Source organism: Malus sylvestris, chromosome 11, assembly GCF_916048215.2.
Source record: "Malus sylvestris chromosome 11, drMalSylv7.2, whole genome shotgun sequence".
Lineage (NCBI taxonomy): Eukaryota > Viridiplantae > Streptophyta > Magnoliopsida > Rosales > Rosaceae > Malus > Malus sylvestris.
In genome coordinates, this window is record NC_062270.1 from 15890037 (window position 1) to 16034215 (window position 144179).

Sequence of the window (144179 nt, forward strand, 5' to 3'; positions counted from 1 at the left end):
TGAGTTCTGCTAAAACATTCTGGGAAAGACACCTGGCCTTATGTATAAAAGTTAAGAAAGGTGAAATTTTGAGATACATTTGTTGACAATTAGAACCTTCCCAAACTAACAATTCACAGATGAAAAGTACTAATTTTAGAGTCACTTAAAAGTAGAGCTTGGGGTATAAAGCAACTCCACCACTACTACAAAGCCAAAAACTTAGGCCGGTAGTGGTAACGAGTCATTTCAATAAAGAGATTCAGTTCGTGTCATTTCTGTGCTTGAATTAGTAATGCGAGAAAGTGGATTGCTATATACAAAAATCCTTTAACCCTTTGTTTTTCCATTTTCCACTCTAGCTAGGATTGCATTTCATAATTTTTATTAGGGATACTAATTTCATCTCCAGCATCTTTTTTCTGATTAGGATTCTGCAATTATTCTCATCTCCACTTCTTTAGCACATAAACATTTTTTACACTTTACATGTACAAGAGAGCTAGCTAGTTTACTTTTGGTTGATTATTGGCAGAAGGACTTTTGTCACCGCATATATAGCATTTGGGTTTGGTAGTAGTTTATGTTTGAGTTTTTTGCAAGTCGCTTGTAGCTCAGTTAGTTAAGAGTATTTACTCACACATACGAAGCCAATGTTTGAATTTTTCTTCCCGTAATTGAGACGAATTAGTATAGATTATCCTATTGTTTGTCCATAATAAAACAAAACAAGAGTTAATGGATGCTTGCTACAACACATTTTGCCATATATAATCTAAAACTCCGATGACTTAAAATTCATATTTGGGTTTTCGGTTAACCTGAGACTTTGACTTGGGTCTTCACGCTAACTTGGGAAATGATGAATACACTCTTTTATACTTCTATACACCTATGTTTAAAGAGGGTGTCTGATAGGCTAAAAAGAGTATGTGGAAATCAACTCCCTGAAATTTGTGTCCATGGTGGAGTCCATATCAACAAGCAATTCAACAAAAAACAAAAAACAAAAAACAAAAAAAAAAAGATTTGAATTTTGACTCCAACAATCTCTATGCACATACACAAATTGTCAAAAGCTCAACTCTGATATTTTCTTCTCCAATGCAAATACTCAAATTTTAAAGCTCAAAAATATAAGAATATACATCTTAGAATACAAGTCTTTTGCATTGGAGGAGAGAAACCAAAAACCTCAAACCCACCATCTTTTTTGGACGTTGATATAAAAATATAAAGGTGTTGGTATTGACACTTCAAAAAAAATTATTGTGGATTCTTAAACTTTTCATATTTTAATGTAAATAAGAAGTCTTAGATTCGATTCTTGTTAAAGGTAAATTTGAACCATATTATGGCTAATCATTGTGAAGCTAAGTCCACATTCTTCCCCATTAGTATAGATAATATCATTTGTTAAAAAAAAATAACAATAAAAACATTTAAGAAGAGTGCACGATAAATTTTTGAATTGTTAATAATAACTCCCAAATATAAATCATGCATTAGAGAAGGCATCTGAAAAAAGAAACACAAGAAATTTGCTAAAGCGAATAGAATTCTAGCTTCCAACAAAATTGCACTACAAGAAACATGTTTCGGCCTATCTAGGATTCAAGAAATTTAAGGTCAGTTATCATTATCAAGCCTAGTGGAATTTACCTCTTCCATATTCTCATTCAAATTAAATAAGAAGATAAAAAAAACGAGTGGGAATATGTTTAAACCAATTGGTACCCCGGGCGCTAATTTGTTACGAAGGACCCTGGACGCTAGCAAGTTGTTGTACGAGTATTCTTTGATGTGATTGCTCATAAAGCATGTTACCTGGTCATAGCTTTTGTAAGTATAGCTCCCCACATGAATGACAGTGTTTTTTGGTGCCTTGGGTTTTTTCTCGTAATATAAGTACAGTGTGAAGGAACGTACCAAAACGGAAGGAGGATTCTCTCTCCTTCTAGTTTATCTCTTCTTATTTCTCTTTCGAACGTTTATGATTAAGTCGCATCAACATCTTATATTGATTTCTTTTATAAAGATAGAAAGACAAACAAACAAAGTGTGAGATGAGGGGAGAGAAAGAGATGAGAATACGAGGGAAGAGAATAATAGCCCGTCGATGAGGTATTTTATTTGAATCTAACATATTAAACTAAAATACACTTTTTGAATTTGAGACCTTAAATTCTTGTTTGGTATGACTGTTTTAAAAAATTGAACTCAAGACTACCTTAAAAAATAGCTTTACTTCTTAAAAACAATAGTGAGTTTTTTGAATTTTTTTTCTTTAGAATGTATCTGCTCATTGCTCTCCCCTCTCTTTCCCTTTCTCTTTTTTTTTCTCTCCTCTCTCATCCAATTTTTGCTCCTTCTCTCTCATCACCATATTTTTTCTTCTTTCTCATAACCATCGTGAATGTGAACTGCATAGATGAAAGCCAAGCAAAGACCGTTAAGCCTTATGCCCATTGTAGGAACTCCGATGGTCAAGTTAGGTCGGTTATAAGTGTGGGTATTATAAGTGTTTAGAGGTTTAGAATGTCTAACCCCATGACAAGAAAGGCTTTGTCTATTTATAGGCAAGGAGGAGTTGGTTTGAGTCATCCTGACCATGCTCTGATTGATCAATGTGAGTGGGAGTTAGTGACAGAAGTTGTCCCGTCAGACATGCTTCATGTCAGTGCCATATAGTCTGTCCATTGCAGGGCAGAGGATGGTGTACTTCCCATGCTTATTAGTCAGAACGAACACCTCCTACGAGATGGCAGGTACGGCTTTAATGGGACATGGCAGCTAACTTTCTGAGTGGGACAGTTGACATGAATGGACAATGTTATTAACTCATTCCACCAGGAGTCAATTTGCTCTGGCGGAGCATGTGTTGAATATCATGCACAGGAACCACTTGATAAGACTACCTTCTCGTAAAAAGGTGTCTAGCCTCATCCTTACTCCAAGTCAGAGCACGTGGAATGGATTCGAACGTTCATTGTTCCTAGAAAGTGAAAATCAGGGTCTTAAAATTACCCTTAGCTAATCCTCTTGAGTACTCTCAGAGGTGTAGGTAAATGGAAGAGTGATGCTTTCCCCAGAGTGAAATTTGAGCCTCTGTCCATTTTGGAATGACTTATGGATGGAGTGGGTCAAGTTTTTTTTTTTTTTTTTTTTTTTTTTTTTTTTTTTTGAGATAAGGGATCATTGTTTCTTTGTGAATTTGACACTTTTCGACTTCTACCTTTGTGTTGATATGCAAAGCGACTGTTGAAAGGTCTGAGTGGATGAGGTTGTGGCAGTTAATGCCCAGCGCCTCCAATTGGACATAAGCATCACTCGAGGAAACCGGCAAGTTCTTTGACGTAAGGGGGACGCCTCGTCTTCTAACTCCATATCATTGTAGGTCACGATGCACAGTTATCGAGGGCGAACGTGCAACCTTTCAGAGCCGTTGATTTTCATATGGGTGTGCCACGTGTCCTAATGTAGCCTTTTCGCCAAAGATTGTCTGTTTTGGCAAATGGGCTAAGCATTTAAACCCCACTAATTTTCCTTTACCTTCCCTTAATTCTGCTTTTTCAAAACTCAAACCTTTTGAAGCCTACCCTTCTTTGTGAATTTGAATTCCAGAAATTTCTCTACCCAAGCTTTTTAACCTTCAACCGTTTGTTTCCATGGATGCCCCAAACTCATGAGCTTTTGCCTTGGCCTAAGAGTCATTGAATCATGCAACAAAGGTGACTGGCAACTCATTGTACAACCCACCAATGTCAATGCCTATCAACAACAAGGAGGATTTGGAAGCCTTCATGGAGGCCCACCGCGACGTGTTGGGTGGTTGTCATCTCGAACTGGAGAGGCATAATATTGACATTCGCAGCAAATTGGCCCTAATCATTGGATCTGACCCAGCCAAATATCTACATTCATACGTGGTATTTATGTTTGGGGCTCAAGTTCCCTATGTCTGGTATCATAAAAAAGGCGGTGGTGCACTACCTACTGGCACCCATTAACCTCACGATGACGGCTTACAGGGTCATGCACGCTTTCAAGAAGCTAAATAGAATTTCTAAGACTGAAATGGGCCTTCCAGAGTTTCGAGCCATTTACCTTTTGAAAACCATATCGGCGAGTTCGCTGTATTTTTTTTCAGAGTCACTCCGTGGTGATGTGGAATCGATCCTGGATTATGAACCTCCCAACCAAAGATAAGGACTACGATTACGATGCGTTAAGAGTGATCGGACAGTGGGAAGAGAATATCAACTATCCTCGGGTTGCTGTGAAGCCCACCGCTTCCATGACCTTGTTTGACCCTGCCTACAAAGTAAGTATGGTGAAGACTCATTTGATTGATAGGGCTTACATCGTGATTCTCAATGTTCGTAAAGACTAGTCGTGGATCGTCTATCCAGATTGGGATGAACCAAAGGGTTTGAAAGATGCTATCAAGAAGTATCCAGATGAGCCTATAAATGAGAGCATTAGTGATTACGAATAGATGGAAAATGTTGACAAAGCCGTTGAGGTAGAGAATAAGGGTCTATCAAAATCGAGATGAGAGAAATAAACGCGACATTGGTTTCTCAATTCGAAAGCAAGGCTGTGAAAAAGAAGAAGATATAAGAGGCGAGTAAGGTCTCAACAAATCAATCAGTCCATCGAGAGTTCCAACCACTTCAGAGCCTGTGCAACCAGTGATTAAACCCGAACTCATTGAGATTGGGGGTGATGAGCAGGTGAACCCGGAAGATGAGATGCCTTTGAGGAAACGTCTTCGAACATCTAGTAGGAATATGCCCACAACAACTAGGCTCGAGGTTGTGGAGTTCGTATAGGCAGGACTAGGGAGTTCTAGTGGGGATTTGAACTTGGCTCTTTTAAGTTCAAAACCTATTGGGATTCTGTCCGTGACCGTTAGAGGTGTCGCTGAAGATGTAAGCGGAAATTTTGTCGTTGGTGTGAATGAGAATGCTGAGAATAGTCAAACTTAAGGGGTTCGAGCTAATGTGGCGGAGTCATCAAAAGGTTGTGGTGATGGAGAGGTTGCAAAGTAGAGAATGTGTTGGTTGGCTACCAAAGAGTCCCAAATTTGGTGATTGCTTAATGTCGATTTAATGTCTAGCAAGAAGAATGTTCCCCGCCTAGCCGAAGTTCCTCATGATGGCCAATACAGGTGCAACGCCTGCCTCGGGTTGGATACTTACTTGGTCATCATTTCGGCTACGGACAAAGGTATCTTGGCCAAAGATCCAGCGGTCTGGACAACTCTGTAGTGTCGTCAACTTTCATTAGGGCAGCCTATCCCCAACATAAAAATTTACTGTGGTGAAGAAGATGTTAGACTTACCCTGCCTAGGGTTTCATGCTCGTTATCTGGTAAGTCGTTAAGTTGCGATTTCATCTATTTTTCACGGAGTCTTTCTAATTTTCTTTTGTTTACTTCTTAAGCCAATTTGTTCATTGAGGATGAGTAACGAAATTAAGGTGAAAACGGTCGAGTTCAGCCAGATGGAGGATTTCCTAAAGCAACAAGTGGTTGAGACCAGAAATGTTTGTGAAGATGAGGCTCATGATGAGATTCATGGTTTGAAGGAAAAGTTGACTTAATGCATATTTGGTTTGGAATTTCTTTTAATCTTTGCCCCACTTCATCGTGGAATTAAAGTTGACTGGTTGGATAGTCCATTTGCTCTGTTGTTTTGGACTTGATTGAGAATTGACAATTTGGACTTCTGGTTTAGGATTTTGTGCCCCTTATAAGGTGGAATTGGATTTGTTATTTTCTGGCAGTATGATGACTCTCGCTCACTAGGTGGAGTAACATTTCTCGCCCTTGAGCAGAGTGATGTCGTCACACCTTGAAGTGGCATAATGACTCTCGCCCTTCAGCAGTTCAGTTATGACTTGTTACCCTCTTTTGTAAGATTTTGTAAGTGTTCGATGGTTAGGAATCTACATTTCGTCTTTAAGGTGGACTTCGTTTTCAAGTGGCCCTGTCACGAATCAATTCTAAACAAAATTGAACTAGACTTTAACTCCAAAAGGATGCTAGTGGTGTCTGCTAGAGAGTTTGTGAACTCAGTTTATGGGGATTTGGCATTACTTACACTCATTTCAAACCTTGTCGCATAAGCAGATAAGGGTCATAGAGCGTGGTGGTTTGGGATGGAATTCTACATGCACTACTAGGGTTGAGCCCGACCACCCGCACCTAGTGCCGGAGAAGTTGCCTTAATATTTAGACACGTCCACCAAGTACTCCATAGAGAAAACTCTCACCAAGGTTGTGAACGAATCTTCCCTATTGGTGATTATCCTCCTTAGGAAGTTGTATCTTAGCTAAGGGCTCTTATCCACACACCTTGGGATTGTACTGTGAATTAACACAATTTCTAATAAAACTTGTTAAATTGCACAAGGTTTTACAAAAGAATGGTATACACCATCTTGCGTACCCGTCGTAGCTAAGTTGTGAATTCAAAAACTCTTGGACTGGTATTGAGCGTTCACTGTTTTTATAGGTTGGTCATGAGTGCACGCCTTGACGGTGTGATTACATACAAAAGAGAAAGTTTATTTTAGTAATAGCATTTCAATTTAGAGATACTTCAGAGTTTCTATATAGGCGCTCAGTCTAAAGTGGCGAGGTTGTAGGTCCTTTTACCGCCTATTCCAACGATCTTATAAGTGCCTTCCCAATTTACGCCTAGCTTTCCCTCTCCTGGGATTTGCATGTTTAGGAACACTTCGTGTAAAGCCAAATCTCCAACTTGAAAGTTTCGAGGATTAACTCTCATATTGTAGTAAAATCTAACTCGTTACTAGTGCGCGGCTAGACAAATCTAGGCAACTTCTCTTCGTTCCTCTAGGACTTCCAGGTCTCTTCTAATGATGTCATCGTTCTCCATTTCCACCCGCTCAGTGATATGGAAAGTTGGCAGGGTTCTCTTGACAGGAATGATAGACTCAGTTATAAATGCTAATAAGAACAGTGTTTTTCCTATGGTTTTCCTAGTCATCGTTCTATATGCTCATAGGACTCCAAGTATCTCATATGTCCATGCATTTTTCCTTGCCTCGAGTTTCTTCTTTAACGAGTTAATGATGGTTTTGTTTGAGGCCTCCATTTACCCATCGCCTTACGGGTACCTCGGAATGGAGGTAATGTGGCAAATCTTCAACTCTTTGTACATGTCAGCTATGAGGGAACTAGTGAACTGGAGTCCGGTGTGGGGGGTACCAAACCTGCATATGATGTTTTTCCACATGAGGGCTTTTATAGCTGTCCCATTGATCCGTAAAAGTGGTTTTGCCTCAATCCACTTGGTGAAATAATCTGTTGTCACCACCAAGTACTCCTTATTGCCCTTAGCCCGTTATAATGGTCCAACTAAATCAAGTTTTTGCTGCATGAATAGCCATGCACTCACCATTGTATTCAGCTCTTTTGTCGGTTGATAGGTCATTGGTATAAACCTCTGGCATTGACTGCATGTATGTGCCCAATCCTAGGAGTTCCTGGTTATTGAATATCAATACTAGCCATCAGTGAGGGCTTTCTGGGCCAATGCTCGGCCTACATAGTGATTGCCATAGACTCTATAGTGTATATCCATCAAAATGCTTAATCCCTACTTTGGAGTGACACATAGCAACTATGAGCCCAAGTACGAGCATCGATATAACTTATCCTAAAAGATGACATACATAGATGCCCTTTGAACAATTTTCTTAGCCAGGCTTTGATCACCTGGAATGGTGCCACATCGAATATAGGCTAATAACTCATCCATTTAGTTTTCCGGCATGTCCACCGATGCAATTTGTTCTGGGTATATACCTTGCGACGCTAGGGGCCCCTAGGTACTTGAAGACGATGTTTTATCAGAGTCGGTGGTCGACAGAGGATCCTAGGTTAGCCAGCACATCGACGTGGAAGTTTTCACTTCTTAAGAGTTGGTGAATATCTTACTTGGTAAACTTGCCCGGTAATTCTTTGGCCTTCTCCAAGTATAACACCGTAACCGGATTATGAATGGTGTATTCTCTTGTAACCTAGTTAGCCACCAGTAGGGAATCGTAGTAGATAGTTATTTCCTTTACCTGGAGTTCAAAGGCGACTTTCAATCCTGTCAGCAAGGCTTCGTACTCGGCTTCATTTTTGTTAGCACAGAAACCTAATTTTAGGGCTTGCTCTAGCACAGATCTGTCCGAGGTAAACAAAACGAGTTTGGCCCTCGCCCTACTCAGGTTAACTGATCCATCAACATATAAACGCTAGCCAATGTTGGTTATAAAAGGTTCCACGGTTAGTTCTTCCATCTTTGAGGAATCTGGAGTGAATTCAGCAATGAAGTCTGCAAGCATCTGCCCTTTGATAACAATTTTGGGTTTGTAGATTAGCCAATGCTGCCCCAACTCGATGGCCCATTTATTAACTCTGGTGAAGCCGTTAGGACCTTAGAGAACCGACCAGAGTGGAAATTTGGTAATGACCACAATACAGAATGAATGGAAATAAGACCTAACTTTCCTTGTCATCATGACCAGTGTTAAAATCAACTCTTTCATCTTGGGGTACCTCGTCTCTGGTCCAAGGAAAGCCTTCGAGACATAAAATAGTGGCTTCTGGCCTTCCAGGTCTTCTCGGTCTAGAGTGGCACAGATTACAACTTGTAATATAGCCAAATACAAATAAAAATCCTCCCCAAGTACGGGCTTCGAGAGAAAATGAGGTGAGGACAAGTATTCCTTCAATGTAAGGAATGTTTGTTCACACTCTTCATTCCACATTAATCATTTGTTCTTTTTTAAGGCATTGAAGACGAACTTGCACTATGTTAGTCTGGAGAGGAACTGACTGGGTAATGAGGCCTTTTTGGTGAGGCTCTGGATCTCTTTCACTGTTCTGGGGGACTGCATGTCGATGATTGCCTTTATCTGGTCTAGGTTAGCCTTGGTTCCCCTTTAGGTCACTAGGTATCCCAGGAATTTCCTATTTTGGAAGCCAAAGATGCATTTTTATTGATTGAGTTTCTTCTGGTACTTACGGAGCAAGTTAAATGATTCTGCCAAGTCATCCAAATGATCCCTCTTCCACTTGCTCTTTACGACCATACCATCAATGTATACTTCCATGGTTATGTCAAACTTCTCTTTAAAAATCTGGCTCACTAGCCTTTAGTAGGTAGCCCCGTCATTTTTCAGACCAAACGGCATAACCCTATAGCAGTAAGTGCCATTGTCGACTATGAAATAAGTTTTCTCCATGTTGGATTCATCCATACGAATTCAGTTGTAGCCACTGTAAAGCGCCCATGAAATTGAGCTTTTCATGCCCGGACGTGGTGTCAACAAACTGGTCAATCCAAGGGAGTAGGAAGCTGTCATTATGGCATGCCCTGTCTAAGTCCGTGAAGCCTAAACATACCTGCGACTTATCATTCTTCTTCATGACCAACACAAATCATAGCACAAAAGTTGAGGTTATTGCATTTTGGTCCAAATTAGGTTCAAAACAAAATCGTTTTGTCTCTTTAAATGAGAATTAGATTTTTGTTTCATTTAGCTCCATTTAAATCAATTCTATGGATACAAAAATCAAATGGCATTGTTGCATTCTAGTTTAATTAGTTAAAGGTTAATTAATTAAAGAAATGGTGATTATGAACCTAAGCCTACAATAATTGAGCTATGTGATTGGCCATCTCTCAAATTTGTTTGAACCATGCCAATGTGTGGATTAGATTTTGGTTGTAATTTGATTTAATCAAATATTATAAAAGAGCATAAGCTCTTCTTTACTTTAAAAGTACTTATCTTATGTTTTATTTGATATGCATGAAATTGGAATAGTTAGGTCTAACCCAATAAGGAAACCGAAAACACACCTTAATATGATTAAACGCGTTACTAAAATCAATCACTATCCCTAGACCGAGATCCAACATTAGGCTCGTGTTGGATCAAATAAAAGGTTCATGGTCATCCTAAGGCCCAAGGCAACTATACAGTCCATCAAAGAATGCAAAGCTTATGTTAGTGGTGCCATATACTCTTGCTTTAGAAAAATTTTACTTGACTAGTGGGAGTATCATATACTACTAAATTATTCACATGGACCAATAGTTGTGATATCACCAAATTGTTTTAATGTGATTAAAATGCTTGCTTATATGTGATGAGACCAAAAGCCCTCAACCAATCAAATATTAAGGAGACAAGTGAGAGGGTGTTTTGAACACTCTTTTGTGGCCTTCCACCATGGTAGACTCTCTTCGAATGTACACAAGTGCACCACACTTTAACCCTACATTACAGGGGCGCAAAGCATGCGTTTAAATTTAAGGAGTCTATTACACACATTTGATGTTGTTAAAGTAGGCAACGAGTGTGACCAATAAGAAGACATTTTGAGGTCATGCTTGAACCCCTACATGAACAACCATGGTAGGTAAAACTTAACTAAGTGAATGAAGTGCCAATAAGAAGATATTCTAAGGCATAGATTCTCTAAAGGCCAAATAAGATGGGAACATACAAGAGCTGTAAATAAGCAAGAGTTACTCTCTAATTAAGATTAATGCTAGCCAATAATCAGATATGATGAGGTGGGCATGGTAATGGTGAGCCTTCCATACCCTACTAAGAGTTTCCTCCAAAACTCTCGAATTCTTTTTTAGGGATACGAAATTTGACAAAATAGTGGGTGGTGCTATTTGATTTAAAGACCCAGATCAAATGGCTTAAAATCAATCAATTTATATTCATTATGTATTTATTTACCGATATATTTGCAAACGCTATCCAAACTTGACAAAGAAAAGGCGAAGTTTAGTTTCCATACTTGGTACCACAATCCCATAGATCGTCTTGAATGGATTGTATATGTACCCAAATAGTCTCATCCTCAACACCTTCCTATTGATAAGTATCATTGGAAGAAGAAGTTAGATATGTCTAACATAATGAGGATAATGAAGGATGATTTTGTGAAAACATGTTCATTTGAATAACATCTATAGCATGCATTTAACAATTAAAAGGCGGAATCATGCTTGCATGCATTCAAAAACAAAACATTACCCATGAAATTCAAAGCCTAGTAGATTGGTGAACCAAGACTCAACTCAAATCAAAGTGAGTTGAAATTTATACCTTTGTAGATTCCTCTTTGCATAAGCAAAGGCTAATCACCCAAAGAGAGGGCCTTCATTCCTTGCATCTTAAATCTATGGATTTGGATGGAAGAATAGGTTTCTCCAAGTTCCCAAAATTGAGAACCTCTAAGTCTCTTCACCAAGGAGAGATTGGAGAAGAAATGAGTGACCTTGGAGTAGTGGGATTGCTAGATGCACCCTCCAAGGGGCCGGCCTCTTTAGAGAGAAATGGAGAGACATGTTCTCTCCAATTTTCTCCAAAACAAACCCTTAATGAATTTTGGCTATAAAGTCATATTTATACCTTTATTCATTTGAGTGGCAAACTTGTAAATAAGTCCAAGTTCACTACCCTTAACCATATGGCCGGCCTTAGGGTGTTGTTTGGGCTTTTGGGCTTTTGTGAATTAAGTTGTCATACAACTTAAGTCAATGGGCTTGACGTTCAAAGCCCATTGGGCCTAAACGTCCAAAACTATCCCGAGGTCTTTAACGAACTTATTCGTTTGATTAATTAACATATTAATTAATCCTTGCCATAAATAATTAAACCATTTAATTATTCTTACTCATCTCCATTGTTTCTTCAATCTCCACCTTACACGGTGTACGATCCATTAGGTTCCTTTTAGTGAGGCAGTGGGCGATTCAAACTCTTTCAAATCGATTGTGAATTGAAACTTACTTTCAATTCTCCCTTTAGTGATTATACACGTTTAGGGCTTCCACAAACCATGAGTGACACCTAGCAGCATATCATGGTTACCCAAGCTAACCAGAAGAGGTGGAAAACCTATTTAGTTTAGGATTACAAATGCAATACGGTCTTTCTCTAATCTAATACTCTTGACCACATTGTTTGGTTTGATAGTTTATTTATTCATGTCTACTATCCAATGTGATTCGTGTGCTTATATGATTACCTTGAATGTGATTTAGAACGACATTTCTAAATCTCATTCATACTCTGGCCAGAGATTCTAAATCATATCATAGAGTATTCTCCCTCAAACAGTTTGAAGGTTAGAGATCCCTTGTTGCGCATTCACTTGCCTCCATGGCTAAGTGGCTTAACCCCAACGATGCCGTGGACACTCCAATGGAATGACGTTTGACATAATCAAAGATCAAGGACTTAACCACAAGACAATGATGATGCCTCAGGTCAAATGACTACTTTGCATTATCCCAACCATGAGTTCTCATGTGACATGAATATGAGAACTCTACGTTGATCGTGTTCAGTGAACTCATTCTCTATTGAGCACCTACGTACTTGTCTTGATGTCACACACACCAATGACTCGAGACTAGTCACTCTCCCTGAGAGAAGACACAGTACGTACTGATCTTAACGGACTGTCAATGCCCAATTGGCAATCCTATGATCAGGAACATTTAGGATGTGTCTACGAAAGAATGGTCTCATGAATCTAACTTCATTAGATCGCATTCTCCCAATCACATATTCCTTGGACTTTATCGTTTAAGCATATAACATTTATATGAGACGGCTCAAACAATAATCTTTGCCCTTTATATTAAACTAGATTAGTTTAACATGTGAAATGTCCGTAAAGTATCATCATATGATTGGCTTTAGGGCACATTTCCAACAGATAACACAACTAGATAAGGTTAGACATATCAATAAAAAAGTGTTGTTGTCCTCATTATGTTAGACATGTCTAAAAAGGTGGAACAAGATAGTTGTTAAGGGATGATAGTCCAACAATATGGAGAAAGATGATTTTGAATCATATAGACTAATGATGATTTTGAATATTAAGTGTTGAACTGTTAAACCAGTCTACTAGATGGAAACTAGGCTAGGACTTCACCTTTGGATCCCTATCCAAATGGTTCACTGAGTTTATTGTAAACTATATAGTGAATAATAATCACATGCTCTCCAAATCATTTGATATGTATAACACAATTGAAATAAGTTTCAAGAGAGACAGTGGGAGTTTAGGGACCTTGAATTATAGTCATAAGAGAAGTCAAACAGAAAAGGCAAAATAACTCTAAGGGAACAAATTTTCTTTATGAAAGGATGGAGATTGGAAGGGGCATTTGCAAGCATCGTTTTGCAAGTGTCGAGAATACACCTTTTGAAGGTGTTGTAAATTGTTCTTGAAATAGTTCAACACAGTTGGTTTTTCTACTTGAATGTCTATGTTTTGCAATCGTTGTAAAAGAGTGACTAATAAGAAGTAGAAGATTAAAGAGAGAAGATAAAGCACTTCACATTCGGAACGTGAATAAAGATATAGATCTCTGTGAAAGCAGTTAGTACTTACTTCCTCATATGAACTACCAAATAAATTGGAAAAACAAAGATTGTATTACATTCCAATTTGAATATGGTACTTAATTCCTTCACTATAATTTTAAGAGATGGATGGATTGTTTTGTTCGACAAAACGTTGTTTTTTATTAATGAATAATTGAATTATTGTAATTCAATTGATTGTCTCTACATAGTAGAGATGATGTGGTAGTGTTAACTGTTTAGAATATAATGATGCATAAAATCCAAAAGGTTACAAGGTAGTGACTAACAGTACTAAGTTGTGATACCTTAAAAACATAAATTACGAGTCGGCCTTAGATGGATGTTTCGATTGTTCGATCCGGATCCAATGCCTTCTTGTTAAAATTGTATAAAGGTGAAATGTTTGAATCTTTATTCTTTTGGAAAGAAGAAAGAGTCACAAAGTTGTTGAGGTTAATTCACTCAGATGTTAGTGGAATATGTCCACTGCATAATACTACTTATGTTGTGTGACATTCACTGAAGATCACTCTTAGTAAGACTATCGTATATTTTGAATGAACACAAGTCTGAATATTTTGCAAAAGGTTTCAAAGAATTCAAGAATGTAGGTTGATGAATAAGACGCCTAAAGTATTTCTCTCCTTAGATTTAAGCAAAGGAAAATGAACACTTTAGAAGAGTTTTCTTGAAATGAATCAAGGAAAGTTGCATCATAATGGATGTCTCTGTTAGGAGAATGACGAATTCTAATTAGATGTAGTTCGTTACAGATTATCAAATTACCCATATAAAGGATATACACTTCTAAGAGAATATGATTGTCAATTAGAATGTCTTCCAAAATGTTTCACAACTCCATAGGATGTAGTTGAAAAGAAAGACAAGTCTTAATCAAATTAAGATTTGTGGTTGTCATGCATGTGTCAAATAACTTGATGAATGTGTGCTAATAAGCAATGTTTGTTTGAGCACAGTCTTGTGGGATATCATTAAGTTAACCTTAGGATATCATTTCTATAGACCAACTAACCAAGGTTGTTTGTTGGGTAGTTCATTATAATCCTACAAACAAGATTATGCCTAAGATAGAGCAAATGAACGAGAGATAGAACTCAACGAATGAGTTCTTTGAGAGACAAGATGATACTCAATAAATTGAACAACCTAATTCCTACCCCACAAGCTCCAAGATAGTCAAGAATGATTTATAAACCATCTCAATTGAATGGTTTGAACTTTATGACTGGATCATAGAGTTACACCTCTTAGTTCGAAAGAATTAGAGTGAAGATCCTTATGACTACATTGAGTGTGTGTATGACATATACTCAAGGAAATGGTAAAATACCATTTGACCCGAAATAATTAAACCTTCAAAGCTAATTGGTAGTTTAAGGTGACTACAATTAAAAAGATTGGTTGACTTGGAAGAAACCATCTTTGACGTAGTCTTGGTTGCAATTAATTCGAAGATTGTTTACTATAACTAAACGATGATTCAACATTTGGACATAATATGCGTTTCCAAAACCATTATCAAAATAGTCTTGATGATATATGTCTAAGACTAGGAATCACATGATGTATAAGTTGTAGAGATCCATCCACCATGAATCTAAGGAAGCTAGTGGGAGCTATAAGTATCTCATGAGACAGAGATCAAAAAACGTTTGATCTCTCATAAAGATGTAAATGAATCTTTTGTTTACTAGGTTTACAAAAGATTAGTGGGAGTTAATCATGTTCCTAAATTTGAACTTATATATATACACAATATATATTAAATTTTGGAAATGAAAAGCATTCTTCTTCGATAAAGTTATGACTTTAAGCATTCTATATTGATATGATGTATATGGGAGACATGGTCTATATACTTGGGATAGAAATCTATAATGATAGATTTCAAGATATAATTGGATTATCTCAATCCCTATTGATAGACAAAAGATGCAAGAAAGTTTCTCAAATGATAAACTTCAAATAGAAGGACAATTCTAGTGAGACTAGGAAGTTGCTCTTCTTAAAGGGAATATGCCCTTTGACTCCCAAAGAAACATAATGCGTAAATAGAATCCTGCATGCATGCGCATAAAAGGGATTTATGTATTTCATATTGTATGAAAAACATTTATATGAGTTGTACATAGAACTGTACAAAACGATATCAATGCAAGCCCAGGATCATAACCATGGCAACTGCTAAGTGAGTCCTTGCGTGTTTAAGAAATACTATAGGATAGGTTCCTTAAGAATGAGTAAGAATTAAAGTAATGAATGGAAGTGTAAACGTACTAGATTATGAATCTGATATCATATCCATCATTAGATATCTCTTCATTATCACTGAAGAGATAATTGGACATCTCTTTATTATAACGAAAGAGATATTTGGGTGGAAACACTAAAAGAAATAACTCTATTGTATTCCATTATGCATGCAAAATATATCATCATATAGAAGCTTACAACAATGTTTTTTGGATAAGAAAGTTCATTTATGAACTCTCTATTTGGTTCCAACCAGAAAGTGTCACTAGTGTACCCACACTATGACACGAATGGGGCAATAGCTCAAGCCAGGGAATCAAGGTCTCATTAAGATCTGAACATAAATGAGAGATTAAACCACATGATTAAGAATCATTTATAATGGTGACGGCGTTAATCTCAAAGCTACTTATGTGGATAACATATGGATATCATTGTCTAGGCCTGGTACTCAGCTATTTTTGAAATGAATTCAAAAGAGGTATCTGATGTGAAATATTCTAACATTCAAATTAAAACCTTATGACTGTAGTATATGAAAGTAGGGATCGTTTTAGGCCGGGAATTAGAAGGGCTGCTAATCTATACAAATTAAACTCTAAAACACTAAACTAGACTCAAAAACACAAAACTAGACTCTAAACAGCACAATACTAGCAAACAGACTCAAAACAGACTCTAGGGAGTTATTTGGACGAAATTAAGACTAGTAAGACTCAAAACACTAAATTTGACAGATTTGAAAACGTTTCTAACTAATCTAACACACTTAATTAAAGAGGGGATTGATTTAGACGAAATTAATTAAACTAAACAGATTGCATAAACTAAACAGGTTACACACGAAATTGGGTGTTTTTAAAGGTGAAAGGCTAGCTAGAGGGTCCTTCTCCACACATGACACATATGCATACGAATTGATTTCCAGTTACTCTTCCTATAAACCATGAATGACAATGCCCCAAATTAACCGTGAACAACACTAATTAACCCTCAGATTTTCCTAAGTTCGTTGAATTGGACATCGCATCGCTACCAAATTATTCTTATCAAGATCCCTACACGAACAACATGATAGAGATACATATCAAAGATCATTAAGTTCTATGAAAATCATAAGCATTGACAAGGCATTCGTAACTATGAACAGCATGATACTCCTGCCAGGAATTCACTTAACATGATCATGACCAATGACCTCCACTACTTGTAAATATAAGTTCATAACTATTAGGTGAAACTCCCTTATATTTTAGCATCAAATTCATGCATGCAAACTAAGTAAGCATGCTTAATCAACATACAGGAATAAGTTCTGAATCAAACAGTTAAGCAAATTGCATTCACGATTCATGGAATAATAACTTAAAGTAATCAATTCATATGCAATATATGTTCATGGCTTCGAATTCTCCTCTAGCCAAAACGAAATTAATTCCTCATGTTCAACATAACTGAAAACCAAATTAAAACAAACATTGGACTAAAACTAAGGATAGAATACACCTAGAAACGCTCCAGCAATCCAAAAGTCTTGAATGGCAAGCACGGCTCCAAGCTTTCCTTCCTTCCTTCCTTGCAAAGTTGCTTAATTTCACTAGATTTGTCTCTGTGTGGCTCTTAGGTGTGGTGGATGGTGTGGTGATATGATGGTAGAGGGTGGTGGTTTTTGCAGCAGAAAATATACATATATATAGGCTTAGGTGCGGCACAAAAGTAGCTTAGGAAAAGGATTTTAGCACTTCAAATCCATAAGGAAAAGGTCAACTATATGACAGAAACCAAAGAGGAAAAGGAGAGAGAGGTGCGGCAGGCTTCTAGACATGCTAGAAATGGTCCAGGCGCCAGATTTTTAGGATAGGAGATAAGGCTTCTAGAATCATATTTTTATGTGTCCAAGTCTGACAATAACTCCTCCTTGCAGCAGGAATGAGGGTGAAAAAGGATTAGGATAAGATAAGACTAGGTTGGATAAGATAAGGATAAGATAACGTTAGGATAAGGTTTGGATAAGATAAGGCAGTTTGGGTAATGTCTCCTTCTTTTGAGCTAATTCCTTATCTTCAATGTCTTAAATTAATTTCTTCAACTCTTTAGCACACTCCTAGCCTCTCTTGAACTTCAAATTAGTCCATCCACCTTGCTCTACGCATGTGATATCCATTCCAAGCTCAAAACTGCTCTAAAATGCTCCAAATTGCACTTTCTTGCCACTTTTGCCATTTGACCCTACAAACACACAAAAATAGCTTAAAACACTCTAATAAGTAGAAACTAGCTATGAAAAATGCAAGAAAACAATCTAACTAAGTCGCATAAATATGCTCTTATCAGTATCATCACTGATGACACAGCCGATTAGCTCTAGTGCAAGTGGGAGATTGTTGGTAATGTGCCCTAAACCCAAGCATATGATGATACTTTACAGGCATTTCACATGTTAAACTAAACTAGTTTAATATAAGGACAAAGATTATTGTTTAAGCCATATCATATAAAGGTTATACGCTTGAACAATAAGTCCGAAAACTATGTAATTAGGAGAATGTGATCTAAAGAAGTTAGATTCATGAGACCATTCTCTTTTGTACACATTCCTAAACATTCCTGATCATAGGATTGTTAATTGGGTATTGACGATCCGTTAAGATCAATACATGCTATGTCTTTTCTCCAGGCGAGTGATTGGTATCGAGTCATTGGTGTGATTGACAATAAGATAGTATGTAAGTGCTCTATAGAGAATGAGTTCACTGAACGCAATCAATAAGGAGTTTTCATACTCATGTCACATGAGATTTCATGGTTGAGATAATGCAAAGTAGTCATTTGACCTGAGACACCATAGTTGTCTTATGGTTAGGTCCTTAATCCTTGATTATGTTAAAGGCATTCCATTGAGGGTGTCCACGACATTGTTAGGGCTAAGCAACCTAATCGTAAAGGCACGTGAGTGTGCAACAAGGGATCTCTAGCCTTCAAACCATTGAAGGAGAATACTCTATGATATGATTAAGAGTTTATGGCCATAATATATGAAAACAATTTCGGAAGCATGTCCCAAATCATATTCAAGGTAATCACATAAATGAGAGGATCACATTAGATATTAAACATGAATAACTATCATCCAAACAATGTGATCAAGAATATTGGTTTAGAGAAGGACGATATTGCATTGTAATCCTAAAATGAATAGGTTCCCCACCTCATTTGTTTAGCTTTGGTAACCATGACATACTGCTAGGTAGCCATGACATACTCCTAGGGTGGCGAGTCCCCTTAAGGAATGAGATAACTTGTGTTTTCTTTCTATGCTTCTTAGAAAACCCTAATGAGGGATAAAGCTATAAAGTCCTTTTATAGTCATCCTAAGTGAGTGGCAAACTTGTAACAAGTCTACCATCACAATCCCTCTCTCTATGGCCTACCATAATGTTTCTGTTTACGTTTATTTCCTTTTTTTTAGTTGTCATACAACTTAAACTCAATAGGCCTTGTGGACCAAAACCTATTTGGACCGCGAAACCTGAAACTTACTTAAAGCCCGATACAAACTTTTTGTATGTTTAATTAGCATATTAATTAATCCTTGCCATATACAATTAAACTATTTAATTGTCCTTACTCATCTTCATAATCCTTTAATCATTACCTTACACGTTGTGAGATCCATTAGGTTCCTTTTAGCCAGGCAATAGGCGATTAAAACTTTTACTAATCCATTGTGAATTGAAACTTACTTTCAATTCTCCCTTTAGTGATTATATATCTTCAGGGCTTCCATAAACCATAAGTGTCACTTAATAGCATGCCATGGCTACCCAAGTTAATCAGAAGAGGTTAGAAAACCTATTCAGTTTGGGATTACAATACAATACAGCCTTTCTCTAATTCAATACTCTTGATCACATTGTTTGGTTAATAGTTTATTCATGTCTATTGTCCAATGTAATCCTCTTGTCTATATGATTATCTAGAATGTGATTTGGAACGACTTCTTAAATCTCATTCATACTCTGGCCAAAGATTCTTAATCATATCGTAGAGTATTCTCCCTCAATAGTTTGAAGGTTTAAGATCCTTTGTTGTACATTCACATGCCTACATGATTAAATATCTTGGCCCTAACTATGACGTGGATACCTTCAAATGGAATGTCTCTAACCTAGTCAAAGACTAAGGACCTAACCAAAAGACAACTATGATTTCTCAGGTCAAATGACCACTTTGCATTATCCCAACCATGTTCATATGTGACAGGAATATCAGAATTCCTTGTTGATCACATTTAATGTACTTCTCTATTGAACACTTACATACTTGTCTTGGTATCATTCATACCAAGGACTCAAGACCAGTCAATCTCCTTGGAGAGAAGACATAGCATGTATTGTTCTATCCGAATCGCCAATGTCCAATTAGCAACTCTATGATCAGGAACGTTTAGTATATGTGTATGAAAGAGAAAGGTATCATGAATCTAACTTCTTTAGATCACATTCTCCTTATTACATAATCCTTGGAATTATCATTTAAGAGTATAACATTTTATGAGATGGCTTTAAATTATAAGTTTTACCTTTACATGAAACAAGATTAGTTTAGGTTAAACTTTCAAACTGCTGTTTAATCCATAGGCAGGCAAGAGACAACCTAGCGTACTAAAACATCTTAGTAGCTAGAGGAAAAGAAAGCAAAAGTGAAAGATTTCCTACCATTATTTCTAGTATGGAATGAGTCAATCATCCACTTTGGTATCTTATTAAACAAAAATAGTGATATTGTTCCTTTATTGATTAAGAATTTTAACGAAAGTGGTACCAAATCGAGGCAAACTCTTAATACTAGATATGACCTCAAAATAATAGGGGTCAATGTCGGCCAGTGAGACAATGGGGGATAAGCTTCACCATCAAAAAGGAAACAACCCTGATCACCAACTAAGACCCTTAAATGACCGCTCAGTGATAAAAGAGGTAGGGGTACAGAAACAGCCAGGAAGTTTGCCTAGAAGTAGCTACTCTTAAAAGAGTGTGCAATAGCTCACTAATCGAGTGCTCTTGACACGTCCCGACCCCGATATTCCCCAAATACCCGGATAGGCACATGCTGGCCGACACCGAATGGTGACGAAAGCCATTTATTGAATACAAGAGTAATGATTAGGAAGAAATATTCATGAATAAACATTAGGATCTAGAAGTAATAAACAAAGTTTAAGGAAGTGTCTAGAGTGCACAGAACACAATCTAAAACAAGATCACAAAAGGAAAGGTCATTACAAGATATCACTCAAATGAGTGATAGACTGCTACTGGTAGGGGAATGCCTCGTACGTTGTGTTATAGTCCTCATTTCTAAGACCTAAATGAGGGCGCAAAACAAAGGGTAGTGGACCAAGTTCATATATACAATAATAATAAAACGGTTATCAAGATACTAACCCTCATAGTTTATATAAAGAAAACTACTAGCATAATAAGTGATAGATTTATTGAAAACCTTAGCATACCAAAAATATCTCAACAGGTATAACACGGAAAAACATTGCGGAAATCAAAGCATCAATAATCTCACAGATCATCTCGTAATGCGATGTACTACTAGTAAGATCACTGAATAAATATGTATATATATATATCTCCCGGCCCTATGCCAGCACCATGGTCTCTGCGCCCGTAGCCAGAGATTACCAACTCCCGGCCCAATGCCTGCTTCGTGTCCCTCAGCCCGTAGCTAGGGATTATTTCTCCCGGCTTATCTGCCAACACCAGATCCTTGCCCTAAGCGGCATAGTGTCCACTAGGTACGCATAAATAGTTATGCCTTTCATAAATAACCACTGCATAGCATAAAGTCATCCATCGTCTATACTATAAAGAGGGGTTTCTAAAACAATATCTAGCATCCTATCGTCATCCATCAGATAGTCTACCAGTTCATGGTTTTTATAGAAAATACGATATTTTAAAATATAGCTCAATATAGGCCAACAATTAATTCCTCACAAAAAACAAGACGATAAATAACATATTCCATAAATCTGCTTAACATTAAATCAATTAATAACTCGTAAGGCATGCATTTCATTTATGCAATTAAACTAGGAAATTATGCAATTTTTAGAAAGGGTCCACTCACAGATACTCCTCAGCAGTAGAGTTGTGCGGATAAGGATTAAGAATTTCCTCACTAGCAACTTCACCTAAGCACAAAAATGTAATAAATAAATAAATAAAAGGATTTTCTAAAGGGTTTGGGCTTAAACTAAATAAAAATATAGGATTTGGGTTGAATGGTTAAAGTCTAATGGGTTTTAGGATCCTAAGGTTTTTGGGTTAAAAGGGTTTAGGGTGAAGAAGGGTGGTTTGGGCTTAAACCCAAACCCACATTCACACACATGCATGTATCACAACCAATAACACACATACATACACACGTGCACAGCACACAAATACACACCTGCACATACATACACACTTACACACGCACACACGCAACACACCACACATGGCACTACATACACACACTCACACACACGGCACTGCACACACCCTCACACCACGCACACACATAGACAAACATACACCACACACACACTGCGCAGCCCACTTTCACACACACACAACCCACACACACTCACGGCCCAAAACACACACACACAGAGTCCATGCACATGCACGGCCCGCAGGCCAAATAATTAATAGGGAATTGGGTTGGATCAATTAAGGGCTAAGGCCCGTGGTTGTTTAAGAAAGCCTAATGGCCTGGTGGCTTTGGGTGTGCTCGGGTAAGAACACTGGATAGCTGATCGGAATTCGTCCCGATTCCGACCTGCACCTAAAACTAAGTAGAAAATAGGAAGTTAACTCATAAAAATGATGCTGAGAGATAAGGGAAGCAAGATTTTACCACAAATAGATTTGAATGGAGTAGAGATTGGTCAGTTGGTGTACGAGCTTCGATGGATTTTCTCGCCGGATTCTGGGGTTTAGAACACAGAAAAACCACAAGGTTCAAACTTTAATTTTCACACAGAGTCATAAGACCAACATGCAAACCCAGACATTTAAAAGAAAACAGGAAATAACTTCACCTGAAACTTACAGTTGGAGCTTGAAGCTCTCGGTGCTAATGGTGAAATTGCTCACAGTGAGTCAAAGGTGCATGCAGGGACTTAGTTGGGTTCCTAGAGTCATTAGGGTTTTAGAAATAAATTTGTGAGCTTGATTGTCAATGGAATGGGTGATTTCTCCTCGGAGCTTTAGAGAGGAAGTGAGAGAGGAGAGTTCCCGTGAGAAAGAGAGAGAGAGAGAGAGAGAGAGAGATCTGCGAGGGGACACTCAGGAAGAGAAGGAAGAGAAAAGCTCTGAGAACTTGCCATTTGGCAGTTTAGGAGCAATAAGGAATCTAGATCAAGGGTTAGGATTAAAAGAGATAAAGGATTAAATAGATAGATTTAAATATGTTCTAGGGGAAAATAGAAATAACATAAAAATATGGGGGTGGTTGTAACAGCTCTTGCGCCTAAGATGATAGGGCTAAGTGATATGTGAGAAATTTCCATATAAACAATTCCAACGAAATCTTTCAATTTCTTATTTTACTATGTTCAACTCTATGTATTCCTCTATTCGTAATGTACATTGTATTTACAGAAATGACTATAATAGAGTTTCTGTTATTCGTATTAACAACTACTCTAGGATCGTGGTTTACAATTATAGCTTCCATACCTATTTATTTGGGATCATCTCCCGAATAAATGAAGAACAAGAGCATTTTGATCCGGGTCACAATTTGTATCAATTAAACAAATCGTTGGAATTCCCAAAGTGATACATTCTTGAAGAGCCATATATTCTTCTTGCTGATCAATGATTACTACAATATCGGGTAACCCCGTCATATATTTAATTTCGTCAAGATATGTTTGCAAGTGAAATAATTGTCTCTTCAACACAACCGCATCCTTTTTTTCGGAGGACGTTGAGTCACCCTGTCATTTGTTCCGTTCTCAAGTCCTAAACTTATGAAGTCTCGTTTCTGTAGTATACCATATCCTTAAGCAAAATAAGGTGTATAAACAAAAGTTATATTTATACACCTTATTTTGCTTTTTCGAACTGACCAACTAGACTAGTTACGACATCACATTGATAGCTTATACTTTTGTCCTAGCTTGTCTGAGAGCTAAATTTACCTCAATTGTTTGTCTTTTGGAACATGAGAAGTAGATGTTCATCTGCTTCTGGAATTTGAATTGAAATTGAGATACAGATGTAAGTTCTTCCTTTCTGAACCAGATAGATTCATATATGAAAGAGGTTGACCATAAGTTCTTTCAAAATTGACTATTTGTCCCTCTATTAAAAGTGTTCCATAAATTTATGTGATCAAGTAAATAGCTCTACGAAAGAATGGATTGGATCGAATTGGTGCTATATTGGATTTGAATCAAATTTCAGATCAATCTATATTGATTGACTACCTCCATTATGTTGTTGCTAGCAAATACCACTATTTTTTAATCACTAACGAAATACCGCATCTAGAAGCCCATTTACTCTGCATTTAGACAAAAAATGGAATTGTGAGGCTGGGAATCATTGATATTAGACTCAGAACTATTCTAAAAAGGTCGAGGCATTTCAAATTGTTTGTTGACACGGACAAAGTCAAGGAAAATCTCTGAAATTATTTCAATATTAGACCTTGTGTGGAGCCAAAAATAATCCCAAAAACTGTGGAGGTGACACATGGATTTTTGGACAAGAAGAATGAGATTACCCTCGAGGCATACCAGAATTCCCACATGCATACAACGGACAATAACGGCTCAATTAAGGAAGAGTCAAAGGTGATCAATATGGTATTTATTTAAATCCCTCTCATCACTCCCTATCAATCCCTTATTAATTTTATTCAAAAGGTAACTCCCAAAACTTCGTATTCAATTTAGGAATAATTGTCATGTTAATTGCAAGATATTATTTCACATAATATCTTGCAATTATTCACCCAATTACACCATATAGGGTCGGCCATTCTCCACCAATAGGGTCGGCCACTGTTCTATACATACCCATCTTATCCTACTAAAATGCAAAGTCATTTGCTCCCCACAAACTCCTAAACACATTCTTTTCAGAATTCTAACTTTGGAATCGGAGATTCTTCTGCCAAAGCCCCTCATTCATCGTGGGCGCGTGAGGCTTTTGACCTTAATCTTAGGTGTTATTATTTTGCAGGTGCATTTTCTTCAAAGGAAAGGCGGCGGAAATTTGCATCCATAAATTGGTCGGCGCGGTTAGGAGCTACAAGGCAAGATTGACACAGTTGGGAATTGTGGTACAAGATCGGCACGGCTGGGAGCCATAATGACAAATGAAGGGCGGCCAAGAGTCGTGGAGCAGATAGGCACGACTGTAAGCGTATCATTTCAAAGCATCCAACGACGGAGTAAAATATGAGGCTTTACTAGCAGCCTCTGCTAGCAAAGACTTAGCGATGAAAAAGCTTGCAATCCATTCAGATTCTCAGCTGACCACCAACCAAGCTTCAGAATAACACACGATGAAACATGTAAGGATGGCGTAATACTTGGATAATCTCCGGGAGCAGCTCACTGCACTTCCCACTTACACCTTTACGCGAACTCCACAAGAAGTTCAAAGTCTCAAGCAGATCACCAAACAAGACCTCACAGGTTAAGGATTATCTCAGTTGTCTAGCAATCCAGCTTTCCTCAGTTACGCTCACGACAATGACTTCCAAGCTCTCTGGTGCAAGAGAGTAAACCAATCCCCCGGCACCCATTTGGGTAAGTTCTCCAATACAAGGGGGTAAACTAATTGCTTTCTAGTGTGAGAGGGTACACTAATTCCCTAACACCCATCTGGGTAAGCTGTCCAGTACGAGAGGGTAAACTAATTCCCCAAAACCTATTTGGGTAAGCTCTTCAGTACGAGAGGGTAAACTAATTGCTCTCTAGTGCGAGAGGGTAAACTAATTCCCCAACACCTATCTGGGTAAGCTATCCAGTGCTCTCCAGTGCAAGAGGGTAAACTAATTGCTCTCCAGTGCGATAAGGTAAACTAATTCCTGACACCCATCTGGGAAAGCTCTCCAGTGCGAGAGGGTAAACCAATTTCTCGACACCTATCTGGGTAAACTCTCCAGTGCATGAGGGTAAACCAATTCCCCGACACCCATCTGGGTAAGCTCTCCAATGTGAGATGATAAACTAAACTATACAAGCTTCTTCCAAGGCATACGGCTTTCTGGATGTAGATGATGATATCTATACATAGGGATCTTATATATATATATATATATATATATATATCATTTTATGATTGGCTTTAAGGCACATTTCCAACACCATTCTCATAGTCAATCTATGATAGTAATTTTGTTCCACTTAACACATTTAGGAGAGTAGAATTTTGACATGCCAGAGCCATGTTGGCCAAACCCCTAGTAAATTTTGGTTTATTTAATGAACAATTTCCTATGTTTTTTAATTCTTGTTTCAGTTCTAGATGACATTATGGATATTGTCTTCAAATATGAGTTAATTGAATGACATTATGGATATTGTCCTCAAATACGAGTTAATTGAATTATGTTTCTTGTATACATATGACCGAATTCAATTAAACACATGATTAGGTATAAATGTGGGAAAGTTAGTTGTCTAGATGAATGTGTAACTATGTACACTGACTTTATACCTAAATCATCCATCTAGCAACGACTTCAGGTCTATCTAACCTAATTAAGGGCCTTGGCACCACTCCTTATTGTAAATGATACTAAGTTTTCATTAAAGAGGCCTTATATTCTACACGTTCCAGAAAAATGTCATTAAGTTTTAAAGAAATTTAAGAGAACAATGATCATGAATGAAACCACTGAACAAAATGTTGAATATTGCACCACTTCCAAAATATGAAGCCCGAAGCTATGTATTAGAGCCAATGGGCTGCCTCATAGTTGAGAAGCGTCACATGTGGCTAGCCTGAAACCAGGTGATTCGAGCTAGTTACTTGCTTTAGCATGATAGTTTGGGACACTTAGGTCAAGATATGATGCCTCATACTATACGAAGCATCTCCTTACCTGAAGTAAGGATCTTGTTGCCAACAACACACTTTTCCAAGCCAGCTCATTGGGAAAATTGGATTTATATACTATCCCTAGCAAAGATACTACATGACCCTCTTTTCACAGTTAATTCAAATGACTAGTTGTGAACTATCCAACCAAAATAGGACCAAGTAAATACTTATGGTTTTGGTTGATGTATCACAAACTAGTAAGATGTTTGTCCGCATATTGTTTCTAACCTCCTGGCTTATTTTTACCTTAAAAACTCATCACCATGTTTATCCCATAAAGTCTGGAAGACTGGACAATACCGAAGTGTTTATATTGCAGATGTTTCGTGACGTATTGCATGTTTTTTGGATTTGCAATTGAACAATGAATTCTCCATGTTCACCCCAAAACAACTTTGTGGAGCAATCATAAAGCACAATTACATTGATAGTTCGGATCTTGGTAAACATACCAAGCAATTTTGGTTCCAAGACAACCTTGCTAACCTCTTCATGAAGTCACTACTGAAGTCAACCTTCCAAAAGCTTATTTGAGGAATTGGTATGCGTAATTATCTCATTTGGAAGTTTTATCAAACTTAGGGGGAGTAAGATGTATACTCACTTAAACTAAATGGACTTTTTTTCCTTACAATTAAGAGCATTTTCTCACTGTGTTGTTGCTACTTGATGAGGGTTCAACGTGGCACCCATCCTGGGCTGGCCATATCCTTGTGTGTGTCTACTTGCGTCCTGAAGGTGTTTAGTTTTGACTTGCAACTTCTCATTTTTCGCCTTAGGCTATGGGTTTTTATTCCACTTTGGGTTTTACCATAGCGAATTGATTTTGTAAGTTTTATTACCTATGCATTCTTCCATACGTTTTGAGACTCACATTTGTGCCAACTAGACAAAATGACTTCATCAACGATTTCTACATCATCATATGAAGATGTGATGCATTTACATGAGTTTTTACACACTAAAGGCAGAGTGTTGAAGTCCTAAATTAGTTATGAATGTGATTATGCAAATTCTAGTAGATTATGTGTAGGATTCTACAATATCTTTTAAATTATAATTGTATTTGTTGGGGAGTAAGTTTATCTCCTTTATTAGTATAAATAAAGGCACAAGGCATAAGGAATACCATCGTAGAATTCCTCAAGCCGTTGTCCATTTCTCTCTCTCCCTCTCTTTGCCGCGCTCTTTCAGTAAAATAGGCCACAACGACTTCATCCTATTTTTCAAAGGATAAAATAATTTGAACGATTTATTATCTTTACATCATCTAAAGATCATATGTGCAAAAAATCATTCAATTTGGATATCTTTTAGTCACTCATATGCATTAAACAAATAGATAATTCATCATGAAGATGTTACTTGTTATTAAAACCGTTGATTTGTTTGACGGAAGAGGATCCTCTCCGGATCCACTTTGTGGGGATCCTAGTGATCCCCACATCCTAACCGTTCATCGTGCATCGTACGGCCAGTTTTCGTCAGATACTATTTGTGTTTAATTTTAAATAAAAAAAAAGTCAAATGATTTCTGACCGCATGATACACGATGAATGACTAAGATGTGGATCCCCACAAAATGGATCTGGATGGGATCCAATTCCTTATTTAACACGTATGAATGACTAAACGATATTTAAATTGAATAATTTTGTGCAAATGTGATTTTTAAACGATGATAAAAAGAATGAACGGTTCATACGTTAAATATACGTTAATCATAAGTGGGGACAAGTAAATTTCTCGATCGGAGGAACACGAGCATTACAACTTCAAGCCTCAAAGGGTAAAATGCGGGTTACCCGAAAATAACTATGCAGCACCTTTTAGGCGGTAACTACTAATTGTACGGTAGCATTGATTGAAGAGTAAAGCGGGAAGCGTCAGTCCGTGTCTATTTTTTAGTAGCATGGCAACCAGCGGCAGCCCTCCCTGTATGCTTGTCGCCCAAACCCTTCCAAAGTTCGAGAAATGCAGAGCAATGTCTGAACTCCGGCAACTCCACGCCCACATTATCAAAACAAACCTCGTTACCCACACATTGATCATAAACAAACTCGTATCCTCCTGTTCTCTCTCTGGCGGCCTGGAGCACGCCCTTTCGGTCTTTCGTCGAATTGAAAACCCCAATCCCTTCATGTTTTTCACACTCATAAGGCACATTTCTGAGAGTGAGAATCCGTTGGAAGCTGTAGTTCTCTATGCGCATATGCTCTCTTCTTTGAAAAGTTTGGATGGTGTCGAATTTTCGATCCCTGCTGTACTGAAAGTGTGCGGCAAGTCGTGGGCTTTGGAGGAGGGGACGCAAGTTCATGGCCAAGTGTTGAAAACCCAGTTGCTGTTTGATATGTATGTGGCGAACGCATTGATCAGGATGTACTTGGAGCTGGGAGAGATTGAATTGGCAAAGAGGGTGTTTGATAAAATGCCTCAGAGAGATGTAATTTCTTGGAATTCACTGATTACAGGTTGTTTGAGGCTGCGGGAGATTGATTTGGCTCATGAGCTTTTCAATAAGATGCCCGAAAGGGACTTGGTTTCGTGCAATGCGATGATCGATGGGTATGGTAAGAGCGGGAAGTGTGAGCTTGCAGAGCAGGTTTTTAGGTCTATGAATAAAAAAGACGTGGTTACTTGGACATCAATGGTTTCAGCATATGTATTCAATCACCGTCCGAAGGAAGCATTGGGTTTATTTAGGGAAATATTGAATGTCGGGATTCGACCTGATGCCCCTGCTCTTGTTAGTGTTCTATCAGCCATCGCCGACTTGGGTTTTGTTGACGAAGGCAAATGGGTGCATGCTTACATTTCGACAAATAAGATTAAGCTGAGTTCTGGGTTTATTGCTTCGGCTCTTATAGACATGTATGCGAAATGTGGACATATAGAAAATGCCTATCATGTCTTCAAACAGGTATCTCATTATAAAAATGTCGGGGACTGGAACTGTATGATCTCCGGCCTTTCAATGCATGGGCTTGGTCATCAAGCTCTGGAGGTATTCCTTGACATGAAGACAAAAGAAATCAAGCCAGATGAGATCACTTTCTTAGGACTGTTGAATGCTTGTAGTCATGAAGGTCTAGTTGAAGAGGGCAAGTTTTGTTTTAAACTCATGCAGGAGAAGTACAAAATCATCCCTACAATTCAGCACTATGGATGCATTATTGATCTCTTAGGTAGAGGCGGGCAATTGGATGATGCTGTTGAGATTGTACAGAATATGCCCATGGAGGCTGATGTTATTGTTTGGAAAGCTATTCTCAGCGCTTGTGTGCAGAACGGTGATTTTGCAATTGGGGAAAGTGCTGCCTTGAACGCCATAGAGTTAGCTCCCGAAGACTCAAGTTGTTACATTCTCCTCTCAAATATTTACGCCAAAGTTGGGAGATGGGATGATGTGCGCAAGGTCAGATTAATGATGAAACGAAGAGGAGTGAGAAAGATTCCTGGATCTAGTTCAATCCTTGTGAACGGAAAGGTTCATGAATTTCTTGTGGGAAAGGAAATGGATGTTAAATGTAATGTCGAGGTTCTTTCAAAGATAGAAGAGGTGGTCTCTAGGTTGAAACTGGAAGGATATAAGCCTGACCTGACTCAAGTTCTTCTGGATATTGAAGAGGAAAATAAAGAGAGCTCACTTACCCTTCACAGCGAGAAGATGGCACTTGCATTTGGACTAATAAACACTAGCAACGGAGCTCCTATTCATATAGTGAAAAACTTAAGGGTTTGCTGTGATTGCCATTCGTTTATCAAACTGTTTTCTCGCGTTTACAATTGCCGAGTTGTTGTGAGAGACCAAAACCGTTTCCATTGTTTTGAGAATGGTTCCTGCTCCTGCAAAGACTTTTGGTAGTACAATTTTAGTAAGCCCATTTGCAAACTACATGACTGAAGACTCGTATGGTATAGCAACTACTTCACGGGGCAGACACATGTAGGATGCAACGTGATCAAACGGACATGTAATTTTCCTAACATGGTACATTGCCGCAGAGTCGCGGGTTCAGTTCCATTGCCATTGATCCATACATTGAGAATGCCAGGCATGGTTGAGAGGACAGCGACTACCGATTTGGACAGATGTGGCAGAGAGAGAGGAAGGGGGAGAGCTTCCTCTTATTTATACAGATTCATATCTATGAGGTTTGGGTCCCACAACTAACTAAAACTGCACTACATGATTTCTTGTATTGTAGTTTTAGTTAGCTTATGGGCAACAGTGTTTATGTATTGAAAATATTGTTCCATTGAACCTTTTCATATGTGATAAAAATAAAAGGCACCGAGCAGGCTTCAATACTATACGATTGGTGTCAAGGAAATGATTTCCGCACTCTTTTTTTTTTTTTTTTTAACCTCCCACACTTCTCTTTTATCTTCTAACTGTTGGATTAAAAAATCAAAGTTGTGTAGGAGAAAACAGAAATCATTTTCCTCAATTTTATTTGAATGTCTAGATTTTTCTTTGTTGGAATATTTGTCTGCTTTTGTTTTTGACACAATTGTCACCAGCTCTACGACTTATTCACCTGTCAGACTTAATTGTATTCACCTGTCAATATCCCAATGAAAATCAAGAAATGATGAAGGGGAAAGCATTAAAATGGCAAGTCTTTCACGTCTCACCCTGATTTCCTCTGAAAGTAAATAAAACATAATTGAATGGCATTATTGCATGTCATTTTGTGGTTTCCTCTAAAAGTCAATAATACATAATTGCGTGGCATTATTGCATGCCATTTTGCGGTTCAATTTTTCTTGTGGGTCTTCTTCGTGACAGTGACATGCGTTGTCTGTACTTACTGGCTGCATTTTAGAGGAAGAAATAGGTGGAATGAGCAATATTCCAGCAATAAGTCCTCACTCCAGAAACACAGCAATTTTCCCAATATCTTTCTTTTCATTTTTTTGATGTGGGGTTTTGATTTCTTCGAGGATTTTGGGATTTACTTGTTTGTTTCTTTTTTTCTTTCTTTAAAATTCACTTGCTGGGTGGGTTGAGCAAGAAGGTATCAGCTGCTTCAGAAAAGGCTGGAACAGAGCAAGACCAAACCGACTTCTTTTCTATTTTTCAGGTCAGTTTTCTATTTTCTTTCTTTTTTATTATTATTTTTAATTTTTGCTGGTTAGATGGGGTTCTGAGGGGAACGAGGGTGGGGGAATCCTCGAACCTGAATGAGAAGGGCCACAAGGGTATTTCCACTAGCCCTCCTCTTTTATTTTTGCTAGTTGGGTTGTCATAGTTTGCTAAAATTCTTATTTACCTGCATTTGATTGTTCCAAAAGATATGAACACTTTTGTATTTCAAATAGTTGTTAATCTTTGTGAAGTGAATTTGGGATTGGATTTTTGCATGTTTTTTGAAACGAAATTGATATACTTTCTTGTTCCTTCAGTAGAATTTTATCTGATGCAGTATATTACCAACATTTCTGCTGCTTCTATTTAGGTTTTGTAAAAGTATATAACTAATAAACTGAGCTGCATTCCATATTTTTTTGGTGTTTAAATTTTAAAAACAAATTACCAAGGTACAATCTATAATTCTTGCAACGTTTTATCATGTCGTACGACACAGCAAAAGCACATATTATGTATATATTTGTTCAATGATTGTGCTACTAACATGGTAGACCCTGTGGTACTATTTTCTCCCAGAAATGATTGGCCCAGTAGCAATAGCTTTGACTGTGGGTCTTCTTGGATGGGCTTATCAGGCACTAAAGCCTCCCCATCCCAAAATATGTGGATCGCCGGACGGTCCTCCTGTCACTTCTCCTAGAGTAAAACTCAGTGATGGGAGGCATTTGGCTTACAGGGAATTGGGAGTTCCAAAAGAAGAGGCGAAACACAAGATCATCGTCATTCATGGCTTTTTAAGTTCCAAGGATATGAGTTTGCCCATCACTCAAGTATGAACTAACACTTATTTTCAGTCCTGCACTAGTTGTTATAACTTTTACCAATCTGAGATGGATATGCTGCAACATTGAGTTGATATGATGGGTAGATAGGAGCACTCATTTATGTTCCATGGAATATTAGGAAAAGGAAATGATCTCACTGTAATTGGTTACTTTGCGAGGAATATAAGTAATTATTGAAACATGCCGATGTTATGTCATATGTTGGGGTATGCAGAGATTTGAATAAAATGAATAACTGGTGATCATCTGCACTAGACATGAATGCTAATGTTGAACTCCTCTCTGGTCTTCTCTACCTCAATTTGGATTTGGAAGATGTGATGGATTTAAATATTTGCATTTATAGTGCATCATTAGTGCACCTCTCTCTCATTCCTTCTTTGATACAAGTGGAATGCCTTCTGTTCGGTTTTGTTTGTCAGGAACTCATAGAGGAGTTAAGGATATATTTCCTGTTCTTTGACAGAGCTGGCTATGGAGAGAGTGATCCATATCCTTCACGTTCTGTGAAGAGCGAAGCTTTTGATATTCAAGAGCTAGCTGACAAGTTGCTGATTGGGTCTAAATTTTATGTAATCGGAATCTCAATGGGAGCTTACCCGGTTTGGAGTTGCTTGAAATACATACCACACAGGCATGATACCTAGTTTAACTACCAGACTACAAGTTTTGCCTATGTTTTATTTTCAACAAAATTTAATGTCAATCTCTCTTTTATGTTAGGAAAGCTTGTATCTAATATTACTGATACTGTGATACATTATTTGCAGATTGTCTGGAGCTTCCCTGGTAGTTCCCTTTGTGAACTACTGGTGGCCTCGTTTTCCTGCTGATCTATCAAGAGAGTCCCTTGGTACGCTGCAGCTATCAGACCAATGGACATTCCGAGTTGCACATTACACTCCTTGGTTATTCCATTGGTGGATGACCCAGAAATGGTTCCCTTCACTAAGTATCTTGGCTGGGAATAACGCAATTTTCTGCCCAAAAGATTTAGAGATGTTGCAGAAACTCTCAGAAACACCAAGTCTTGGTCAGGTACTCAAATTTTCTCATTGTCTGCCCACAGTACTAGATCGACCAATTTTCTTTTTCCCTCTTGCAATTACAATTTGAGGTTCAAATCTTTCAATGCTAAATTTTGCAAGTGCCTTCGCCCATGAGCGGTAGGTCTCGGGTTCGAGACTTGGGAGCAGCCTCTCCATAAATGGGGGTAAGGCTAGCCGACATTCACCTCTCCCAGACCCTGTGTAAAGCTGGAGCCTTGTGCACTGGGTACGACATAGTATTGAAACTATAATTCAGAGGAGAAGACACTTAATATCCACACTTACCTATAACCAGCATATGTGATGCAATCTCAAATCTTTTAGTGTCATTGATGTCTTGAGATTATTCCTTTGCTAGCAAAACAAGAGAGTTGAGAGACATGGGATGTTCTTAATTGCTTGGTAACCGTCAGTGTCTTTTGTTTACGTTACAAACTCAGGAAAAGATTACGCAGCAAGGAGAGCACGAATCACTGTTCCGAGACATACTGGCTGGTTATGGAAAATGGGAATTCGACCCCTTGGATCTCAGCAATCCCTTCCCTGACAACGAGGGATCAGTTCACATTTGGCAAGGCTATGAGGACAGGATCATTCCTTACAAACTAAACCGTCATATTGCAGAGAAGCTTCCCTGGATTCATTACCATGAAGTTCCTGATTTTGGGCATTTTCTGATGTTCGACAAGAACCAATGTGAAGCCGTTTTGAAGGCACTTTTGCTTGGATTATGAACTCCCTAAGTAGCAAGTCTTTCATGAATGCTGCAATGTGTATTACATATAAAGATCTTCTGTATTTTATTGCAATGTAAAACTTAATCATCAGCTTACTTCTCTGGCACAAATAATTCATAAGTTGTTCGGCATGATTGTACATATCTGCTGTATCGAAAGTCCTCTTCGGAGCGGAAATGTACCGTAATCTGATTCACGTCATTTCTTTGGCACTGTAACATTTTTGCTGCAGGCTTGTAAGTTGCTCTGTACTGTATGTATCCAGATTAAGTACCATGAAGTTGAAGATGGTGGTCATCTGTTGATTCATGAGAGTGCTCTATGTGAAGCCATTTTCGGGGAACGTTTGCTCGGAGAAGAACCTTCTATCAGATAGTCCTAGCTCAACAGCAACATTGATTATTGCTAGGATTTTGCTAAGGCCAGTCATTCAGACACGCACGCGCGATTTTCTAACAATTGATTAAAAGAAAATTAATGAAAAGGGTTTGAAAACTTTGAGTTTTAATGATAAGGACAAAATAAAGGGTAAAGTGAATAGTACCAAGATTGACTTTTTAGTGTAAAAATGTGGTTTTTCGTTAAAGTGAACAGTACCGGATGCTTTTCGTTAAAGTTCCCTTGATTAAATCTACGTAACATAATTATCTACAACCCGAATTTGCTCACGCGCTTGTGGGCGCTTAGCTCTCTTTTATATGTGAACATGCCTCTAAGAGAAGTTTCACCTGTCTTAGGAGGGCAAGGGTGCGGTTACTATTCATTCTCAATAGTACGTGCTTTGTGCAACTCCACCTATTGGGTAAGGGCAAAGGCGATTATTGTTCACAAATATTTTTTATTTTATTTTATGGGTTGATTTGTTGGCTTTATCTTTCACGGGTCATGTTCGTTTTGTAGGTGTGTCTATGTTTTTTGGTGTGTTATTTTTAAGCATGTTGACCGTATATTTAAGTTTGTTTAAATGTGAACTTTGTAAGTTTGTTTTTTGAAAATAAAAAATATTGTCTAATTCCAATAGTTTATTTCAAATACAAGGCAAAAGCAAAGTATTACAACAAGCTTAATTAATTAAAAATAAAATGTCTTCAATCTCCTCGACCAATTGTGCATGAATCTTCTTCCACATTTGTTGCTATCTCATCTCATTTTACATCATCGAGTTATGAGTAACATGCACCCAAACCTCAAACAAAGCAACTTCTTTCCCAATCGGACCAAATTGTCTTCTCACTCTTTTTTTTTTTTTTTTTTTTTTTTGTAAAAAAGAGATTTGGAAAGTAGAAAACAAATATAGAAGATTTAGTAAAAATAAATATTGAGTTGTGTATTTATACAATAATAAAAACATTCCTAGTTTTTTCCTTTTTTTATTATTATAGAAAAATATTTAAAAAAATAGAAAAATAATAATAAAAAAAGGAAAAAACTAGGAATGTTTTTATTATTCTATAAATACACATAAACAACAAGAAAATAACAGGTTTCGGGTCAACACGATAACTAATCGGATCGTTATCGAGTCACACGATAAGAACCCGTTAATAACAGGTCCTTAACAGGTTTACACGAGGATGACACGCGGGTTCCCGTTTCAACATGTTAAGAAAAATGTTATTTTGATGATTTTAATTTTTTAAACTACTAAAAAAACTTACTATAAAAGACAATAGCCATAGTGTATACACATATTGTATATTAAATATGTATTATTGTATTATTATTTTATATACATTTATTTATTTATAGTATATTATAGGCAAAGTGTGAGATTAAAAAAATATAAAAACATTAAAAATAAAAATATCAATAATTTAAAAATACCAAACACATTTAAAAAAGTATAATAATTGATATATAAGTGCAAAAATTGTGAAAAAAATAGGCAAACGCTCGTGATTGCATCCTCTACCCTTTAAGGATGGGTACATCGCCATTTAGAACCACACAAACCCTCATGAATAGCATTTGTAAGGGAGTTTAAAATAAATAAAATTCATAATCATTAATGTACAAGTCTGAAAAATGTGAAAGCATATATAAACGCTTGTGATTGCATCCTCAACCTTGAAACACAACTCTCTTCATTTTGCATATCCTTGAACATTTGGTATTTTGTAACAATGTACTAATGTTTTTTCATTAGCCTCTTATTTTGGGATATGTAATACTTGAAAAACAAATGTTTTTTTTTAATGTTTTGAAGTAATGTTTATATGATAATGTGGTATGCATATACTAATTGATATTATGTTTTATATTTTTTGGGTCAAATTATGTTTTTCATTTTCATTATTTATTGATTTAAAATATATTTATATTCACGGGTAACAAGTCAAGTCATATTCCCTAATAATATTAACGGGCCGATTTCGGGTTGGGTCATATTACCCATTTACTTTAACGAGTGTTTCACAACACAACTCATTATGATATCGAGTATGACACGAATGTTAGGTCTACGTTGCCCTTTGGCAACAGGTGGACTTGCTCTAAAGATTACCTAGTCTAGTATTTATATATTTTTGTGTTATATCTACTTATTTAACTTTTGAACCCAATCAAAGCATGCAACTATGAAATTAAATTTGTTCTCTCTCTCTCTCTCTCTCTCTCTCTCTCTCCCCGACAAAAACATAAAACTCTTTTAAGTTTTTTTCTCTCCAACCTCTTGCTCCTTGCCACGACTTTGGATCGGCGACAGGCCTCATTCCTATTTTTTTATGCTTTTTCTTCTCCCTTCCTTCACTACCCCGCAGCTCCCTTTCTCCATCTCTTCACCCTTGCTTTGTGAGCAACCTCCATGTTTTGATGGAGTTCCTCTCCCAAACCCATCTCTACACCCTATTTTCGAGATAAATCTATGAGCTGCGGTTCGATTTGTGGTTGTGGTGGGTAGGGGTGCAACTCGAGCAGATTGGGTGGTTAGGAGGGTCAACTCAACCCTAACCCAACATTCACATTTCAGGCTCGGGTTCGAGTTGAATTTCATTCAGGTTTATTTGGATTTGAATTTAATTGGGTTCAAGTTTACTTGGGTTGGGTTTGAGTTGCCCAACTTTTCTTTAGTTTAATCCTTCAACAACTTATTTTGCAATAATTTTTTAAAAATTAAGCCAAATAATATCAAAACTAGTTAACCTCAGTATTATAAATCAATCAAAACTTCAATTCAGTTCTACAAATTGATATCCGCTTAAAAGTGAAACCAAATACGCAAGTTAAAATAGAAGATACCAGAGCTTGTACAAAAAGGGGAACAAAAAGCTCAACACTTCATATCCAAATATAAACAAATGCCGAACTCAAGTCTTGTTGTCCAGATTCAATTTGCATCTCTATTAAATAAGAAAAATAGTTAGTTGTATATCATATCTTCACAACTATCATCATAATCCTTTAAAATAAAGTACATGAGGACCTACAAATTACCAAATAGAATCAAGTTTAGTGCTACATGAAACTCCAATGCTCAAAAGCTTCACACTATCAACTCTACCAATAAATGAAATTGTACCAAATATTATAAAAGGTTGTTGGTTGTTGGACTTGGGTGTAATATGTGCACTAGTTCATTTGGGTTTAATCGGGTTAAAGTGGGTAGATAAATTCGGTTGGGCTTGGGCGGGCAACAAATCAACCCCACCCAACCCAATAAATGAACGGGTTGAAGTTACGTTGGGTTCGGGCAAGTTTTAACTAAGAAAAAACCCATTTGTTTGGGTTTAAATTCGCGTTGGACGTGAGCGAGTTCGGGTTGGCCCAACTCAAATTGCACCCTTAATGATGGGTCGAAATGAATGAGGATCCTGAGGATCCTCAAATCGTGCCAGTTCATCATACATCGTGTTGCTAGAAATTATTTTAAATACTTTCATTTAAAATTAAATATAAATAGTACCTGACAAAAATTGGTCGCACGATATTGTTGACCTTAAAAACTACCAAGTCTACGTGGCGCGCAGGCCGAATAATTAATAAGCTAACTACGTCCTTCGGTTATGTGCAGGGCGTGCCAACTCGACGGCCAAGCTCGGCCGGGGAGTAAAATTTGTTGATGTTGCATTGAGCGCACTGTTGACTTCTTGATCTTGCGACTGCAGCCGAGGAAGGAACACGTATCAGCCTTCGGGTTCTAGAGCCTGAAGATAAGGCTACTAGGATTGCGAAGTTCACGGATCATCGGCACAGGGTTCAGTCACGATGATTATATTCGTGAGAGTATAAGTACGCCGAACTGGCTCTAGACTATACGGACACAAGTACTCAAAAGAGATATATGTCTTGATGGTGAATGTGGTTCAGCCGTCAGAATGCCAAACTCTAAATCTTACTTGTGAATATCCAATCATAAAACAACTCGGGGTTCAATGCACCGATCCCAGTAATCTGTAACATTTCACTTCGCTGAGAAGGCTAATGAGATGACATCTGCCAATAAGGATTCGAAAATCCTTCTCGACCGAGACTTGTATAGGTAACCAGTCAGCCTCGACCCAATGTTGTTTATCCAAACTGAAGGTGCTCCGCGGTCGGCTAATTCTACGGCAACAAAGTTGTTTATCCAAACTGAAGGTATTCGCTGGTTGCCTTCACAGTGCTATTTATCCAAACTGAAGATGTGTTGGCGAAAGAGAAAATAAAAATCTCAAGGTTGTTGAGAGGTTTCGCGTAGAACGAGAGTTTGCGTAGGGCAGTTTATGTGTTGAGTTGGATGGCTTTGAAATGTTGCACGGTGTCTTGTATTTATAGGGACGAGTACGCGTTGGTTGATAAGCTGATAAAGACTCCCAAGCTATTAAAACTCTTCCAATGACTTGAGCCTCGGATAAGCCTTACTATTCCCAAGACTCTGAACTTAGTAAAAAATGCAACCAAATTCGATCCTTGTGTTTAGTCTTATCACATCGAATCCCAAGATAATCTGCATGCTTGGATTTGAACAAATAACATTCATCTAAACAGCCACCAATTATATATATATATATATATATATATATATATATATATAATCATAATTATATAGCTGGTAGCCTTTCACAATGTATGCAGGCCAAGTTCATCATCAATTCAATTCATCTGACAACATCCATAAATAACCTAGCCTACTTAGGTCTCCTATATCACCATTATCCAAGCCTTGCAAATCCCATGCTATGCTACGTGATAAGAATCCAAGCCGAGTTGCTCTAATCCACACGGTACACTGCTAACAAATCCAAATTAAATCAGACTGTTCTGCCTGTCTCTATGTTGGGGCTATGATTTTTATCCCATTTATTTTGTACAAGAAAATCAAGATAATTTATTGAAAGATAATTATTATGATTAAAAATCATAATATTATCTCTTAACAATAGCAAATTATCTTAACTTCCTTATACGACGGTTAAGAATCATGCTCACTCAACGGCCTCGATTACTTAGGCCGATGGTGTAAAATCGGGTCCAAACAGATATATAATGAACGGACACGATTTAAAGATCCTCAGAATCCTCACAAAAAAGATCTGGAGAGGATCATCCTGGGGTCGAAACCACCTTCTTCCACTTGGTTTCCATGGTGGACACGCGCTCATCAGTCGTTCCAGCGCTCCTTGGCCATAACTGTCACAAATTCATATCAAGTCAACGATGTTACAGCCCCACAACGAACCAACGACGAACCCACAATAGCCTATGGCTAAATCTATAGCTTGGTAGCCTTACATGGTCAAATTGGTGAGGATTCTCCTTACTTGGGTCATGATTGTTGTGGATCTATATGGTATTGTTGCAAATGTCAAGACTTACGTGTCTTTTTCATTGTGGAGATGAGTCGACATTGGTTTTCTTTTCGACTTAGTTGTAATTGGTACCATCTAGTAGTTTGTGTGACCTAGTTTTTTAATGATTTGGCATTGTGTGTTCCTTAGTTTCGAGTATGTCACCACTGATCTATTGTGGCAGATCCGCACAACTAGTTCTTGTGTATGTGTTCTTGTGTTTTGTTGTGGTGGCCATGTAGGGGAGATATTATTGTTGTGTTGTTCTTTATTCTCTTAAGATTACAAATTTAATCATCGAAAAAGATGCACCCAATTGGTACTCTCTTATAATTGTGTTGTAACTGTACTCTCTATCCATGGAATATCGCTATCACTTCATTTAAAAAATAAAAAAAAACTTTTGAACCAAATCAATATTACCTCATCCTCCCTTTAAACCCAGTCCAGATATCTATTATATATAAAGCCAATGGTGAGATGAACAGTGGCTTTGGGTCACGCATGGGACAAAAAATTTGGTATCACCCCCTTTGACAAAAATAATAGGACCAAACTGCCCCTCAGCCAAAAAAAATTCAAAACCTACCCAAAATAATATATCAAATCATGCAAGGGTAAGTTGGTAATTTGGTCATCATAAAATATAATATAAATATAAATGGGGAGAGAGAAAAGAAAAAAAATGAAAGGGAAGAGAGAAAAAAATAAACAAATGATAAAGTTGATGGTGCCTAAGTGATGGGGAAGAAAAATATAATAAAAAATAAGAAAAATAAGAAAAATCATGAATGTTGTGTTCAAAACATCTTAAGAGACGTGTAACGTCAGTGATAAAAAAGACAAAATAAAAAAATATTGAAGCAAATCACACATATAAATACATTTAAAATGTCTAAGTTTCGTGTAGCGCGTTGTAATTCAAAAAAATACCTTTTGCACGCGGTTGTTTATTAAATATTATTTCTCAATTTTTAAACACTTAAGAAGTACGTAGTGCCAGTTATAAAAAAAGTCTCACACATGCATAATAATGTGATTCAATTAGTTGTCAAATGATCATTTTTTTTGACAAACGATGTTATCTACACTAAGGGGAGGGAGTGAGCTTAATCTCACAATGGGCTAACAATCAGTTGTTTATTAAATATTATTTTTTCTAATCTTAATGTAAATTCAATAAAATGTAGATAGAAATTGAAAAACCGCTTTTATTAATATGGATTCAGCTGCTTTGATTAGTTAAAAGACCGCTTTTATTAAATGTATTTATTATTCATTTCCATCTACATTAATAAATACATTTAAAACATGTAAATCACGCGTAACACGTCGTGATTAAAAAAATGTCTTCTGCACACGCGTGTGCGCGTGCATGAAGGCTAGTATGTATTTATTTTCATTAAACTTTAAGAACACGTTTTCATTAAAAAAAAAAAGAACATGTATTTGTTGACATCACGCGTGTGCATTGAGGCTGGTATGTATTTATTTTCATTAAACTTTAAGAACACGTTTCCATTCAAAAAAAAAGAACACGTATTTGTTGACAACATCGGTTCGAACACTTATTGGGCGTGTAATATTGTTGGACCGGTAGACTCGGGCATTGACTGAGCCCGGCCCGTATCGTCTCGACTCCTTTCCTTCTTCTTATATTGATCACTCATTGGAATGCATTCATAATCCAAGTATAATTTATCATTATTCTTTTCTAAATTAATAGAACATAAATTTGAGGTGCAACTTTCGTATGTTACATTGTTTTGGTATATTTTTTTTCAGTTTTCTTATGTGACGTAGTGTATTTCTCATGCAATTTTATATATATTATCGAATGTTGCAAGAAAAATTCAAGATATAATATTTACTTTGTAGCTTAATAATGCTAGTCACGAAATTTATTAATGAAATTTGAATAATTAGTATTGTTTGACCTTTTATAATTTGGCACCCGTGTTTATTTTGTTGGAAATAGTTTTGAGTTCAGAACGATAGTGTTTGTTTATTTTTTTTTAAATAACAATATTTATTAAAATAACTTTAAAAATACCTTAAAGATGTGTACAAGACACAAATCCGGCAACTCTAAATGACTAAACTAAAGAGGACAAGATCCGCACAAACCTCTAAAAAACACGTAGCTCTAAGATCTAGAATAATATATATGGGAATATTAGAGTTGGTTTGGAATTGTTTTTAAAATGACTGAAAATGCTTTTGATGAAAATATTTTTTGAACCAATTCTTAATATAAATGCAAGTGAACCCTGAAAAAAAACTTGAAGTACTTCTAGCAAGAAGCACATAACTAGTGCTTCTTGCAGGAATCACTTCAAGTGCTTTTGGAACCCAAAAACATTTTATCTAAAAACGTTTTTAATTATTTTAAAAGTACTTCCAACTGTGTTCCTAGAAATTTATTGTGTTGTGTTTAGAAATTGGAAGCATGTTAAAAGTGAGGCACCAATGTTACCCACAAGCAAGAACCAATAAACGGAGGAATATGCTCGTGCGTGGGGGTATAAACCCTAGAATCAGGATCTCATTGGAGGATCAATTACAACAAACAGTGACGTTCACGTTCCTGTATTAAAATTCCGTGAACTATTTATAGGCGAAGAATTTGAGCCTTATTTACACGCGAGATATTTGTCAACCGAAGAAACGGACAAAAGACCTCGTGCACAGAAGTAAATGCTCTTACGCTACAGGTCCATTGCAAAAGTAAGTTGTCTATCTTTCTATTTTCTCTTAAAAAGTACTTTCGCACCTCGCACGCTAACGTTCTGCGGATAAAAGTAAAATAAAATAAAGTTGTTTGTTTTATTTATTGGTATGAAATATAAGGGTGGTTTGTGTTCGGAAGACTACTCAACACTCTTACGCAGTGCATACATATAGGGGAGGTGGAACTCGTTCTCTCTTTTTTCGTTGTGTTTTAGCAGAGTTTAGAATTTGTGATCTCGTTTTGTAATTATTTGGAGGTCGATACTTTGATGATGAGGATTTTCTTTTAACTCACTGTGTCTCGGATAGAAATTCTTTGTATTATTTCAGTCCATGATTTGGAAGATAATAATCCAAATTAGTTCTTAATCGAAAGTTTTTGTTGTTCTTTGCGTGCAAGCTACCAGCTAACATGTGCCACGTGGCTGTTACATCAGCCGGTTAGAATTGGATTGCCAATCTCACTAACCGGCGATGTGAGTTGGCATATGGCAGCACAGAAGCACCTAACTGCATCAGACGCTGCTGCTTCGATCTCACCTGCATCAGAGGGTGCTGCTTCAATCTCACAAATGATTGGTAAATCAAAATACTCTCAACGCAATTATTTGTGCTCTGCATACTAATTATTTGTATATCCTTGATTTATGTTTTTACAATAATCATGTAGTGTAGGAATTAAAGGAAGCCAATTTACAAATGCTAAGTTAAACGTAGAAGAAATATAAATACGATGACGACCAAGAGCCAACCTTTTCACAAATAAAGTGATAGTCAAGCTCAATGTGATGAGTGTGAGCAAGATTAATTAGATCATCAACAAGATAAGTAGTAATGAGATTGTCGCAATGAAGCAGAACATGTAAGGGTAGCTGAACACCCAGTTCATGGAGGAGTAAACAAAGCTAAGCAGTCTACGCACAAGCATAAGCAAGAAAACGATATTCAAATTCAGCACTAGAGCAAGAGCCGATTGGTTGCTTCTTGGAATGGGTTAAAAAATAACACTAGTGATGCAACTCATAACATGTCGTTCTAGTTAAGTCAAGAGAGGATGATTGGGGTTAGAGACTCGAGGAGATGTTTACAATGTATAGGGTTAGACATAATCCATATGCGGTTCCTAAATTAAATACAATAAAAACTACTTGCACAATAAATCTTAATAAAGAATGAGAATACAAAGACGATGATTATACTCTAACACATAGTCCAACCGCCATTTCCTCACAACGAAGGGATAGTTGGTATCGGCCAATGTGTCGCCCAAATCGCAGCTGTTGTCGCCGGAGTTGGAGCGGTTTTCGTCGGTCGTGACAATGGAGTACAGTTGGAGAGGTAGAAAAATGGAAAATTATGGAGGGAGGGCGATGAGGGGTAAAATGGGAAATTCAATGAGAAAGATATACGTAGAAACAAGTGTAGATAGCAAATTGGTAGGGTACATATACAAATACAATTATAGTAGGATACAGATTCCCATATCAGCGGAACATTCAAAAGTATATCCAGGTATGGTAAAAACCCACCAATCTCTTAACCTTTTGAAATCCCAGAAACCCAACAGAGAAAATCATGCCAGGTGGGTTTTCAAATTCCTTTTTTTTTTTTTTTTCGGTTGAATTTTTGGTTCCAAGAAATGAAATTTGAAATTAATTAGATCCAATCTGCCATTTTTGGTTATGTTTTATCAGGAAAGAATTCAAAAACAAGTGCTGTGGCTGAAGAAGCAGAAGAAGTTGCTGCAGCTTCACCAAGAATAAAGCTTGCAGATGGAAGGCATCTGGCCTACAGAGAAAGTGGGGTCCCCAAGAACAAGGCAAACTACAAGATCATCATGGTTCATGGCTTTGGAAGCTCCAAGGAAATGAGTTTCCTGGCTCCCCAAGTAACCACTCTCTTTCAATCTCTCTTTTCTTAACCATGCTTGTAACTCAGTTGGCTAAGAGTATTCCGCCTTCACCGGGCTTCTCGGTTTGATAGTATTGCTTGTATTGAAAAATTATGAATCTTGATTAAGTGAGAAAGTTAAAAATTGAATTTTTGAGTTTGGTAAAAATTTGTTATGAAAATTTACATATTCATAAGTCAACGAATTGAAACGTTGATCATACATATGTGTCTATATACACTTGGTTTACAAGAAAAGTTCTTGATTTCGATTATGTAGTTCCGATGCATCTGTTTAAAGTAAAACTGTGAAGGTGGGTTGAGTTTTCACAGTGGTTCAGTTTCCAGGAATTGATTGATGAGTTGGGGATATATTTCCTGCTCTACGACCGGGCAGGTTATGGAGAAAGTGATCCAAATCCTAAGCGTTCGGTCAAGAGTGAAGCCCTTGACATCGAACAACTAGCCGATCGGTTAGAGCTAGGCTCGAAGTTTTATGTCATTGGAGTCTCAATGGGATCATATTCCACCTGGAGTTGCATCAAACATATACCACACAGGTAAATACGCTCGGTTTTGGATTCTAGGTTCGTGACTTTCTGCTTCATTCAATTCGAATAGTTTCTTTTCACATTTCTTATATCACATTCGCTTGTGTAGGCTCGCAGGTGTGGCCTTGGTAGTTCCAGTTGTCAATTACCAATGGCCTTCTCTTCCCAAGAAACTGATAAAGGATGATTATCGGAGAAAACTCATCCATTGGGGCCTCTTGTTTGCAGAATTTGCCCCGGGACTACTGCGGTGGTGGGTAACTCAGAAGTGGCTCCCCTCAACGTCTGTCATGGAAAGAAACCCAGTATTCTTCAGCAGCAAAGACATGGATGTCCTCAAAATAATACCAGGCTTCCCAATGCTGACTCAGGTAAAACCAAGTCAGAACGTCCGCTCCATAGTGTTATGTAGTCAAGGCTGCTTCCCCATGAACCGAATTTTCATATTAATCGTTTCTGTCTCGCGATTACTGTAACAACGTTTATGTATGCGCACCTACAGGAGAATCTACGGCAACGGGTGGTTTTCAATACTCTGCATCGTGACTTCAAATTGGCATTCACTCCTTGGGATTTCGATCCAATGGATCTCAGCAACCCATTCCCACAAAACCAGCGGTCTGTTCACATTTGGCAAGGTTACGAAGATAAGGTTGTGCCGTTTCAACTTCAGAGATTCGTTTCAAGTAAGCTGCCGTGGATTCAGTATCACGAAGTTCCCGATGGCGGACATTTGATTGTGCATTATGCCGGTTTAAGTGAGGCGATTCTGAGGGCGCTTTTGCTCGGAGAAGAACATCCTCATTACAAACCTAGTATACCCAAACTTGTTTCATAAGTGTGTCAAATATTATTCTTAAAATGTCCAAAAGTGTTGATTGTGTAAATGGTTAATTCTTTTAAAGCAAGCAATGTACATTAGATTTGTTGTTATTCGAAGAAGACAGGTTCTTTCTTTTAGAAAATGAATGATTAGATAGAATATCCTCTGAAAATATTCTCAAAACTTCATAGGATATCCTAACTTTTCTATGCCTTCTGACTTTAATTTTGTTTCCGTTTCGAAATGAACAACTTAAAGTTTTTTCATATGACAATATATTTTTTAACAACCCACTTCAAAAATTATGTACTAAATTACAAAAATATCCTTGTGTGGAGATTTTACCCAAGCCACTTTCCTTTCTTTCCTTGCCCGTGACCTTTCTCCCCTTCCCGAGAACCCATTCTCCCTCATAATCCTTGTAAACCCCATTGTTTATTTCCCTCCCGTGACACCCTATTCCTCGTGTTCACTCTCTCCCATATCTCGAGCTCCTTCTCTCCCTCAAGATCCCTGCAACTCTCAGCTCTCTCTCTCTCTCTCCTCAACAATAATCTGCAACCTTTCTCTCTCTAAGCTCCGAAAAGGAACCCCCACCATTTCTCTTGATGCTGACCAAATCAACCCTAAAAACTCTGAACCTCGAACCCTTGGGACAAGGGGAATCCACCTATGGCGTTGTAAATATCATCAATGCACCATCGGGTGCTCTGCCATTAACGGAAAGAGCTTGAGCTCCCTCAAACTCTATCTCCGGTATGAATTATTTCCCCTCTTGGTTGTGTTAGTTTTAATCTATCTGTGATAAGGATTATGTCGGAAATCTCTGGGTTAATCTCTCTGTTTAGAATCTGTGCATACATGTCATTCCGGCAACGAATTCTGGTGAATGTCGTTGAGTTCGAAGCTAGGTGGTGACTGTCTTCTTGGGGTTTAGCTCGATTTAGACTTTTAAAGTATTGCTGGGCTAACCTATACTTAAATTCGTGGGTTTAACTCTCTGCATGCACTCATTCTCTTGGTCTCAGTTTTCGACGGTGAACCCGCTCTTTTTCTGGCGAGTTTGAAGGTGTTGGCACTCGAAATCGTTCAAACACTATTCCAGGTAACTAGATACCTATTTGCTTGTGAGTTTGGGCTTGAGGCCGGCCTATGTAAGTGTGTGTGTGTGTGTGTGTGTGTGTGTTGTATGCATGTATGTAGAGTGCGTGTTTGTGTGTGTGTGTGTGTGTGTGTGTGTGTAGGCTGTGTATGTATGTGGGCAGTGTGTGTGTGTGCAGGCCCCGTGTGTGTGCGCAAGCCGTGTGTGTGTGTACAATGCATGTGTATATACTGTGCACGTGTGTATGTATGTGTGTTGTTTGTGGTACATGCATGTGTGTGAGTGTGGGTTTGGGTTTAAGCCCAAACCACCCTTTTCCACCCTAAACCCTTTTAACCCAAAAACCTTAGGATCCTAAAACTCATTAGACCTTAACCCATTCAAGCCCAAATCCTTTAGAAAACCCTTTTATTTATTTATTATATTTTTGTGCTTAGGTGAAGTTGCTAATGGGAATTTCCTTAATCCTTTTCTACACAACTCTGCTGCGACGGAGTATCTGTGAGTGAACCTCTTCTAAAATTACATGATTTTATAGTTCAATTGCGTAAATGAATATCATGCCTTACGAGTTTATGAACTGATTTTATGTTGAGCATGTTTATTGAAATGTTGATTTTCGTCTCGTGTTTTTGGTGAGGAATTAATTGTTGGCCTATTTTGAGCTATATTTTAATATATCGTATTTTCTATAAAAACCATGAACTGGTAGACTATGTGATGGATGACGAGAACATGTTTTAGAAACCCTTCTTTATAGTATAGACGATGGATGACTTTATACTATGAAGTGGTTATTTATGAGAGGCGTAACTATTTGTCCATACCTAGTGGACACTATGCCGCCTGGGGCGAGGATCTGGTGTTGGCAGTTAGGCCGGGAGAAATAATCCCTAGCTACGGGCTGAGGGACATGGAGCAGGCATTGGGCCAAGAGTTGGTAATCTTTGGCTACGGGCTCAGAGACCACGGTGCTGGCATAGGGCCGGGAGATATATTTTTTTTCGGTGATCTTACTAGTGGTACACCACGCTTACAAGACGATCTACGAGACGATAAACGCAATGATTTATATGATATTTTTCCGCATTACACCTGTTGAGATATTTTATGGCATGCTAGAGTTTCAGAAAACCTATCACTTATTATGCTAGTAGTTTTCATTATAAACTCTGGGGGTTAGTATGTTCATAACTGTTTTCGTATTATGTTTATGTATATAAACTTGGTCCACTCACCTTTGTTTTGCGCCCCTTTTCAGGATTTAGAATTGAGGCATACGATCCTGACGTCAACGTTTTCGCATTGGTATATTCGAGTCCTCTCGGTGTAGGACCTACATCCTTTTATTTATTAAATTTTACATTAATTCTTTTAGAACTCTAGTTAGTTGTATGCTATGAACACGTTCCTAAATTATTAATTCATTGTATTTTAAATTCATAACGCTTATTTATTTCTTATTCTTAGCTTTTGTATCAATTAATGGCTTTCGTCACCCTCGGATGTCGGCCAACATGTGTCTATCTTGGTATTCGGGGAATATCAGGGTCGGGGCGTGTCAGATTGGTATCAGAGCGTGGTTTGTTCAGAGCATACTTAGGATTCTCTTCTATTCTCGTAAAGTGTCGGTTTTGACATCATTTGGATGTCAAGACTTCTAGATTTGATGCCATTCGGCGCAGTTGTGCAAACCTTTCTCTATTTGAATTGTCACCTTCTTGTTGAAATTCAAGAAATTGTGTTGGGATTGTGCCTCATCGGTGACGTGTTTGAATTGTTGGATGACTTTCAACATAGGACGATACTCTGCGGCGTGCATTTCCTAAGAATTGCGGGCGGAGTCGGCTCTATATCAAAATCTTGGGAAACGGAAAAAAAAATCTTGGAAATACGAATTGGCTAAGACCAACTGGAGTTCTGAAACGAGGATATCACTCTGCGACATGCATTCCCTGGGAATGGCAGGCAGAGTCATATCTCTTGGAAAATTGCTTGAAACATTCAAAGTGCGTACGAAATAAGTGAGTAAGTGCTAGTGGTGACGACAGTTAGTAGGTAGTAGTTGGTGGGAGCAAATCAATGTTCTCGGACTCGTTCCTACTGAGGAAATTTGTGTGGATCTTTAGAACAATTCTTGGTGATTGTTCTATCAATAACCAACTTGCTTATTCCAATGACGAAGTTAAGTTCACTGACCTTTAACAATCAGCTTGACATCAAATTCTACGAGCGTTGGCTTCGTTTACATTAATTGCTTTTCTTGGGAAACTCTTCGATAGCATACGCTATTCTCACCAATTTTTCGAAAGGAGTTGCGATTCCTGTCGTTGTTGTAATTGGAATTAGATGATGAAGATCCAGCCTTGTTTGGATAAAGAATCTCTCTTTGAATTTCACATGGGTCTGGTACTCAGTGGTAAACCCTAGCTTGTAGTTCTCGTACTTGCTGGTATAGATGAACTTAGCCTCTTACTTGTAGCCCAACTGACCAGTGTTTTTGTCCACTAAATGTTCAACCTTGTGATTTTCAGTGTGATGGTTTAAGACTCTACCACATTCATCATTGTACGAAGATCGAGCTTTACTCTGAACTTCTCTGGACTCATTGAGCTTTGGGTTGCTCAAGGGTATCACTTTAAGGTAGCCAATCGTATCACTGCATGCATACATAAGCTGCCTTGTATCTTTCTTCTTCATCACTCTGTTGATTCAAAGGTTTTATATTTAATTTTTGAACTTTGAAACAGCTCTCACAAAGTATTGTGAATTTTCGAATTGTCTTTGGCCTATTCAAATCTTATTGACAGTTCTTAACTATTCTTGAGCTTAGACCTATTTTCCTTTTTGGCTAAGAAACCAATTAGCCTTACTGTGGTGGTTAACCAAATAATCATAAACATTGACTTTTATTTCTACATCTTCACCTTCTCGACATAGTTTCTCACTCAATTAGTAAGGGAATAATGATCGATCGATTCGACGAATGCGTACACCTAGTTTCATAACGATGCTAGTGAGAATATTTGGAGCATAACCTTTTCACAATTTTACCAGTCTTATCGAGAATATTTTCTTTTGGCTTGAGGTTTGAGTCGTCTCTTAGTAAAAGTTTGGTGAAGGTAGAAATACTGGTGGTCAATGGATTGCATCACGAATCACTATCTTCACGCAAGGATGTTTAATCACCAATCACTTTCTTGCTACAATTCATAGCCATCGCATTGTACTCTAATAGTCATTTTCCAACGATGTGTGTTCGTCTTAACACCTCTTCTCACAACTTCACTCAGGATCCTTTGTTCGTGAATACGCGGACATCGAAGCACTCCTAGCAAATTGGTTTGGTGCACTTAGGAAAGGTACGACAGCTCGATCGAGACAAGAATAGGACGACCTTTATACTTCTCGCGAAAGGTGTGTACTCTCATAGGGTTTTCAAGTTGATCACTTTCGAGTCATTCTTTCTACCAACATTAACCTTGTTTGATTAGAAATCTACAACTAAGCAAAACTGGAAAGGTGGTTCGAGCTCTTAAGTATGCTACTATCATGGTAGCCACTTCTCTTGAATCCCAAAGTACCGTTGTCAAGTGGGTTCTTCATTGGCAAAACCTTGGAGTAGTTGGTCACATTTGGAAGAACTGAGGAGAATATAATGTTTGGTACTAGATAGAGTTTTATGACGACAATTTCTGTTTTGTTCGGTTTGGTGTATGGCACTTTTTATGACATGGTACGAGAGTTTCCTACGGGCAACATTGGTTGACAGAGGAGTATTGTGGACTGATATTTGGAGGATTGAATTTACGACGTGTGGAATTGTGCATCCTCAGGAAATTACTACTTGCTTATCGAGACAACAAATGTGTGGTTGATATTGCGGGCTGCAGACTGTAATATCGATAGCTTATTTGTTGGGTTCATTAAGCTAGTGGGCAGCAATACCTGTCTTCAGCAGTGGTTACAGATTTATTATTGTTGGGGCTCGACCCAAAGACACATCTATTCTCGGAGTACGTGATGTTTCTAATTCTTAGGCAAGATCCACTTTCATTTCCAATTTTGGATTTTCAGTATAAATAATTTAACTTCCGTTACTAGCTATTTATTTTGACGTTACAAATGTTTTGGGGGAAGTATTTCCATTTTCAATTTTAAGTTTAGCACGAATTTTCGACCTATATGTTTTTGCCTATTTATTTTGATACTATCGTGTTTTACGTACGTGCTTTTGACCCTATGTCAATATATGTTTTCGACTTTATATCTTTATAAGTATGTTTCTACTTTTACACTGATGGGGAAGAAAGTAAGAGCTTGGGGGCATGATAGAGGACTTTGCAACCTGCTCATGACGGTGTGGCATATTCTCTTTGATGCACCTAGTCTGACTTGATTTCTCTTTATACGTATACATATATTCTTCTTCCTATTTTTTTGAGTATTTCAGTTTAGTAAGTGATTTTAAATTTCGAGGACGAAATTTTTTCTTAAGGGGGGTAGATTTTAACAACCCACTTCAAAAATTATTTACTAAGTTACGAAAATACCCTTGTGTGGATATTTTACCCAGGCCACTTTCCTTTCTTTCCTTACCCGTGACCTTTCTCCCCTTCCCAAGAACCCATTCTCCCTCACAATCCATGTAAACCCCATTGATTATTTCCCTCATGTGACACCCTATTCTTCTTGTTCACTCTCTCTCATATCTCGAGCTTCTTCTCTCCCTCAAGATCTCTGCAACTTTCAGCTCTCTCTCTCTCTCTCTCTCCTCAACAATAATCTGCAACATTTCTCTCTCTAGGCTCCGAGAAGGAACCCCTACCATTTCTCTTGATGTTGACCAAGTCAACCCTAAAAAATCTGAACCTCAAACCCTTGAGACATGGGGAATCCACCTATGACATTGTACATATCATCGATGCACCATCGGGTGATCTACCATTAACACAGAGAGCTCTCTCAAACTCTATCTCATGTATGAATTATTTTCCCTCCTGGTTGTGTTAGTTTTAATCTATCTGTGATAAGGATTATGTCGGAAATCTATGGGGTTAATCTCTCTGTTTAGAATTTGTGCATGCATGTCATTCCGGCGACGAATTCCTGTGAATGTCGTTGAGTTCGAAGCTAGGTGGTGGCTGTCTTCTTGGGGTTTAGCTCGATTTAGACTTTTAAAGTATTGTTGGGCTAACCTATACTTAAATTCGTGGGTTTAACTATCTGCATGTACTCATTCTCTTGGTCTTAGTTTTCGATGGTGAACCCGGTTTTTTTTTTGGCGAGTTTGAAGGTGTTGGCACTCAAACTCGTTCGAACACTATTCCAGGTAACTAGATACCTATTTGTTTGTGAGTTTAGGCTTGAGGTTGGCCTGTGTAAGTGTGTGTGTGTGTTATATGCATGTATGTACAGTGTGTGTTTTTGTGTGTGTGTATGTGTGTGTGTGTGTGTGTGTGTGTGTGTGTGTGTGTGTAGGCTGTGTATGTATGTGGGCCGTGTGTGTGTGCAGGCACCGTGTGTGTGCGCAAGCCGTGTGTGTGTGTACAGTGCATGTGTGTATACTGTGCACATGTGTATGTATGTGTGTTGTTTGTGGTACATGCATGTGTGTGAGTGTGGGTTTGGGTTTTAGCCCAAACCACCCTTTTTCACCCTAATCCCCTTTTAACCCAAAAACCTTAGGGTCCTAAAACCCATTAGACCTTAACCCATTCAAGCCCAAATCCTTTAGAAAACCCTTTTATTTATTTATTTATTATATTTTTGTGCTTAGGTGAAGTTGCTAGTGGGGATTTCCTTAATCCTTTTCCCCACAACTATGCTGCTACGAAGTATCTGTGAGTAGACCCCTTCTAAAATTACATGATTTTATAGTTCAATTGCATAGATGAATAGCATGCCTTACGAGTTTATGAACTGATTTTATGTTGAGCATGTTTATTGAAATGTTGATTTTCGTCTCGTGTTTTTGATGAGGAATTAATTGTTGGCCTATTTTGAGCTATATTTTAATATATCGTATTTTCTATAAAAACCATGAACTGGTAAACTATCTGATGGATGACGATAGGATACTAGAACATGTTTTAGAAACCCCTATTTATAGTATAGACGATGGATGACTTTATACTATGAAGTGGTTATTTATGAGAGGCGTAACTATTTGTGCGTACCAAGTGGACACTATGCCGCCTGGGGCGAGGATCTGGTGTTGGCAGTTAGGTTGGGAGAAATAATCCCTACCTACAGGCTGAGGGACACGGAGCAGGCATTGGGCCAGGAGTTAGAAATCTCTAGCTACGGGCGCAGAGACCACAGTGCTGGCATAGGGTCGGGAGATATATTTTTTTCCATTGATCTTACTAGCGGTACACCGCGCTTACGACACAATAAACGCGATGATTTATATGATATTTTCCGCGTTATACCTGTTGAGATATTTTATGGCATGAGAGTTTCAGAAAACCTATCACTTATTATGCTAGTAGTTTTCATTATAAACTCTGGGGGTTAGTATGTTCATAACTGTTTTCATATTATGTTTATGTATATAAACTTGGTCCACTCACCCTTGTTTTGTGCCCCCTTTCAGGATTTAGAATTGAGGCATACGATCCCAACGTCAATGTTTTTGCATTGGTATATTCGAGTCCACTCGGTGTAGGACCTACATCCTTTTATTTATTAAATTTTACATTAATTCTTTTAGAACTCTAGTTAGTTGTATGTTATAAACATGTTCCTAAATTATTAATTCATTGTATTTTAAATTCATAACCCTTATTTATTTCTTATTATTAGCTTTTGTATCAATTAATGGCTTTCGTCGCCCTCGGGTGTCGGCCAGCACGTGTCTATCTTGGTATTCGGGGAATATCAGGGTCGGGGCGTGTCATATTTACCCTAAAGGGTGGGAGGAATAAATTCGTATCGAACTTGTCATTCTCGATGGCGACAGAAACAGTTTAAACTTAATTGGTACCAATATAGGGTTGTTAATATCAATTCAAACATCCCAATCGTTTTCAAAGAGACTACATTAACATGTATCATCCCTTTCAAGTCACATTCGCAAACTACTAAAAAAACTGTACAGCTCGTCGTTCTCTACACGGTACGAAAATTGTGTTAACCAGGTGACTGCCTTGGCAACCATGAAAATTGTTCATCCATCTCATCGGTAGAGCATGTTATTTTTTGTCAAGTAACATCTTTTTCACCAATAACCTTGGTAATCAAGCCAGTAAATTGTGGTTTAACCAAGTTCCGTTAAGCACAGTTACTGTATCGCTAAGGCATTTTGCTAAGGTCAGTTCATAGTGCGTGTAGATGATTTCTGACCATTGACACAATGTGGACTCAACATGGACCAATTGTCGGAAATCGCTCTTGCACGTGTAGATTGATCATAGCACTGCTCTAAAGCTTGGATGCATCATTATCATTCACATTCAACGATCAAAATTTTGAAGTCGCATTTCACAATGGGAGAAAATGTGTCTCTCGGTTGACATTGAAATCAAACAAACTTCAGACAGATAATTCAGAAACTAGAGCTTGCAAAGTTGACATTTAATTGGTCATCTGTGTACAGTGGCCTCAATCTCGAAGAGTCGATCTTGATCAAACTGTGTTAGGGTGACTCCCTTCACCTCCATGAAAATCGACTGCCCGCATCAGCATAGTTTGGCAATTTTTTCAAGCATATTTTTCACCCAAGACCTGTAACTTGATCAACACGCCACCGATGTCTAACCTGTCGATTAGATACAACCAACTGTAAGAAAAACAGGCAGTTGACACAACCATTGAGACAAGAACAAAGCATTGAAGAGCTGCTTACACTTTAATTTGTGCCTATTTTCTGTTTAATCAATTTCGCTATCACATTCGATTTCACTGCAAATTAAAAACAATGAACACTTTCAATGACATGCTGCAGTTAAAATTATCAAGAATTAATCGTAGACGAACAAAATCTAAAACTTTCGAGAGAAATTAACATTTAAAATGTCAGTTGGCTTAACATAGAAAGCCGTTGACTAAGTGAGAGAAATTAACTAAACTCAAAACTAAGATTCACAGATCGTTTGTGTTCAATATATACATGCGTGTTTAAGCTGGAGAGAGGAGTAATCTCTTTTAAATTTACAACAGAAACTAAACTCAGAAGTACAACCTCAGATGGCCTTGGTCTTTCTCATCATTGATTAGTCGTTCATTTTGCACTTGTATTTTACTAACTCTATGTTAAAAGTTCTATGTACAACAAAAAAACACAGATCTAAACGACTAAAAGGATGGAGCTTCAAGTCCCAAATATATACAATTTCAAAAATTGCCCACATGGTTCTATTTTTCATGTTGCTTCTCTGTTCTTGGGCAGCTGGGCTCATAAAAAAAATCTTCCATTTGTTCTGTATTGTTACAGAGAACTTCACTCATCTTTGCACTTTTTCTTGCTGTATATTGAAATTAAATTCTTTGCATAAGAAATATGATAAAAAGAAAAATTAACCTACAAAAATGTAATCCAGTGTGAGAATTGTAAGCAAACCCCTTTCATAAATTAAACTTAACAATGACTGATAGTTTGATATTGGTTAAGGGCGATAGTCAAACTAATGTGCTCGCTACTTTGCTCTTTTAAGTTTGAATGGATCAGAATTATTATCTTTGTAGAAAAAGAACTATACGAACCAAATCTTTTAGAAGCTTTATCAAAATAAACAAAAATACAGAAGAATAAATTCTTATTTTCCTTTTATGGGAAGAGCCAAATGTTTCAGTAGTTAATTGTTAATATTTGTTGTGACCTTTGTGTGAATTCCAAGTTCAGTAGTTACTTTTGGAATAAATGGACAAAAAGGAAAATTAACAAATTCTGCCTATTCAGGTTCAACTCTAAACAAATATAAACTTAAGCATTTGGACTTTTTCTTATGTTTTCACTAAGTTGGGAACCTAATAACAAAATTTCATCCCAATAAGAACCAAATCTTTAAGAAGCTATATCAGAATAAACAAAAATAAAGAAGAATAAATTCTTATTTTCCTTTTCTGGGAAGAGCCAAATGTTTCAGTATTTGTTAATTGTTAAAATTTGTTGTGACCTTTGTGTGAATTAACCCAAAATTCAACACACATAAATAGAAATAAAAATTCAGAAACCTTTCCCAACAATTGAAAAGAGTAGGTTTTATGTTCAGAAGTCAAGCCTACAAAGATAAGCATGTTCATTAACTTCATTAACATCCTCCATTTATGACAACCCTATCAAAACCTCACAAAACCATAATATCCCTGGACACCAATCCCACCCACCATTGAAACAATTTGACCAAACCCAAATCAAACTAACCAAATTTTAGCCAACAACTGATCAAAATAACATCGCACAAACCCCAAAAGTTGCACCAATTCCACACATAAGTGTAAACTCGTACGGCAAGCCTATCCAGGTTCAACTCTAAACAAATATAAACTTAAGCATTTGAGCTTTTTCTTATGCTAAGTTGGGAACCTAATAACAAAATTTCATCCCAATAGTCCTAACCACAAAGTAAAACTATACTTCTGGGACCTAACTAATAGTTAAAGCATTCATAACAAATAGATGTAATGTACCGTGTTTTGGAAGCAGAAAACACTATTTCAGATTTGCTTGGAGACACTTTGTTCCTGAGAGATTTAATGGGAAAATCTTCAATGTTTGAAGCGTTTTGTTCATCTATTTCTTCGGTAATTTCAGTTTCCCTTAAATCCATATAAACAGAAGAGGGATTAATACATTAGTAAATATCAGGTTATTTGAAAATATAGATACAAATGAAATAGTTACTGTGAAAACTCTTACCTTTTTTGTTTTTTTCTATTCTTAGAGCTGAAGAGACTCTTCCGAATTGAACCTTTTGTAGATGATGTGACAATAGTGGGTAAAATGGTGGAAGAGATAGGTTTTAACTCTTTATCAAAAAGTGGTGGGGCAGATGAAAAATTCTGAGCTGTCGTATCTTCCTCCTCAAATTTAGCCAATGATTCATAAGAAGCTTTGGAACTTGATTGAACAGCTTGTATTTTGTCGTCGAAAATCGCTTCGATCAAATGAAAAATTTTGATCTGCCCTTAACATTGGAGAATTGCATATGGTAGCTCTTGTTGATCAGTAAACCCTTTTTCGACAACTAAATCATAACATGAAGTTCCAAATAAACGTTCAGCCGGTTTACCAATGATGATAGCATTGGTCTCATCGCTGGCGTCTTCGAGGATTAAACTTACTTTGAACCTAAGTATATGAAGAACAATATTTCAATACAAAGATTATGAAATTAGTTGTAAACATTTGGTTTACCAAATGAGGGTACTTAAATATTATGAAATTAGTTATAAACATTTGGCTTACCAGGGAAGGGGAATTTGAACATTGTGCTTTACACAAATTAGCATGTCATTATTTTCATCCTTTTTAAGTTGTTTGTAGCAGCATGGACATGCTTTGTACCACCAGCCAGCATGCGTGTCAAAACGTGTAACAGCTGCTCTACATAAGACTGAAGTGTTCTGAAATATATGTACAGACAGTAATTAATATATGGATCTCTAAGAATGATATATACTTAACTAATGTGTCATATATCATATGAGGAATATAATTTATTTAACAATAAACGATGCGTATTAGTATCACAGCAGGTGCACATATCTGATTTCTAAAACATTGAGAAAAGTTTGTTTACCTTATACAAATCTGGATCCAAAATATTCAAATCCTGAACAGACATTTTTTCAGCGTTTTCTAATTGTTCTGATCCCATTAATTGCCTTGCTGATGTTGACAACATTTTTACAGAATGAGCCGGACCAACAAAGCTGCATATATTTTTGTATTCAAATAAAATCGAATAAGAATCTAAACCATGAAGGGATACTAAGCATTTATCAATTGAAAAAGAAAATTTCACATATTATACCATCAGAAATTTGCAAGAATAATTTTCATACTTCTATAGATTTATTGCATCACCATGTAATGCATATACAAACATGGCTTGTGTTTCTAAAGTGTGGTCTCTCAAAAGTTTGTCCAAATGTATATGCAAATGTTGTTATGGCAGACTAAAATGAACACGTTCTTATGAGAGATTTTTTTTACGGATAAGGGGAAAAAAAAGATCATGAATTTTAATAAAACAAAATATTTTGACCTTAAAGGGAGACAAATTCCACCTCATCTACTGTACAGCAACAACAACAATGAGTTGTATACATCATTTTTTAAACAATTCTAATCAACTTGATAAACCTTTCCAAGTTTGCATATAGCTTGCATAAATTTACAATATTACAAAAACAGGTATGCTAGTTTGTAATGTACAATTTTAGGTAGTTGTAGCAAATTATTTAATCAAACTTACACTCAAAAAAGCTAGATCATAGCCTTTTTAATTATAGAAACATGTAAACTAAAAGAAATATAAAAACATTGTATTCCCAGATGTGTTTAATTGAAATAACAGTTTCATATTTATATGCATACCATTGGTAAACAGGTATATCCATATTTTTTCTCTCATACTCAATTTCAACATGAAAAAAATATTTTCAACAATTTGAAATATAGGAACTGACATTGCTTTGTAAGGTGCTGCCTCAGGAATGTCTGGATTGATGAAAATCATTGTGGAAATACTGCTGTTCAGCACAATATTTTCTGGTTGTTTATAGATGAGGAATTAAATCATTATTTTATATAATAAAAATGAACAATTGAACATAGAACTAAAAAATTTCATACCTCTGAATTGTCTAACTTTAAGGCTTGTAAAAACACCCAAAACTGGTGGTGTCAAGTGTTCCAGAGCTTTGAAATCAAAAGTCTTTGCAGTGTCACCCCACAACGTCAGGTTAACATCTTCTTTCCTAAGTGAATGAATATTACGAAAAAATTAGTGCAACAATTTTGAGAAATTCAGATGTCTCGACAAATTATTTACCTGATATTTTGCAACTTAACTTCACATATTTTCTCCATTCTCTCATTATTGATCATTCTGTCCTCCAAAGGCTTTACTGCAGTGATGCGTCCCAGAACGTCTCAAAATTTATCCAAAAAGTGTAGTCAAATCTCAAAATGCTTGAAAAATATTGACAAAATGATACTAAATTGATGTTAATTTTTTTTATTATATATATATATATATATGATTACCTGTGAGAATATCATATTGATCGATGCGAGAAGACAATTGGGAATAATCAAGTAAGTAAAATCGATGTGAGGGAATGTTTGGATGAACACCTGGCAACTCTTCAAAATTTGTTCTTGTATTGAAGCACACTTGCGCCTCATGGGGGACAATTTTGTAGGACAGTTTACAACGACTGGTAGAAAAGCGAGTGATCTCATAAACATGATTAGCTTTAATTTTTGGAGCAACATTCTCATAATCAATTTCTTTTGCAGAGGCTTGAATTGCATCTTTCTACATGATTACAAATAAATTTACCAAATTAGGCAGATAAACATGCACAGTACATCATTTAAATTCAAAAAATATAATCTGATAAAATGATATACATCAGAGCAAAAGTTTGAAATCATAACCACAATTTAAAATTGAAAACCTGAAAAAACAAAATACTTACCATTTCGTCAACCAATATACATTGAAGACCACCAAACGCATTATCCTTTCCTATAACCTTAGGTCTCCAAATTCTGCATACACGGACTCTGATCTTCTTATTAAACTGAAAAGGTGATAAACTTCGGGTAGGATCTATCATCATTCCGCTACAAAACTGCAAGTCAATTTACATGACATTAGATGTCAGTCGCTCGGGGCGCTTGTTTTATAATCTTGATCCCCTTTAAAATAAGAGTGGTATACATTATTTATCAATGCAGACATCTAAAATAATAATAAGCAGAAAGAATGAAACAGGGAAATTGAGGACGAAATTGAGCATGAAATAAGCAAAAAGAATGAAACAGCTAAGTTCTAAAATGATAATACTTGCACAATAAATGAAATAGCGGAACAAATCAGAAAGCTATAATTTCAAGGACTACTAAAAGCAAATAGTCACTGTCCTATCGGACCTGTGCCTTATTGAATATAAAATACTATTCATAACATACTCAATTTGTTTTGTTCACATTTTTCTCTATTCATTACATATATGATCTGGTTTTGGTGTGTGTAGTTTCACAATAATCTAGTTTTTGAGATATTTTTTTCACGTAAAACATCATGCTTTCTTGACGTCCAAAACATATAGACTGAGGGCAGGATCAAACCAACTAATTGACAAAAATTAATCTATCATCATTTAGAAGCACATACTCAAATTAACATCTGAGCGCAAATCAATCCAGTTGGACTTGATCATCCGAGGACTTCAAATCCTGCTGTTCAGATATAATCCATTTGTTAAGAGTTGTATGTATATCTATTATATGAAACCAGAAATGATAAATTAAGGACTTTTACTCTGTAATCTATAGTATAACTAATTAGCTTGGAAAGATGGAGAAGAAGGTGAATGCTATCGTGTTTTGTTTTCTGGTGAAAGCTAGCTAGCTGCTTCATCTGCAATTGACTGTAATCAGTGAGATTGATGCACCAAGACTAAAGCAAATAATATGGTCAAAATAATACGATATCGAAAAGATGAATTAAGAACAACTTCAATAAAGAAACTAATTGATTCAAAACATAAAATTCTTACAAACCAACACAAACGATACATTTGATTCCCAAGCAGAACCCAGAATCTAAAATCGAAAAAATGGTAAGGAATATTGCGGATTACCGTCGACTTGCTCGAACGCCTTCACCAAGGATTACCGTCGACTTGGTCGATCACCTTCACCAAGCTCGCGTGATCGTACAGATCACCCTGTAAAGTAAAAAAAAAAAAAACAACACACACACACACACATGAAACCAAAAATAATTTCAGGGAAATTGATAGATAATCAAATTTATTTGAAGAGATGAAGAGGTAACCTACTTTACTACAATTTACCTCTACCAAGTTAAATAGATTATACTTATCCAGCCATCTTGCCCGCTCTGATGGAGCAATCTTTCTTCAATTAATCTACCTTCGTTGGGCAACTATGACTGAGTTTTGGGTTGTGGATTTAAGATTTCTCTTTCGGGGAAAAGAGGAGGATTCTAGGTTGGGGAAAGCAAGGAGCAGGGATAAAAAGGAGGGTGCCCAAAAACAGCAAAACGATTTATAGGGTTTGATAGAGGAGCCTGCAGCCAGTTGAAGGAAGATTGAAGCGGTGGAAAGGAAGCAACGAATCCGTGAGAGAAAAAAATTTAAAAGGGAATGAAACTGTGAGAGCAAGATTGAAGCGGTGGAAAGGATGAACAATGAGTCGAAGAGACAGAGGGAAGAAGCTGGGAAAACCCACGCGTCCCATTTTGTTCTCCGTTTGACAGCAAAGCAAATGTTCTCCGTTTGACAGCAAGCAAAAGGGGCAAAGTTGCAATAAAAGAAAAATGGGCGAGGGCAAAATCAGAAATTCACTGTACTATGAATAGTGATTTAGGCGTTTTTCCCTTTTAGTATATATATAATTTGTACAAAAAATGCATTTTTCATATTCATATACAAGTTATTTTCTTCAACACGCTCAAAACTTTCCTCAAATGTACTAGACGTTCTTCTTTGGTCTTGCTATAGATTAAAATATCATTGAAATAAGCTACAACAAAGAGACCAATAAAAGTACAAAGAACCTGATTCATAAGTGTCATGAAGGTACTCGGTGCGTTAGAAGTCAAAAAGAGTTAAAAACACCTAAAATACTTGCAAGAGAAACAAGGTTATCATAGTATAGTCGGCTCTAGCAAGGTCCTTCTCCACAAGGATTATTGAAAACAATTTATATGTAAAGCTAATTCTTAAATAAATATTTAAAAAAGAGTTTAGAGAAGATTAATTTTATGACTTAAAATAATAAAAACGAATTTTAAAAACTTTGCCCTTGCAAAGTCGTTCTCCACAAAGATTATTGAAAACAATTTATATTTAAAACTAATTCTTAAATAATAATATAAAACAGAGTTTAGAGAAGATTAATTTTATTTTATGACTTGAAATAATATATACGAATTTTAAAAAAGAAATCGGCAATAGGAAAAATAAACTAAAAAAAAAAAAACGGTTTTGAAAATCAATTTAAAAGACACTAGGGTTCCACTGTCACCTTAATAGTCCTAAGTAGTTATCCTAATTACTTATGAATTACCATGCATATTTTAAAGGTTAGGCTTCCTAAAGTGTGTTCTACATGGGCCTCTAATCTAGAAAGTATATCAAACATGCAATCCGTCTGGACGTTTAGATCAAATCTAAACATAAAAGACTCATTAAGCTTTATGAAAACCCTTTGAAAAATCATGCAATCCTTAAGGCATGATATTCGCCCTAAGTGAACTTACAATTATTAACCACAAGAAGCCATAGTCAATTCCAAGGAACCTTTTGACCAAAATTGCATCAAACTACTTTTCTAAACATCCTAGTGGTAGTAAGCCTTAAGACAATAGATACTTTAAACGCGATGATTAATAATTCACAATATACATTCATAATATCATAAGTAAATTGAAAAGAAACTACATATTCTTGCTTAAACCTTGTGGCCTTACTGAGCAAAAGAAAGTTAGTTACGCATATTCATAATTAAAAACCAAGAAAATATCATTAAGAAGTAAACGAAGGAAAACACCTTGTATCAAAGTAACAATCATCAAAACCCTAAGTCGAATTCTGCAAAGTAATGCATAGAGAATCACAATGGCCGCCTAGGCCTTATTTATACTAGATAAAACCTTATTAAAAAAGGTGTTCTAAAAACTAGGAAACAAAATAACTTAAGATAAACTAGGAGATACACTCCTACATTAGTGTGGAGAATCTGCCCGGTTAACAGAAATGCCACTTTCATAGCTTAAAACACATCCAAAGCAGGCTCAAGAAGTCTATTTTTAAAGCTTGATTTGTCCGTAACATATTTGCAAAATGACCCATTGCCATAAAACATCATCATGGACACCAAAAAGCCCAAATAAGCCCAAAAGTCACTTTGACAGCTTCAAATGCTAGTCCTTTATTTCTCCACCGCAATTAACTACTTGCCATAAAAATTTGAAACTCTGATACGAACAAGTTGAGAGACTCACAACCATCATCAATTGGAATCACTCCCAAATTTATCCATTTGATCACTTTTTGCTCAGAAGGAAGTCACAAGTCTTACATTAGAAATATAAATCGAAGTATCAAAGTCTCACCAACATAATTATCAAAACATATTAAGAATTGGGTAAAATATTTAATATAAAATTGACTCATCAAAATACTATCAAACTTAGCTTTTTACTTGCCCTCAAGTGAAACAAAACTAAAGAACAAAATAAAAACTAACAAACTAGAAGACTTAACTAAAACTCGACTAAGACAAAATTTGACTTTAAATTGCAAGCCATAGAAACCTACACCACCAACGCTAGGGGTGGTTTGGTATGGGATACCGAACCAAAACCTTAGTCCCGATTCCCAAACCGAAATTCTCGGTATTCCCAATTTCAAGACCGATCTCAAACCAAAATTTCGGGAATCCCAAAATAGTTTCAATATTTCAGGACAATCGGGAATCCTGAAATATTTTTGGGCTTTTGGTGATTTTGTATTCCCAATTCCCATTGTTTATACCATATTTAGGGCCTCCGTATTTAGACCTCGTATAAATACTCGGGGGACTTAAATGTAATTATGTAATAAAGGAAGGGGCAAATATGTAATTAGAGGAAGAGCCCTTATTCTATAAAAGGGCCTCCTCACCCTCACAAACCCAAGGCCTCTCCTATCTAGAGCAAAGCTCTCATACTCTCTCCCTTACTTCTCAGAGAAATACGATAGAATCAGTGTGGACGTAGCCCAAACCTTGGGGTGAACCACGATACATCTTGTGTCATTTACATTTCATGCAGATTCAAGGTCGGATTTACGTTGTTCCAAGACCTCCGGTTTTGTGCATCAACATTTGGCGCCGTCTGTGGGAATCGACACGAAACGTTATGTCGGTTCTCTCTTAATTTTTCACCTCCGCCATGAATCTGCGAAATTCACAGAAGCTACAAAATCACAAAATCCTGCAGCTTTTCAACCCCTTTTCATCATCACTCTCTTCTCTCTCCTTAACTCGACCCCCGGCACCGAGTTGACTCCAGCGGCATCGCTGAAGGGTGTTTGTGACGTGACCCAGTACCCGACTTCGTGTTGCTGATCATTTCGATGATGATGGTCGGCCACCGTTGGTCTCCCTGTTCATCCTCCAAAAGATATTCTCAATATTCAATTGGGTTACGGAGCAATTCGAATCTTGAAACCCATTTCTTGATTTTTCCCCTAAAAACCTCAGATTTCGAGTAGTCAATTCGAATTCTGATACGATTGTAGCTCCCATTCTCATTTCCACAATTCCCAAATTTCGCACCAAAAACCTACACGGCCCAGTCCAATCCATTCCAGATGGGCTATTCATGCTGTTGATGCTGCTTCTGTACTTGTATGGACCAAGCGAGCATAGGCATCTTGGAGAGGTGGGAACGTTTCGAGAGTCTCGTCGAACCCGGTTTCCACCTCCTGAACCTATTGGCCGGTCAATGGGTCGCCGGCATCCTCTCCACCAGGATCGCTTCCCTCGACGTCTGCATCGAGATCAAAACTAAGGATAATGTGTTTGTGAAATTAGTGTGCTCAATTCAATACAGGGTGGTGAAAGAAAATGCTGATAATGCATTTTATGAGCTGCAAAACCCCAAAGAGCAGATTCAAGCTTATGTCTTTGATGTGGTTAGAGCTCTGGTTCCGAGAATGACGCTGGACGAGCTATTTGAGCAGAAGGGTGAGGTTGCTAATGAGGAGATCTGACTTGGGGGACTATTCACGCTTTATATTTAGAAACTCGCTCATTCATGACGACCCCACTGCGACGTCAACCATGAACGAGATTCTGTGGGACGTTCTGGAGATGAAGGTTCCGGCGTCAGATTTGTTACTGTCGCAGTGGTTCGTTCCTTGATTTGGAACCGGACCGAGATGTTTCATTCCTGCAACCACGATCGACGGTCGAGATCCGTACTGTCTAGTACTCGCACATATCGTCCATCTCTTCTCAACGAGAAAAGTGCAGATCAACAGTTGAGATCTGCCAAGCCCACTACCACCCACGGCTGCACTCAGTCTGGCGACCTTATTGGGTTTCAGAAGTTGCTTCGGGAAAACCCATCTCGCCGTTATGGCACAAACTCATCTCCATGTTTCTGCTGGTTACAACAGGGGTGAGATAATTAAATTTCTTCTTGATTGGAAAGGGCCGAGTGAGATTGAGTTGGAAGCCAAGCCGGATCGGCCAGCTCTACTCCGGCCAGTACATGCGCACCTGGTGGGAAAAGCTATGGAGATGTTTGTAAAGCAAGTCTGCAAAAGCAAAAGCGGAGATAAGCTTTCTATTATTATGACTCCTTTTGTCTGCCAAAGAAAGGGACATAGAATAAGCGGGGAGATCAAGAAAAGTAAAAGAAAAGATTCTTTTCTTATTATTAATTATATTAATCATTCTTGTTTGCCATGAAGCAGAAAAGAGGAAACAAAAGCAAAGGGAGAAAGCAGAAAGCAAAAGAAAAGGCAGAAGGCAAAAGCAAGGATTAAACATCCCACCAGAATGATGTGATTTACTTTTCTTGTTTTTGAATGATGTAATTTATTTTTCGTATCTTTCGGAGACATCTGTATAAATCCTATCAGAGGGTAACAAAAAAAAAACGAAAAAAAAGGGCAAAGCTCAAAATAAATGGGCATGAATGTTGTATAGAGGGCGAAGGCCCATAAGCCCAAAATAGCACCAACCAGGCGATCAAAAGTACGCCCAGTACTCAACAATTATTCGACAACCTGCCACTTTTACCACCAACCAGGTGATCAAAAGTACGCCTAGTACTCCAAAATTATTCGGCAACCCGCCGCTATTACCACCAACCAGGTGATCAAAAGTACGCCTAGTACTCCAAAATTATTCGGCCACCCGCCGCTATTACAACCAACCAGGTGATCAAAAGTACGCCCAGTACTTCAAAATTATTCGACAACTTGCCGCTATTACCACCAACCAGGTGATAAAATGTACAACCCGTACTCTAATATCATTTGGCAACTAGCCATTCATGCCACCAACCAGGTGATGCAATGTACAACCCGTACTCTAATACCATTTGGCAACTAGCCATTCATGCCACCAACCAGGTGATGAAATGTACAACCCGTACTCTCCTTCATGCCACCAACCAGGTGATGAAATGTATAATCCGTACTCTAATATCATTTGGCAACTTGCCACTCATACCACCAACCAGGTGAAGAAGGAACTCATCTTCATGAGCATGAGCACTACTTATATCAATCATACATAAACATTCATGAGCATCACTCATATCAATCATACGTAAACATTCATGAGCATCACTCATGTCAACATTCATGAGCATCACTCATGACAAGATCCATGAGCATCACTCATGTCAATCAACATAAACATTCATGAGCATCACTTATGTCAATCAGCTTCAAAAGCTTCATTTACAAAGCTCTAGCTTCAAAAGCTTCATTTACAGAGCTCCAGCTTCAAAGCTTCACTTGCAAAGCTTCACCTACAAAGCTTTAGTGCAAGGTATACAAATACCACATCCGAACAACCGCCACTTCGACCCATACATGGATTCAATTTGAAGTCTCCAGCCAACAAACTCTATTGACTGAAGACTTGGGGGACTACTTTATGTACCATATATTGGGCCTCAACTGAGCCTCATGAAAAATACTTGGGGGACTTAGCCCATTACTTATGTATTGAGGAACGAGCCCTTATTCTATAAAAGGGACTCCCTTACCTTCATTAGAGAGCAACGCTGCCAGCTGAGCAACCGCCTCGCCGCGAGCATCACTCCTAGCCCATCACTTATGTATTGAGGAGCGAGCCCTTATTCTATAAAAGGGACTCCCTCACCACCATTAGAAAGCATCGCCGCCTACTGAGCAACCACCTCGCCGCGAGCATCAACTCTAGTCCATCATTTATGTATTGAAGAACGAGCCCTTATTCTATAAAAGGGACTCCCTCACTTTCATTAGAGAGCACTCATGAAAAATACTTGGGAAACTTAACCCATCGCTTATGTATTGAGGAGCTGGCCCTTATTCTATAAAAGGGACTCCCTCACCTTCATTAGAAAGCAACGCCGCCAGCTGAGCAACCGCCTCGCCACGAGCATAACTCATAACCCATCATTTATGAATTGAGGAGCGAGCCCTTAGTCTATAAAAGGGACCCCCTCACCTTCAAGCGCCACAAGCCGAGCCAACCAAAGCAACATAAGCCACAAGCCGAGCAGCCTCGCAACATATGCTACTTATAGTTGAGCATCATTTCACTTTGAGCACCGCCTCATATCGAGCATTAGTTCAAGACAACATCTAGTTACTTCGGCCCACACATGGACTGAATTTCAAGTCTCCAGCCAAAAGACTCTTTTGACTGAAGACTTGGGGGACTACTGTTTATACCATATTTAGGGCCTCCGTATTTAGACCTCGTATAAATACTCGGAGGATTTAAATGTAATTATGTAATAAAGGAAGGGGCAAATATGTAATTAGGGGATGAGCCCTTATTCTATAAAAGGGCCTCCTCACCCTCACAAACCCAAGGCCTCTCCTATCTAGAGCAAAGCTCTCATACTCTCTCCCTCACTTCTCAGAGAAATACGATACAATCAGTGTAGACGTAGCCCAAACCTTGGGGTGAACCACGATACATCTTGTGTCATTTACATTTCATGCAGATTCACGGTCGGATTTACGTTGTTCCAAGACCTCCGGTTTTGTGCATCAACACCCATAGTTGTTATATTTTCATTGAAATAATCAAGTACATACTTCAAACATTACTGTGTTTCTTGTTTTCCTTCGTTTCGTGATTGTTCTTCCATTACTAGTTTCAACTTCATACTCCCGAATCCCGATGAGTTACCTGGCATGAAGTTGAGGAGGTAGAAGGAATAATGCATGAATTGATCAAACGATATCGGTAGGCAACATTAAACTCTTAAACAATCACCAGTGCAACCGCGGATAAGTTTTATATGATATCTTCTTTTTTAGGACTGAGATGCATTTATAAGTTTATAACCTATAGAATAGAGTTGTTTTACCATTTAAGAATACACTAGAAGGCAAACCTATTACATAAGTTATATACCTTTTTGTAATTCTGTGGAATACTCATTACACTTCCGGTGTTTATGTTCTCTACTTTCTTCAACAACTTTGGCACTGGTCTTTGTGTTACTTCCATTAAAGATGACTCATATCAATGAAATAAAATGACATATAACATATATCATAATCTTCATATCTTTATGTTGCAAGGATGAAAAATAAAGTAACATGATTTTTTCATTATTGTGCTAACATGATTTATATATATTATTATTTGTGTGTGTATATATATATATATATATATATATAAAATAATTTAATATATATGTTTCGGTTCGGTATGGGAAAACCGAAATATTGGGAAGACAATCCCGATTCCCATATCAAAATTTCGGTATTTTTTTGGGATAGTATACCGAAAATTTTGAAAAAATCGGTGTGGGACATTTGATTTGAGATCGGTATTTTTTCGGTTTGGTTCGGGATTTTTGGGAATTTTTTCCACCCCCAGCACCACCAAATGATTCTGCTTCTGTGCGCTGAGGTATGGGCTGCACTCCTGGGTTATAAATTTAGAACTGGTGAGAAACTTCTTTTAAATTAGAACTTTTACATAAGTAATCACCACCACCAAATGACCCACCGAGACAGCAAAACAATGGCGGCAGCAGCACCACCACCATCCCCCAACCCATCACCTTCCGCCATCTTCTCCCAAAAAGCCTCCAGACTCCCCGACGACACCGTCTTCTACGCCATCTTTCCCGACTCCGCCCTAACCTCCACCACCACCATCGCCTCACTCCAGTCCCTTCACCTCCAAATCCTCCAAACCCTCACTCCCCTCACTGCCGACTACATATGGCAGCACGAGCCCTTCACTCTCTCCCACTCCACGCTCCCCAATACCTCATGCCTCTGCTCCGTCGACCGCCACCTCCCCCACCTCCACGGCAAGCTCCGCGTCGCCGACAACTTCGAAGACGAGTGGTTCACTGTCTTCCTCCTCTTCCACATTTCCTCCACCTTCCCCGACCTCTCAATCAGAGTCTGGGATTCCGACGGCGAGTTCCTCCTCATCGAAGCCGCCTATCACCTCCCTCGGTGGCTCAACCCCCAAAACAGCCTCAATCGCGTGTTTATTCGCCATGGAAATCTCCACATCGTCCCTAAAGCTCGACTCCCGAACCCTACCCTTACGGACTCCTTGAATTTCATTGCGAATTTCGGGCAGGAGTCCCTTGCCGCTGAACCGGTCCAGATTGCGGTGAAGAATAGGATATCGGAGTATCCAGAAAAGGCGAGGAGGAATTTGTATGTGGTTAAGGTTAGGGTTCCTGTGGCGGTGGCGCAAGTCTTGAGTCAGGAACCGTGCCTGATTGCTCTAGCCGTTGAAGGTTTCTACGACCGTGATATCGATACTATGAAGTACGCTGGGAAAATGGAGAGGTTCTTGAGCAGAGGGAGGGAAGAGGAGTTGGTATGTGTATCGGTGAAGATGTCGAGGGCAATGTACGCGCAGCTGGTGCAGCAGGCGTTTGAGGCGCCCAAGTGTTATCCAATGCCGAACAGGAGCGAGGATAGGGCAGCATATATGGAGGCCGAATTGGGGATGAAGATTGGGTGCGGGATGGAGATGATGTATCAGCAGAGGAGAAAGGAGGGGTTGGAAGGGAAAGGGAGTAGTTGGGAGGCATTTAAGGAGAGCTTGGAGGGGAGTGGATACTTTGAAGGGTTGATTCCCGGGTCGAAAGAGTACCAGAGGTTGATGCAGAATGCGGAGGAGTATTATCGAAGTAGTGCTTTGTTTTCGAGGGCAAGGTAGTTTGGTTTTATCAATTGAAGTTTATTGTTATTCTGGTAGAAGATAGCATTTTTATGAATAGGGAATATGTAGTAATGTATAAGCATTACGCTTCTGTTGATAGAAGACATAAAGACTTAAATTCCATTCAAAATCGATTGCGTTTTAGATGCTGCGTAAATGGATGTTGGCAATTAACGAAGGTGTTACTAATCTTGCAGTGATATGATGAGTGCGCCAGTGAGACGCATAGATGAAATTCTTGCTTTACCATATTCAGCTGATGATTTTAGGGGTCAAGAGGTTCCACCTTCTGACGATGATTCTTGGCTTTACAATGGAGAGGAGGAATTGAACTCAGAACTTTTGGAGAGACAAAAGGAGATGGAACATTACGACTCAAAAAAGAAAAAGAAGCAGAAATCAAAGGAGCAGGGCGATGCTGGTCCATCATCCAGCTCTAACGTTGATGGGTTCAATCCTGGTGATATAGCAAAAACCATGCAGGCATTTGTCCAGAAGATGTCAAGCTACAAGGGAGCTGAGGTTCCAGAGAGCAGGTTAGTGTACTTCTATTTACGTGTCAATTGTTCATGAGTTTAGTACCAATTTTTTTACCAAATACTGAAATAAGAGCACATTTACATCCATGTGAGCGTAGATTTCTAGTGTGGTGGCACCTAGATTTTTTAATGCTCGTACTTGTCATAATGTAGTGCAGTGGCTTTAGAGTCTCCTATCGAAGAAATAAACTTGCATATCATAGGTTTAAAGTGAGTGAGCAACATCTGAATTCTGCATGCCGGATTCTTTGTACGTTCAGTAATTGTAGGATTAGATCGTGTGATTAAAGTTTCCGGCAAAGTACTTAAATCTTAGTGTGAATTTTGAGCCTATGTAACTCTAGCTTTGCTCAGTCTTACAGTACTGGTTGTGTAATCTTGAGTGAGTACCTGTCGTTACTTTAATACTAAGCTACAAGCTTGATTATGCAAATTGATTATTTCCATGTTCTAGTTATTCATGAAATTGATAAGTTTCCCAATCATTAGACTCTGTATTAAGTCAGTTTTTAGATGTTGGTGAGTTTATTAAATGATTAAAATACGAGCACGGAGTTGATCGTTTTGTATTCTGTAATCATCTTTTGAAGGAACCTAACAGAAGTGGACTTTGACGCGGACCGTTTCTATAAAGATCTAGAATCAATAATGAAGTTTGAAGGCAATGAGGATGCTGCTATTGATGATGATACTGAGGAAGGGTCCTCATCGGAAATGGACTTCGGTGAGATGCGTATCTTTTTATCATTTCCTTTGATAGACTGAATTTTCAATTATTTTAATGTCCACAAAATTGAAAACTTTGTTAAACCATGTGTGTGCACCAAAGGGAAAAAAACAAGGAACAAAAAGAAAACCAGACCCTAAGCACACAGGTTCAATGGAAAGCCTTTTGTATTAAATTTAAACAACTAGCAATAAATTATCAACATCTAAAAAATTATTGAAAGGACATGGAGTCATTTCATGAATGCAGGACAAACTGTTATAGGGCTTTGAGAAAAATCGATTTCAGCTTGTAGATGGAATTCTATTGCTCTTCCTTCTAAAGCAAGTTTGTTGGGGTTATTCATACTCATACATACCACCTAAAGGAAAGAGGCATAGCTTGCTGTCTGATTCCTTTCATGCCTTTATTTGTCCTCTCACAACCATCTAATAAACTGAAGGACCTTTGGCATAACCCTTCAAACCCCAAACAAATAAAAAACGAGTTACGTTGTTCATGCACATGGAAATTGTGAGGCAACAACTAAGATTCTGCTTTCATCACTTGAGTAGAAATTGAAATTTCGTGCAGAAAATGGGAGAGTAGTGATATGTCACTCTATTTACCATTCTGAAGGACGATCTAACGTTGTTATCTGATGCTTGTTTGTGATGTACTGATGATGTGATTTGAGTTGCATGATCATAATATTGTTAAGCTGCTTGGTTTGCTATTCACAGATGAATCCGAAGATGAGAGTGAGGATGGGGAGGATACTTTCATGCATTCTTATTCTGACGCTTTAAATGACGAGTTAAAATCTACAACCCTCAAGAAAAGTTTTGTTCATGCTGATGAACAAGCCCCAAAGAAAAATGAGGTACAGTTGAATTTTTTTTAAATTCCTTATTGGTTTGATCTCATTTGGTTGCGTATGAATAAATAAATTTAGCTTTCTAAAGTTTGTCACACATAGAGGTGTCACTGAAAATTTTCAGCAAGACTCTTCTTTGTTGGTAAACACGTGGTCTTACTGAAGTGATACTGCATGCATACATTGCATAGTTCCTCGGACTTGCACTAAATCACGCACTTTTTCTTCCAAAGTGAACTTGGTTTTAATCAATAGCCTTTTTGTTCTTGGGGGTGATAAATGGATTGCATTTGTGTATGCAGGGAACGTCGCATGCCACAGAAGATATGGAGGACGATTTCACTCCTGTGGATGTGGATGTGAATCTCGTAAAGAGTCTTCTCGATTCATTTTCTAGTCAACAAGGCCTTCCTGGTCCCGCTTCCAATTTGCTTGGGCTAATGGGTGTACAACTCCCACAAGATGATAACAAAGGCAAATGAAGATCACATTTAGGTTTAGAACCCAATTTTGTGTTTGAAGGACGGTAACGGGGAAAGCTTATGAAGTGCGGGGGCCTCTTGATCGAGTTCACGGGGAGATTGTCATCCTATCCGAGTGTAGTTCTTAACCCTCTGTTGGAACTTTGTAACAACTCCCCCCTTTTGCTCTCACTTTCTCGTTGTTTCGTAGTGATTATGTAGCACGTATTTGTATCTATTTTTTGGGTTTTTTGGACGTGAATAGAGTTATCAGCTATGTACCTTTTGTATAAAAGAAAATGAAAAAAGTACATGTTTTTCCCTGGTGAGCCGGGTGCTGCTATTGTTGTTGTATGTCTTGTATATACACAAGAGAAAAAAAAAACGTTTGGGTTCTCTTAAAAATGAAGACTTACATAGAACGGGTTCATTGTCTTAAAAGTTTTTGAACATATTGTTTTAGTGAATCAGGATGCTACGTGCGTGGCTGTGACGATGGCGGTAAACTCATTATATGCAAGTTGCTCTCTAAAAATGAGAGTAGGGTTTAGACTGTCAACAAAGGGGTTGATAGTTAAAAAAATAAAATTAAAAATTAAAAAGTGATTCCATTATTTTCTTCCGTAGAGGCCTTGAAGAAGTGACGAAGTTGTTGTAAGTTAACCCATATGAGGTTGAAGAAACATTACAAAGATGTTCCATCGAAGGGCGGGTTCTGGTGCGCAATGCACTAGCGTGTCGGTGATGAGTTTGTGCCGTGATGATGAACAAGTTGGTCCCATTGTGATACGATCCAAATCTCTAAGCCCTATTTTGCCTGCAAGTAACACGATAGGCTATGAAGGAAGAGGGAAGGAAGAGGCCGAGCCTCGTATACAAGTCATGCACGCTCATTTTGCCAGCTGGCAATTCTAACAACTTACTAAAATAATTGCTAATCCCCCCCCCCCCCCAATTGAGTAGTTAATAGTGATTAAACCAATCACTATATTACATTTCATATCACATTGACGCGGTCAGTTGAGCATCAAATGACGGTTTATGGGATTTGATTTGATTTTGTGATGTGATAGTGTTTGTTTCCCTTGTTTGATCCACCTTCAAGTCTCTTGTTCTTAGAGCATCTCTAATGAAGTCCTTAAATAGAGTTCTTACCACTTTCTATACTGTTATGTCTTTAAATTTAGCTACTTTGCGACTTCCAGTGGGGCGGAGCTCTAGTCCCTATAGTATAGGAATTGGCCTGAGTACTAAAAAATTTCCTCACATTTGAGGACCAGTAAGCAAGAAAATTAATTAGTTTCTAGTACTAGATTTTATGTCACAAAAGTACCTTCATGAAAAACTTCAACACATGTAGGCAAGATGAAGATTTTCACAACTTTTGTGAAATAAAACCCATACTATGTCATCTTAATTAAACTAAAAGAAGTAATCCACACTTGTAGGCAAGAAGATTATCCCTTTTATTCTAATTAAGATGCAAAATTGACTAAACTAACTCAAAAATACAGTCCCATCGTCAACTAAGCCGTTGTGTCTTGCTTAGTTGAAAAGGCATTGGTCAACTCCGTCCTGAAACAATACAAGAAGTCACATGGATTAATTAACTATAAGTGACAATATTATGATAACTTGATTTGAGCTTCGAGTCTTGCCAACAAATGGCACTAATTCCTTCATGACTCCTTTTAACATTAAATTAATCTCAAAAACTTGACAGCATACTTGAAGGAGATTAATCTCATATAGAACAAGTTTTCACCACAAGAATGTCAATACTTATCATCACGGAGTCAATTAGAAATACTTTATGTAATGTGAGAGAACAATACATTCCGATAATCAGAGTGGTAAGCCCTGAGCTTGATAAGATGAGCCAACAGTTTGGAAAATGCAGCGTTCCTTATGGACAACAAGCACACGTATGACCAATGTGTGGAAGCGTTAACCAAAACCATAAATTATCTAAATGGTCTGCATAGAGGTTGAATCGGTCCATAAATGTCCCCCTGAATCCTTTGAAGAAAAATAGGAGGATTCGAACGAATCTTGTCATAAGAAGGCTTAATGATAAGCTTTCCCATAGAGCAAGTTTTACATGTGATTCCTTGAATCGAACCTAAACTTTGGGTTAGTGGATGCATGTGTGAAGATTTGAGGATACGGCGCATCGCTGTTAGTCTAGGGTGTCACAAACGACCATGCCAAAGTCTAATTTCGTACGCGGTCCCAGAGGTAGGCAGGCCGCATGGTTGTAGTATACAAACCACTCGGGATACGCTTCATCTTTTCTAGAATACCCTTCTGGCCATATTCGTATGAAGTAATGCACATAAATTCAACTCTGTTTTCTACATAGGTTTTAGCCTAGTAATTATTATCTATAATGTCCTTGAATTGCTCACATGCATAAAAGTTCTAAAAACAAATATCCATTCAAAATAATTTAAGTATTCAAGGATGGTAATAAAAAAAACCTAATATCCAAAAACAAATCACCAACAAATAATCCAACCATAAAGGAAATTGTTCAAACTTAAATAAAAAACAAGGGGGAGTTTGCCACTTGGTAGAATTCGCCCCCATTATTCTAAAATGCAACTAAAAATAGTTTATGTCTAAGATTATAATATTTCATAGGGGTAATAGCCTCCTGAAAGCCAGAAACCCCTATCTTGGTACTCTCCGGTTCATCCACTTGCATAAAGTTTGATTCAAACTTCTTAGGACGAGAATGATATTCAACTACAATCTTCTTGGGAGCACGGCCAACACGGGACCAATGGTCATTTGAACCACAGCGGTAACACATGACTGCATCCATGGTTTCAGGTGCTTTACCCTTATTCTTGAAGTTTAGGGCTTTGTGAGCGAGGTTAGGGCGCTTATGGGCTCAGTTTCCTCCCTTAGATGGGCCTTGGCTCTGTTGACCTTGTTGGGGTGGCTTATGATCGCCCGTGAGTTTTGGGCATTGATTTGTACTACAATGTGCTTCAGGCACAACAATAGCCCCAGTAGGTCAAGCTTGATGATTTTTCATAAATAGCTGATTCTGCTTTTCAACGAGAAGTAAAACAAAGATCAAATCCAAAAACTTAGTGAACTTTTGAGCCCTATATTTTTGCTGCAGGACAATATTGGTAGCAGAGAATGTCAAATAGGTCTTTACTAGAAGATCATCTTCGATCAAGGTCTCGTTATAGAACTTGAGAGGTGATTGGATTCGACGAACTTCAGAATTATATTCATTCACAGACTTAAAGTTTTGGAAGTGCAAATGCTGCCAATCATGTCTTGCTGCAAGCAAGAAGATATCATTTTAGTGATCAAAGCGATTAGCTAAAGCGACCCAAAAGGCTCGTGGATCTTTCTTAGCAAGGTACTTGGTTTGCAGTACATCATGAATGTGTCTTCAGATGAAGATCATGATAGTGGCTTTCTCAGCTTTGCCAACCTAGTTGTTCGTCCCATCTTCAATGGCGGGACGCAAATTCTTTGTGGTAAAATTCGACATATCCCTATTACAAAAAAAAAATGGGACAAAAATGTGGTTAGTGTAATGGAGAAAAAATCAATCCATTCACATAGGAGTAGAACATTCAGGTTCTAATAGACATTTATTGGTTTAAATTTGCATGAAAAGCTTCAGGTTTCATGGGTGATGTTTTTAAGGAAAACTTCAGATTTTCAAACAAGGCATATTTCTTAGAAACTGTAGGTTCATATGTTCCTACTGACAAACGCAAATATATATATAGAAATACAGAATAAAAAAATATGCAAATAGATCTTTCAGGTCTAGAATTATAATTGAATTAATTATTTGGACTTCAGGCCAAAATTGAAGTGTGGGTGAAAAATTATAAACCCAAATTGTCTAAAAAAAAAACAATTAAGTTCGGGGGCCCAAAATAATAGGCCAAAGGCTACGGGTGGGCTAAGCAGATTTGTACTGTGTGACCCAGACCTAGAAACTGGGCTGGGGTGATCTAATCAAGCTAAGGGGATGCAGGCCCAAGGCAGCAAACACCTGTAAAACGGCTGGGCCAAAAAACATAGGCCCAAATAGGGTGTTGATTAGATGCAGCGCTGTGCAGGTGCACCGATGCACCAGCTGCAAGCTGGGATCGCGTGCATGTAGGGACACGGATGCACCGGCTGCAGGCTGGAATTTGGGACTAGTGTCATTTGCGGGTTGGCCTAGGGTAAGAAGCCCATATGCACAAATGTGGGCTGCAAACGCAGGCCCAGATGGCTTTGGCCCAAATAAGGGAACCAATCTTATGCGATGCATACACGGATGCACCAGTACAGAGGCTGGGATCCAGTGTGGTGGGAACACCATGGCTAATAGGCCGATGTTGGGCCGAGTATAGCTCGAAATCCCAAAGGGTTGGTGCTAGTCGATAACAGACCAAGCCCAAATGGGCTTGGGTTTTTTATCCGAACACCCAAGCGCGAGCTGGGTGAACTTGTCAGTGACGACTTCAAAGAAAAAAACATAGAATTTCAGTTAAGGATTCGTCGATGATGACTTTAGGTCGTTAGGAGGTAGTCGTGGTGCCTGGGCATGTTTGTAGGCTATGCTACGTTACGGTTCAAGAGAGGTGACATCGTTTAGGCGTTGAGTTTTAGGTTTGGGCCTGGAGCCGTGGCTCCAAGTTTGGATTTCTTGGCTCAGGGAATGGGATGGCCGAACGACATGGTTGGGTTTCAAACGAAACCTTAAAGAATTTCTTTTGTAATTTTTTTCAATTCCATATATAAGATTAATTAAATTGCATGCATATTCATTACATAATTCAATGCATGAGCAGATATATGATGTAATTCATGGCAATATCAATTTACATAACAATTATGGATATAATGCATACAGAATTTATGTAGAATCTAAAATTCGAAAAACGTAAAGTTGGGTCATGCATTATGGTGAATGTTCATGCTATTAGAACTACAAAAATATTGAGATAAAAACTGTAGTTTTGAAAGAATCTGATTGTGTGATGATATTGATGAACTAGTTTGATGCAGAAAACTTCTATGCCATGTTCCTAAGCGCAGCGGTAAGAGTGTGTTAATAACGTGTTGTGGCTTATTTTATCTGATAGGGAGAGAGGGGGCCAACAACACAGAGAGAAAATAGAGAGGGATGTGTTTGTAGGGCTGTGTAGAGGATGTGTTTGTTCACCCTACGCAGTGCCTTTATTTATAGTAATAAGGAGGGAAGAATCATTTTCCTCTAAGAAATACGAGTCATAATAGGGTAGAATAACTAGAATCAAACTAATCTAGGATTTACACAATTACACTTAAATACAAAGTTTATAACAAAAACAACATAATTATAAAAGGAAAAAGTTTTTCAGCAAACTGTAACGGTATTTCCCAACCCGTCTTATGGGTTGGCAATCAGTAACTCCTTCGAACAATACAAAAAAGAAAGATATGTGTTCATTATCGGTATACTACACTTATCACCTAATTATACTATCATTTGTATCATTTCTTTTTTAAAGGGCCTGCCAACCCATGTAGGTGTATTAGAAAATAAGAGTACCATTTTTGTTTTATCATTTACGTGTGCGTATTTATACACTAAAAAGTTTATACGAATATAAATATCTCTCCCGCTTTTATTACGTACTCCTCTTTCTCCGATTGCGGGTTTGATCTGAGCTTTACTTTGCTTGAATCTCCGGTACTCTTCCAATCCTCGCTTTTCAAATTTGCTTCATTTCATATATTTTCTGTTAAATTTCGCCCGAATTTAGCTCAATCCCTAGATTTTCTACTTCTGGTCAGCTTAGGGCTCCGCATGCTGTTTGAATTTGGATTTGTTAATTTTTTTATTAATTGATTATTTTGAAGTCTCATGTACGTTTTTGCTGCTGGAAAACCCGGGAAATCAAGGGAAAAATATAACTTTTAAAATTCCGAGCCAAAGGGGATTGGGTGCAATTGGATGGAGTTTTGTTTTATAAATTTAAATTTCTTATTTGGGAAAATGTTGAAGAGTTCAAATTCTATCATGTTGAAATGTTGGTTTTGGGAGCAATTTATGATTGGTTTTTGCAAAATTTGGTATTATAATGTCAAAGATGTGATCAAAGTATAACGAGCTTTGATCCAACCAGACATCCTCCGGTTTGGTTAACCAGAGAGTTGTGGAAAGGGAAACGAAGGAACATCTGTTTGCGTTTCTGATACGGTAAATTTTAACATTACCCAAATGGGTGAAAGGGTTTTCTTGAGGCTCAATGGAGCTTGCATTCTTGGTTTTGTCAAGTAAAATTCTGAGGTGTAGCTACCGGCATTATATGGTTGTTGAATAGAGGTGTTATTTAGTATTTAGTATTTTTGTTTAGCGGATATTTTGGCTTACTGCAGCGTAGTTGCTTGTTGACGTGGGTAGGTACTTGATCAGATACTTACTCCTTTTGTTGTTCATTATGTGATAATACAAACATATTCGATGGTGTAGGACAGGTTCAGAAGCTGCTTAATTAAGGAACTGAGAAACTAATGCTATGTTCTGGGAATAATTTAAACCGTGGTACTGCAACACTGTCATCAGCTATGCCTCCTTTGCTCCAATGTTTGCCATTGGAGCCTATTATGTTAAGCAATCAAAAGTACACTCGCTCAGGTGAACTAAGGAGGGTTCTGGGCTTTCCTCTTGGGAGTTTAACAGATGACCATTCTCTTGGAGTTTTCCATCTGAAGCCTCCACCTCCAGTGGCAACAGAGGAGCTAAAGCACTTCAAAGAAAGTGTGCAAGATGCATCTAGAAAGGCCAGGTATAGTCCGCTCACCCTACAACTACTACTTGCAGTGACAGTTTTTACAACTGAATCGTACATCATTGAAGCCGTAGTTCATGTCTCGAATAATTACGGATGTTTGTTCAATCGAAATGGGGCATTTGGTGATTGAAATCGTGCGGCTTGGTGTTGTTTATATTTAAGAGTAAATTTACTGTAAATTATTTCCGTTGATGTTGGTGGTAACTCATCTCCTTTGATAACTACATAATTGTAGTAAATCATCTCTGTTGAGATTTTGATTATCGTATCGTTAGATGAAATGATTAAAAAATCCAATAATTTCTATAACATATATTAACAATCTTTTTGTTTTTTTCCTACCAGGGACAGAGCAAAAATGTTGCGTGAATCTATTTTCAAATTGGATAAGTACAGAGAAGCTTTAAGCTCAAAGAAGAGACAGCGTAGTGATCTTTCATCAAGTGAGAGGCCCAATGGAGTAAACGTAGTGAAACTCGGAAGTCAGATTTATAAAAACCCTCGTGAAAATATGACTCAAAGATTTGAAGACAGGGCCAAGAGTGTTAGGTTCAACAAACGTTTTAGGACGTCGGTGGCTGATGTGCGGGTTTGTATTCAGATTTAATTGGAATTTTATCCAATTTAATCTACGTCCCTGTGGCTTAGCAATGTATTATTTATTTTTCATATGACATTGAAGGCAGCAAAAGCTATACTTGTTTTTTATTTTCTTTAGCAATTTTTTTTTCCCTTAATGTTACTCTACTTTCACTTCGTAGTGTATCAAAAAACCAAACCCGCTTTAGTCTTTATATTTCAAGGAAAAAAACCATGGACAAGTTCACAGTAAGAAGCTTAGTTCAAGCATAGTTCAAGCATACTTTTTGGACCAGAATTCTATACTAGATTGATTGGCGAGTTTTCATGCATTTAATGGTTAAAATGAGGCTGTATGAATTAATTGGTGAGTTTTGTTCTTTATAGTCAGATTTCCTGTTATGTTTAATTGATTTGATTTACGAGTTTTCATGCATTTAGTGGACCAGAATTCTATACTAAATTAGTTCTTTTAATTAAATTTAGCTTCAAGCTTCTTTAAGTGATGATCAGTGCAAACTTCTACGTACATGTGTTTAAGATGTGCACATTTTCTCTATGATATCAGGCAGATGTTAGGTCAGCTGCTACCTCAAGGCAGCAGGTAGTCACAGACAAGGATGAAAAAATGCCTCAGGCTGTTAATGCGGCTTCTGTCAGGATTGAAGAAAAGACCCGTAGATTGCTTGCTGGAGGTGAAGGGTTGGATCAAAAAGTAAAAAAGAAACGTTCGGTGGGAGCAGTGAGTCATAGAATTACAGGTGGTGAATGGGATATACAACAAGCTACACATCCAAAGCTGAGTGATGATCCTAAGCTACGCTCTTGTGACGTACAAGGTGTCAGGTAGATATATGTGTAAACTATCAATATAAATTTTTTAACTTGTCATTCTGCTTGAGTTTTGCAGTTTTTTACAATTTATTCATGTTATCTCTAGTATGACTATTTGAGCAAAGGGAGACTTTTGGGTTGGGAAAATATTTTGTTTTTCAATTTTTTGGGCTGCTCAAAGAGGCGTTTGCTTTCTCAAAAGTTGGGCTGCTCAAAGACCACGAAGGCCGATCTCAGAAATCGAAGAGGCGCTCGCTTTCTCAAAAGCTGGGCTTCCTAGAGACCACGAGGGCCGATCTCAGAAATCGAAGAGGCACCTACTTTTCCAGCCTTGTCAGCACCTGTCACACGCACACTCAGCTTTGCGGAAATTATGGGCATTCTGTCGAAGACTTCTGGGGAAGTAGAAAACACATGAATTTTACTGTTCAATCACCCACTTCCCACACGCAACAATAGCTCACGGGTACCACAGATAACTTTGCCAAAGTTCTCTGCCAAAGTTGAGCACGTGAAGCTTGCAGCTCCCACTACATCGCTCTGACCAAGAAGGGTAAAAGAATAGCAAAGAAACAGCACTAACAAAGTTTAGACCCATAAATTTTGAAGGTCTAGCTACCATATTATTACCCACAAGGGTAAAGGAACAGTACCACTGCTGGATAATTGGAAAGTCCCTGTGTGTCAACCTCTGTGCTTCGTGGCAAGGTAGACTAGCAAACATGCCCAACCTTTACTCACATTCGAGAAAACACTCCCAATAAGATTGCTTGCTCCAAAATCGAAGAGGCACCGTCCTCCAAATCTCGAGAGCCAGACTCCCAACATGACTACTTTCTTAAAAATCGAAGAGAGGGTAAAGGAACAGTACCATTGCTGGATAATTGGAAAGTCCCTGTGTGTCAACCTCTGTGCTTCGTGGCAAGGTAGACTAGCAAACATGCCCAACCTTTACTCACATTCGAGAAAACACTCCCAACAAGATTGCTTGCTCCAAAATCGAAGAGGCACCGCCCTCCAAATCTCGAGAGCCAGACTCCCAACATGATTACTTTCTCAAAAATCGAAGAGACACTGCTTCCCGAATCTTCGAGAGCCAGACCCCCAGCATGATTGGTTTCTCAAAAATCGATGAGGCATCGTTCTCCGAATCAATCGAAGAGGCGCTCGCTTTCTCAAAAGCTGGGCTGCTCAGAGACCACGAGGGCCGATCTCAGAAATCGAAGAGGCACCTACTTTTCTAGCCTTGTCAGCACCTGTCACACGCAACAATAGCTCATGGGTACCACAGATAACTTTGCCAAAGTTCTCTGCCAAAGTTGAGCACGTGAAGCTTGCAGCTCCCACTACATTGCTCTGACCAAGAAAGGTAAAAGAATAGCAAAGAAACAGCACTAACAAAGTTTAGACACATAAATTTTGAAGGTCTAGCTACCATATTATTACCCATAAGGGTAAAGGAACAGTACCACTGCTGGATAATTGGAAAGTCCCTGTGTGTCAACCTCTGTGCTTCGTGGCAAGGTAGACTAGCAAACATGCCCAACCTTTACTCACATTCGAGAAAACACTCCCAATAAGATTGCTTGCTCCAAAATCGAAGAGGCATCGTTCTCTGAATCTCGAGACCCAGACTCCCAACATGACTACTTTCTCAAAAGCGAAGAGAGGGTAAAGGAACAGTACCATTGCTGGATAATTGGAAAGTCCCTGTGTGTCAACCTTTGTGCTTCGTGGCAAGGTAGACTAGCAAACATGCCCAACCTTTACTCACATTCGAGACAACACTCCCAACAGGATTGCTTGCTCCAAAATCGAAGAGGCACCGCCCTCCGAATCTCAAGAGCCAGACTCCCAACATGATTACTTCCTCAAAAATCGAAGAGACACTGCTCTCCGAATCTCGAGAGCCAGACCCCCAGCATGATTGCTTTCTCAAAAATCGAAGAGGCATCGTTTTCCGAATCTCGAGAGCCAGATACCACAGACCACTTTTTCAAAGTGCTCTGACAGAGTTAAAACATGTGAAACTGGCAGCTCCCACTACCGTGCTATGACCAAGCAGGGTAAAGGAATAGCATTACTACTTGTTGTTAGGGAGATTCCTATATATGTCGACCTCCATCCCCAACGGACAGGCAGACCTGCAAAAATGCTCAACCCTTCATCATATCTGAGAGGGCACTCCCAACGAAGCCTTTCGAAATATTCAGCTTTCTTTCCCCCCGATAATACCTCTGCAAACAAGCTATACTAGAGCAAGAATATCTCATATCATCAGGGTTAAAAGCAAGAGTATCCCATATCATGCTTTTTCCCTGTCTTTTCCTTTGACCTTGTTTTTACCTGCAAGACAAGGAGAAAGAGAGCAATCAGTCAGCACTTGGAATCAAGCTTCCAGCCAGGAACTGACTGCCTGGAACCCCTTACCTGATTACTTACTTGGCATTGCTCTCGAGTACTCATCTTCAACATGTTATGTTTCCAGGGAAGATTCCGCATCTGCTTGAGGAACAGATAGGGCAAGTGCGAAGGATACAAGGAAGCATGTGGAGACAAGCGTAACAGCACACGTGCCGATACATCCATTACTCTGTCAAAAGCAAAAGTATCCCATATCAGCAGGGTGGAACGTACTCTAGATTTGATGGACTTGTTTTGACCCTCAAATTCTTCAGTCGGCCTTATACTCTGGAGGAAACCAGAAAACCCTCCAGCTCAGTTCAAGAATAAGCCTGTGGAAAGTTACTTCTTCAAAAGCAAAAGTATCTCATATCATCTCTTCTCATTTTTCTTCTCTTTATCCTTCATGCTGCTGCAAGATGGGGAGAAGGTGAACAATCAGTCGGAGCTCTGATTGCTTACCTTGTCTGTCACCTCTTTCAGCAGACCCCCTAGCTCGGCGACTTGGGGGACTCCTACTACATGGTTTGTATCGCGCTTGACCAAGCCTGAAACTACAAGTAAGCTTCAAGTGAAATTGATACATTACCTTGTGCATCTCCACCAGTTAAGGATACCACCCCTGGATGGAGGAAGAGTACTTCCAGAGAAGATGCCACATCTACCTATGAGACAGATAAGGCAAGTCAAGACGACACCACACTCCGATACTTAGAAGTTTCGTGATTACGAGATCATTCTCCCACAATATTTCCTAATGTCATTTGTACTAAATCATTCACTTGTACTCACTAAAGGAGAGCTTGAACCTATGTACTTGTGTAAACCCTTCACAATTAATGAGAACTCTTCTATTCCGTAGACGTAGCCAATCTGGGTGAACCACGTACATCTTGTGTTTGCTTTCCTATCTCTATCCATTTATATACTTATCCACACTAATGACCGGAGCAATCTAGCGAAGATCACAAAAAGCGACCGTTTTCGCTACCTAGGATCTATCTTGCAAGAGAACGGAGAATTAGATGGAGATCTCAACCATAGAATACGAGCTGGATGGATGAAGTGTAAGAGTGCATCCGGCGTGTTGTGTGACCGTCTTAGGCCACTGAAGCTCAAGAGAAAATTTTATAGGACGGCAATAAGGCCAGCGATGTTTTATGGCACAGAATGTTGGGCGGTGAAGCATCAACACGTACACAAAATGGGTGTAGCGGAGATGAGGATGCTTCGTGGGATGTGTGGGCACACGAGAAAGGATAAGATTGGGAATGAGGATATCCGAGGTAAAGTAGGAGTAGCCGAAATTGTAGGAAAGATGAGAGAAAATCGGCTCCGGTGATTTGGACATGTGCAAAGAAGGCCGACTGACGCTCCGGTTCGAAGATGTGACTACGGGACAGAGGTTCAGGGCCGAAGGGGTAGAGGAAGACCTAGGAAAACTTTGGAAGAGACTCTAAGAAAAGACTTAGAGTACTTGGATCTAACGGAGGACATGACACAAAACCGAGCGCAATGGCGTTCTAAGATTCATATAGCCGACCCCACTTAGTGGGAAAAGGCTTTGTTGTTGTTGTTGTTGTTGTTGTTTCAATTTTTTGGACTAGTAAGTTTATTGCAGTTCTTTTTTATGATTATCCACATTTAGAAATGGTAAAAGGAAAAGACAATGATTTTTCCTTTTTAATATTCTTGCTTTTCATATGTTGCAGATTAAAAACTTCACTTGGAGTTGGGGGAATCAACAAGTCAGAACCATCTTTTGAGTCCAGTAATCTCAGTACCTGTACAGTACTCAAGAATGATATGGAAAATGCTCCTGTTCAAAAAGACCATTCAGTTGTTTTAGAGCAGAAGGTTATGTTGAAAGGAAACATTAAGTATGTATTTTATTCTGTTACCATTCTATCATACTTTGAAGTCATTAGGAATTGTGATTAAAGACCACCAGATAACCTTGACTCTGTTATTTGGAAACCTCACTTTTAGTGGTTACAATTAGGCTGTTGATTTTATCATTGCTCTTTGCATCAGGCTAAATATTCAGGAGGAGAACCCTGTAGGCAGTCTTAATACTGTGATAAAAGGAAAGGTTTCTAGGGCGCCACAAACTGGTTCCATCTTGAATCTAGACTCATCACCTAATATTCACTCTCCATCTGCACCCTTTCAAGGTAGGGAACATCCTGCTGGTGAAAACAAAGGCAAAGTGGCATGTGTTATGAGTAATCAAAAGCGTGTAATGTCGAATGGTTGTTCCGTACAACCTATGGCTCAGTGGGTTGGTCAGAGACCACATAAAAACTCTCGCGCAAGGAGAACAAATTTGGTTGCTCCTATACCAAAAAATGCTGAGGCTCAGATTTCCTGTCACAGTTCTGCAACTTCTAATTTTAGTGCTAGAACTTCTTCTGTTGGGACCAATGGATCACAAATTATGAGCAGTTTAGATAATCACACCCCGAAATCTAAAAGAGAACTTCAGAATGTTTCATCTCCATTTGGGTTATCTGGAAATGAAGAATCTGGAGCTAGGGAAAACAAGTTGAAAGATACGGGAATGGACAGCAGTGACATTGCCTTAGCTGCAGATCAAAAAGTTGTGGCTCACTTATTCCCCAGCAAGAAGAATAAGTCACCAACTAAAGAAATTGGAGATGGTGTACGAAGACAAGGAAGAAGTGGAAGGTGTTCATCTTTAACAAGGCCTGAGATTCCTCGAATTGTGAAGAAATTGGAGAATTTACCAACCACAAAGCCTCTTCAAGGCATGAAACCTATGTCCGATAAGAATAAAAGGTGACTATATTTTGCGTTATCTGTCACATAGGTATTGTGAAAATGAATTGAGTATTTGACTGAAATCTCATCGATTTTTATGGTATTTAGTAAAACAGGTCATCCGCTCTCAAAAAAGATTAAAGATCACAAGTTCTTAACTCGTGTTGGACCTTCAACATGTAATGGTTCGTCAGATTTCACAGGTAGCGATAAAATATTTTTGCTTTAAGAGGGTTGATTTTCCATTTTGTTTTCTTTCATTTAAAATTATTCAAAGTTTAGTAGTTTACTGATATTCATGGGATTTTGATAAGCATTGCAGATTTGAAATCAGCATTACAATTTTTCTTGCAAAACTAGATTTTCCCTCCTTGATTGGCATTTTTTGTTTTTTTATTATTTTATATGCGTTTTTTTTTTTTTAATTTTATATGCATTTTTTTTTTGCTGGTGTGCATGTTTTATTTAACAAATTCTGTATGAAATATGGTGAAAAAACTTGTGTCAATTGCAGAATTTGGCAATAATACCTTTTAATATATGTTGCCATGTCCTTAAATAGGTGAATCTGAAGACGATCATGAAGAACTATATTTGGCTGCTAATTCTGCTCGTAATGCTAGTAGTATGCTTCTTGGCCTTTTAATACAAACACAGAGTTCAACAGTTCTACACAAAGCAGCATACTTTGTGCTATACATTCATACTTTTTGACTTAAGTTCTCTACGGTTTTTGTAGAATCTGCCTGTTCTGGTCCATTTTGGAAGAAAATGGAATTGCTTTTTGGTTCTCTTGGCTCAGAGGACATATCCTACTTGCAGCAGCAGGTATTAAATTGGCCACCTTGATGAATGTAAAATTTAATGTATATCCTTGGGCCAGACACTTACAATTTTCTTTCCTTATGTATATTGGCTGGATCAGCTAAGTTTTCCAGAGGAGCTTGGTGAGAGTTTGTCTCAGATTTTTAGTGATGAAAACAATATTTCGGTAATATAATTAGCCATTGTTCTCGTGAACTTTCATTTGATTTTGTGCATTTCATTAAATTTTCAGATCTTCACGGTTTATGTTCTCAACTAAAAGCAAAGGAGAAAAAGGATGTATAGGAAATAAGTCAAACATTTTTGAGGATATTAATTTGTTGGAAACTAATTTGTGCAGGGCATTTTGATGCATACAGCAGTCCCTAATTGTTCTGGGGAAAGACAAGGGAGCCATTTTAATCAAGATTCACTGAAGACTGATGCTTTATGTGAAAAACGTGACATGAGAAGGTTGGAAAAGGATACTTCATTGTACCAAAGAGTTATCTCTGCTTTAATTGTAGAAGAAGGTGAAGAACTTTACCATCAGAGCGAAGGGAAAAATATGCACATGTGGTGTGCTAGTGATGATTCTCATTGTGGTTCATGTAATCAGATTGATGTTGAACCCAAAGATTGGGACAGAATAGAATCTGAAGTTGAATCGAAAGTAGATGTTTCGAGATACTGCATGCTGGACAGACTTTCTTGTGATAAAAGTGCTAAAACTAGTACCCTTAGTAATGGAAACATGTCTAGTTCTTTACACAGCCAGGAACAGTGGGATGGAGATGATGGCCTTTCAGATTCTGATGCGGAGCAACTGCAACCTAGGGGGCTAGACACTCCTTGCTTTCCTTCCTCTGACTGCCAATATCAGTTGATGTGTCTGGATGACAGGCTTCTTCTGGAGCTAGAAAGTATTGATTTATGTCTGGAGAGATTGGTAAGCATTCATTTCAAGCCTTCATCTTTCTTATAAGTGTCGTGGAAAACTTTTATGCCAGTAATTTTTGGTGTTTTATCCAGACTTCTTACCTTTCTTCCTGCTTCTTCTCTTTTGTGTGTGCCTTGCTGCAGCCTGATCTAACAGACGGAGAAGACATGATTAATCAAGATATAATGGGACTCGAGCAAGGGCTGCATCAAGAGGTTGAATTTTCATAGATATTCTTGTTTCAGCTAGCTATATGAATTATGAATCACTGTATATATGCACCTAATTGACTTTCCACAATGATATTTTCTAAAGTATAAATCCCTTTGATTTTTCCTGTTTCTTGTTTCTTGTTTCTTACGTTTCTTTATGTAACTAACAGATCGCGAGGAAGAAGAAAAACTTAGCAAAAATTGATAAAACTATCCAGAAAGAAAGAGTTACAGAAAGACGGTAGGATTGAGAATGCTTTGGCAGTTTTACTTATTGTACTATTTACCTTATTCTTTTAGTTCAGCCATGTTTTGGATTAATGTGGTTTAATATCACAGGAGAACTGAACTAGTTGCAATAGACCAGCTTATTGAGATGGCTTACAGAAAACGATTGGTAATTAGTTTCTATTTTTCAGCTTTGTATTTATACATTTTCAAAATATTCATCTGTTTAAGTTGTTTATCACAAATTCACAAATATAGAACTTTGGAGCATAATCTGACTTTATCGACAGAAGTGAGCAAGGGAAGTAAAACAAGAAATTTGATAAAGTTAGGCACAAATAAAATTAGGCAATGCCTAATTCTAAGTTTCAAACAAATAAATCATTTAATGTAGGGGCAGTGGATACATTTGTGATCATATTAGGTAGCAAACCTTGAATGTTACGGTTTAACTTTTCTTACTGTCGTGCCTGTGGGCAAATTACTCTTGTACCCTAGCATCTCTAGCTATGAATAATTCATTGCACTATAAGTCAGGTGCAAACATCGGTTGATTTTAGCAGTCCTAGGACCCGGGATAGACTGATTCTATTTCTACTCGGTTTCCTATTTCGCCATCCCCCTTTAATAATATTTTATTTCAAATTTGTCCTCATAACATTAAAAAAAGGTCGTACCCAGTACACAAGGCTCCCGCTTTACGCAGGGTCTGGGAGAGGTGAAAGGCTAGCCGACATTCACCTCTCCCAGACCCTGCGTAAAGCGGGAGCCTTGTGCACTGGGTACAACCTTTTTTAATGTTAACAACAATATTTTCCACTGGAGAATCGGAGATCACCATACTTCCATCGCGGAAATCGCTTCATGTACTAACAAACAGCCTCCACAGCAATTCATGTCCTCTTTGCACAGAGTAATCTTTCTTTGTTCCCGTTGTCGTATTAAAATCCCTAGTGCATGTGCCTGGCTATACCATCTTTCTCATTAGGCAATAGTTTGAGGTGGGTGGTGCTTTTTATTCAATAATTTGTTTATGATGTGGGTGTCCTTTGATTGATGTAGTTGGCGTGATAGATGTCTTTTAGGGTGGGGTGGCTCAGGGCTGGGAAAATTGAGTGGTGCCACTATATATGAATATTTATGAGGAATTCTAATGTCTGCCATAATTGTAATGTAGAAGGTGAATTTTTAATCAGACCAATGGTGAACCAAGGTGTATGATAGATTATTGAACATTTTCTTTTGGTAAGACAGATTACTGAACATTTTCCATCCTCTTAATTTTTACAGGCTTCACTGGGGAGTAATGGTTCCAAAAATGCAGTACGTAAGGTTTCAAAACAAGTAGCATTGGCTTTTCTCAAACGCACGCTTTCTAGATGTCGAAAATTTGAAGAAAGAGGCATTAGTTGCTTTAGTGATCCTGCACTGCAGAAGGTTATATTCTATGAATCTTCATGCAACAATGCTGCAAAGCCTGTTGACTTTAAATGCAACGAAGGTTCCCATCAAGCGGAAGTCAGGAGATCTGGTATGTGTCGATTAGACTTTAAATGCTTGTGTTATGATATTTATAACTGCCTTTTATTTAATTTATATCCATGAAAGTTACAAGTTTTCTTGCAGAGCATACCTTTGTTTTATGTTTCTTTTCCTTGCCTTTTTTGTTCTTAGATGATTCCCATTTTAGGGAAAAAATCATTTTACTTTATCATTAGGAAATTGCAATCAGTAATTGTTGGGGATACTAAGTTAATAACAATGTAAGATGTGTTGTTTCATTTGATTCTGCAGGGGCAGTGTCCAGTGCGAGTGGGAGATATGATTCCCTTAGTAATAATCTCGACAGGGGTGCTAGTCTTGAAAGGGGTTCATCAGCGGCTCTTCATGCTGTCATTGACTCGTCTGGTCAAGCTTCTTGCACACATGGATCAAAGTTGAACCTTAACAAGGGGAAGCGGGAACTGCTGATTACTGATGTTGGTGGAAGTGCATCCTCAATGTTAACTTCAGCTCTAGACACCACTCTTCACGAAGTAAAGGGAAAGAAAAGTGAGAGAGATAAGGACCGAAATTTAGATAATTTCAGAAACAGTTCGCCCAGTGGAGCTGGTCGTGCATCATTGGACTCCTCTGGAAGTGAAAGCAAAACAAAAGGAAAGTCCAGGCAAAAGAATACTAAGTTACCAAGTCAATCAGTTGGTAATGCCAGCAATAAAAGGAGTAGGGTGGGGCCGTCGTTGCCCAGCAATACACGTTCTTCTTCGTCTAAAGAGACAGATGAACCCGCTGATTTTGCAAATTTGCAACTGCCTGAATTAGATTCACCGGAAGAGAATCAAGATCTCAGTACATGGTTGAACTTTGATGAAGATGGCCTGCAAGATCATGATTCCATTGGCCTTGAAATACCAATGGACGATCTCTCAGAGTTGATGCTTATGTGAGACAGTTTAAACTACTTGTTTCACCCTGATCGCCTTCCGGCTGTTGCGTCACAAAACCCCTTATTCCAGATTGAAACAAAGTTAGTCTAACCACACCAGGTTGTAATTGTAATTCTCTTTTTAACGAATATCGATGTAATCGAAGAATTTTGCTTGTAAAACCCAGATGTGTTTTCTTTGATTGTAACACTGCTTGGTATCCCCTTCCAGAGAATGATACCAGGCATGGAATTGGATCCTCTCCGAGGCAAACCCTCGGATCCTCCTAACCTACTAACACGGGCCGTTGGATTTTGATCCAACGGTTACAAACACGGAGGTCCCTTTAAAAGTTATAATAATTGTAGCTGTTTGATTAAAATCCAACGGCCTGTGTTATTGGGTCAGGAGGATCCCGAGGGTTTGCCTCGGAGAGGATCCAATGCCACCGGGCATTACTCCCACTCATGTAATTTTTGTGCCTGTCTGCGTATCTGCAAAGTGATTGGATCTCACTTGTCGAAATGTACAACTGAAAATAGCTCTTATTTTCCAATTTTTCTTATACGGTATGTACCGCTGAGTTTGAGTGGTTCAGAAAGAAAATTAATTGTTAAATCTTGCATATGGTGAAATCATGGACCTTTACGACGGTTAGATCTTGTTTTAAACTAGAGTGAATTGCAAGATTGTGATTTCTAGACTGATCTGTAAATTCCATGCAATTCTTACAAACCCTAGACTCTACTGGCAAGATCGCAGGATTAAACACTAAAATAAAACCATCATGTAGAATGGTTAAATGAATTCCGACCTAGCAAGCTAATTATTTCAAAGATAATATTATTAGTTAAGACCTAAAAAATGGATGATTTAGATCATTGGCCGTGTGGGCTCAAAAAGTGGCTTGTACCATAGTAATATTTCTGTACATGGACGACGAGTTTATGCTTTAAGGTGTTGTATACAAATTTACGTGTTGTAATATAGTTAAGTAAATTGGTTATATTACGTGATAGTGACGGTATTATAGTACAAAATAATTTCTAGTACAACACATTTCCAATTCAATTATCGTTTTAGTGAACGATCATCTTAGTGATAACTTTAAATTATTTTGTAATTCCCTAATAATCAAATGGAGTAGTCACGAAGGAAGGGGTTGTTTGGGAGTTTGCATTATTCTATATGTTTCTTCCGGAAAGATCATTACGTTAAACAAATAGCTAAAACAATTGACTACAAGTTTAAAATATATGTACGCATGTAATATATGCAAACAACTATCCACCAACTACAGGTCAATAGCTTGTTAATTTTAGACGATAATATAAATCAATTGCAAGCATTGGATTGGTCTCCTACTATTAGTTTTGTAGTATATATGCAAGATCAGGTCAGCTTTAGCAATCAATATTAATTTATGCATAATTCAAGTTCTTTTGAATGTGCAGATTTAAGTTTGGTCAAGTTAGGTTTAATCAATGCATTTGGTTTAACATTCTAGTAGATACGATGTTGGGTTTCTACCTGATGCATTCCCAATTTGAAACTCCTCCTACCCTAAATTATAATAAACGTTCAAACACTTCATGAAAATATAAGGAAACATATTTTCACAGAACGATATATGTTTCATTAAATCATTGGTAAATTAATCGAACCTAATGTACAAAGACGTATGCTTTAAAGTAAAGGAAGATGGATGGATAGGGTTATATATATCATATATAATGTCGCCTATGATATCAAATGGGGATAACAAAGCCATGCTGATAGTGATGGATATTGCCAACCCTAGCCTCTTATTTATAATTTACTCCATGTCGACGCGGTAATGGACCGAAAAGTAAAGGCCAATTGGGAAGCAAAGAAACGTATTATATATAATTTAGAATGCTTAAAACCTACTAATGATTTCTTCCTATGGGTATGGGGGGTTAATTAGAGTAATTAACTAGTCAACTTCAACTACAGTAGAATGGCATACTCGACGTTCAGATTCTTCTACTCAACCAAGTGCTACAAAATCTTCACACGAAGATTTGTAAAGGAAATATGTCGGTATCTGCTTAGTTTCTGTTTGGCTACCAAGGTACATGGAGCTTATTATTTAACAATTTCATTGACAAAATTATGCTTGTTGATTGTTTTGCAAAGTAAGTATGCGATCAAGGCCAGCCCGAGATTTCGAGAGCCCAAGGCGAGCCAGTGAAAGGAGTCCTTGAGTTTTCAAGTCCTTAATGTGTCACACATTCATATATGGTGTGTTTTTAAGTGATAAATTAGAATAATCTAATATATAATGACTTAGAAAAAGTAAAATGGGTGGTAACAAGAAAATAAAAGGCCATACGTACAAAGACTTAATCAACACACAAACATCACAAATAATAAAGTTTCCTACCAAACTTTTTTCAATAGATAACATAGTATTTGATCAACTTCAAATAAAATTTAAATTCATAGTTTGATTGTAATTACCTTAAGTTGCAGTCTTCTAGACTTTATGTGAGTTAATTCGAAAATCCACTGAAATATGAAACCCTAGGTCGTATGTTCCAACATAATCGCTTCCTTCATCTTTACTTGTTTAATGTTCATTTTGTTTGTTTGGCTTTTTACGTTTAATTTTTACATGATGAACGGTGAAGGGATGAAACGAATGGTCCAAAGTAAACAATCCCAACATTATAAATCGCTCATGTTGGAATGTAATTACGTGAAGTGAGGTAGCTGCGACACATTGGTTTTTCAGTTTCAAACTCTTCCCACTATTTTGGATATTCATGTAACTTAAAACAAGATCTTCCATGCTTTGAGCTGCACAACAAGTGCAACCTCCCTCAGAAGTATGAGAAGGCAGTTGTCTCGAATCTGAGTTTGACTTTGCAGGTGTAGATGACAAAAGGACAACAACATAAGACCATTCTATCTACGCAAGTAAAGACGTTTGCAATGGCGAATTTCTACGCATAGAAAGACTGGTAGGCTGGGTCGATCATGTGATCGATGTGGTTTAATCAGGTTTCAAGGCATCATCCAACCGTTCAGCTAGTTCGAGTATTGTCTGTCAAACGAAATGCCAAGGAAGAAGCACGATGAACAATCATCTCTAGGGTCTGGTTTTGGTTCTTAATTCGGATATGAATCTAGTTCAGAATTATTTGGGTCATTTTTTGAATCTGGGTGAGGGTTGTGTTGAGTTCTGCAATCTGAGAACTCCAATTTTTATAAGTAAAAAAAGAAGAAGTAGGATATGGCATGACATGTGGCGTTCTTTCCCCTGGTGTCGCAAACATGGGTATTAGGGTTTGCTAGAGTATGATTGTCAGGATAAATCTGACATGTAGAAGCCGATGAAGAAGTCATTAAGCTATGATCTTCAAAGTTGACCTAAGACCTTCTCCTCTCATTCTTAATACGTTCAAGCAACAATAGATTTTAGTTCAATTATGAGCACTATTTCTGTGAGAGTAAAGGCCACCTTTATATAGGTAGACAATCCCTACGATTCATCTATTAGAATCCTTGTAGGAAAACAACATTGTCTCCCCATTTTAGTTTAAGTGAGTAATTTAAGATCAACTCTTAGTTTTAATCCAAGAAGACTTTTATGGATCAATTTGAACTCAAATATTCAATAAAAATACACGTACAGTTATCCTCATATTCTAACAATGATTTCATCTAAGCACATAAAATATCTTAAATCTCTATCTCATACCATGTTAAAAATAGGAATATCATGTTGACGAGAAGAATTTATGTTGTACTCATCTCTTTTTGGAGGCACACATTTATAGAGATACAATCCTTGTAGGGCAAGAAAAACAATAAATCCTAATCTATTTACAATAGGAAATAAAAACATATAAGGAAATAAAAGAAAATATACTTACATTTTTATTCTAATGTGGACTCATGCCAATAATATGTTCTAGTTGTATAATTGTTAAGGTTCAACAAATCGATCCATTATGCTATCAAGTGGAAAACCAAACACAAACACGATCTACTAAGCTACAAAATTATGACAAACACGACTAGTTGGTAAACGGGTCACTAACAAGTCCACCCGTTGTTTACACGGCCCATTAAAGCTCAACTCAATAAATAAATTTTTCGTGCATGTTCGTATTGTGTTATCGGTTTGTGCATAATAGGCCATGTGTAATATGTATCTCAAATAGATATTATCAAATTAAGGAACATGCATTCTCTATAATAGGCAAGCGTGCATATGTCCACCTTTTCTGCAAATTGTTTTGAAGGATTTGATAAGAACTGTAATGCAGAAAGGAAGAAGAAGATTAAGAGGGTTTAGAGAGAGAAGGAATCTTGTAAAATGTATTGATAATTCTTGTTAAGAACTGTTTATTACAAGCTATATATAATGGCTATAGTAGTTTGCACTCTAAGCTACATTCTCAACAAACATAATACTCCTAACATCCCCCTACAAGCTCAGGAGCAGAGAAATTGAGCCTGAAATTGGCACAATGTGTCTGAAATAGTGGTGCAGAGAGTCCTTTTGTAAGTATATCAACAAATTGTTCATTCGAAGACAAAAGATGTACTTGCAGTTGTTGTTTGGCTACCCTTTCTCAAACAAAATGCACATCAATCTCAATGTACTTAGTGCGTTGATGCTAAATTGGATTGCAAGTAAGAGCTATTGCTGATAAATTGTCACAAAAGATGAGTGGTTTATCAGAAAATGGAACATGCAGAAAAACCAACAATTGTTTGATCTAATCAATTTCAACTGTTGTAGTTGACAAAGCCTGATATCCAGCTTCAGTCGATGATCAAGAAACAGTGTTTTGTTTCTTAGATGACCATGAAATGGAATTAGACCCCAGAAACACAACCAGTGGTTGATTTTCTATCATTAGGGTCCCCTGCCCAATCTGCATCACTATAAGTAGTGACATCCAATTAACCCTTGACATAATGAATTCTACAGTCTTGAGTAGCTTTTAAGTATCTGAGAATTCTTTTAACAACCATAAAATGTGACTCCATAGGACATTGAATAAATTGACATACTGATGCACTACAAAAGCAATGTTAGGCCTAGTGAATGTCAAGTATTGGAGGGCACCAAGCAAACTTCTATATAATGCAAGATTATTGTAAGACTTTCCATCATCTTTGAGCAATATGTTGTAAGGTAAGCATGGAGTAGCACATGGTTTAAACAGCAACATTTCAGACTTGGTTAACAAATCTATGACATACTTATCCTGAGATAGGAATAAACCATCATTTTTCTGCATAATTTGTATCCCCAAAAAGTAGTGAAGTGGTCTCAAGTCTTTTAAATCAAATTCCTGAGTAAGAGATTGAATAACCTCAGTGATTGCATGTGTTGCACTTCCTGTTATAATGATGTCATCAACATATAATAGAAAGATCACCACATAATTGCTAACAGTTTTCACAAACAGTGATGAATCTGCATATGTTGATTTGAACCCCAAAGATGGTAGAAAACTAGTGAATCTCTCATTCTAGGCCCTTGGTGCCTGTTTCAATCCATATAAGGATTTATGTAATCTGCAAACATAGTCTCCATGTTTGGAATCCACAAATCCAAGTGGTTGTACCATGTACACCTCTTCTTGCAATATGCCATGTAGAAAGACATTTTTCACATCTAATTGTCTCAAAATCCAGCCAAAATGTGCAGATAAAGCTAGAACTAATATCACTGTTGTAGGTTTAACAGTTGGGCTAAAAGTCTCTCCATAGCCAGTACCTTCTTCTTGATTAAACCCTTTAGCCACCAGTCTTGCCTTATTTCTCTCAATTGAACCATCAACATTCTTCTTGATCTTAAAGACCTATTTACAACTTACTAAATTCTTGTGTTGTGATAGAGGAACCAATAACCATGTACCTTGGTTGTGTAAAGCTGAAATCTCATCTTTCATAGCCTCATGCCACACTGGTGATTTTAATGCAGATTTATATATTGCAGGTTCAACTTGACTCAAATCAACTCCTCCATTTTCATGTATTGCAGCTAGTAGAGCAATTTTCTTTGAGATGCCACTCTTTGACCTTGTCTGCATAGGGTGGAGATTGATTGAAGGAATAGATAGAACAACTTGTAATTGTTCAAGTTGGAATTTAGGTACCACATAGAGTGTAGGAGACAAGAGTTATGTTGTTGATGCAGTAATAAGTTGACTGGAACTTGTTTCTTCTGAATTTGAACTTGGAATTGTAACTAGTATTGAAATGGAATCTTCTGCTTAATTAATGGCAGTATTTGGCATGGAACTAGGTATATTAGTTGGACCTACTTGTGTGGGACCTGGTGAGGAACTCAACGTGAAGTGACTGTGTTTCTAGAAAAACAAAGACATTATTGTGATATGGTACTCGAATTGGTGTTTGTATGAGTGATGGTAGTGGTGTAGTAGTGATAGAGTGTTGTTTGGGAACCAAAGATTGGTAAGGAAACTCTACCTCATCAAATATCACATGTCTAGAGATATAAATTTTCTTTCTAGTGGAGATACCATTTATCCTTGGATGCATACCCCAAAAAGACACACTTTGTTGTTTTGGGTTCTAATTTGGTGTTGTTATATGGTCTTAACCAAGTGTAACAAGAACAACCAAAGACTTTCAAATGTTGGATCTCATGTAATGAATTATGCAACTATTCAAATGGTGATTTATTGTCTAATGCAGGGGATGTCAGTCTGTTGATTAAGTATACTGAGGTTTGACAAGAAAATGACAAAAACAAGGATGGTATGAAGCAGATTGCAACAAATGACAAAAACAAGGATGGTATGAAGCAGATTGCAACAAAGTGATGGATGTTTCAATAATATGTCTGTTTTTCATTTATGTTATCCCATTTTGTTTTGGTGTATAGGGACAAGACATTTGATGGTTCACTCTTTTATCAGAAAGAAACTTTTGAAATGCTTTACTTATATATTCACCACCACCATCACTTTGGAGAGTTCTTATAGATGTATGAAACTAGTTTAAAATGAAATTGTAGAAAGAAACAAATATTGCAGAAACATCACTTTTATTGCACATGAAAAAAAAAATCCAACAGTACTTGGTACAATGATGAATAAAGGTCACAAAGTATTTGAATCCTTCTAAAGACACAAGGAGTAGGGCCCTACACATCACTATGTACAATATCAAATGGTTTTACACACTTAGCAACTGAAGGGGAAAAAGGCAATTTATTAAATTTACACTCTAAACATGTTTGGCACGGTGAAGATATGCTAACAGCAACACATGAGACATTTAAAATTCTTAAAACTTGAGAGACGGTTGGATTAGAGGGATGACCTAGAATTTTATGCCAAATACTGATTGTAACTTGTTTTCCAAGAAAAGTTGCAGGTTGCCCTTTATTGATGATTGCATGAGAACTTGGTGAGATGATAGGGTACAATCCATTGTTACACAGCCCTTTGTAGAGTATCTTCCTTGTGGCTTTGTCCTGAATCCAAAATGAAAGTGCATCGAAAATCAACCAATAATTAATATCCAAACATATCCTATGCACATACAATAGGTTTTGTGACAGTTTTGGTACATAAAGAATATAATTAAGCTTAATAGGCTTCATTGGAGTTGTGAAGAGAGATGAACCAATGTGAAAGATAGCTAAACCTTAACCATTAGTTGTCTGGATTGTCTCATTTGATGGATATGGAGTTGCCAATGAGAGATTACTCAATTATGAAGTCATGTGATTATTGGCACCTGAATCAGTGAGCCAAACATGTTGCTGTGTTGGTGCAGATGACACTGAGAATTGAGAAGGTTGACCATTAGTTGTGGCAGCATGCATGGCATTCATTGGAGAAGTAGAATTCTTCTGAAAACATGTTTATGCACTGTGATAGGGATTCCCAGCCAGAAGAAACAACTGCATTTCTATATCTACAAGTACAACAAGATGGTTGTTCTTGCCATAAATTTGACATCCCTATGATAAATTTGCATTCCTGAATCGACAAGTAAAAGCCAGATGGTTGTTTTTCCCACAGATTTGGAAAGTTTGAACCTGAAAGCCATAGTTTTGTGATCTTGGTGGTGATGTACCAATAATTCCAATAGCATGACTTGAATGAAAGTTCATGTTGTTACCAAATTTCAAATTGAAATTGGAATTGAACCGACTTCTGCATTTTTTCCGTTGATGAAATACTTGTATGCATTAGAGTTAGGACTAACATGGTTGCCACCAGAGTTATAAAAGGATTGATTCTTGGGAGTGAAACCATTGTTTTGTGCCATGAGTGCAGATAACACAAGTGATGTAGATGCATTTTCAGGCAAAGTTTCTTCAACAAGTAATTGAGATCGAAGATCTTTCAATGATATAATAGTTTCACGACCCCTAATCACAGATGTTATTGTATTAAATTCAGCAGGCAAACCATTTAGTGTAAGAATCACAATATGATCATCCTTAAAGATTACACCAGCAGCAGTAAAAAAATCTCTTGCTTCTTTAATTTTTTGCAAATACAATGTGATGGAATCATTATCCTTCTTTATGGTTTGAAGCTCGGATTTGAGTTGAAAGATGCTTGTTCTTGTGATTGTAGAGAACTGTTCTTTAAGTTAAGTCCACAAATCTTTGGAACTGGTACTGCCAATTGCATAGGAAATTGCAGCAGGAGACAGAGTTGTAGTGATTAACTACATCAATGCTTTATCATGCATCTTCCAAATCTTGTATTCATCTGATGGTACTCTTGTGGAGGAATCACCAGATAAAACTGCAGAGTTATCAGAAGATTCTTGACTAAACTGAGTAGGACAGGGTGTTGAGCCATCAACAAACCCAATGATACTATGGCCTTCAAGAAATAACTACATCTGGAAATGCCATACCAAATAATTTGTATCATCCAATTTCATGTTTACTGAGCTGGAAACAGATGAAATCAATGAAGTGGTTGGAGATTGGAGAATCTGTAACTAAGAAGCTATAACCATTGTTGTAGCTTATGACAAAATCTTGAAGTAATTTTGACAGAGAACAAATCACAAACACTTGTTGTTTACACTTTGTAGAACACGGAATTAGAAGAAGAGGTGAAGAAGAAGCACCAAATTTATCAGAGAGAATCATAGTGCTGCAAAGAAAAACCTTGAGATGTAGCGGAAGCAAATGAAACCAAGATCGAAGAACCATCAAGCTTCTATGCTTGTTCTGGCGATGATACCATGTAAACCATTGAAAGATTTGATAAGAACTGTTATGCATAAAGGAAGAAGAAGATTGAGAGGGTTTAGAGAGAGAATGAATTTTGTAAAATGTATTGTTAATTACAAGTTATATATAATAGCTATAGTAACTTGCACTCTAAGCTACATTCTCAACAAACTTAACTAACTTCTTAATCTCTCTTGACACATATCAATTTCATAGCCATTGAATCTTAATACTCCTAACACCTTGTTCATGTAATTTTAGGTCAAACAAGCTCTCTCTCTCCCCCACAGATGCATACACACACATCATCTTCGTCCGTTTGTGGATTAAATAATCTCCATTTGTGATTAATGTGCAACCACTTGTTATAAATGAAGAGTAACAACCAACCTTTTCCTCTATATTTGTATATACAACTTTTTTGCACAAAGTATTAGGAAAAAGACAATCGACTCAGTTTATATCCCATCTCTAACCCTTGTCACTTCTACACTAGAATACTCTTCTTCTTTGCAACCACTTCATACAAATGAAGTGCGTGCAACAACCATCTCTCTCTCAGATACAACCATTTTCGTTTCGAGAATTCCTTATTTTGGATACGGCTATTCACATTACCTCCCACATATACTTATTAATTTTTTGTCATTCATTTTCTTCAAATCATTTGATCCCGGCAAAAATTTGCAATAGGTGTGTGAGAAGTAGAAACGAATGTGTGAATAACACTACCTTCTTTCAATAAGGACACTAGAAGATGACAACTTATTTTTTTTTTTAATCAAAGATAAGATGACAACTTATTGAGTTCTCTCTTTCTCTCACTTGCCACCTTTCTCTCCGGGTCATCTATCTATCCATCTATATATATTATGCATGCAAAAGCCGTTTAGGACCAATTAAATTTTTGTTTCGTTGTTTAATCCTTTTTTTTTCTTTGTTTAACCAAGTGGAAGAACCTTCTCATGATGCACATAAAATATTGAATTGCATTTATAAGATAACGTAGTAACATAAAGACATTAAAAAAAACAGAAATAGAAAATAAGGAAGAAAAAAAAATTAATATGTCCTATCTCTTAAAGTAGCTTAATCAAGCTAGAAGCATCCAGCACCGGCAATAATGGACAAAGGACTTCTAAAGTAGCTCTCTGCAGGCTACTGGGATTTGATCAAAAGGATGAGAAATGATTCTGCGAAGGTTGTACCATTTGTAGTTCTGTCGTCGTTTGGCATGAGTTATCATCGCTCATCATGCTCCTGCAGATCGAGTACATGACATAAATAGTAATTATGCGTTACACAAGGATATTAATTCTAAAATTATTAATTGTTAAAGGAGAATACAGGAAGAATAATACTATCGTTGCTGCAGCAAAAAATGTTTTAGAACCCAATTACTCTATTCCCAATTGTTTTTTTCGAACAGTTTGATAGAAAGCAAGACCTATGGTAAAAGTTCTAGAGTCTCATCCGAAAGAAAAGAACTACTACTTTCGTAAAGTAAAAAACCCTACAGATTTCTCTAGGATGCGGATGTGGTGGCTTTATTTAGTTGGGCTAAAGATGGATAATCTTTGTATTTGAGACGCATGTAAAATGGCTTTCCATTTTGACTGTATTGAAACTAGTTATGTAAGAGGTTTCTCCCATTAGAGTTCTTTTCTACCCAAAAAAAAAAAAAGAAAAAAAAAACCCAGAGATTGTGTACATGAAAAAGTCAAAATGTCATGGATTTACCCAGCCCAAAAAAGTTTAACATATGATAAACAGTGATTAAAAACCAATCCTTTGTCATTTAAGTTATATAATAACTAGAACGGAGAATAATGATCATGTTATGACAATCTTACTCTCGCGGTCGAGATGCCCAAAGAGAACTAAGTGCCCTTAATCGTCCATAGTACTCTCCGATTACAAGAAAGCATCTCGCTGCCTGACGAACTGTCAATATGCGACGCAACTGATGAAGGGTTTGTTGTCTCAAGTTATCAGCCTAAACAATTGATCATATACACAAATAATGAGTAACTTAATTTTTAGGGTAGATAAATGCAAAAGGAGACATAATATAATACAATATAGGAAAAGAATAAAGCAAACATATTTGATTAAATTAAACAAGAACCATTATGTAGCCCTTCGGATGCGTCCCTATTGCAAGAGAAGGGGCACAACCTTTAAACAATATTTTCAAAAGGGTTGAAATTGGAAAACTTGTTCCTTTTATGAATTTGGACTATTCCAATCATGGTTTAGAAAAATAATAGAAATACGAACTTAGTTCAATACCTATATTTTCCATCTCAAATTTTAAATTCATACGATAGGTCTATCTACGGTTTTGATTTCAACAAACATCACATTCAAACCTACCTCTGATAGAAACATTTGGAATGGAAAAACTGCACCAAAACCCTAGCCTTAAGCAACCTGATTGACACCTCAGCTAAAAATACATGTTGGTACACCCCAAAATTATGGGTGATAGTTAAATTATTGTGACCCAATGAAGCACTGCAGACGTGGCAAGCATGTAGAGGATGTGATCAATCTAGCTGTACAATATTATATAACTTCTCTCTCAAAAATTTGACCAGTTGCATGACAGTGACAAAACTATTTCTCACCTTTTTTGTTTTAGCTATTAAATTGAAAAAAAATTAAAATAATATCAATGACCAGAATTAAAAAAAAATATATATGGAGAAGGTGCAAAAACATGTATAGAAAGCACTTCCCTTATTAAAAAGCGGTATAAGCATAAAATGACAGAAATTTACATACAATATCTAGTTGACTATAGTATAGATGGTTCCATTTCGATTTTTTTTAGTAGAGCTTGAGCTAAAAGTCAATTTAGATGTTAAATCAAGGTGATGTGTGAAAATGAAACCCTTGGGTTCACCTTTCATGTATATATTAGATAATGGAGGCACAAAACAAGAGGACAGAAATAAAGAATATAATGAAATAGTTGGACTAGAAGGACAATTCAGATCAACTAACATGTTTGATGTCACCTACCAAAGTTCTGTGGTTTGATCGAAAATAATACACCTTTCTAATGATATATACATGAGAGAGAAACTAATTAACGTGATTGACTGGTAGTTCTTGATTGATAAAGTCTATATTGAACCCTACAATCATCAACGATTTAAAGTCACTTTTTTCAATTAACATAACTTAATCATGTTCATGGTGTTAGCAGATTCCTCACGTAAGATCTAATCAATCCTTGATAGTTTAATTTGAAAACGGTTTAAATCCATATAGAATTTTTTGAATGGATTTCAATTTTCACCTAGACATCCGTTTGTATTGGTCAAGTCTGGTCTACAATTTGAAATTAGGACAACTCAAGTCTTTTCAGAAATCACCTGAACAAGACCTGCTCTTATAGTCAAATTAATTTTCACAAAGCTTCAGGAAAATTTGCCAATAAAAATATAATACTCCCAAAAATAGCAATAATGACCTCCTAGGGTTCATTAAAAAAAAACTCCTAGGGTTCCAAGGAACACATAACTAAAAGGAATAATATAATCTAATAAAGTTTATAATGCAGTTCTTAATAAAGAGATAACAGAAAATGAGAGAGCATACTGAGATTAATTAATTACGTGAAATGCATGCATGAACTTGCATGACGGAAATAAATGGTTTACACCGGTAAACCTAAGAAAACTATGCCAGAAATCGGATTATTTAATCATAATTAAGTACCTGGCGAACGAAGCCTTCAAGATTAGTGAGCTTCCCCAAAGCCACAGCCATCTGTTGCATGCCGTCGATGACTGGCCCACCGGCAATGGTGTCGACCAGAGACTGATGAAGCTGCTCTAGACCTTGAGTAAGGGCCTCTTCTGCTTGTTGTGAGGACTGTTGTAGGTTATAGATCCCCATGAATTGCTGTTCTGTTAGTGGGTCTAACTGTCCTATTAGCATCTGATTAAACACAAAGAGAAACACATTAATAATTAATAAGTCAGAAAGGATGAGCAACATGACTGTACTTTTAGTTGGATGTTTATTTATAATAGGCAAATCATTTTTGTATGCGCGGATTATACATAGAGATTTTGGATATCCAGGCTTAAATAAGATGACTCTTTAAATATAACCTAAATGGTTTTATACTTTTGAATTTGATCCTTCTTTTAAAATAGGTAGACTCATCATCTACAATGATACCCATACAGTTTTCTATTATGTACAAACATGACAACCCAGTGTCATTGATGCTAGCTAGATTTATAGTGGAATGCAATATTTATGGCAATTATACCATTTTTACTTAAAGTGATTGTGGGTGTGGCAAAGTATAGTATTGCACAGTTTTTGCTTAGGTCCGTTAATTTAGGTGCAATTTTTTTGCTTAGGTACATTAGTTTAGGTCCCTTAATCTAAGTATATTAGTGCTTTAGGTACATTATATGTTTAGGTGCAATGGATGTTTAGGATATTATACATCATATTTATGTAAATTTCTTTTTATGATTGAGAGAGATCCAATTTTTTTACATGCGTTGACATAGTAATTAGAAGAAAATGAATTAAATTTGAAAAATTATGAAAGGCACATACAGTACGATGCTCAAACATGTTAGTTCAATTTCAATTGAGAAAGAAAAGTTTTTAGCAACAAAATAATTTAGGAAAAACGGTAACAAACCAATTAAAACAGTAAGAAACATTTTATCTAACACAAGGCGTTATAGGAAAAAGAAGATAACAATAAATTTGATGTATAATATGAATAATGCAGCTATAAATATAGGGTCAAAAGACTAAAATCAATATTTATTCTCACACCAAGCGTTTATCTAAAATTGAAATTGTTTTAAGTATTAGAATCAAGTTTTTTATTAGTGTAGATAATATCGTTTGTTAAAAAAAAAAAAAAGACCCGATCACATCGTAGCAGTAAGACTACACATACATATTGTAAGCGAGAGATGCACTATATTTTTTTTGTTAAACTACAGATGCATAAACTTGAAAACTCAAACCTTGATGAGCTCAGAGGGTCTAAAACCACCCATCCAGAGGAAGCAACGTTCAGCTGGAGTAGTCCACATTCCAGTTATGAGGTGGAACACATCAGATTTAGCAGCCACTCCTTTCAGCTGGAAAAGTTCATCGTAATGAGAAATATATCCGTCCACACTTAGCCGAAGATCGCTGTCCGATAAATGTGCTTGTAACCCTGTTCGGAACTCCGACATGTGCCGGTGGTCGTCTTCTAGCCATCTTCCATATTCCATGTCAAATATTGCAGCACCTACAACAACAACAATAATAATTAATATCATTGTCATGCACATTATTTGAAACTGATCAGTATATTATTACTTATGAGAATAAAGCATATGTTTTGCGAGTACGTTTAACTTTTATTTTCTTAATATTTTTTGTTACTAATTATTTGGTGAAAGAGTACATTATTGTGCTAATACATAACAAATCATTTTACATCTGAAAAATATGCTCCCTTAAAATATTCCATCAACCCTAAGACAAGTTTTCTCAATATTAAAAATTTGGCAACATAATTTGGTCGAACTACGAGATGTCTGCCAAGTAAAATAATCTTTTAGAATATAAAATATATATTTTTGGATTAGAAAAGCTAAAAGATATTAAGCTAGTCAACTTTTCTTTTGGTAAAAGGATTGCACAAGTAAAACACTTTCAGAAATTCATACTAATCTATAATTACGTGGAGTAATTTAAGATACTCACCTGAGCTGATATTGCCAAGACCACCACCGGCACCACCCAAGAACAACCCCTAATAAAATAATTTAAAAAGAAAAATCAATACATTTAACAAAATGAGCAATAAATCAATAAATATACTAATTATTAAATAATAAATAATAAATAATTTTTAATAAGTTTAAAATAAAACCTGAGCGCGCGCTCTATGAAGTTCTTGCTCAAGCTGTGTAAGCTTTATCCTGCTTGATTCTAGCTGTTGTACATAAGACTATATATTGACAAGGAAACAAATGAAACAATATTAGTGGGTAATTATGTTTTGTTTAAACGAAAACATATTAATTAGTGGGTATGTTAGAGAATAAAATATAGTTTATGATAAAGTTTGTGGAAAATGAAACTTTTCAGTGTGAAAAAGGACATCTATACCTTTTTTCTGAGGCGGCTTTTTCGTGCAGCTTCTCTGTTTTGAGCTAAACGTCTCAATGTCTACACAAAAAATAAGAACAGAAAGTTGGTAGCTCAAAACTTGAAGTTAGCAAACTGGGAAAATAATGTAAAACAACAAATGCTGGCGTATTGTCATGTTTAAAAAACCTTAGCATCAAGTTGTTTATTCTCTGATGTTGAACCAGCTCCCTTCCTCTGGAACATTAAAAACATGAAATAAGAAAAGGGGAGAGAGAGAGAGAGAGAGAGAGAGAGTAAATTAGTTAGCAAATTGTTTTGATGTTGGAAGGAAGGTGGCATCTCTATTTTTGGAGGAAAAAATAGAAGAAATTGCAAGTAATAATTAACTTTGTGTTTTTTAACATGTATGAAATGAAGAAAATAATTTTATGAGTAGTTTAGTGATATTCCCTACTTTTATCACTGGGAACATTCAATAACATGATTTTCAGAAAAGAAAACACAATGATTAGAGAGAATATCTCACAGAGTTTCCGCAAAACATTTTTTGTTCGAGGCAGGCAATCAGCAAACGTGACTTTTGGTGATGTGGGTTTTGGCTAATGGATATTCAAAGTTCAAAAAAAGAAAAAGAAAAAAGAAAAAAGGTTTTGGTTTGAGTTCTATGGAGAGAAGAAAGTAGGTATTTATATTATTATAACAAAGAAATAATAACAGTGGTAAAACTACTGTGAAGATTCTTACTTTTTTCCTTTTCTTTTTATTTTATTTTATTTATCTGTATGTGTACAGACACTCTCTTTCTCGTGTCAGACATTTTCATCAGAAAATCGTTCAGAAATCAGGTAAACTCCTGTCTCTCCTTGATTTTCTGAGTTTTTGGGGATCTGTGCCATAATATTTCATGAAGATATGCCACAGAGCAGAGAGAGATGTAACAGTAATAAAAACAATAAAGATGCCAGCTTTTTCCTATGGGATATGGTACAAGGAAGATATTGACTGACCTAGAGAGGGAGAGAGAGAGAGAGAGTCAGTTCTAATTAAAACAGTAATTGAGTTAATTGATTACCTTCTCTTGGGAGGGTTTGGGAGCTGATTGAGTTTGTGAATTAGGTCCTCTGGAAGTGTCACTATTTGCCAACTTTTGCTGTAATTGTTGCTGTTGCTGGTGCTGTTGAAAGTGGAGATGCTTCTGATCAAAAGCAGCCTGTGAAGAAGAAGGATTTTTACTCATGGGAGATTCTGGTTCCAGTTCCAACTGGTTTGTTGTTGTTGTTGTTAGAGTGTTCACTTGTGATTCTGAGTCTGTGCTTTCTTCCCCTCCTGACTTTGAACTCCCCTACATTTATACAAAAATCACAAATCAAATCAAAGAAAAAAAAACCCACCAAAATTTGATTAAATTTTCATCTGGATAAATATCAAAAATGAGAAGGAAGAAGATTAAAAGGGTTAAGGGAGAGGATTACTCTTGAGGTTTGGTGGAATCTCATTGGCCAAGAAGGAAACATTTCAAGAGTTGCAGCAGGCCTGCCTGCTCCTTCTCCCCCTGCTGTGAATAAAGCTGCAAAACAAGGAATCACAAAACCCAAATCTCTTAGAGGATCAGCAAAATAATAAAGATTTTTTCAAAGCACCACCTAATCTCTCTCTCTCTCTCTCTCTCTCTCGCTCTCTCTCTCTCTCTACTTTTCTGCAGTTATGGAGTCAGTAAAAAAATCATGCTATGCAGGTCAGCTTTCCAAGTTTGTAGCCCCACGCCATTCAACTCTCCTCTCTCGGAATCATTACTGTGTTGGAAATGGTAACCCCTCACCCCCCTTCTCTGCCCTAATCAGAAGACATATTCAAACTCTCTCTCTCTCTCTCTCTCTGCTTTTTCTTAGTTGGTTATGCTTTATCAAACGTCACCAAAAGGAGAGAAATGATGATAGGGGCGTAGGAGGCATACGTGCTTGAGCTTCATCGTTTCTAACTTGCCGCGCAATTGCTTCTTCCAGCTCCCCAAAATCAAAGGCAGATCCTTCTTGATTACTACCAACCAACAAACAAAAACAAAAAACAAAAATATAATCAGAAACCCATGTAAAAAAAAGATGAGCAGATCATAGAAAAAACAATAAAATTACCAAAACTTCTAAAATAAAAAAAAATAAAAAAAACCCAATTGGGAATTAGTCTTGAAATTGCAGTATCTGAGAGAAAGTTTGGAAATTGATGTGATTTTTCCGTACAGAAAACTGGTGGAAGGAACATTCATCCCATGAAGAACAGCATAGGGGATATGGTGATTGGAAGGTCCTGATTCCGATGACAAACCAGCGGTGGTGGCAGTGGCAGTAGCGTCTCCAACTTGATGACTCGCCGCCATGCAAGATTTTCTCAGACCATTTTCATCTTTGTACTCCAAGAAGAAGCTGGAATCAGGACATGTAGCAGAAGAAATAAAAGCCATAAAAACTCACACACACACAAAGTGGTTAACTTATTTTCTCTTCCTTTCAGTTAGCTAGGTAGAGAAGAAACAGAGGAGTTGGCGGAAATGGGAAGAAGGAAAACAATTTCCCAGGAATTATTCAGTTTGCTCTCTTTACCTCAGTTTTTGGATTTAAAGGTTCCTAGACCAAAAGCCTATATGGAGCAAACCGAAACAACTTGAAAGAGACCAAAGATCAAAGGAAAGCTAGAGAGAGAAATTACAAGAGAGAGAGAGAGAGAGGGAAGGTCTAGTAAGTCCCTCTCTCTTATATTTATGTCTCTATCTACTTAATTCTCTGCTGCTTCTCTTTCTCTACTTCTCTTGAAGAAATCTTCTAAATTGATGTGTTTGTGTTTTGGGTTCTGCTTTATTTCTCTGTCCCTAGTAAATATTATCAAAATTTTGGACAGAAAATCTTGTCCTTGCAGGCAGACCCCTCTCTCTCTCTCTGTGGGCTGTGTGTGGGGTTTGAAAACAGGGAAAAACAAAGACATTTTCTTTAAAAATAAATAAATTATTAATATAAATATTAAATTATAAAAAAAAATATTGAAAAATCAAGTATGGGGTCTTTGGCAGGAACCCACTGGAATCACTGACTCCTACTCCACTCTCTCTCTCTTCTAACCGCCTGTGCTGTGCCATTGGTTCTTTTTTGTTGTGCTCCTCAAGGATGCAGGTACTTGTTAGATAATAAATAAATATAAAGGGATATATTCAACATTTTATATGAGATGAGACAAGGTGTTCTTTCACAAAAGATGGTAAAAGCTGAGTACTGTGGAGAAAAAGAAAAGCTGCAAGTAAAGGGAGTTGAGTTTATTTTTCACAACTAGGGAGGTTGATGAGGGGACTTTCAGAAAGAAGATATTTTTTTTTTTTAAAAAAACATATTTTTGTAAAGGTTGTTCTACTTATACCATTTCAACTAAAACATTAGATTAATATAATCCACAAGGAAAACCCCACTTATATATATATATATATATATATATATATATAAGTATATTTATCACTGTCTTTGTGAGCTTTGTGAGATGGATTTGTTTGGTCTTATCAAGCTTTGTTGATGTGTTAACATCCATTCCATGTCGTTACCTAAAACCAAGGCATATATTATTAATAGTAATATGTTTATCTGAGTTCTAATTATAATTAACCAGTAGCAGCCTCCAATGGGGGGTATATATGTATTGTCGTGGCAGAATGATTATTTCATTACTTGCGTTTGTTTCAATTCATAGACTACTCCTAATTCCAGCATTTGCTGTTTTTTGTTTGTTTCAGTTTGTACCAAACCCTAGCGTCTTTTAGGAGAAACCCAAATGTCATTAGTTTATACATAAATAGAGAAAATAAAACAAATTTAGACTAATAATAAAAGTTTATCACATAAAAAAAATAAGGAAAAGGAGGGAGAAGGTGATGAAAAATAATATTCACACTAATTTAAGGGTTTTCTTGAGAGGGGGTGAGCTTAATCTCACAATGGGCTAGCAAAAATGTGGTTCAAATTCGCCTTTGGCGAGAATCGAACCTATAATATGTATCATCAACAAACATTATTGAGGAAAATATATAAATTATAATATATATATATATATATATATATATGTGTGTGTGTGTGTGTGTATTATTGAGGAAAATATATAAATTATAATATATATATATGTGTGTGTGTGTGTGTGTGTGTGTGTGTGTGTGGAGAGAGGGGAGAGAGTTTGTAAATGGACCCATGATCTCTTTTTAATTTGAGAAATTAAGAGACTGATATATAATGTTCTGCTCATCTACTACCTGTCTAGGTAATATGCCTTCTACCAATTATTCCTTTATGATATACGCCAATGATTGGATTTTAAAAAGGTGGTTTGGTTCAAATTAAGAAGTGTTTAGATGGATTAGGTAAATATGTATTTAATCATACTTTTGTTCCCAATAAACCTTACAACATCTCCTCCATATGAAAGATCTCCAAACTTTGTCAGATGATTATATATTGCATGCATAGAGAGAAAGATCTTACATTCCTTCCAACTGCGGTTGTTTATATGTTCTTTTGCTTGTTTTAATTATGTCTGTGTTTAGGGTTTTATAATGTTAATTAAATGGATTTAATCATAATTATTGCTTGTCACCTAAGCAATGAGGACTAAATAAATAAAATATATAGAAATGTGGTAATCTAAATGTACATATATCATTGGATTCAACCAGACCAACTTACACTTTATAACAAAGTGAATTGCATGCGTGTCAAGTTTGTAAAGGTACATGCATGCATGCATGCATATAAATCTGCTCCTTTTATAGGTGAAGTGTAACTCACAAATTTAGGAAGGGGATGCCATGGAGGGTATATATATATAGGTGTTTTATAGATCGTGGCGTTGACCTTACTCCTATTAATGACAATAGGATTACGTTGGCAATTAATGGACCCAATTATAAGATAGTAATCATGAACATCATGATTTGTAAAACTGATCAAATCTAAAAAATTAACTAGTTCTTGCTTGCAACATGTGAGAAATTGAGTTTCGTAATGTGCTAATCAAGGGCGAAGGACTTGAAAGCCCAAGTGATGGTTAAAAGTGGTCAGCAAGCGCAGCGGTGGCATATGCATAATCCAAATTTGCACACCAGAAAAGAGAGAAAATACGCAAACGGTTTTGTATTTATTGCTCAGGGGTACATAGCCTTCGAATTATGAAATTGTTTGCTTCCCAATACTCACATTCACACGGTTTGGAGAGAACTTGACCCACCCAATTTGTGATGGCATGATTTTATTTTTACTTTTTCTTTTGAAAAAGAAAGAGAATTCCATCAACACAACGCCAAAGACTACAAATTAAGGTACGGCTGGAGATTTTTTCCGGAAATCCCAAATCAAACAAAAAAATCTCAATCTCATATCGAGAAATTCTTAAACCGATAATATCAAATTTTTTGGGATTCATATCGAACCGATCCCAAACCTTTTGGTACAAAAATCGGGATTACATATTCAATGGTTCGGGAATCCCGAACCAAACCGAAAAAATATATGTGTTTATTTTAGTTGCATGCATGTTGAATATTGAATTTAAGTAGTTTGATAGTAGACTATATTAGAAATAGAAGTATGAAATTAAGTAGTTTGGAACTTTGGAACATCAATTTGTTGGAACTTTGGAACATCAATTTGACTTGGTATGAATGAATTGGTATTTCAATTGGTATGAGGTAAAAATCTAAATTTGAATTGATATGAAATTGGAGAACACAATTTTTGGCCAAATGCCCAAATTTTAGCTCACAACCCAAAAATCTCAAATTTTAACCCAAATCCCAAAAGTCCAAAACTGAAAATCCAATCCTGATCCATCCCGAAATACTAAAACCCTTTCGGGAATCTCAAAAATTGGGAATATTGAAATGGTTTGGGATTGGTCTTCAAATTCCCGTCTCGAAAATGTTCGGTTTGGGATCCCATACCAAATCATCCCTAAATTAAGGCATGTCCATGACAACATCTCCAATTTAAATATGACAATTTCTCTTACAACCGGTTAACGTGACACGAAACAATACGAAAAGAACAGATTTTAGGTCAACATGTTAACTAATCGAGTAACCCATTTCACACCATTAAGAAAAAGGTTAGTTTGGTAATTTTAACTACTAAGAAAACCTTACTACAATAGCCATAGAATATAATCTCACATAAGTGAGATTAAATCCTTACCATTGGTCAATGGTCAACACCAGTTAGCAATTGGTAACCGTGATCAACGGTCATAGTTGGTCAACTTTGACCGCTCATTATGAAATTATGAATTTCTTAATGTAATTTGATTTAGCCTACAAAATACCAACACACGTCAAAATATTCATAATAAATAATTTACAAGTGCGAAAAATGTGAAAAAAAATATGTAAACACTCGTGATTGCACCCTTTACACATTGACGTGGGGTACATTGTCGTTTGGATTTTCAAAACCCTTCAAACCCCTCATGAACAGTGTTTTTAGCGTGAGTTCAAAATAAATGAAAATTTATAATAACTAATGTACAAGTGTGAAAAAAAATATAGCTCGTGATTGCATCCTCTACGCTTGGACGCTGGTTACATCATTGTTTGGATTTTTAAAACCCTCCAAAATCTCATGAATAGTTTTATTTATTTATTTTTTTTTTTTAATATGAATTTTTAAGGTGATTCTCACTTTACCACTTTGAAGTACCGTGGTCTTCAAACTTTGATACATCAAGTTTTTTCATCTCAGTCTCAAACCTATAGTTTTCTTCCAAATTCATACTTCTGTTAGGTTGACCGTTAGTACCTCTGTTAAAGCGTAACGTGGGTCCCATGTTGATGATAAATGTGCATCCACGTGTCACAATGGCTCCACGTGGACAATTAAAAAATAAACTAAGGCTCAATTATTTAAGAATTTCAAATTTTCATTTTAAAATATTTAATATAAATAATTAATTAAAATTTTCTTCAAAATACTTAAGAAAAAGCTTAATCAACCATCTTAACTCAACCGAGAAACCTGTAACCAAACAAAAACAAAAATGTTTTATCAACCTGGAATCGTAGTCCTTCATCCCAGCCACCGCTCTCCAGATATGTCGAAGAACAAAGGAGTTTCAGAGCATATTACTTAGTTGTCGTCGGATACACTTGGATCTGCTGCATGTTGTTGGTGCTTGGGTGTTTAGAGTTTTTGAATGCAGCGTATTAAACTTCGATTGGCTAGAAACACAGTGTATTAGACTTCGATTGAGGCGAACTGGTATCGTACTCTCCCTCTCCAGAGGTGCAGTTGTAGCTGCTTGCCTGAACCCAGATCAATCGCGTCAGTCCAACCACGAGCTACCACTACTACAATATTAGTTTTAGGTGGCGGATGATAGTGGCGGATTTAGAAAAATATTGTCGGATAAATTATATCCGACACATTATTTAATTAGTGACGGATATTAGAAAAATCCTGACGGTTATATCCGACATAAATTCTTGTCGGATAATTATTAGCGGATATTAACTCCTGTCGGTTATAACCAACAGTATTTTTGAATTTTAAAAAAAAAAAAATTTTGACAGATTATGGCAGTTTTTAAGTTACTGGTGGCGGTTATAACCGACAGAAATTGATTATTTTATTATTTTAGTATTCTGACGGTTATTATTTTAGTATTGTGTCGATTATAATCGACAGAAATTCACTTTGCACCAAGCGCTTTTCAATTTGTTCTTTCAGATTTCGTTTTCTTCCTCATCTTCATTTTACTCGTTTTCTCTTCATCTTCAATCTTTATCTTACAAAATTACAAGATCCCATTAATCAGATACTCACAAAATTACACATCATCTAATTGAAATCCAAAGAATATTATGAAAGTAATTTCTCAGATTCTTGATGCCTGTAAAATGATTTTCTATGCAAGAATTTCGATAAATACAATACATACAAGTTTATGCAAGAAAACATGTAAGTTATCCGTTTAAATCTGCTATGTGATTGAGCAAGTAAATCCATACAATATTCATCTAAATATCAAACGAGTTATATAACAACAAAAACCCAAAAGCACTTTTTTGTAATATTTTCTTTTTCACTCACGGTCCCGTTACCTAATATCTGAATTATTTTTTTTTGTGATTTTTTACACATGCTATCTCGGAGTATATACAAACATATTTGACGGTTGGATCGTTGAAACTAGTTTCGTAGAATGCATATCCTATCAAATTGATAGATTTAACAAACACTTAAGAGTTAATGTTATACTTTCATTAAGTATAAAAAATTATCCACTAGTGTAAATATTTTAAATTGAAGATCGAATTCTTTCAATGCATTCTTATAGGGTCAAGGAGTGTAGCTGTAAAAAATCATCAAAATCGGAGCTAAAATAACCGTTAAATTGTGATTTTTCGTTTATAACTATCGAAAACTTTTGTTCTGTTACCTAATCTTTGAATGTTTATTTTTTGTCATTTTTTAGGTATGCGATCTTGGAGCATGTACAAACAAGTTTGACAGTTAGATCATTGAAAAAAGTTTTGTAGAATGTGTATCACATCAAAACGGTAAATTAAATAAACACTTAAGAGTTAATGTTATACTTCCATTAAGTATAAAATAAGATTTTGTGGTATCCACTAGTGTAAATATTTTAAATTGAAGATCAAATTTATTCATTGCATTTTTATAGGGTCGAGGAGTGTAGCTATAAAAAAATCATCAAAATCGGAGCTAAAATAACCGTTAAATTGTGATTTTTTGTTTATAACCGTAAAAAACTTTTGTTCTGTTACCTAATATCTAAATGTTTGCTTTTTGTGATTTTTTACATATGCGATCTTAGTGTGTGTACAAACAAGTTTGACAGTTAGATCATTGAAAAATATTTCGTAGAATGTGTATCGCGTCAAAACGGTAAATTAAATAAACACTTAAGAGTTAATGTTATACTTCCATCAAGTATAAAATAAGATTTTGTGGAATCCACTAGTGTAAATATTTTAAATTGAAGATGAAATTTATTCATTGCATTCTTACAGGGTCGAGGAGTGTAGCTGTAAAAAATCATTAAAATCGAAGCTAAAATAACCGTTAAATTGTGATTTTTCGTTTATAACCGTCGAAAACTTTGGTTTCGTTACGTAATCTCTGAATGTTTGTTTTTTACGATTTTTTACGTACACAATCTCGAAGTGTGTACAAATAAGTTTGACGGTTGGATCGTTGAAAAAAGTTTTGTACAATGCATACCGCGTCAAAACGGTAGATTAAACAAACACTTAAGAGTTAATATTATACTTCCCTTAAACAAACAATTTAGTTTGTGTGATGACATTTTCATTGTACAATTATCTTTTTGTTTCTTTATCGCATATTTTACATGGGTTATTATCTATTAAACCAAACAATTATTTATTTAATTTTAAAAAATGTATTTACTTTAAATACATAATTTAAAATTTTGGAAGGGAATTTAAAATTTCGGGACGAAATTTTGGTGGGATTTTTGCCGCCATTTTGTAATGTTTCTGTTGGTTTTAATTTAAAAAAATGTTTCTGTCGGTTTTAACCGACAGTAATGAAAAGATTCCAAAATAAATGCCTTCTCCCTTCCCCCTTCCTTCATTTCCCATTTCTGCCGTTGAGCTCTTATCCCCTTTTCTCTCTAGCCTCGAGCCGAAAGTCATGAGAGCTCTCTTCCTCTCTCTTCATTTCTCTCTATAATCTTCAGCCTCATATGTCATCTCTCATCTCTAATCTTCTCGGCCTGCAACCCAAAACCAAAACAAACCACACCCCTATTTCTACAAATCGCGGCCTCTCGCTTCATCGAACATGTCTTGAAACCAAGAGAAAGTACTCTTTGTACCTGCGGTTCTTAAATCCAAAACCCAGCTCAACCATCACTGATGCAAGCCCACAATATCGTCCGCGATGCGTTTGAGCAGAAATATGCTCAAAGATCAGAGAGTCAAGCAACCCACAAACGGATCTAAACCGATACACATGCACAAAGGTAAACAACCTCATTTTCTTAGACATCTCCGTTTCCAGTTTCGTTTTTTATTAGAAAATAGACGAAACCCTTGTGCATGTGTGCTTTCAATGTAGGTTCAACAATCAGCGGAATGGTTAAGAACACGAATAGAGCGACTGCAGAATTTCAAATCCGCCTGATACAACCGGAAAAATTGAGGTTCTAGATCTGCAAGAAAAGGTATAAGGCCTCATTCCCCAAACTCGAGCTCAATCTTGTGCATTCCATATCTCGAGATGAATCATCTGGGTTTTGTTCTAATAATCTTACAAATTTGTTGAGCAATTTTTGTAAAGTCGGAATCTTTGGTTTCAGTTGTGAGGTATCTGATTTGGGAATTTGTGTTTTGCAGGGCAATTTCTTACAAATTTGTTGAGCAGGTTCTAGATCTGCTGTTGTTGCTGCTACGAGACTTGTGAGTGCTGCTGATTTGGGAATTTCGGTTCTAATAATCTTACAAATTTGTTGAGCAATTTCTGTCTCTCTCTCTAGCTATGAATTGAATGCAAAACTCTGTGTTGATATGGAAAATGAAGCTCGAAATTATTACACAAATGGCGGGAAAAAAAAGTTCGAGTGTGAAGTTTCACTTACTGGTAGATGGCTTTTGAAACAGGGTTGTCCAGACTGCAGAAGAAATCCATGGCTTTTGGAATATGGGCTGTTCTGAATCTGTCGTCTCTCTCCCTCTCCAATGTTCTTCGAAGGGTTCTTGTGATGCAGAAAGTGGTTTATATTTTTTTTATTATTAATATATTTTCTGTCGGTTTCATCCAACATAATGCTTTTATTTAATCTTATTAATAGATTCTCTGTTGGTTATATTCGACACAAGTTCTGACGGTTTTAGTATTTTATGTCGGTTTTAGCCGACATAAATGCTCTTATTTATTTATTATTAATATATTCTCTGTCGGTTTTATCCGACACAAGTTTTGTCAGTTTAGAGTATTTTCTGTCGAAAAATTCATTTCTTGACGCTAGCAATTCTGTCGCTTATTATATCTGCCACTACATCCATTTTCTGTCAAATTTTGCTTAAAATCCGACAGTACACTACTACAATATATGCTATCACCGTCGGAGCAAAAACCGACGAGAGATCCGATTTCTGTCGCAATTTTGGCAAAAATGCGACATAAAACAATGTAATGTCGCATTTTCAAAGCGACACTATTGCTAGCGTCACGAAAGGGCTTTAGCGTCAGTTTCGTGGCTTAAACCGACACTAAACAGCGTCACTTTAAAGCGACACTAAAATTAACGTCGGTTTAAAGCGACGCATACTTACACGTTACGTTGCTTTAAGGCGACGTTCATTAGCAATTTAATTGTAAAATATAAATCCTACTGTCGCTTTTAAACAACACTGAAATAATATTAAATCAATTTAATATCCCATAAACCGACGTCAAATAACAATTAAATAAATAAAATATGCAAACGAATAACGGTCTTAACCGACACCACCTTTGTTAATAATAATAAAAAAAACAAACAAACCGCATTCTTCTTCAATTCATTGTAACAGAAAAAATTTATATAATTATATTAATAAATTCCGAGGCCAAAATAAACATTAATGAAAATAATTAAAAAAAAAATAGTGCCAAAATACACAAATATTGTACATACATTAATGAAAATAATTAACAATAAAAATAGTGCCAAAATACACAAATATTGTATATCTAACGTTCCATTTAATATACAAAAACCCATCCGTCATAACAACTACTAAATCCGACATTACAAACATAACATAAAAAAACAAAAAAGATAGAACAATTAAAGTGTCATATTTAACCGACAAGAAAGCGAACCAAATAAACTACGGAACCAAATCTGCGCCTGAACGTGGCACGGATCCTTCTCGTCCTTGAGGTCCTATATTTGATGCCAACATCCTCGACAAGTCCACATCAGATCCAACACCCGCAAGCATTTCAGCAAACCCCCCAGCTGGAAATTCAGGACAATGAGCAGCCATCTCGGGTCGATATACTGGCACTTGAAAAGGCAGCTCCTGCATGTAAGGCATGGGAGGCTGCTGCATGTATGGCATAGGCGGCTGCTGCATGTATGGCGTGGGCTGCATAGGCATCGGATACATAGGATACGGAGGTTGCTGATTATAGCCAGCATACTGATATGCAGGGGGTGGCTGACTTTGACCCGACTGTTGAGGAGGATGAGGCTGACTCTGGGCTGACTGTTGGGTTCCCGGGCTATACGGTGGTTGTGGTTGTGGTTGTGGTTATGGCTGAAATCTTTGGAAAAGCCACGCAAACATCTGACTTTGCTTGTTCTCTAGGTCTGAAATCCGTTTATTGTTATTTTTGTCCCTCAATTTCAACTCATTATTTTGAGTCATCAGCAAGGCCATTGCACTGTTAGATGACCTCTTGGAGGAAATTGATGTAGAAGACGAAGAAGACGCATAGGACACCATATCAGGAGTCACCCCATGACCGTATCCTCTGACTCTATTATACCTCTCAGGACCCATTGTATCAACATACACTTAGGTCCTAAGATCTTCATTATCCTCTTGCCCCGACTGAATCAAAGTTTGTAGATTGCTCTCCATTGTTGCCTAACATTACAATTTTTAAAAATAAAAATTCAATCGTAAAACAGAAAAATAAGCTATAGATAATAAAAATTAATAACAATGAAATACCAACACAGTAAAATAAATTACCCCTGTACGCTCCGATTCTTCATCAATCCAAGTTTCATTTTTTCGTGTATGACATTCACGAAAAAAGGTTACAGGATCGGCTTCTTTCCCATGCTTCTTCCGCTTTACCAAAAATAATCACACAAACAATTTTAGGCAAACCTCGTTAAAATTAAAATTTATAACTATAGAATATTTAAAATAACATTTCTTCAAATTGTACAATCCATACATATTCTTGCCGCTTTCTTGCAAAACATTTTGTACCAGTAGTATGGTTCATTGTTTTCTTTTGCCGATTAATCTTGTTTTTTTTCAGCAACCTCCTGAAAATAAAAATAAAAAAATTATTACACAAATTTATAGTTATAACGAAATAAACTACATCATTTACCTTTGTTTTATCTCGACTCCAGTATGCCAACAAATTACCCCACTGGGTAGGATTCACATCAGGAGGAGGCTGGCGACGCTCCTCTACAGCTCTGTTGGTATAATACTTTTTTTTTAACTTATTTCTAAACTCCTTATGTGCATGCTCAGCAACCTTAAGTGTCATAAAGCGGATCAAAGGCAATCTTGGTATATCAGCATCTTCAAAAACAATATTTCCCTACATCCATAAAATAAAAAAAATAAAAAAAATAAAAAAAAAATCAACCAAGTCAAATATTATAACAATCATTGAATTATTCTTTTATTTTCTAATAAAAATAAAAATACCTATACCTTAATTCTATTCCAGAAAGCTTCCTTATCTACATCCTTAATCTTACGCCAATGCTTCGCCAATGGGAGAATTCTGTGGTCTCTAACCTCCGATGCCACATATTTTGAAAATGCACTAGAGTTATCACTAATGCATTTTCCGGACATATCAAACGAACAAAGCTGTTTCGTCCATTTGGGAACTGAGGGTCCTCGCCTCCGTTGAGATGTTCCTTGTTCATACAAAAACCACAATTAAAACACACCAAAAAAGTTGGAAACAAATGTAAAATTCAGTTTATAAGAATAATAGAAGATTAAACACAAAAAAAAAAAAAAACGAAACTAATAATAATATGGAAAAATAACCAGCTTCGACCTCCTCCTCTTCCACATGAAGTTCCTCATCACGTTGAGAATCACTACTACTATCCATAGCAAAACTAAAGGAATCACGGAAGAAATGCGGACTACAGAAGATGGAGAAGGAGAGGGAGTGAAATGAGGTAGTGAAGGGAGTGAAATGAGAGAGTGAAATGAGAGAGACGGAAATAGGTCGTAGAAGCTTAAATATGCCCAAAAACTTAGCGTCGAAATATGCAAACATTACGTCGCTTCAAAGCGACACAACCTCTTACACATTTTTTACTGGCGTCGAAATAGGGTAATATTGCGTCGCTTAAAACCGACGTTATAGTCTGACAGATTTACCTAGCGTCGAAATAGAGGACAATTGCGTCGGTTTGAACCGACGTTCTTCTGACAGACAGTAATTGCAGTGGCCTCGGAATTGGACGTGCGAATGAACCGAGGCATCGAAATAATAAATGCCTGCGTCGAAATAGGGGCATATTGCGTCGCTTAAAACCGACGTTATAGTCTGACAGATTTACCTAGCGTCAAAATAGAGGACAATTGCGTCGGTTTGAACCGACGTTCTTCTGACAGACAGTAATTGCAATGGCCTCGGAATTGGACGTGCGAATGAACCGAGGCATCGAAATAATAAATGCATGCGTCGAAACAATAATTGGTTGCGTCGGTTTTAACCGACGTATGAGACGAGGCGTCGAAATAATAAGTGGTTGCGTCGAAATAATAAGTAGTGGCGTCGGTTAAAACCAACGCCACTACTTATTATTTCGACGCAACCATTTATTATTTCGATGCTTCGGTTCATTCGCACGTCCAATTCCACCCTAATTCTTCCAATCCATTTCCCCGTGCAAAAAAAACGGGGAAAATTCCGGCCCAACAAAAAAAAAAAGAGTTTAACTAAAAAAAAAAAATGGAAACGCAGGAGAAAAAAAAATAGTTAAACCCAAAATTAAAAAATAAGCAGTTATGTTATTTCATATAATATTTTAATATATAAAATTTCACTTATACATAATACTTAATAAAAACAGAAATATAATTTTAGGATCATTTTGATATAGATGCCTTATATTTGAATTTTTTTAATCAAACATCTATAACTTTGAAACTTTTGATCAAACATTGTTCGGTTAATTTATAATTAAAATTTTGATTTTTATTGTAAATAATTGACCAACTAGTTCATAAAATAGTATGATAAATATTCTAAAATCACCACAAACATCCTATCTTATCTTATCATTATTCGTTTAAAATGAATTTTTCTTATGCAAATAATTTGTTGTATTAAATTATAAAAACATATAAACATCATATTAACATACAATTATGAAATATAACATGCACAAATATTAAATATAACGTACCAATTTGTATTAATCTGGGTATAACACAAGATTTTGTGATATCCACTAGTGTAAATATTTCAAATTGAAGATCGCATTCATTCACCGTATTCATATAGGGTGAAGGAGTACATATAAAAAATCATCAAAATCGGAGTTAAAATAACCATTAAATCGTGATCTTTCGTTAATAACCGTCGAATAAGTTTTTCCCGTTACTTTGTCTCAGAAAGTATTTTTTTTGCAATTTTTGGCGTATGCGATCTCGAATTATATACAAACATGTTTGACGGTTCGATCATTGAAATTAGTTTCATAGAATTCGTATTCCATCAAGACGATACATTCACTAACACTTAAAGAGTTTATTCATACTTTCATTAAGTATAACACAAGATTTTGTGATATCCACTATTGTAAATATTTCAAATTGAAGATCGCATTCATTCACCGTATTCATATAGGGTGAAGGAGTGTACATATAAAAAATCATCAAAATCGGAGTTAAAATAACCGTTAAATCGTGATTTTTCGTTAATAACCGTCGAATAAGTTTTTCCCGTTACTTTGTCTCAGAATGTTTTTTTTTTACAATTTTTGGCGTATGAGATCTCGAATTATATACAAACATATTTGACGGTTCGATTGTTGAAATTAGTTTCGTAGAATTCGTATTCCATCAAAACGATACATTCACTAACACTTAAAGAGTTTATTCATACTTTCATTAAGTATAACACAAGATTTTGTGATATCCACTAGTGCAAATATTTCAAATTGAAGATCGCATTCATTCACCGTATTCATATAGGGTGAAGGAGTGTACATATAAAAAATCATCAAAATCGAAGTTAAAATAACCGTTAAATCGTGATTTTTCGTTAATAACCATCGAATAAGTTTTTCCCGTTACTTTGTCTCATAAAGTTTTTTTTTTTGCAATTTTTGGCGTATGCGATCTTGAATTATATACAAACATGTTTGACGGTTCGATCATTGAAATTAGTTTCGTAGAATTCGTATTCCATCAAAACGATACATTCACTAACACTTAAAGAGTTTATTCATACTTTCATTAAGTATAACACAAGATTTTATGATATCCACTATTGTAAATATTTCAAATTGAAGATCGCATTCATTCACTGTATTCATATAGGGTGAAGGAGTGTACATATAAAAAATCATCAAAATCGGAGTTAAAATAACCGTTAAATCGTGATTTTTCGTTAATAACCGTCGAATAAGTTTTTCCCGTTACTTTGTCTCAGAATGTTTTTTTTTTTTTGCAATTTTTGGCGTATGCGATCTCGAATTATATACAAACATGTTTGAGGTTCGATCGTTGAAATTAGTTTCGTAGAATTCGTATTCCATCAAAACGATACATTCACTAACACTTAAAGAGTTTATTCATACTTTCATTAAGTATAACACAAGATTTTGTGATATCCACTAGTGTAAATATTTCAAATTGAAGATCGCATTCATTCACCGTATTCATATAGGGTGAAGGAGTGTACATATAAAAAATCATCAAAATTGGAGTTAAAATAACCGTTAAATCGTGATTTTTCGTTAATAAGCATCGAATAAGTTTTTCCCGTTACTTTGTCTCAGAAAGTTTTTTTTTTTGCAATATTTGGCGTATGCGATCTTGAATTATATACAAACATGTTTGACGGTTCGATCGTTGAAATTAGTTTCGTAGAATTCGTATTCCATCAAAACGATACATTCACTAACACTTAAAGAGTTTATTCATACTTTCATTAAGTATAACACAAGATTTTGTGATATCCACTATTGTAAATATTTCAAATTGAAGATCGATCGTTTTTTAGGGGTATAAAATTGTTAAATAAAAGAATTTAATATATATATATATATAATTATTATAGTTTTTAGAAGTATAAAATTGTTAAATAAAAAGAACAATAGTGTAATTAACAGCTCAAAAATTTTCGTGAACTGTAAATAAGAAAAAATAATCATCCTTTCTTCGCATTAATACATATAATTCACAACAGGTTTTTATCTTGCGTCGAAATAGACTGACATTGCGTCGAAATAGGCTAACATTTCGTCGGATCAAACCGACGTAACATGACAGTCTGCGTCGAAATAATCTTAGGTTGCGTCGGTTCAAACCGACGCCAACATGACACTCTGTGTCGAAATAAGCTTTCATTGCGTCGGTTAAAACCGACGCTAACTGAATGAAAAAAACCGGGAAAAGTGCCGCCCAAAATATTTAAATTAAACCGACGTCGGTTAAAAGCGATAGGAAACAAGCTAAAAAAAAAAATTTATAACCCAATATTAAAAAAAAAGGTTTAACTTATATATAATACTTAATAAAAAAAAACAGAAATATAATTTTGATAATAAGATATCATAACATACGAAATGAAAGATAGTATAATTAATACATAAAATAATTAACATATTTATTCTCTGTCATCATCTGTTAGCTCATCGTCGACATTGGCATGATTAACGAACTCGGTAGGCAACGCTAATGATTCAAGAAAATGAGTCTCTTCCACGCCAACCCTTGTATGAAAATTTTCATTATCAAGAATTCGATCATCCAAATTCGGTATGGCATAATCATCAATAGCATCACTATCCTCTAGTACGTCAAACAAATCCCTCGGCTGGGTTCGAACAACTACGTGCCAATCTTTTTCAATTGTGTCCTTCACGTAAAATGCTTGTAATGCTTGTGATGCTAGTATGAAAGGACCCTCTTTAAATCCCAATTGATTGAAATTCACCATAGTAAATCCATATTGATCGGTCTTCATTCCTCGTGGACTTTCACTATTAACCCATTCGCACTTAAATAACATCACAGCTCGACCCCTATCTCCCGCCTCAGTAGGACCACAATATTTAACCTCGAACATATCAACAACTCTGCCATAACAATTCACTTGCCCAATTGCTCCAGGAACATTTGCAGGTACAAAGACACCACAATTTTGATTCTTATGCGTATCATCCACAGATTTTATACGAAATCTAAACCCATGAACAATGTGACTTTTATATCTACTCACAACCCTACTAGGATAATTAGCTAGCCAATGCAAGTCTTCAGATATCAACGTGTCATTAGCATGATAGCTTGAATTCATCTGTAATAAGTATGAAGATAAAAATTGACAGAATAACTATAACATGTTATAATTAAAATGCAAAACAATAAATAAATAATGTGATTGTTATATCAACTCACATGTTGCTTGAACCATTCTGGAAATTCTTTCTTGCTTAGCTCCTTAATTTGTCTCATAGTTAACCTTTCTCGACGATGTTTAGTTTTCAAGAATTCCTCATGTTGGCTACACAATTATGTCCAAATTTAGATAATTAATTTTTCAAAGTTAAGAAAATCAATAAAACATTAAAACGTATGATTAAACGTTCTTACCTTCTAAATGGGTTCACTTCATCACAATTATTTAGAATGTATCTATGGCACTGATCAAGAGCATTTAGATCGAGCTCCACATGTTCTCCTGAACCCATATAACATCCTTTGGAGTCAAAAATTGATAACCCACCAGACAGTCCACGTCCAATACCATCTTCATTTCGGCCTCTACTGGTACGACGAGACTCGACACCTCTAAGATACATGGAACAGAAGGACAAGCACTCATCCACCAAATATGCTTCAGCAATAGAACCTTCAGGACGACCCTTATTACGAACATAGCGCTTCAACGTTTGCAAATACCTATAATTATAAACGAAACACAAACAATTATAATTATAAATTAAAGTTATGACTAAAATTGTAAAAAATTTATAAAAAATTATTAATTACTGTTCAATTGGATACATCCATCTATAGGGAACAGGCCCTGCAAGAGCTGCTTCATCTGCCAAGTGAACTGGAAGGTGCACCATTATATCAAAAAATGCAGGAGGAAATATTTTTTCAAGTTGACATAATGTCAAGGCAATTCTTGAACTCAGTTCCTTGAATCCTTCCTCAGACTCCTTCTTACTACATAATTGTCTGAAAATTGCACTCAACTCTAATAATACCATAGTAACAGCTTTAGGCAAAACCGGGTGTATTGCAAGCGGGAGTAACTGCTGCATTAAAACATGGCAATCATGACTTTTCAACCCATGTATTTTTCGTTCATTCACGTGCACACATCGCGATAAATTTGATGAATATCCATCGGGGACCCGAATAGTAGACAACACATTGCAAAACACAGTTTTTTCTTCTCTTTTCAACGTGAACAAAGCTGGAGGTAGAAATGTTCTATTTCCTTCTCTACGTGGGTGTTGACTGCGTCTTATGTTCAAGACTTCAAGATCTGCACGTGTAGCCAATCCATCTTTAGACTTTTCTATACCTAGCAATGTTCCCACCACACTGTCACATTTATTCTTCTCGATATGCATAACATCAAGATTGTGTCTAATCAACAGATGCCTCCAATAAGGTAGTTCATAAAAAATAGATTTCTTCTTCCACTGACTGTTACCACTTGTACTGCTCGAAGTTCTTTTTCTGCGTTGCCCAACTGAAGCATTTTTCTTTGGTTTTCCAAAAGTAAATCTCAATGTACAAAGTTCTTCGAGACATTGTAAACCAGTCCACTGCCTTGGTGCACTACGATGCTCTCGACGACCATTAAAAGCTGTGGTTTGCCTTCGAAACCTATGATTATCTTCAAGAAACCGTCGATGCCCCATATAACAAATTTTACGACTCGCCCTCAAGTAAATAGATTCTTTATCATGCATGCAATGTGGACATGCTTTATAGCCATGTGTACTCCATCCTGACAACATTCCATAAGCCGAAAAATCACTTATAGTCCATAAGACAGCAGCCTTCATCGTAAAACTTTGGTTGGAATACGCATCATAAGTTGGAGTGCCCACCTCCCACAACTCATTCAACTCGTCAATCAGTGGACGCATGTATACATCAATCTCTTTACCAGGACTGCGCGGTCCTGGTATTAAAAGAGACAACAACAAATTTGGTTGCTTCATGCACATCCAAGGCGGCAAATTGTAAACAGAAAGCACCACATGCCATGTGCTATGGTCATTCCTCATTTTTCCAAAAGGATTAAATCCATCACTGGCCAACCCTAATTGAACATTTCGAATTTCTGACGCAAAATCCGGATATAAATTATCCAAATGCTTCCATGCTAGAGAATCTGAAGGATGTCTCATAAACTCATATTTAGGACATTCAATTGCATGCCACCTCATATGTTCAGCCGTATGCTTCGACATAAAAAATCGTTGCAATTGTGGTTTTAAAGGAAAATACCACATAACCTTAGCTGCGATCTTTTTTCTCGACCTATCTGCTGCATTGGTAATTTTATATCTTGATTCACCACAAACCGAGCACACGGTCAAATCCGAAGTATCTTTCCAATAGATCATGCAATCATTGGGACATGCATCAATTTTCACATACGTCAGACCCAAGTCATTTATAAGTTTTTTTGCCTTATAACATGATTTAGACAAACAATCCCCTTCAGGCAACATTCTTTTAATTAACTCCAGTAAAGTTGTGAAGATGTCGTCTGGCATTCCCGCTAAACACTTGATCTGATACAGTCTTACAACTGCTTCTAATTTCTTAAACTCCTTACACCCTGGCCACAAATCTTGATCTGCCTCTTCAAGCAACCTAAAAAAAGTCTCCACCTCTTCTGGACGCCCTTCCCCAATAGACGGTTCAGTAGACAGCCCAACACCTTCTTCTGTTAATGGTTGGACAAATACATCATTAAGAAAGTCATGCATGTCAATCACCTCATCTCCTGTTTCTTCTTTTCCAATTGCCACATTTTGCTCTCCAATGTTTTGCTCGCCATGATGTCGCCAGCAAGCATTTTTATAATCTTTATCCATATCATACAATATGAGATGTTCAATAATAGTGTTCCTAACAAAAGTATATCAATTACAACATCTTTTGCAAGGACATCTAAACTTATTAGGACCAACACCATTTGCAACTGCTTGATCCAAAAACAAATTAATTCCAGCTGTATACGCTTCAAAATTTTGGGGTATCGTCAACCAACTCTTGTCCATGTTTTACCATTTTACGAGGGTAAAATATTACGCTGACACTAAGATGCCTACAATCTTGCAATCCCTATCATGTGGGCATAACTATTAGAATTTTCAATTTCTATCTTTCAACCCTCGAACTCTATCACGATTGCAATCTTTTAATTTTCAACACCTATTATAGTAAAAACAAATTAAAATAACAACAAAAAGTTATCAAAATTATGCTCATCTAATCCATTCTAGTAAATAACAACCAAAAGTTATCAAAATAACAATAAATTAAAATAACAATTATAGTGCAAAAGTTATATTTAATATTGTTAATTTAACATAAATGCTTATTTAAATTATTCATTCCATTTTCTCATAACAATTCAAATTGTAAAAAAAATTAATTTAACATAATATATTCTTATATTACTAAAAATGATAAGTTTATGTTATATTAATATTGTTAATTTAACATAAATGCTTATAAATATTATTCATTTCATTTTCTCATAACCATTCAAATTGCAAAAAAAAATTAATTTAACATAATGTATTTTTATATTACTAAATATTTTAAGTTTATGTTATATTTAATATTGTTAATTTAACATAAATGCTTATAAATATTATTCATTCCATTTTCTCATAAAAATTCAAATTGTAAAAAAAAATTCTTTAACATAATATATTCTTATATTACTAAATATTATAAGTTTATGTTATATTTAATATTTTTAATTTAACATAAATGCTTATAAATATTATTCATTCCATTTTCTCATAACAATTCAAATTGCAAAAAAAAAAATTTAATTTAATATAATATATTCTTATATAACTAAATATTATAATTTTATGTTATATTTAAGATTGTTAATTTAACATAAATGCTTATAATTATTATTCATTCCATTTTCTCATAACAATTCAAATTATTCTCATCTAATCCATTCTAGTAAATAACAACAAAAAATTATCAAAATAACAACAAATTAAAATAACAATTAGAGTGCAAACAAAATTAATTTAACATAATATATTCTTACATTACTCAATATTATAAGTTTATGTTATATTTAATATTGTTAATTTAACATAAATGCTTATAAATAATATTCATTCCATTTTCTCATAACAATTCAAATTATTCTCATCTAATCCATTCTAGTAAATAACAACAAAAAATTATCAAAATAACAAAAAATTAAAATAACAATTAGAGTGCAAAAAAAATTAATTTAACATAATATATTCTTAAATTACTCAATATTATAAGTTTATGTTATATTTAATGTTGTTAATTTAACATAAATGCTTATAAATAATATTCATTCCATTTTCTCATAACAATTCAAGTGACAAAATTAATTAATTCGCCTAAATATGAATTAATTTAACAAAAATAATAGAAATTTATCTAACTACTTAAATTACAATTTTTAAATAAATAAACTTGTGTATTATACAATTTAAAAATTAAAGAATTTAGTGATAGAAACCTGAATTATAGAAGAATTCCGTCGTCGATCAATTCTTTACGTACTCAACCAGCTCAAATAAATTCCCTACAACAATAAATTGTATCAAAAAATTAAACATAAGAGGAGAAAATAAAAAAACTACAAGCAAGAAAAACTTACCTTTGTGAAGAATGAACTTGGAAGAACTCGGAAGGTGAGAGAGAGAACAGCAGAAGGTTTGTAAACCGTGAGAATGAGATAAATGCAAGAGAAGAAGAAGAAAACACGGGGGAGGGTATATAAAGACCATCAATCTGTCGCTTACAACCGACACCGGGTTTCAAAATATTTAAAAAAATAAAATATATGTCGCTCAGAACCGACGTAGGATTTAAAATATATAAAAAAATCAATTAGTGTCGCTTCTATATGCGACACCCATACTTTATGTCGCTTAAAAGCGACACTGTTTTATTTAAAGCGACGCCAGTATTTAAAATTATTAAAATGTGTGTCGGTTATAAGCGACATTAAATGTTTACGTCGGTTTAAAAGCGACGCAGACTTTCTAAATCCGACGTCATATTCAGTGGGTGTCGCAACTCTCTTGTGCGCCACTATATTATATTAAACCGACGCAACAACTGACACTATAGGGCCCTTTTGTAGTAGTGGTAATATACGTTTTTTGTCGGTTTTTGAACCGCCAGTTATAGATAATTTTGTAGTAGTGTACTGCGTGAATTGATATGCATGGCCGGCCTTGGCCCAGTGCCAATTGGGCGACCATCCCAAGCCTAAAAAAATATGGGGCACAAAATTATTAGGGTAGTGTATTCATATATGTTTCCATAAGTGTATAAATTAAAAACATTTGGTTGAATCATCAAGAATTATGGTGCTGATTTTGTTGTTTACTAATAACGAAATTAGAGTGACTTTTTCTATGCAATTTTTTAACTAATTTTTGTTTGGTTCTTAATTTCTTATAATTACTAGCTATGAGTAGATTGTAGGGTTTATTACTTTCATTCCAATTTAAGTTTAACCTTCAACAAATTAATGTATGTGTGTCTTTACTAATTTAATTTGGCAAGAGCAAAGATTATTCAAAAACTAAGATCACTTTCAGGCAACTGAAAAAAATTAGAATTTTCTTTTCTACCAAATCTACAAGGCTTTTACTTAGAAAATTGCATGGTCCCCGTGCTTAGACAATTTAGGCATCAAATTGCTCGAACGAGTTTAGGATTTCTCCTAATGGATTACTCCTAAGTGATTTAAAACCTGAAACACCACAATTAACAGAGGCAGAGGAAGAAGGAGAAGAAGCAACGGAAAAATAAGAAGCAGAAAAAAAAAAAAAAAAACATTCCGCAAATATTCACCTATTAGATATTTGCTTTTCCCTTTTGTGTGAAGGGGAAAGAAAAAGTTACTCATCTGTATTGGAGACACAAAATAATCTTTGTTTACTTATTCTCTTATTCTATACACTTTAATATTAAGGATGAAGAATGTAATTTTATTTATCACTTAATTTTAATTAGAAGTGCGTAAGGATGATATAAGAAAATAGCCTCTCACACAAACTAATAGAGAGATTAGTACTTTTTTACTATATGACAATCTTCTTTTCTTTATGGCAAATTGGCCAAGATGTAACTTTATTTTTATACATGGCTAACTTATTGTCCAACAATGAAAAATGCGTATTCAAATACCTAGTAGAAAAGGAGGAAAAATCCCATAAAAAACGTAAATTTTCTTGTGCGTAATTGTAGGTTTGTGGGCTCATTTATATTTTTGCCTAGAGCCTCCAAAATGTTTGGACCGGCCATGCTGATATGTTATAGCTGTCTTGATAGCACCGTTGCATCGGAACGTCCTAGCCTTCGTCATCTCGTCCGCTGTCTCTCTCTTTCTCTTTCTCCTATCTCTCTCTTGTGTCGGGCGTCGTCTTGTTTTCTCTAACATCGTCTTCATCGCTGTAACGTCTCCTCAGGCATTGTCTTCATCCTTGTGTTCACCAACGATCTCAAGTTTAAAACCCCCAATAGCCATTGAATTGTTGAATCGACTTAGTACTTCATATTTGTAGCCAAGTCGCAAATCCAAGAATGATTCCATTGCCGAGTCGATTCAGGCTGACTGCAACTCCAACTTAATCAATCATCTGCATCTCTATCTGCAACAAACTCGAGGAGATGAGGTTGATGTGCTCTCCATTGTTAATATTTTGTAATGTTCTAAGCAGATGCAAACCTTAATTATGTATCAGAAATCCTCAAATTCCAATTCAGTTAGTAATTCTAATTCTATGATAATTCAACCCAATTTCATAAATCTACCAAAGAAAATTATTGCTTTGCAAAATAATTTTCTGGGTATGCCTCAATTTAGTTTCGTTGGCTCTACATCTCAACCGTGTTAGCCAAATGTTGGGTTTTCGGTGCGCAAAGTAAGGGGAGCTTGTTTGGGCAATTATGGTCAATGATAGGATTTTTACCACCTGCAAAAGTAGGGATAAAAACACTTAAAATACTTGCAAGAGAATAAGGTAATTGTAGTATAAACAGCTTAAGTAAGGTCATTTCCACATGAATTATTTAAAACAATTTATGCAAAATCAAAATCTTAGTTAATTATTTAAAAACAAAGATTGGAAGGGGTTGTTTTTTAATTTAAATATAATAAATGAATTTAATAAAAGTAATCTAGGAAAAACAACTTGTAACCAATTAAGAAGAAATCAGATCAAAAAGAAAAGGTTTTGAGAAACAAATTTGGAAAAGCATTAGGGTTTTGCCGTTCCCTTAACAATCATATGTAGATTTGGTAATTACTTATGAATTACTCATGCAACTTTAAAAGTTTGGTTTTCCTAATGTATATTCTACTTGTGGCATTCAAGCTAGAATGTATATCAAACATGCAATCAGTTTGTGACATTTAGATCAAATATAAGCATGCATGACTCATTACGCTTTGTGAAAACCCTTTGAAAAACCATGCAACCCTTAAGATGTGGCATTCGCCATAAGTGAAATTACAGCTATCAATCACAAGAAGCAATACTCAATCCTCCGGTGGCATTCCGACCGAATTGCATCCGATTACTTATCTAAACATCCTAATGGTAGCTAAGCATTAAAATATAGAGATAGTTTAAACACAATGATTAATAATTCAAAGTATGCATGCATAACATCATAAGCAATTAAATAAAGACTACATATTCATGCTAAGGCTCAAGGCATTGCCCTAGAAAACGGAAATTAGTTACGAACGACCATAAAACAAAATATTATTAAGAACATGGATAAAAGACACCTTGTAAGTAAAAAGTCTAAAATTCTTCAAATAGTGCCTCCATTCCCTCCCCAATGGCTAAAAAGCCTTATTTACACTACAACAAAATAAAACCCTACCTAGGAAAGGTCTTAGAATAAAACTACGAAACAAAATAAAATAAGATAACTAGCAAATAAAAGGTTTCCTATTTGAACTGAAATTCGAACTTCTCATAAAATCATACTTATGACCAACCAAATCAACTCTGATTTGGTCCCAAAAAGTTTTTTTTTTTTTTTTTTTTTTTTTTTTTAAAGCTTGAGACGTCCCTAACAAATCGTCAAAAGGAATCTTCCTCAAAATATGCCATCTTGACCTTCAAAATATCAAAAACATCTAGAAACAGAGAAAGCTGCGCGCTGGACTTTCTTTTCTTCGTCACTGTCAAACGGTTTGGTAGAAAAATCTAGAATTTTGGTACAATTATCTTAAAAGACTCAGGAATATCCTACAATTGAAATCACTTTAAAATTCCACCATTTGATTATATTTTACTCAAGAGGAAGTCAAATGTCATACATTGAAAATATAATCTAAAGTATCAAAATCTCACAAAATAACCAATAAATTAATACTAAGATTAGGATAAAATATGTAGTATAAAAGTGACTCATCAACTCGGCTTGTTCTTCGTCAGCACAGGAGGAAGACATCAAGATGGTAATCGATGTGCTCGACTCTAACACGATGGAGTATTTGGTGGCTATTATAGAAGATTTATTAAGGATTTCTCTTGAATAGTCATTCCCATGACCAAGTTAACACAGAAGAGAGTTAAATTTATTTGGACTGATGAATGTGAAGAATAATTCCAAGAAATTAAAATTCAATTAACAACTGCTCCGTTGTTAACCAAACCAGAAAGAGATGCCTATTACACAATTTTCTTTGATGCATCATTACATGGACTAGGATGTGTTTTAATGCAATATGGAAGAGTTGTTGCTTATGCTTACGTAAACTAAAGTCACATGAAAGAAATTATCCAACACGTGATTTAGAACTAGCGGCTATTGTTCTGCATTGAAGATGTGGAGAGATTATTTGTATGAGGAGCAATTTGAACTCTTTTCTGATCATAAAAGTTTGAAGTACTTATTTACTCATAAAGAGTTGAATCTAAGGCAACGACGTTGGATGAAATATCTTGAGGATTATGATTTTGGTTTACATTATCATCCAGAAAAAGGCCAATGCAGTAGTGAATGCCTTAAGTAGAAAACCTTAAAAACTGGCAACTAATTTGTTTCACCAAAAGTCAAAGATGGTGGAATCTCTTTATGATTTTGAGTTGCATGTGAAAACGCAAGAAGGTTGTGCATATTTGTGTAATGTAGTCACCACCCCACTTTGATTAAGAGAATCATTGACGCATAATAAAGTGATTTTGTATCTCAATCTTTTCAAACAAAGATTTCATCTGGGGATATACTTGAAGAATGGAAACTTCATGCAGATGGTGGGCTAAGGTACTTAAATAGACTATATGAACTGGAAAGTTCCAATTTAAGGAATGTTGCTATTCAGGAATGACATTATTTATATTATACGATCCATCCTGGAGGAACGAAGATGTATAAAGATTTTCAGCATCAATTTTGGTAGAGTGGTATGAAGAGAGATGTAGTAGATTTTGCGGCAAAATGTTACACTTGTCAACAAGTGAAAGCTGAACATCATAAACCCTTAGGTTCAATACAATCATTACCAGTGACAAAATGGAAATGGGATCACGTCATTGATTTTGTTATTGGTTTGCTAAAATCCCCAAAACAACAAGACGCAGTGTGGGTTATTGTGGATCGTCTAACCAAGTCACCACATTTCTTACCAATCAAAACCCCAGACTACCGAAATACTTGGAAAGCTTTATGTTGGGGAAAATTGCATGAAATTCTTATTTCGATTTTTTGATTTTGTCTGATAGAGATCCCATATTACTTCAAAATTTTGGGGGAGTTTACAAAAAGCATAGGTACGAAACTTAATTTCAGTAGTGCTTTTCATCCTTAAACGGATGGACAATCAGAACGGACCATTAAATCTTGGAAGGCATGTTGAGAGCCTGCATTATGAATTTTTGAGGAAGTTGGAAAGATCATCTGTCACTTGCATAGTGTGCTTATAATAATAGTTATCAGTCGAGCATACAAATGACACCATATGAAGCTTTGTATGGATGACCTTGTCGACCACCCCTATGTTTGATAGAAGTAGGAGAAACTATGTTATTAGGACCTAATCTAGTACAAGAAAAACTAAAATGATTATGGTTATCAAACAGTAGATCCTAACGACTCAAAGTTGATAGAAGAACTATGTAGATCGAAGGATGAAACCATTGAAATTTGATGTGGGTGATATTGTGTTTCTAAAAGTGTCACCTTGAAGAGGAATTAAAAGGCTTGGAAAGTTTGGAAAATTATCACCAAGGTTTATTGGACCATTTGAAATTCTGGAAAGAATAGGTGAAGTAGCATATAGTTAGCACTGACTCCTCAACTTTCACACATACATAATGTTTATCATGTTTCCATGCTTCGGAAGTACGAACCAAATCCATCACTTGTGATTGATTGGGGAGATCTCAGTATGAACCAATGTATTAAAAGCGTGAGGTGTGGGCGAGGCATCTGAGGCGAAGCCCAGCCTAGTTGTCAATATATATATATATATATTATACATATAATTGTATAAAAAATAATACTATGTAAAATAAACATCGATTCTCAATTTTTCATTCAAATCCATAGTCATTCAAAAGATAATATCATCATCTAAACTCATCATTCAAAGGTAATATCATCCAAATTCATCATTCAAAAGGTAATACAAACAAAGAAAACAATCATTCATCCAAATCCTCTTCATATAAATCAAAATACAAACAAAGATATCAATCATTCATCTAAATAAAAGGCAGCATCATCCTCAAGTTGAAGAATCCTCTTCATTACCCCGTCTTCAACTTGAGGATTCTTCATTATCCCGTTTTCTTTTGTATGTAATAGGACCCCAAGGAGGAGGAGGAGAAGACTCTCTAGGCTCTCGAATGTATGGGCTACCTTCATAAATCGGGGGTGGCACATTCCTTACAGCCTCAACATTATACAATAACTTATCCTCAAGCCATGTAGGATCTTCGGGAATACTGGGATCTTCTATCTCTGTTATCCATTCATCATCAGAGGCAATTTCTTCCACAATAATAGGATCATACTTCTCTCATTTTCTTACTTCTCTGTTGTAAAGCCTTTTGTGTTCAAGCCTATTCCATCTTTTTGTATGAATCTACAAATAAATTCTATTATTAAAGTCTAATCATCTTAAGCAAAACTGACACTTAAGATACTAATAATATATTTACTTACCATTGAAAATGTGCTCCAATTCCTCTCACATCCCGACGCACTACAAGTACGGCTTAGAACTCGGATAGCAAACTTCGTTAACTCAGGTGTTTTATGCCCAAAACGCTCCCACCAAACCATTAAAAAAAACAATATTAGTAAGATAAGTAATTTAAGGGTTAATGATAAAATTATATTAACAATTGACTAATTAAATCTTACTTGGTGTTCGCTTTTTCCTAGTTTACATAGCCATAGAATCCTCAAATGGACCACGCCTATCATTATATAAATCCAATTGAACATCGGACTCTTCACGTTCTTTCCCTTTCCCAAATATCATATTCGGACTCTTCACGTTCTTTCCTTTTCCCAAATATCATATTCATGCAAGCAAACAACCCATTTCGCACTTCATCAGTATCTGAGAAATTATCCTCATACTGAAATTGTGGGTTTAAGTAATAGCCCGCCGCATGTAGTGGTTGATGAAGTAGATCGTCCCATCTACGATCTATCTTTCTCCAAATAGGCATATATTTTTTCTCCACTTTGTTAAGATTGCTTGCAATTTTCTCTTTTGCAGCATCCATCAACTCATATATAAAACCCATGGGGGTTTCTCCTCTGAATCAATCTCTCTCAAAACACAAACAAGGGGAAGAACACCATTAATGCAAAAGGAAACTCGACCACAAAACTCACGATCATGTAATCTGTTTATATCATATTTAGGGCCTCGTATTTAGACCTCGTATAAATACTCAGGAGACTTAAATGTAATTATGTAATAAAGGAAGGGGCAAATATGTAATTAGGGGATGAGCCCTTATTCTATAAAAGGGTCTCCTCACCCTCACAAACGAAAAGTCTCTCCTATCTAGAGCAAAGCTCTCACTCTCTCTCCCTCACAAATACTCTCAGAAAAATACAATCAGTGTGGACGTAGCCCAAACCTTGGGGTGAACCACGATACATCTTGTGTTATTTACATTTCATGCAGATTCACCGTCGGATTTACGTTGTTCCAAGGCCTCCGGTTTTATGCATCAACATTTGGCGTTGTCTGTGGGAATCGACACGAAAAGTCATGTCGGTTCTCTTTCATTTTTTCATCTCACCACCGTGAGACCTTATCACTATCCACCATGAATCTGCAAAACCTAAGAGCCCAAAACCTCACTTTTGGATTTTTTCCAGAAACCCCTTTCTCTTTCTCTCTCTCTCTCTTCGATACTCAGAAGAAAATAAAAATCTTTAGTCTTTCTCTCCCACACAGTTGCATCACAAACCTGGTTAAACCTTTTCTTTCTCATATTCTCTGGAGTATTCTCAGACAGCAAATCAATCGGCTTCCTGCTTTCAGCCGCTCTACCATGAGAAGGGCTTCCACTCTCGCCTTACTCCCCCTTCTCTCCCGATCCCTCTCCACCGCCCACGGCGGCACGGCTGCCACGTCAGCCCCCTCCACCTACGGTCTTCTTCAGGTTGCTCTGTACGATACCACTTCCACCGGTTCTCAGGCTCGTCGTCGATGGCTCGATTCGTTTTCTAGAGGTTCGGGTCCGAAGCTGGTAATTGGCATCGTCGAAACTCTGGCCTCGGTCGCTGTCGCCACGTCGCTCACTTCGGAGGTGGCACCACCGTCGCCATGTATTTATGCTAACGATCTAATAGAAGTCCTGAAGAAGAAGCATGCTGTCGGAGCCTATAAAGGCTTAGTATTTTATCTGGAAGATTGTGAATCTGGAAGTATCTTCGAGGGTCTTCTTCCAGAAGGTTTGAATATCTTTACAACCACTTCATCGAATGCAGAAGAGAGCTTGAGGTTAGAAACTTGAGCTTGAGGTCAGTGACATACACAACTTGAGTTCAGAAACTTTGCACCAGCAATATGAACTGGTTAAAACGAGGACATCCAATGATAATCCTGGATTTGGTTCTCATGTCATGCAATACGGCGATGTAGGGCTCAGCAAGAACAACCTCTTTTGTACATGGGGACAAATCCTGCAAATGACAACTATACTTTTCTGGGTGAGAACTCCTTGATGCCATCTTCAAAAGCTGTCAACCAGCGCGATGCTGATCTTCTTCATTTCTGGCATAAGGTTTAATCTTTTTCACCCGTGAATACTATTGCCGTTTTCGACAGAAATGGCATTTTCTCCATGCTCATCCGCTCCTGCAGTTGCTGCGATAACGTGTTTGATTGCAAAAACAAAGTCCCAGCAACAATCAGCCGAAAGCAAAAGCGAAAAAGCAGAAAGAAAAGCACTCTGATGGGGTTTTATAGCTAGAATACACCAGCTGGTGTTCAGACAGAAAGGAAAGCAAAAAGGAAAGAGAAAGCAGAAAAGAAAAAAACAAATGACAGCATAACGTGCAACTTCTCGACACTTTGTCACTCTTGGATTCTGGAGTAGGTGGAGACGGGATCGAAGGTGGTGAAGGGGACCCTGCCAACAGAAAAATCAGAGAATGAGCGATGAGAGCACATGGGAAACAAAAACAAAAGCAGGGAATAAACACTCATGCAAAAGGAAGGAATAAACATCCCACCAGAATGATGTGATTTGCTTTTATTGTTTTTGTAATGATTTAATTTATTTTTCTTATCTTTCGGAGACATCTATATAAACCCCATAAAAGGGTAATCTGTATAAACCCTATCAGAGGGTAAAAAAAAAAAAAAAAAAAATGGGCTGGCATGTTGTGGAGGGCGAAGGCCCATAAGCCTAAAATAGCACCAACCAGGTCATCAAAAGTACGCCCAGTACTCCACAATTATTCGGCAACCCGCCGCTATTACCACCAACCAGGTCATCAAAAGTACGCCCAGTACTCCACAATTATTTGGCAACCCACCGCTATTACCACCAACCAGGTGATCAAAAGTAGGCCCAATACTCCAAATTATACATGAGCATTACTCATGTCATTCATACATAAACATTCATGAGCATCACTCATGACAATTATACATAAACATTCATGACCATCATTCATGACCATCATTCATGTCAACATTCATGAGCATCACTTATGTTAACATTCATGAGCATCACTCATGACAACATCCATAAGCATCACTCATGTCAATCAACATAAACATTCATGAGCATCACTCATGTCAATCAGCTTCGAAAGCTTCATTTACAGAGCTCTAGCTTCAAAAGCTTCATTTACAGAGCCCTAGCTTCAAAAGCTTCATTTCCAAAAGCTCCAGCTTCGAAAGCTTCATTTACAGAGCTCTAGCTTCAAAAGCTTCATTTACAGAGCTCTAGCTTCAAAAGCTTCATTTACAAAAGCTCCAGCTTCGAAAGCTTCATTTACAGAGCTCTAGTTTCAAAAGCTTTATTTACAAAAGCTCTAGCTTCAAAAGCTTCATTTACAGAGCTCTAGCTTTAGAGCTCTAGCTTCAAAAGCTTCATTTACAAAAGCTCTAGCTTCGAAAGCTTCATTTACAGAGCTCTAGCTTCAAAGCTTCACTTGCAAAGCTTCACCTACAAAGCTTCAGTGCAGGGTATACAAATTCCGCCTCCGAACAACCGCCACTTCGGCCCATACATAGATTCAATTTGAAGTCTCCAGCCAACAGACTCTATTGATCGAAGACTTGGGGGGACTACATTATGTACCATATATTGGGCCTCAACTGGGCCTCATAAAAATACTTTGGGGATTCCGGCCCATCATTTATGTATTGAGGAGCGAGCCCTTATTCTATAAAATGGACTCCCTCACTTTGATTAGAGAGCACCCATTATTCATGTACTGAGGAGGGAACCCTTATTTTATAAAAGGGACTCCCTCTCCTTCATTAGATAGCAACACCGCTAGCTGAGCAACCGCTTCGCCGCGAGCATCACTCATAACCCATCACTTATGTATTGAGGAGCGAGCCCTTATTCTATAAAAGGGACTCCCTCACCACCATTAGAGAGAATCACCACCTACTGAGCAACAACCTCGCCGCGAGCATCAACTCTAGCCCATCATTTATGTATTGAGGAACGAGCCCTTATTCTATAAAAGGGACTCCCTCACCGTCATTAGAGAGCATCAACTCTAACCCATCATTCATGTATTGAGAAGCGAGCCCTTATTCTATAAAAGGGACTCCCTCACCTTCAAACGCCGCAAGCCGAGCCAACCAAGGCAGCATAAGCCACTAGCCGAGCAGCCGAGCAGCGTGTGCTACTTCTAGTTGAGCATCATTTCAAATTGAGCACTGCCTCATATCGAGCATCAGTTCAAGACAGTATCTAGTTACTTCGGCCCACACATGGACTGAATTTCAAGTCTCTAGCCAAAAGACTCTCTTGATTGAAGACTGGAGGGACTACTATTTATACCATATTTAGGGCCTCGTATTTAGACCTCGTATAAATACTCGGGGGACTTAAATGTAATTATGTAATAAAGGAAAGGGCAAATATGTAATTAGGGGATGAGCCCTTATTCTATAAAAGGACCTCCTCACCTTCACAAACGAAAAGTCTCTCCTATCTAAAGCAAAGCTCTCACTCTCTCTCCCTCACAAATACTCTCAAAGAAATACAATCAATGTGGACGTAGCCCAAACCTTGGGGTGAACCACAATACATCTTATGTTATTTACATTTCATGTAGATTCACGGTCGGATTTATGTTGTTCCAAGACCTCCGATTTTGTGCATCAACATAATCCATGATGCTTAGCCAACTTTTTTCACGAGAATTTGCATAGGTACTTTTCGACCATTCTTGAGAGGTAAACAAAGCAACAATATTTTCCTTTTGCTTTTGTAAGCTTTGTGGTGTAAGGAAAGAAGTGGCAAACCTAGTGATCCCCGGACGAAGAATTTCCGAATTATTGGTGTACGTTCTCATCAAAGCTAGTACCCATTGATGCCCATATAGATACTTTGAAATACACCTAGCACGTTTGAGTGTGTCATCAAACCATGTCATCTTAGAAATATCTTCTAGCATCAAATCAATGCAATGAACCGCACATGAAGTCCACCACACCTTCTATTTCCTCTTCATAAGCTTTGCCCTAACATTCTTGTAGTTCGAAACATTGTCGGATATAACTTGAACCACATTCTCCTCCCCAATTTCTTGAATAACATCATCCAAATAGCCATACAACAAATCTCCATTCTTAATAGAGGCCGATGCATCAACCGATTTCAAGAACCAAGTACCTAGCGGGCTATTGACAAGAAAGTTGATTAAACATCTACTTTTGCCATCCAACCATCCATCTAACATAATAGTGCATCCATATCTCTTCCAAGCCTTTTGATGTTCTTTCATCATACTTTGTACATCCTCAACTTCTTCTTTGAGCATCCAAGTTCTATATTCATGGCTTGTAGGAGCATCAAAGCCGAGACCAAAATTGGATACTAATTTCATTGCATTAACATAATATTCATCGTTTGTCGCATTGAATGTTATGGCACTAATGTAGAACCATCGCGCAAGTGCTCGAGATGCTTGTCTTTTTTCCTCTTTTTTGAAAGGTGTATTTAATGTGGTTTGACAAGGTTCCGATGTAACATACCTATCAAGTGGTCCCCTTGACCTAGGTGGTAAAAAAAACCGATTTGTTGTGAATGTGCAACACTCACACTCTCACTCCCACTCCCACTACTTACATATGGTGTCCTTGTTGTGCCCATGTCGACACTTTCACCACCAGACACAACTCATGGCTAGCTTTCCTCTTTTCTTTAGTTCCCATAACATTAGCAAAGCATTCTTCCTTCACATTGGGTGGGACTTTTTTACAACTTATCATTCCTCCCAAACTTACACCACCCAAGTGATGTTTGAATCTAGAAATTGAACCCATGCATTTGTGGTTACAAAAAACACAATAAAAGTGCTTGGTGACAAGATAAAAATCTTTTGTCCATTGCCAAGCAAAATCTTTCTTAGAAGAAGCCGTATTCTTCAATGCCTAAACAATAAACATTCGATCAAACTCTTTTACAAAGTACAACACATTAGGCTCCATCTTAGTAGAAAATAGTTTGCAGTTAAAGCAATTCTATGTGGGCCTAACTGCATGCTATTAAAGAAAAAAACAAAGTAATTCCACACAAAGGGTTTGCAAATAAAGAAAAAAACAAAGTAATAGTTTAATGGGCCTAACTGCATTCTATTACAATTTTTTCTTAGCACGATACCGACCATTAATCACATCAAACTTAATCACAAGTTCTACAAGTTACACGATTTTGCCTAAACAATAAAACCCAGCCCTACAAGTTATATGATTCTGCCTAAACAATAAAACCCTATCCTTTAAAATTGGGGATTTATGGGCTTGTTGACAGCTCTGTGGCGACGGCGGCGAGGTGATCACTGCGTGGTGACTGGGAGAGGACGATTGCCTAGGGTGACGGCGGTTGTGTGTTCTAGGCCTCTGGTGCGCTGGAGAAGAAGGTGAAGAAAGGGTTTAGTAAAGGGATCGAAAGTGTGGGGTGGAATATATAACTAAAAACCCTTACCCAAACGGCGTCTTTTGGGTTTAGGTGGTTTTGTTTTTTTTTATTTAAAAAAGGGGCAGACAAGGCACCTGGACGCCTTAAGGTGGGCCTCCGCCACCTCAATGTCGTCGGCGAAGCCTTTCGCCCACTCCATTAAAACAGAGGCGTTAGCCTTACTGCCCAACTTCAAAGGCGCCTTAGGCGGGCCCTGAGGCTAGTTTTTTAAAACATTGGTATGAACTAAAATTTATCCTTTGAGGATCGACTAATTCGAATACTAGATACAAAAGAGTAAGTGCTATGCTATAAGATAATCCATTAGCAGAAGTTTTCTGGTTATAGAGAGACATAGAGGAATCAACATGAGAATTAGAGATCAAGATGCGTATGAAATACCCAGAGCTTTTCTCTGATTCCGGAAACGTATTTTTATTTTAGGAGGGTAGGATGTGAAGACCCTCATATAAATTACTGTTCAATAGTATGATTAATTTTTCGTAACTATTGTTTATGCGTGTAATACTCTTGAGTTGTTTTTATTAATTATCTTTTGTAATTCTTAAAAAAAAGAAGTTATTTTCTTAATTTAATATTATTAGTTAGTAAAACCAAACTTTAATTTGGCATTGAGGGTTACCGCCTTTTCCCATTCCTTTAGTATTTTATTATTATTATTTTAATTCCTTCACTTTATTTTATGATATACTTTGGATGCGGTCCCTAGTTTCTAACACTCTTTGACTAAAATCTTAATGATATTCAAAGTTTGATCAAAGTCCCTTAACTTTGTACACCTCATTATATTACTACTAATATTTATAATTTTATAGTTTTGACATTAATTGTTTGATATTTTATGAGATTTATAATCCTATAAATTTAAAATCCCTCATCATAATACTATTAGAAACGGCTACAATAAAAAAATTCAAAACATTTTGATTGAGTAAATGGATAAAAACTATGTAACAATAAGAAATAATAAATGACAAAAGAATGTATCCATAGTGTTAAAAAAAAGGGTACATTTCACATATAACAAAGTGGTACATCAATAAAGAAGAATGAGTACATTATAAATCAATTAGAGTACAGATAAAAGATTAAAAAATTATGAGGTCAAATGAAATTTTTTAAAATATAGGCGTAAAAAGAAATTAATACATGGGTACAAATTAAAACTAAAAAGAAAATACTACAAATTTAAAAAAAGGTTGCAAATTAAAAGTGGGTACAAACTAAAAATATAAATATATGATACAAAGTTTAGCCATAAAACATAAATATACCATATGTAATTTTTCTATCATTAATTAATTATACAATGTCACATGATGGTAAACATATGGGCACAAATACAAATAAAACTTAAAAAAATATAGGCACAAAAAGAAATTAATATATGGGTACAAATTAAAACTGAAAAGAAAATTTGTACAAATTAAAAAATGTTTGCAAATTAAAAATGGGTACAAACTAAAAAATAAAAATATATGATAAAAAAGTTAGCCATAAATATAAATATACTAATTGTAACATTTTTAACACTAAATGAATATATTTAGAAACAAAAAATATTTTATTATAATTATTATTATTATTATTTAACGTAAAAAATATTTTATTATTGAAATAATTAATGATGTTATTAATACCTAAGGATCTTGATCAAAAATTAAAAAAAAAAAAATTTAATTAATGGAGTAGCAAAAAATAAAAAAAAATGTGAACCTAATTTCTTCTTATTTTATTCTCTCAGACTTTTCCTTTTCTTTCTCAAATCTTCATCT

The 144179-nt window shown here is 36.6% G+C and overlaps 8 protein-coding genes across 13 annotated transcripts; 5 read left to right on the top strand and 3 right to left on the bottom strand.

Annotated features, from left to right (window-relative positions):
- Positions 1–28728: 28728 nt before the first annotated feature.
- On the top strand, positions 28729–30881 carry LOC126590268 (pentatricopeptide repeat-containing protein At5g48910-like). The gene is made up of 2 exons (XM_050255764.1): positions 28729–30552; positions 30822–30881. The coding sequence occupies exons 1-2, from the start codon at positions 28729–28731 to the stop codon at positions 30879–30881; spliced, it is 1884 nt and encodes a 627-aa protein (XP_050111721.1).
- A 798-nt stretch (positions 30882–31679) lies between these two features.
- LOC126589831 (uncharacterized) lies at positions 31680–34683 on the top strand. The gene is made up of 5 exons (XM_050255259.1): positions 31680–31903; positions 32488–32741; positions 33179–33390; positions 33527–33794; positions 34246–34683. The coding sequence occupies exons 2-5, from the start codon at positions 32490–32492 to the stop codon at positions 34537–34539; spliced, it is 1026 nt and encodes a 341-aa protein (XP_050111216.1). The 5' UTR covers positions 31680–31903; positions 32488–32489; the 3' UTR covers positions 34540–34683.
- Positions 34684–42960: 8277 nt separating this feature from the next.
- On the top strand, positions 42961–46443 carry LOC126589828 (uncharacterized). 4 transcript variants are annotated; one of them, XM_050255254.1, is made up of 6 exons: positions 42961–43034; positions 43445–43616; positions 44732–44925; positions 45261–45487; positions 45588–45849; positions 45981–46443. In XM_050255254.1, the coding sequence occupies exons 1-6, from the start codon at positions 43005–43007 to the stop codon at positions 46314–46316; spliced, it is 1221 nt and encodes a 406-aa protein (XP_050111211.1). In that variant the 5' UTR covers positions 42961–43004; the 3' UTR covers positions 46317–46443. The 4 variants fall into 4 exon arrangements, with proteins under 4 accessions (XP_050111211.1, XP_050111212.1, XP_050111213.1 ...); XM_050255255.1 differs by having other exon boundaries at positions 45276–45487; XM_050255256.1 differs by lacking the exons at positions 42961–43034; positions 43445–43616 and adding an exon at positions 44473–44619.
- Positions 46444–57534: 11091 nt separating this feature from the next.
- Positions 57535–60952, bottom strand: LOC126589830 (replication protein A 70 kDa DNA-binding subunit A-like). Its single transcript, XM_050255258.1, has 9 exons — positions 60759–60952; positions 60058–60213; positions 59711–59894; positions 59406–59505; positions 59207–59331; positions 59041–59122; positions 58149–58281; positions 57815–57972; positions 57535–57697 (listed from the first exon to the last, which is right to left on the bottom strand). Exons 2-9 carry the CDS (start codon positions 60199–60201, stop codon positions 57535–57537), a joined length of 1089 nt encoding a protein of 362 aa, XP_050111215.1. The 5' UTR covers positions 60202–60213; positions 60759–60952.
- Positions 60953–69207: 8255 nt separating this feature from the next.
- Positions 69208–73466, top strand: LOC126589826 (protein ecdysoneless homolog). The gene is made up of 5 exons (XM_050255251.1): positions 69208–70533; positions 70738–71076; positions 71670–71803; positions 72529–72668; positions 72965–73466. Exons 1-5 carry the CDS (start codon positions 69347–69349, stop codon positions 73142–73144), a joined length of 1980 nt encoding a protein of 659 aa, XP_050111208.1. The 5' UTR covers positions 69208–69346; the 3' UTR covers positions 73145–73466.
- Positions 73467–78724: 5258 nt separating this feature from the next.
- Positions 78725–91347, top strand: LOC126589825 (uncharacterized). 2 transcript variants are annotated; one of them, XM_050255249.1, is made up of 16 exons: positions 78725–78828; positions 79588–79926; positions 80278–80521; positions 81080–81357; positions 85461–85628; positions 85783–86547; positions 86638–86732; positions 87092–87154; positions 87269–87357; positions 87455–87520; positions 87695–88282; positions 88417–88488; positions 88656–88726; positions 88825–88882; positions 90004–90244; positions 90508–91347. In XM_050255249.1, the coding sequence occupies exons 2-16, from the start codon at positions 79652–79654 to the stop codon at positions 91158–91160; spliced, it is 3726 nt and encodes a 1241-aa protein (XP_050111206.1). In that variant the 5' UTR covers positions 78725–78828; positions 79588–79651; the 3' UTR covers positions 91161–91347. The 2 variants fall into 2 exon arrangements, with proteins under 2 accessions (XP_050111206.1, XP_050111207.1); XM_050255250.1 differs by lacking the exons at positions 78725–78828; positions 79588–79926 and having other exon boundaries at positions 80379–80878.
- Positions 91348–101331: 9984 nt separating this feature from the next.
- LOC126589827 (transcription factor TGA9-like) lies at positions 101332–109374 on the bottom strand. Of its 2 annotated transcripts, XM_050255252.1 has the most exons (12): positions 108738–109373; positions 108455–108537; positions 107973–108067; positions 107573–107842; positions 106687–106734; positions 106519–106578; positions 106280–106357; positions 106111–106159; positions 105378–105649; positions 104092–104313; positions 102216–102358; positions 101332–101622 (listed from the first exon to the last, which is right to left on the bottom strand). In XM_050255252.1, exons 1-12 carry the CDS (start codon positions 108956–108958, stop codon positions 101535–101537), a joined length of 1629 nt encoding a protein of 542 aa, XP_050111209.1. In that variant the 5' UTR covers positions 108959–109373; the 3' UTR covers positions 101332–101534. The 2 variants fall into 2 exon arrangements, with proteins under 2 accessions (XP_050111209.1, XP_050111210.1); XM_050255253.1 differs by lacking the exon at positions 106687–106734 and having other exon boundaries at positions 108738–109374.
- A 14735-nt stretch (positions 109375–124109) lies between these two features.
- On the bottom strand, positions 124110–127578 carry LOC126590269 (uncharacterized). The gene is made up of 4 exons (XM_050255765.1): positions 125498–127578; positions 125099–125407; positions 124904–125009; positions 124110–124802 (listed from the first exon to the last, which is right to left on the bottom strand). Exons 1-4 carry the CDS (start codon positions 127576–127578, stop codon positions 124110–124112), a joined length of 3189 nt encoding a protein of 1062 aa, XP_050111722.1.
- Positions 127579–144179: the final 16601 nt, after the last annotated feature.

Excerpts from the sequence above, each read along its gene's own strand:
- LOC126590268 (XM_050255764.1), top strand. The coding sequence starts at position 28,729 with ATGGCAACCAGCGGCAGCCCTCCCTGTATGCTTGTCGCCCAAACCCTT. Across the intron at positions 30,553-30,821 it reads ATATAGTGAAAAACTTAAGG|AGTCGCGGGTTCAGTTCCAT; the intron begins GTTTGCTGTGAT and ends ACATTGCCGCAG.
- LOC126589831 (XM_050255259.1), top strand. The coding sequence starts at position 32,490 with ATGATTGGCCCAGTAGCAATAGCTTTGACTGTGGGTCTTCTTGGATGG. Across the intron at positions 32,742-33,178 it reads TGAGTTTGCCCATCACTCAA|GAACTCATAGAGGAGTTAAG; the intron begins GTATGAACTAAC and ends TTTGTTTGTCAG. Across the intron at positions 33,391-33,526 it reads TTGAAATACATACCACACAG|ATTGTCTGGAGCTTCCCTGG; the intron begins GCATGATACCTA and ends CATTATTTGCAG.
- LOC126589828 (XM_050255254.1), top strand. The coding sequence starts at position 43,005 with ATGCTCTTACGCTACAGGTCCATTGCAAAA. Across the intron at positions 43,035-43,444 it reads GCTACAGGTCCATTGCAAAA|CTAACATGTGCCACGTGGCT; the intron begins GTAAGTTGTCTA and ends GCAAGCTACCAG. Across the intron at positions 45,850-45,980 it reads GCTTCCCAATGCTGACTCAG|GAGAATCTACGGCAACGGGT; the intron begins GTAAAACCAAGT and ends GCGCACCTACAG.
- LOC126589830 (XM_050255258.1), bottom strand. The coding sequence starts at position 60,201 with ATGATGATAGATCCTACCCGAAGTTTATCACCTTTTCAGTTTAATAAG. Across the intron at positions 59,506-59,710 it reads AAATTTTGAAGAGTTGCCAG|ACGTTCTGGGACGCATCACT; the intron begins GTGTTCATCCAA and ends ATAAATTTTGAG. Across the intron at positions 59,123-59,206 it reads TAAAGTTAGACAATTCAGAG|AAAATATTGTGCTGAACAGC; the intron begins GTATGAAATTTT and ends ATAAACAACCAG.
- LOC126589826 (XM_050255251.1), top strand. The coding sequence starts at position 69,347 with ATGACCCACCGAGACAGCAAAACAATGGCGGCAGCAGCACCACCACCA. Across the intron at positions 70,534-70,737 it reads GCTTTGTTTTCGAGGGCAAG|TGATATGATGAGTGCGCCAG; the intron begins GTAGTTTGGTTT and ends CTAATCTTGCAG. Across the intron at positions 71,804-72,528 it reads CTCATCGGAAATGGACTTCG|ATGAATCCGAAGATGAGAGT; the intron begins GTGAGATGCGTA and ends TGCTATTCACAG.
- LOC126589825 (XM_050255249.1), top strand. The coding sequence starts at position 79,652 with ATGCTATGTTCTGGGAATAATTTAAACCGTGGTACTGCAACACTGTCA. Across the intron at positions 88,283-88,416 it reads ATTTATGTCTGGAGAGATTG|CCTGATCTAACAGACGGAGA; the intron begins GTAAGCATTCAT and ends GCCTTGCTGCAG. Across the intron at positions 88,489-88,655 it reads AGCAAGGGCTGCATCAAGAG|ATCGCGAGGAAGAAGAAAAA; the intron begins GTTGAATTTTCA and ends TGTAACTAACAG.
- LOC126589827 (XM_050255252.1), bottom strand. The coding sequence starts at position 108,958 with ATGGCTTTTATTTCTTCTGCTACATGTCCTGATTCCAGCTTCTTCTTG. Across the intron at positions 107,843-107,972 it reads GATTCCACCAAACCTCAAGA|GGGAGTTCAAAGTCAGGAGG; the intron begins GTAATCCTCTCC and ends GTATAAATGTAG. Across the intron at positions 101,623-102,215 it reads TGGGCATCTCGACCGCGAGA|GAGCATGATGAGCGATGATA; the intron begins GTAAGATTGTCA and ends CTCGATCTGCAG.
- LOC126590269 (XM_050255765.1), bottom strand. The coding sequence starts at position 127,578 with ATGGATAAAGATTATAAAAATGCTTGCTGGCGACATCATGGCGAGCAA. Across the intron at positions 125,010-125,098 it reads GAAGTGAACCCATTTAGAAG|CCAACATGAGGAATTCTTGA; the intron begins GTAAGAACGTTT and ends ATAATTGTGTAG. Across the intron at positions 124,803-124,903 it reads CAGAATGGTTCAAGCAACAT|ATGAATTCAAGCTATCATGC; the intron begins GTGAGTTGATAT and ends TACTTATTACAG.